This window comes from Panthera pardus, unplaced genomic scaffold, assembly GCF_024362965.1.
Source record: "Panthera pardus isolate Hobbes unplaced genomic scaffold, ASM2436296v1 HiC_scaffold_5, whole genome shotgun sequence".
In the NCBI taxonomy this organism is placed as follows: domain Eukaryota; kingdom Metazoa; phylum Chordata; class Mammalia; order Carnivora; family Felidae; genus Panthera; species Panthera pardus.
The window spans coordinates 11975533-12119711 of NW_026526980.1; the positions used below are offsets into that span (position 1 = coordinate 11975533).

The 144179-nt window shown below is 40.7% G+C and overlaps 2 protein-coding genes and 1 long non-coding RNA gene across 3 annotated transcripts; 1 reads left to right on the forward strand and 2 right to left on the reverse strand.

Moving 5' to 3' along the window:
• The first annotated feature begins 19341 nt into the window (after positions 1-19341).
• LOC128772511 (acyl-coenzyme A synthetase ACSM1, mitochondrial-like) lies at positions 19342-36658 on the forward strand. Its single transcript, XM_053894365.1, has 2 exons — positions 19342-19467; positions 36335-36658. The coding sequence occupies exons 1-2, from the start codon at positions 19351-19353 to the stop codon at positions 36512-36514; spliced, it is 297 nt and encodes a 98-aa protein (XP_053750340.1). The 5' UTR covers positions 19342-19350; the 3' UTR covers positions 36515-36658.
• A 16611-nt stretch (positions 36659-53269) lies between these two features.
• Positions 53270-96245, reverse strand: LOC109261163 (uncharacterized). Its single transcript, XR_008419320.1, has 3 exons — positions 95881-96245; positions 64258-64320; positions 53270-55379 (listed from the first exon to the last, which is right to left on the reverse strand). It is a non-coding gene; the product is annotated as an uncharacterized LOC109261163 (long non-coding RNA).
• Positions 96246-117917: 21672 nt separating this feature from the next.
• On the reverse strand, positions 117918-129537 carry LOC128774868 (transport and Golgi organization protein 1 homolog). Its single transcript, XM_053894463.1, has 13 exons — positions 129453-129537; positions 129137-129214; positions 128073-128145; positions 127770-127908; positions 125952-126053; positions 125222-125282; positions 125079-125114; positions 124928-124995; positions 124710-124804; positions 123617-123699; positions 122098-122161; positions 119633-119771; positions 117918-118089 (listed from the first exon to the last, which is right to left on the reverse strand). The coding sequence occupies exons 3-13, from the start codon at positions 128095-128097 to the stop codon at positions 118080-118082; spliced, it is 822 nt and encodes a 273-aa protein (XP_053750438.1). The 5' UTR covers positions 128098-128145; positions 129137-129214; positions 129453-129537; the 3' UTR covers positions 117918-118079.
• Between the last annotated feature and the right edge of the window lie 14642 nt (positions 129538-144179).

The following is a 144179-nucleotide window of genomic DNA, read 5'->3' on the forward strand; positions in this document are numbered from 1 at the left end:
ACTTTATGGGCCTTTGAAAGCCAAAAGTTTTCACAGGTGGATGCTGTCTTCCTCTGAAGAGGCACGAGGGGGGAAGCAGAGAAGCAAATCATCTACACGTTGTAACAAAGTACAGCCTGCAGAACACTTTCCATCATCCAAACCTTAAAGGCTTGTGAGAAATATGAAGCACTCTGTGAATCCCAGGGAGGTTACAGTCCAGGTGTATTATCATTCTCTACAAGTGAAGGCAAAAAGATACTGGCTATACTTATCACCTGGAATGCTAAAACCATACCACATATATCAAGTACAGTGAAAACTTTTGCTTTCAGTGGGAGTGGATGTTGGTAGAGTAGAAGGTTTGGGAAGAAGGGGATATCGAGGGATAACAGTGCTCTTTATTGCTTGGAGGTCCTGGACAAAGTACTATCCTCCGCAGTTGAATTTTCTCACAGGTATTACAGAGGTGTTACATGGACTACTGAAGGGGATGATGAGGCCATGAGCCTTGTAACATTCTATCATGGTGTTGATGCCTTCAAGGCCTTCTTAATTTATAGGGTATTGATTAATTCTAGGGAGAAGTTTTGCAGGATTGATTTGAATCTTGACAGGAGGTACACTGTGGATTCTGCCAAGATCAGTTGAAGATTTTGCCCATAAAGAGGATGGTAGCTGATCCAATAGGAATAAATGATCAGTACCTCCAGACTCAGCTATAGTGCCAGCAGAGACAAGGCATAGAAAAGGTGCCAAAAGATCATTTATTTCCCCTTTTTGCTATTTTGGTTACTGTTGTCAAATTCTAGAATTATTTTTCCCTTTTGGGCAAAAGAAGTTCCAGCATGATATTTTTCTGAGAAATCTCTGTCCAGTTAATAAATAGTGGCCAAAGAACTAAGAAGAATAGGGTGTGTGTCTCTCAGAGGGCCTGGATCAAAGGGAATAGGTTCATAGACAGGAACCTGTTGAGATTTAATAGATCCCCACTGATTGAACTATTTTTGTACTCTGAGGCTGGGGCTGCTTTATAGCCCTGGGGTTAGTTCCAGCTTCATTAAAGACAGAGATATATTCATTCCCAATCTGGAGAGTAGTTTCTCCAAACAGATTAAGAGGGAGACTTGGGAAGTGCTCACTTGTTCCTTGGAATCCCACCATTGGGAATTGGGAGTAAATTGCAAAGGTTGGCAAGAGGGCTGAAGGGCCTTGAAGCTCTTAAATTTATAACCATCTTTTTTGCAGTGTCCTAGTTCTTGCAGTAACAGCAGGAACTAGGCTTCTAGTTTTAGGGGGCCTTTATGTACTGGAGTTGAGCACTGAAAATTTAGCAGTCCTTCCACTAGGTGAGTCATCTAGGGTCTGGGCAAACTGGTTGTTCAGGTTAATTAAACCTGGAGTGGATATAGTTTCCCATTCCATCTTGGTCCTTTTAACTAAAAGGGAAAGATCCCAGACTAGCACATTAATAAACATAGATCTAAAGGAGGAGCAGAGTTTGCATTAAGGACAATTTGGAGTCAAAAGTGATAATCATGAACAGATTCATGAGGCTTTTTTTGTATAAGACTGAATTTTGTTCCAACCTTCAGGCTTAGGAAAAGCCATTAAAATTGCTCATTGGAGGGGCATCTGGGTGGCTGTCGGTTAAGTGTCCAACTCTTGATTTTGGTTCAGGTCATCTCACGTTTGTGGGATCAAGCTCCACATTGAGCCCTGTGCTGAGAGCACAGAGCCTGCTTGGGATTCTCTGTCTCCCTCTCTCTTCCCCTCCTCCAGTCACACACTCTCTCTCTCTAATAAAAAAAATTAAAAAATTAATAAAAGCATTTCTCAACAAAGAATTCCAGGAAGTTTTTGAGGATCTTGCCAAAAGATAGCAGTCCTGTTTCTCTAAATCTTTTTTTTTTTTTTCCTTCCTGGCCTTCACTGGTATTTATTTTTCTCTACTTGTATCAAAGCAGCATGACATTCTCAGTGTTGAGGGTGGTACAGGGAGGGAAGGGAGTTTCTTTTGTTTTTTGTTTTTTGTTTTTTTAATTTACATCCAAGTTAGTTAGCATATGGTGCAATAATGATTTCAGGAATAGAATCCAGTGATTCATCCCCTACATGTAACACCCAGTGATCATCCCAACATGTGTCCTCCTTAATGCTCCTTGCCCATTTAGCCCATCCCCCAATCTAAAACCCCTTCAGCAACCCTCAGTTTCTTCTCTGTATTTAAGAGTCTCTTATGGTTGGTCCCCCTCACTGTTTTTATATTATTTTTGCTTCTCTTCCCTTATGTTCATCTGTTTTGTATCTTAAATTCCATATGAGTGAAGACATACGATATTTGTCTTTTTCTGACTAATTTCACTTAGCATAATACACTATAGTTCTATCCACATTGTTTCAAATGGTAAGATTTCATTCTTTTTGATCACCAAGTAATATTCCATTGTATATATATACCACATCTTCTTTATCCATTCATTGGTTAATGGACTTTTGGGCTCTTTCCATACCTTGGCTATTGTTGATGCTTCTATAAACATTGGGGTGCATGTGCCCCTTGCAAACAGCACACCTGTATTCTTTAAATAAATACCTAGTAGTGGAATTGCTGGGTCATAGGGTAGTTCTATTTTTAATTTGTTGAGGAACCTCCATACTGTTTTCCAGAGTGGCTGCACCAGTTTGCATTCCCACCAGCAGTGCAAAGGGGTTCCCTTTTCTCCACATACTTGCCAACATCTGTTACTGCCTGAGTTAATTTTAGCCATTTTGATAGGTGTGAGGGGGTATCTCATTGTGGTTTTGATTTGTATTTCACTGATGATGAGTGATGTTGAGCATTTTTTCATGTGTCTGTTAGCCATGTGGATGTCTTCTTTGGAAAAGTGTCTATTCATGTCTTTTGCCCATTTCTTCAATGGATTATTTGTTATTTGGGTGTTGAGTTTGATAAGTTCTTTATGGATATTGGATACTAACCCTTTATCTGATATGTCATTTGCAAATATCTTCTACCATTCATCAATTGCCTTTTAGTTTTGCTGATTGTTTCCTTAGCCATGTAGAAGGTTTTTATATTGTTGAGGTCCCAATAGTTCATTTTTGGTTTTGTTTCCCTTGCCTCCAGAGACATGTCAAGTAAGAAGTTGCTGTGGCCAAGGTCAAAGAGGTTTTTGACTGCTTTCTCTTCTAGGATTTTGATGGCTTCCTGTCTTACGTTTACATCTTTCATCCATTTTGAGTTGTTTTTTTTTTTTCCTGTGGTGTAAGAAAGTGGTCCAGTTTCATCTTTTGCATGTTGCTGTCCAATTTTTTCAACACCATTTGCTGAAGAGACTTTTTTCCGTTGGATACTCTTTCCTGCTTTGCCAAAGATTAGTTGGCCATATGTTTGTGGGTCCATTTCTGGGTTCTCCATTCTGCTCCACTGATCTTTGTGTCTGCTTGTGTGCCAGTACCATCCTGTCTTGATGATTACAGCTTTGTAATATATCTTGAAGTCCAGAATTGTGGTACCTCCACTCTTGTTTTTTTTTTTTTTTTTTTTCAGGATTGCTTTGGCTATTTGGGGTCTTTTCTGGTTCCATACAAATTGTAGGATTGTTCTAGCTCTGTTAAGAATGCTGGTGTTATTTTGATAGGGATTGCATTGAATATATTTCTTTGGGTAATATCAACATTTTAACAATATTTGCTCTTCTAATCCATGAGCATGGAATATTTTTCCTTTTGTGTGTGTGTGTGTGTGTGTGTGTGTGTGTGTCTTCTTTAATTTCTTTCATAAGCTTTCTATAGTTTTCAGTGTATAGGTTTTTCACACCTTTGGTTAGGTTTATCCCTAGGGATTTAATGGTTTTTGGTGCAATTGTAAATGGGATCGATTCCTTGATTTCTCTTTCTGTTGCTTCATTATTGGTGTATAGAAATCCAACCGATTTCTGTGCATTGATTTTATATCCTACGACTTTGCTGAATTCATGGATCAGTTCTAGCAGTTTTTTTTGGTGGAATCTTTTGGATTTTCCACATAAAGTATCATATCGACTGAAAAGACTGAAATTTTAACTTCCTCCTTGCTGATTTGGATGCCTTTTATTTCTTTGTGTTGTCTAATTGCTGAGGCTAGGATTTCCAACACTATGCCGAATAACAGTGGTGAGCGTGGACATCCTTGTCATGTTCCTGACCTTAGGGGGAAAGGCCTCAGTTTTTCCTCATTGAGGATGATATTTATAAGTGGGTCTTTTGTGTCTTGCTTTTATGATCTTGAGGTATGATCCTTCTATCCCTTCTTTCTTGAGGGTTTTTATCAAGAAAGGATGCTGTATTTTGTCAGATGCTTTCTCTGCATCTATTGACAGGATCATGTTTTATTCTTTGTTTTATTAATGTGATGTATCACATAGATTGATTTGCAGATATTGAACCCTGCATCCCAGGTATAAATCCCACGTGATCGTGGTGAATAATTCTTTTAATGTATTGTTGGATCTGGTTGGCTAGTATCTTGTTGAGAATTTTTGCATCCATGTTCATCAGGGAAATTGGTCTGTAGTTCTCCTTTTAAGTTGGATCTTTGTCTGGTTTCGGAATCACGGTAATTCTGACCTCGTAGAATGAGTTTGGTAGCTTGCCTTCCATTTCTACTTTTTGGAAAAGCTTCAAAAAAATAGGTGTTAACCTTTATTTAAATATTTGATACAGTTCCCCTGGAAAGCCATCCGGCCCTGGACTCTCTCTCTCTCTCTCTCTCTCTCTCTCTCTTTTTTTTTTTTATTAATAATCCACTTTCTTCACTGGTGATGGGTCTGTTCATATTTTCTGTTTCTTCCTGTTTCACTTTTGGTAGCTTGTATGTTTCTAGGAATTTCTCCATTTCTTCCAGATTGCCCAATTAAATGGCATATAATTGCTCATAATATTCTCTTAAGATTGTTTTTTTATTTCTGCAGTGTTGGTGGTGATCTCTCCTCTTTCATTCTTGATTTTATTTATTTGGGTCCTTTCCTTTTTTCTTTTTCATCGATATGGCTAGGGGTTTATCAATTTTGTTAATTCTTTCAAAGAACCAGCTCCTGGTTTCATTGATCTGTTCTGTTTTCTTGATTTTGATATCGTTGATGTCTGTTCTAATCTTTATTATTTCCCTTCTTCTGCCTGTTTTGGGCTTTATTTTCTGTTCTTTCTCCAGGTCTTTAAGGTGTAAGGTTAGGTTGTGTATTCAAGACCTTTCTTCCTTCTTTAGGAAGGCCTGGATTGCTATATACTTTCATGACTGCCTTAGCTACATCCCAGAGGTTTTGGGCTGTCGTGTTATCATTTTCATTGGCTTCCATGTGCTTTTTAATTTCCTTTTTAATTTCTTGGTTAGCCCATTTATTCTTTAGTAGGATGTTCTTTAATCCAAGTATTTGTGGTCTTTCCAAATTTTATCTTGTGGTTGATTTTGAGATTCATAGCATTGTGATCTGAAATTATGCACACTATGATCTTGATCGTTTTGTACTTATTGAGGGCTTATTTGTGACTCAGTATGTGTTCTGTTCTGGAGAATGTTCCATATGCAGTCAAGAAGAATGTATATTCTTCTGCTTTAGGAAGAAATGTTCTGAATATATCTGTTAAGTCCATCTGGTCCAGTGCGTCATTCACAGGCACTGTTTCCTTGTTGATTTTCTGTTTAGATTATCTGTCCATTGCTGTAAGTGGGGTGTTGAAGTCCTCTACTATCATGGTATTATTATCAAAGAATTTCTTATGTTTGTGATTCATTGATTTATGTATTTGGGTGCTTCATGTTGGGGGCATATATGTTTACATTTGTGAGTTCTTCTTGGTGGGCAAACCCCTTAATTATGATATAATGCCCTTCTTCATCCCTTGCTATCGTCTTTATTTTAAAATATAGTTTATCTGATATCAGTATGGCTACTCTGGCTTTCTTTTGGTGACCATTAGCATGATAGATCATTCTCCCTTCCCTTACTTTCAATCTGAGGTGTCTTTCGGTGTAAAATGGGTCTCTTTTAAACACCATATAGATGGATCTTGTTTTCTTATCCATTCTCATACCCCACGTCTTTTGATTGGAGCATTTAGTCCATTGACATTTAGAATGAGTACTAAAATATATGAATTTAATGCCATTGTGTAGAGTTGGAGTTTCTGGTGGTGTTCTCTGGTCCTTTCTTGTCTTTGTTGCTTTTGGTCTTTTTTGTTTTGTTTCACCTTTTCTCCCCTCAGAGAGTCCCCCTTAATATTTCTTGCAAGGCTGGTTTAGTGGTCACAAACTCCTTCAGTTTTTGTTTGTCTGTGAAACACTATTTCTCCTTTATTTTGAATGATAGCCTTGCTGGATAAAGAATTCTTGGCTGCATATTTTTCAGTTCACATTGATTATATTCTGCCACTCTTTTCTGGCCTGCCAAATTTCTGTGTATAGGTCTGCTGCCAACCTGATCTGTCTTCCCTTGTAGGTTAAGGACTTTTTTCCCTTGTTGCTTTCATACTTCTTCCTTTCCTGTGTATTTTCTGAATTTGACTATGATATGCCTTGTTGATGGTCGGTCTTTGTTGAATCTAATGGGAGTTTTCTTTGCTTCTTGGATTTTGATGTCTGTGTCTTTCCCCAGGTTAGGAAAGTTTTCCACTATAATTTTCTCACATAAACCTTTTACCACTTTTTCTCTCTCTTCATCTTCTGGGACTCCTTGATTCAGAAGTTATTCTTTTTTTTTTTTTTTTTTTTTAACTCACTGAGTTCTCTACTTCTTATTTTGTGCTCTTCTGCCTTTGTTTCCCTATTTTTTCTGCTTAATTATTCTCCAAAAATTTTGCTGATATATTGCTGATTTACTGCTCTGCTTTGTCCATTTTTTCTGCTGTGGCATCCATTCAAGATTGCATGTCAGTTATAGTAGTTTTAATTTCATCCTAATTAGATTTTACTCCCTTTATCTCTGCAGGAAGGGAAAGGGATTCTATTTTTTTCTCAACCCATGCTGGTATTCTTATTATTCTGGTTCTAAATTCTAGTTCAGACATCTTGCCATATCTGTGTTGATTAAACCCTGGCTGTTATTTCTTCCTGTTCTTTCTTTTGGGTTGAATTCCTTCACTTTGTCATTTTGGAGGAAGGAAAAAAAATAATAAATTAAATTTAAAAATTAAAAAAAAAACAAAAATCAAGTAAAGGTAGCCAGATCCTAGGTGTGTTTTGGTCTGGTGGTTGAAAGAAGCTTGATAGAATAGAGAAAAAAGGAAATAAATGAAAAAAATAAAAAAAATAAAAAAGGTAAAAAAAAGTTTAAAAATTAAAAACAAATGTATGCGATAAAGTAGAATAAAATGAAATGAAGAAAATGAAAGAGAATAAAGATATTTACAAAAAAATTTAAAAACGTAAGAAGAATCAGTTTTTTTAAAAAGGAAAATAAAAATAATTTTTTTCCTTTGTGTATGCAAGAAAAAGAAAAGAAAGGAGAAAAAGAAAAAAAAAATCAAATAGATGAACCAGCACACAGAATGAAATCCTAATCAAGTTACATCCAGTTTCCCCTAGAACTCAAACTATGAAGCAATCTATAGTCCATACTCTTTAAGCAGGCAGAGAGATTTTTGGTAGTTCTCTAGGGCATGTGCTTAGAGGGTACAGTTGGGAAGGGCTTGTTATAATGGCTCCATTCTCCACTAGGTGGTGCTGTTTAACTTACTTGGGTGGATTGTTGTGAGTGCATGTATGCACATGCGTGGGAGCGGTGAGAGTGGCATTACCCAGCTTCCTAGTTTCTGGCACAGGAACTCTGTGTTCTCACCCACCCATATTCAAGCACGCCCTCCTTTGTCTCAGGCCTCTATCCACTCCCTGCTTCTACACTGTCCGTGTCCAAGCTGTCGGTCTGCCAGGTGGCACCTCCCTCTTGAATTTTATCTTAGATGGGGCTGTGTTTTCAAACCCCTCACTTCTGAGAAGTCAGCAGCTTGGACCTGCTCTGACCATCTGGGGAAGGATCTCGCTGAGCACTGACCAGGTGCTAGCTTGCCCTAGAAAATGTTCATGTGATCCTTGCAGTGGCAAAGGTTCAGAGATTATGGCAAATCACAACACATAGCTGGCACCAGGTTTCACTGCACTCTGGCATCTTTGTTCTAATACCAGCAAACATGGCTGCTCTCTGGGGTCTGCTGAGACCATTGCCTTTGAGGAGGCTATATGATCTCTACCAAATACCCTCCAAGCAGGGGAACCGCTTCTCCCCATGTGGCCCACAGACTCCTCAGACCTTGCTGTCTGCTCATGGGGATTCACCTTTCCCACCAGAGCATCGCCAGGTATTGAGTTCTGGAATTTCCAGCTCTGTGCTCCCCTATTTATAGAGTCCTAATGGGATAGAAACCCTTTCCTTTCTCTCTATCAATGGTTTTGGGGAACATATTTCTTGTTCAGTCCCTCATGGGTGTTTCCACTCTTTCTTTCCAACTGCTTTTGGGGAGTGTTTTTCCTGTACTTTCCCAGTGCACCACACTCTCCCCCAGTTTTTCTGTCCTCTCTCCTCCAAAATAGCTCCCTACCCTCCACAGCTTCTCTCTCCCCCACTTCACCTCTCTGCAGTGCATATCTGCCAAATTCTGTGGCTCAAATTATGCACATTGTTGTGTTAATCCTCAGATCAATTTTCTAGGTGTGCACAATGGTTTGGTGCTGATCTAGATGCATTTCAGGGATGAGAGAAGCTGAGAACTTCCATGCTGCTCTGCTGTCTTGGCCCCACCCAAAGAAGTTTCTCTGTTTCTCTAAATCTTGTTCAGGATGTTCCCAGTGGGTGAATTTCTTGCTATATTTGGCCTAGCTCTCAGTAACAAGCATGTGAACCAATGTTAAAAATCTGAGAAACCAGGTTGGTAAGTTGGAATGAATATGTTAAATTCTTCAGCAAACATATAGGGGTCCTCAGTCATTTTAGGAAATGATTTAACTCTGACTCGAAATTCAGCTTTAGTATTTAGTCATAAAATACTTGGGGTCTGTTTATTTTGATGAATTCCCAATAGTTTATATTTGCTTTTGATTCCTTTTCCTTAGGAGATGTATCTAGAAAAATGTTGCTGTAACTGATGTCAGAGAATTACTGACTGTTTACTTCTAGGATTCGTATGGATTTAGGGCTTTAATCAATTTTGAGTTAATTTTTGTGTATAGTGTTAGAAAGAGTCCAATTTAATTCTTTTAGATGTAGCTGTCTAGTTTTCCCAGCAGAATATATTGAAAAGACTGTCTTTTCCCTATTGTATATCCTTGTCTCCTTTGCTATAGATTAACTGATCATCTATATGTGGGTTTATTTCCAGAGTCTCTGTTCTGTTCCACTGATCTATGTATATGTTTTTGATCTAGTGCCATGATGTTTTGATTACTACAGCTTTATAGTGTATCTTCAAATCTGAGATTGTGCTATTTCCAGCTTTGTTTTTCTTTCTCATTATTGCTTTGCCTATTTGAGGTCTTTGGTTGTTCCATACATATTTTAGGATTATTCTAGTTTTGCAAAAAAAAAAATACTTTTGTTATTGAGATAGGGACTGCATTCAATCTATAGACTGTTTTGGGTAATATGGACATCCCAACAATGCTAATTATTCCAATACAGGAGCATGGAATATCATTCCATTTGTGTTATCTTCAATTTCATTAGTGTTTTATAGTTTTCAGAATACAGGTCTTTCACCTCTCATAAAGAGCTTTTGCACAGAAAAGGATACCATCAGCAAAGAGCACAACCTACTGAATGGGAGAAGGTATTTGCAAATCACATATCTGATAGGAGTTAATATCTAAACTATAAAAAGAACTCATACAACTCAACACCAAAAAAACAAAATAGTGCAAAAAAATGGACATTTCTAAAAGACATTTTTCCAAAGAAGTCATATAGATGGCCAGTAGACACATGCAAAGATAAGATGCTCAACATCACTTATCATCAGGGAAATGCAAATCAAACTGTAATGTGATATTACCTCATGCCTGTTAGAATGGCTAAAATCAAGAACACAAAAAACAAGTGTTGGTGAGGATGTGGGCAAAGAAGAACCTCATGCACTGTTGTTGGGAATGTGAATTGGTACAGCCACTGGGGATAACAGTATGGTATTTACACAAAAAATTAAAAATAGAAATATCATATGGCCCAATACTACTACTATTGATATTTACAGGGAAAAGGAAAACACTAACTAGAAAAGATACACACACCCTTATGTTTATTGCAGCACTTTTTACAATAGCCAAGATATGAAACCGATCTTAGTGCCCATTAGTAGATGAATGGATAAGGAAAAAGTGGTATACGTTTATGATGGAATATCATACAGCTTTGAAAAGCATGAGATCATGCCATGTGAGGCAACATAGAAGAACCCAGAGGGCATTATCCTAAGTGAAATAAGTCATGCCCAGAAGGACAAATACCATATGATTCCACTCATAAATGGAATCTTAAAAAAATGAATAGGAAAATAAGCAGAATCAGAACTATAAATATAGAGAATAAAAGGATGGTTATTGGACAGCTGAGGGGGGGGATACAAAATGGAAGAAGGGGAGAGGGAGATACAGGCCTCCAGGTGTGAATTGAGTAAGTCATGGGAATAAAAAGCAAAGCATAAGGAATACAGTCAGTGATACTGTAATGGTGATATAATGGGACAGGTGGTAGCTATGTGGTAGAGCCTCTCCCTAAGGAATGTGGTGGAGGCCTTCTCAGAACAAAGGAAGGCAATGTGACCCAGTGAACTCCCAGACACATATGCATAGCTCTGACAGGACTCTGTAACTTGGACTGGGTCCAATCAGACTATATGTGTCACCGTATATGGGAGACAAAGAAAGAGAAATTGCATAAAAGGCTACACCCCACTGCACTCAGGGCTCAGTTTTCTAGGTATGAACCCTTTGAGCCTATGCAAGCACGATGAATAAAGTTGCTTCCTGGACAAAGAAAGCCTCAGTGTCCCATCTCTCTGTGTGAGAATCCTGCTATATTTCTTGGGGGCTTGCTTCAGGGATTTGGGGATGGTGCATTTCCACCTCCTTTGTTGCTGGGGTATGAACCTTGGAGCACCAGAAGAAGTGACCTCACCTGGCACCAGCAGACCACTTGATCTGTAGGAGACTAGCCCCTCCCAGCACACTGGGGCCAGGGCCCCAGATGCACAATGGAACCTGGTGAGGCCCAGGAACCAATTCAGGGAATATCACTGGTCAGACTGGTAAAAACCCAGGTTTGTTTTGGTAGACCTTCCCCTAAGCAGAAGAAGGGGAGCCTGACCACCACCCAGAGTTGCCTGAGTAGTTCCATAAGGAATAAGAAATCAAGCCATAACTCTAAGGTGCTGGATATCAGGTTGGAGTCACTCTATGACTGTGTGTGAATGAGATGGACAGTGGAAAGGTTCCGACCTGACCAAGGGGCTGAAGCAGGTGTTCAATCCCAATCTACGGTTCCATGGTGAGTGACTTCATACAGCTTAAGGTGGCATCAGACTTCCTCGTGAGTCTTATCCCGGTCAGGGCTTGATACTGGACCTATCAATGCTAAGAGGCACCTGAAATATCTCCTAGAGGATGGAGATTCCTGGCCTCCTGAGGGAGGTATTCAGTCAGTACTATCTTAAAGTTAGATCTATATTGGGAAAGAGAAGGTAAATGGTCAAAATTTCCTCATGTAGATTTGTAAGTTAGGTGCCAACCTTCTGGCCCTTTTAGGGGGCCAAGAAAAGCAAGTTCTTCCAGACTTTCCCCTTGAGAGCTCTTCTCAGGAAAAGCCACCTGTTAGACCCTCATGTCCTCCTTATCCAGGATTGTCAGAGATGAAAAGTTTCAGGTTACCAAAGCTCTTGATATCTGTGTTAACAATTACTCATGAAAACCTTGAGACACACGAAATTAACCATCATTTCAAGTCATCCCTTTGCTAACAAATTGCAACAGAGAAAACAGGAGCTTCTTTGACCTTTAGCAAATGTTGGTAAACTTTCACATTTCATGCTGACAATTCAAAATATATGTCTATCTTAATTAAACCAACAAACTTAAATTAGTTTAAATATTGAGTATGTTCCACCTTTTAAGTATGACACTTAAAAGTCAACCAATTTGTTCCCCATTGTCAATTTGTACCTGGGACACTGGTGAGGAATCTGAAGTGGGCAGTGTAAGTCCAAGGGCGTGCTCTTTGACCTTTGATAGTAAAGGAAGCAGGAGGAGCCAATGGTGCCAGAGGCACTGAGGATGGTACAGGAACCAGATGTGCAGGCAGTACCCAAGGTGGTGCAGAAACAGGAGGAGGGGGAGGGGAAGGCAGGGATGGGAGGTCATCTTTCTGCTGCCTGGAAGGCTGGAGGCAGGTAAAAGCCCAGAGGGCAGAGAAAGAGCTTTTCTGGTCCTAAAGCCTGTTATTTCAGACAGATGACCAGATGCGTGTTTTTTCCCCACACTCAAGGGGAATTGGGCAGTACATATCTGGACAGTGAAGACAGGGAACTTCCCTGAAACAAAAGGAGTTTTGGCAGCTGCTTGGGAATATTAATTTTTTTTAAATTTTTTAATGTTTATTATTTGAGAGAGACAGAGACAGAGAGCAAGCAAGGGAGGGGCAGAGAGAGAGGGAGACACAGAATTAGAAGCAGGCTCTAGGCTCTGAGCTGCCAGCCAGAGCCTGATGTAGGGCTCAAACAGACGAACTGTGAACTGCGAGATCATGACCTGAGCTGAAGTTGGCCATTTAACTGAGCCACCCAGGCGCCCCAGGAATATTCTTTAAAGTCCCTGTCCCAAGGTAGATTCACCAGAGACAATTGGCTCCAATTATAGCCATTAACCTGGGAAGTGAATGAAGGAGAAACTCCCACATACAGCTAGAGGAACCTGAGCCTATAAGGAGGAACAAAGAGTGTCACCATCCCCTTTGTTAGGGATGGCCTGTGTTTCCTCAAGCAAGATGGATTTATTCAGAGGAGTCCTGTTTAAACAATCATCCAGTATATCAGGAGGGAGTTTATCAGCCTGGTTAGTGGCCAAATATATTCATCAAGAGGCCCTTAGATCAGGGTCCTGATTGGGGGCCATTCAGGCCTGGACAGAGGGTACCTCAGTCCATTTGCCCTGTTCCTGCAGAAGAGATCTAATGGAAAAGCTATACTTAAGCTTAATGTCCCATTAATGGGCCATTTTCCCTCATATCCTAAGGAATAATGAGACCTTGCAGTGTTACAAAAGACCAGCCAAAGGAGAGTCCCTGGGAACCAAAGAAGCAGCCTAGAGAAGATCCATTACCAAAAATCCACACCATCACCCCTACCCCCAACTCCTGGGTGGCGTCCCACACAGGGTATGTCTTTGACACTAGGAACCTGTGACATACCATAGTTTTCATTTGGGTTCCCTCTTGGGTTGTGGATTCTGTGGGACTGGACAAATTTTTGATGACATATATCTACCATTATAGTATCATACCTACTAGTTTCATTGCCCTAAATATCCTCTGTGCTGCACCTATTCATCCCTCCCCCTCCCTCTCCCCTAAGCCCTGACAGCCACTGACCTTTTTACTGTCTCCATTATCTTGCCTTTTCTAGAATGTCATATAGTTGGAATAATAGTGTATGTAGCCTTCTAAGATTTGCTTCTTCCACCTAATAACATCTGTTTAGGTTTTTCTCCATGTCTTTTCATAGCTTGATACCTTATTTCATTATAGCCCTGAATAATATTCCATTGTCTGAATGTACCACGGTTTTCTTATCCATTCACCTACTGATGAATACCTTGGTTACTTCCTACTGTTGGAAATTATTATTAAAGCCACTCTAAATATCAGGGTTTTGTGGGTAAAAGTTTTCAACTTTTTGGATAAATACCGAGGAGCACAATTAATGGATCATAGGCTAAGAGTTTTGTAAGAATCACCCAACTGTCTCCAAAGTGGCTGTACCATTTTGCATTCCCTCCAGGAATGAGTGAGTTTCTGTTCCACATCCACAACATTTTGTATAGTGAGCATTCTAGATTCTGGCCATTCTAACTGGTGTACTGGTATCTCACTGTTGTTTTAATTTTCATCTACCTTGTGACATATGATGTAGAACATGTTTTCATATGCTTATTTTCTATGTGTATATCTTTCTGTTGTGGCATCTGTTAGTCATTGCCCTATTTTTCAATCAGGTTGCTTGTTTTCTTACTGTTGAGTTTGAAGAGTACTTAGCATATTTTAGGTAACAGTCCTTTACAAGTGTGTCCTTTACAAATATTTTCTACCAGTCTGTGGCTTCTCTTTTTGTTCTTTTGATGAAGATTACTTCTTATTTGTTTTTGCTCCTTAATATTTTATTTGAAGCATTACAGGCCAAAACATAATACTAGGTTTGAGAAAAGAAAGCAAAACTGAGAATTTGCCCTGAAAACATCTGATGTACTTTAGCTTACTCTGTATAACAGTAAAGCTATAGATGCAACTATGTGATCATTCCTGGCATAAACACATACTGAGTCGAGTGTTGATGTAGGGGAGTTTGGATGCAAATTGTCTGATAAAAAATATATGTCAACTATAAATATGTTTTGAAATCCATTCCTAATTGTACAATACTATCATAAAAATGGTTCCTTTTTAAAAAAATTTTTTTGAGAGTGTGCATGAGCAGGGGGGAGAAGCAGAGCCAGAGGTAGAGAGAATCCCAAGCATGCTCTATGCCCAGTATGGAGTCCAGTGCGGGTCTTGATCCCATGACCCTGGGATCATGACCTGAGCCGAAATCAAGTCAGATGCTCAACCAAATGAGCCACTCAAGCAACCCCAAAATGGTTCTTGTTTAATGAAAAATATTTGAGAGCTTCAAAAATTTTCTCAGGGTGCTGAATCTCTTCATTATCTTTTTTTCTTAGAGGGCTTGTCACATCATTCCTCCTGTTCATTTTCTGTCTCTCAGATGTTTCTGATCTCTCTGACACACTCCTTTGTCATTTTATGAGTGATTTTAATACTTTCCAGCATCAGTGCTCTTAGCATCTTGAAATCTTACACCTCATAGACCATTGACAGCAGAGGCCAGCATCAAGAATGTTGCAAGGAGGGTGAGGAATAGCCACTTGAATGAAATAGAGAGGAATACTCAAGAACATTACCAAAGGACAAACCCTTCTAAGGAAATGGTTAGTGTGTTTTCAGTTGTACAAGGTTTAGTTGGACCCTGGTGGAAGCATGACTTTGTCATTGCATTTATGTAGAGGTTACATGTGGGTTTAGAAAATGTGTGTGTTTCTCTGCTGACACATGACAAAGCCATCACAGTGATCAATGGTACATGCAGCAGGTTCCTTAGGAAACATCATTGTGTTGGTGGCCAGTGGTAGTTCACTCAGCATCATTCTACCCCTGGATCCTAATGAGGATCCGGATGATCCCTTCCCCATGGTTCAGTCAGAACCAACTGACGGTTTTAGGGATAAGATGAAATCTTCTGACCCCCCACAGCACCAGAGCCATGGTAGTTGCTGCTTCCTTCCCTTCTGAGATGGGCAAGGCCTGTCAGTACTTCTCTACTCACCTCTGAGGAGGAAGCCTGTTTGAGGGAGCAAGGGAGGATCTCATCAGCCCTCTTTGCTGCATAACATGTGGAATCAGCACCTGACCCTCCTTCTAAGTCATTGCCTTTTTGTTCTCTACTATAAGGGGCTTTCAGAATCATTAGTGGTCATTCTGAAGGGCATACCAAGTGGGAGAGGGCCTGGGGAGCCGACGAGGTGGCTGGGGGTGTCCTGAGCATCTTGATTTGGTAGGTGGTTCCACAGATGAATGCACATGTACAAATTTCATTGAGCCGTTTTACAGTATTGTGCAAATTAAATAGTGTATTTTATAAACTCAATTAAAAATATCATTTTAAAGTAATTTTGATAAGAAGAAAGAGTACTTAAAAGCAAGTGCTTCTAGCAGTGATGGTTGTAGAACCTTATGAATATACTGAAATCCACCATGATAAATTTCATGGTGTGCAAATATCTTTTTCTTTTCTTTTCTAAAAAAAAAAATAACTGAAGTTGAAAATATCTACATAAAAGTGCTCAATGAATTATCCTATGGTGGGTAAATATCTCAATGAAAATAACCAACCCAGAGTGAGTCTGTGATCCTTACAAGTTGTTCAGCTTGTCTGGAGCCTAAGATTATTCATCTTAAATTCAGCTTGTTGTCTTACTGTGACAGAGAAGGGGGAACAGATGTTGGATGACAATTATCATCTTGGCTCTAAATGGTCTGGAAGGTCTAGACCAAGGCCATCTCTCAGTGACCCCTGACAGTAGTGTGTGCATGACCCTTCTGAGAGTTTCTCTGGTGCAAACTGTTCCCCCTCCCAGGATACCCCCCATCACCTGGTGAAGTCCCATTTATCCTTCAGATGTCAGGGGAAGTAGGACTTCTTTAGGGGAGGTACCCTTGTTCTCCTAAAATAAGTAATTTCCTTCTAAAATGTATCTTTATGGCCTTATTCGGTCCTTCCCTTAATAACACTTATTCCAGTTTCTGGCTATATACTTACTACACGGTTATTAGACCAAAATTTTTTTTTTTTTTTTTTTGCTCTGCTATATCTGAGACCCATGAAGCTGGGCTGCATGTTCTGGCTCACCATGATGTACTTGCTTAGAAGAGAATAGGCTTATTCATCCATTAGTATTCATGGAGTGAATGAATGAATGAGTGAATGAATCAGAAACTTGGATACAGACAGGGATGCACAGGACCTTTTGCATGTTCCTTCCGTTGTTCCTTAGCACACATGGAAACTATGTCTTGGAGCTCTAGTTCAGAGTATCTCCACATTGACATTTTAGAAAATACTTCAAAGTATAAGAAATGTTGACTTTGTTCATGGCTGTGTGTGCCACCTGGCTACACGTTGGAGCGAGGCATATTTTTTTTAAGTTTACTGATTTATTTTGTGAGTGTGGAGAGGGGCACAGAGAGAGGGGGACAGAGAATCCCACGCAGACCCCATGCTCAGCATGGAACCTGATGTGGGGCTTGATCTCATGAATGTTGAAATCATGACCTGACCTGAAATCAAGAGTTGGATGCTCAATGGACTGAGCCACCCAGGCGCCCCTAGAGTGAGGCATATTAATTAACCTAAAAACTCAAGTTGAGGCAGTAATATAATAGGACATGTAGGAGGCAGTCTTCAACTTCAGATCAGAAGATTTTATTGACTTTGTTACAATTACAGTCCATGTGCCAAAAGAAATGCAGCCTGAATATTAGAATGAAACAGGTGATTATTCAACCCTGAGGCCTCAACACTAGCTGATGACATGGGACAAATTACTTCACCATTTGAGTCTATGTTACATTAGAAAAACTGGGGAAGTAACTGTGTGCTTTCTAATCCTTTATGAAGTGTAAGAGTCATGATGTGTGGAAATGACTCTGCACCTTGCACACAGTAACAGCTTAATCTGTGGTAACCTTCTTACTGTTATGAGAATGTGATTTACTGAGAGCAGGGACCCTGTTTGTTCTCTACAAGGTCCCTAAGACCTTGAATCATGTCTGACACATAGCAGGCACTTAACATTTGTTGAATGAATATTTGGCAGTCTTGGAGAGAAGGCAGAAGGAGGAATGGGACATATTTGTAAAATAGAATGATTTTTCTAGAAAAAGTTTACATTATCTTACAGCACCCCATTTCCATGTATATTTAGACAGTAGAGGGAGGGTCTTTTCTTCTTTTTCTTAAAACATGCTCATATAATGGGGAATAGGATGCAGAATTTGCCTGAAAGTTTCAGATGAAGCACCATAGCTCAGGGAGGACTAAACATGTACCCTCTTCCCTGACCAGAGGCAGTGAGATAAGAAACTCTGGGGAGCATGTGACTGTTGTATTTTATTTTTTAAAAATGATTATTTGTTTTTGAGAGAGAGGGAGACAGGGATAAAGTCAGAGTGCGAGTGGAGGAGAGACAGAAAGAGAGGGAGACCCAGAATCTGAAGCAGGCTCCAGGTTCTGAGCTGTAAGCACAGAGCCCAACACGGGGCTCAAACTCATGAACTGCGAGATTATGACCTGAGATAAAGTCGGATCCTTAACCCACTGAGCCACCCAGGTGTCCTGTGACTGTCATATTTCTTATATGGAGTGTCCATTTTTCATGGTTGGGGCCCAAAACAGAGGCAGGTGACAGGTATCTGGGCTCCCTGAGACAGTTATCCTACATACCAAAGGAAGATATGACTCTTCAAAATATGACACTTGAAGACCTGGGTCACCCAGACCTGCCAGCTGCTCAAAAACCAAGAAGGAGTCATTGATCCTCCAGGTACTGAATTGGGCTGATGAGGTCGAGCATGCCCTGGTGGAACATCCAGCAGTGGCTGAATCGGCTGTGGTGAGCAGGCCGGACCCAATTCGAAGGGAGGTAAGGAGGAGGACACAGAGGTCATTGTGTCTGTGTGTGAGCACCTGGAAGGCAGATGCAGGAAAAACATTTTCCAGGCCATATCTCCCCAACCTCCCACTTAGGGTGGAGGGAGGGCAGAATGCATGTGCATGTGCATTTACACTGTGTGGTCACCAGAGGGCACTGTGGCCCCAGCTATGTGTGACAGAAAATGATGCTTGTGAATGCTGCTCCTACTGCTGCTGCCAATAATTTCCTATTGATGAGCCCTTTTTATGTGACAGGTTATTTCCCCCTCACAACAGCCTAATTCATTAAGGATTCTGATACCCTTTTTTTAATAGTGAAGAAGCATAAAGAGATTAAATGACTTTCTTGATCACAAAGCCCTTAAGTGGTGGAGGTGGAATGGGAATCTGAGAGATCTGGCTTTAGAGCATGCATTCATTGATTCAACAAGTGTGTGTTGAGTACCTAGTATGTTTAAGGCCCTGTTCCCTGTAATAGGGACATAAATAACTTAAAAATGGTTAATTACCAACATTTATTTCATGCCCACAGAACTCTATCTACAATAATAGTAAAAATGGTAATAATAATGATAGGAATACAAATAATTTAAACTGGCTTCACATTTTACATGCATTATCTCAATGAATCTTGACATAAATGCAATGAGGGGTGAAGCTATGCTATCCCCATGTCACAGAGAAGGAAATGGAGGCTGAGAGGTTATTTTCTAAGGCAAAGAGTGGAAATTGGAAGTATGGAAACTGGTCCTGTTTTTTTTCCAAAGGCCCAACTCTCAACTTGTTTTTCCATTTATTTAATAAACATTTACTTTTTAAACTACGCAGTTGTTTGCCACTCACCCTGAGCCTCACTCTGGTTCTTCATTGCAGGTGATGAAGGCATTTATTGTCCTGACCCCGGAATTCCTCTCCCGTGACCAGGACCAGCTCACCCAGGAGCTGCAGCAGTATGTGAAGTCAGTGACAGCCCCATATAAGTACCCGAGGAAGGTGAGTGAGGGCAGATGGATGGGATGTGCTCCCCTCCACTGGTTCCTGGGGCTCTGCTCGGGTGGCTGGGGTGAAGCTTATGTAGCCAATGGAATAAACATTTTCCTATGCAGAAGAAGCAATTCAACTTAGGGATTTGGAAGAATCAACTCAATCAGATGGAACCTCTGTCCTATGTCAGAAACATGGCTGACATGTCATCATAAAGAAAAAGATGAAACACATTCTCAGAGATATCAAGAAGATTATTTGTAAGGAGTTAAGATGGCAGAGCACCATGGAGATCCTGAGCTTGCCTTATCCCTGAAACACAGCTAGATCAGCATGAAACCATTTTAAACACCTAGGAAATTGACCTGAGGACCGACAACAATCAACATAACTTGAGCCACAGTGTTCAGCAGGTACATGGTGCAGAGAGGTGAACTGGGGGAGAGAAAAGACAGGGAGGGTAGGGAGATGTTTTTGCAGAGAGAGGACAGAGAAAGAGAAAGGGGGAAAGTGTGGTGCATTGGAATTTTGCAAGAAAAGCACTCCCCTGAAAGTAGCTGGAAAGAAAGGGAGAGAAAGAATAAAAATGCTCACAGGGGACTGAACAAGAAATCAATTCCCCAAAACCTTTGACAGGAAGAAAGGAGAGGGTTTCAATATCACCAGGATTCTATGAACAGTGGAGTGCAGAGTCTGAAGTTTTGTAACTCAGTGCCTGGCTGTGCTCTGGTGAGGAAGTAAGGCGACTCCCCACGAGCAGGGAGTGGGGCCTGAGAGGTCCATGGGCCACATGTGGAGAAGCGATTCCCCTGCTTGGAGTGCACTTGGTAGAGGCCATATGGCCTCCCCTCAGAGATCTTATGTGGACCCCAGAGAGCAGCCACATTTGCTGGTATTGGGACAAAGACACCAGAGTGAAACCTGGAACCAGCTGTGTTTTGTGACTTGCCATAACCTCTGAACCTCTGCTGCTGCACGATCACACACATGTTTTCTGGACAAGCCTTCCCCTGGCCGCTGCTCACTGAGACCCTCCCCCAGTGAGTCAGTGCTTGTCCAAGCCCAGCTGTCTCTGAAGTGTGGGGTTTTGAAACACAACCCCATCTGAGATAAAACTCTGGAGGAAGGTGCTGCTTGGCAGGCAGGCAGTGTGGACAGGAAAGGGTAGAGGTGGGGAGCAGACAGAGGCCGGAGACAATGAAGAGGTGCTTGATCGCAAGTTGGTGAGAGTGTGAAGTTCTTGTGCCAGAGATTAGGGAGCTGGGTGAAGCCATTTCCACTTCTCCCATGCACGTACATGCGTACACCCACACCAATAAGCTATAGTGGAGAACAAAGCCATTATACCACGCATTGCCCAACTGCCCCTTCAGGCACATCCCCTAGTAGACCAGCACAAGTCACTTCACTTGCTTAGTGTATGGACTATAGAGGGCTTCATAGTTTCAGTTCTAGGTGAAACTGGATGTAACTTCATTCAGGTTTTATTCTGTTTCCTGGTTCATTTATTTGTACATTTTCTTCTGTTTTGGCTTAAAATACAGACTTTTTTCTTCCTTTCTTTGGAAACAGAAAGGGAAAAACTTATTTTTGGTTTATTTTTTTATTTTTGACTTTTTACGATCTTTTATTCTATTTCACTTATTTTATTTTATTCTAATTACATACATTTTAATTTTTGCTTTTTTTTCTTTTCTTTCATACTTTTCTCTATTCTAGCAAGCTTCTGTCAACAAGCCAACCAAAACGCATCTAGGATATAGCATCCTTTATTTGAATTATTTTTTATTTTACTAATTTTTTTCTTCCTCTAAAATAACAAGATGAAGGATTCACCCCAAAAGAAAGAACAGGAAGAAATGATAGTCAGGGGTTTAATCAACACAGATATAAGCAAGATGTCTGAACTAGAATTTAGAACCATGACAATAGGAGTTCTACCTGGGGTGGAAAAAAGCATAAAATCTGTTTTTGAAGAGATAAATAAAATCTAGTCAGGATGAAATTAAAAATGCTGTAACTGACATGCAGTATTGAATGGATGTCACAACGACAAGGATGAATGAAGCAGAGCAGTGAATCAACAAAATAGAAGATAAATTTATGGAGAATAATGAAGCTGAGAAAAGGAGGCAAACAGGCAAAAGAGCATGCTACAAGAAGTAGTCTCAAAAAACAAAAAAAGGAATAACATCTGAAAAATAGGAGTCCCAGAAGATGAAGAGAGAGAAAAAGGGACAGAAAGTTGATGTGAACAAATTATAGTGGAAAACTTTCATAATCTGGAGAATGGCACAGGCATCAAAATCCAAAAAGCACAGAGAACTCCCATTAGATTCAACAAAAAACGACCACACCAAGGCATATCATAGTCAAATTCAGAAAATACACAGACAAGGGAAGAATTATGAAGGCAGCAAGAGAAAAAATGTCTTTAACATACAAGGGAAGACAGATCAGGTTTGCAGCAGACCTGTAAACTGAAACTTGGCAGGCCAGAAAGGAGTCACAGGATATTCTATGTGCTGAATGAGAGAAATATGCAGCCAAGAATTCTTTATCCAGCAAGGCTGTCATTCAAAATAAAAGGAGAGATAAAAGAGTTTCCCAGACATTCAAAAACAAAAGGAGTTCATGACCACTAAACCAGCCCTGCAAGAAATTTTAAGGGGGACTCTGGAGAAAAGAAAAAAAAAAAAGAAAGAAAAAAAAGTAAAGACCAAAAGCAACAAACATTAGAAAGGACCAGAGAACATCACCAGAAATACCATATCTATAGGCACCACAATGGTACAAAATTCATCATTCAGTACTCAATCTAAATGTATGGACTGAACACTCCAATCAAAAGACATAGGACAGCACAGTGGCTAAGAAAACAAGTTCCATCTATATGCTGCTTACAAGAGACTCATTGTAGACCTAAAGATGCATGCAAATTGAAAGTAAGGGGATGGAGAATCATGCTATCATGCTAATGGTCATCAAAAGAAAGCCAGAGTAGCCATACTTATATCAGGCAAACTAGATTTTAAAATAAAGACTGTAACAATAGATTAGAAAGGGCATTATATCATAATTAAGGGGTCTATCCACCAAGAAGATCTAACAATTGTAAACATGTATGCCCCCAACATTAAAGAACTCAAATATATAGATCACTTAATCACAGACATAGGAAGGAAGAAAGGTCTCAAATACAAAACTTAACCACACACCTAAAGGAGCTGGAAAATATCAAATAAAGGCCAAATATGCAGAGGAAGGGAAATAATAAGATTAGGGCAGAAATCGATATCAAAATTAAAACAAAAACAGTAGAAGAGTTCAATAAAACCAGAAGCCCGTCCTTTGAAATAATTAATAAAATTGATAACCCCCTAGCCAGAGTGATCAAAAAGAAAAAAGAAAGGACCCAAATAATTAAAATCATGAATAAAAGAGGAGATATCATGGCCAACATTGTAGAAATACAAACAGTAAGAAGAGCACTATGAGCAATTAAATGCCAACAGATTAGCCAATCAGGAAGAAATGGACAAATTTCTAGAAACATATAAACTACCAAAGCTGAAACAGGAGGAAATAGAAACTTTGAACAGATCCAAAACCACTAAAGTAATTGAATCAGTAATCAAAAATCTCCCAACAAAGAGTCCAGGGCCAGATGACTTTCCAGAGAAATTCTACCAAACATTTAAAGAAGAGTTACCACCTATTGTTTTGAAGCTGTTCCAACAAATAGAAATGGATGGAAAACTTCCAAACTCATTTTATGAGGACAGTCTTACCTTTGTCCAAAAACCAGACAAATACTGCACTACAAAGGAGACCAATGTCCCTGGTGAACCTGGATGCAAAAATTCTCAACAAGATACTAGCCAACTGGATCAAGCAGTACTTTAAGAGAATTATTCACCACAATCAAATGGGATTTATTCCTAGGATGTAGGGCTGGTTCAGTATCCACAAATTAACCATTGTGATTCATCACATTAATAAAAGGACACGAACCACATGATCCTCTCAGTATAGGTAGAAAAAGCATGTGACAAAATACGGCGTCCTTTCTTGATAAAAACCCTCAAGAAAGGAGGGATAGAAGGACCTTACCTCAAGATCATAAAGGCCATATAAGAAAGACCCACAGCTAATATCATCCTCAATGGGGAAAAACTGAGAGCTTTCCCCCTAAGGTCCAGAATCAGACAAGGATGCCCATTCTCACACAAATATTCAACATAGTATTGGAGGTCCTAGCCTTAGCAATAAGACAATACAAAGAAATAAAAGGCATCCAAATGAGCAAGGAGGAAGTCAAACTTTCACTGTTCATAGATGACATAATACTTTATGTGGAAAAGCCAAAAACCTCCACCAAAAACTGCTAGAACTGCTACATGAATTCAGCCAAGTCGCAGGATACAAAATCAGTGTACAGAAGTCAGTTGCATTTTTATACACCAATAATGAAGCAGCATAAAGAGAAATCAAGGAATATATCCCACTTATAATTGCACCAAAACCCATAAAATACCTAGGGATAAACCTAACCAAAGGGGTGAAAAATTTCTAAACTGGAAAGTATAAAAAGTGTATGAAAGAAATTGAAGAAGACACAGAAAAGATGGAAAAACATTCATGCTCCTGGATTGGAAGAACAGATATTGTTAAAATGTCAATACTACCTAAAGCAATCTACATATTCAATGCAATTCCTATAAAAATAACACCAGCATTCCTCACAGAGCTAAAACAAACAATCCTAAAGAAAACCAAGTCTGGAGGCATCACAATTCCAGATTTCAAGATGTGTTACAAAGTTGTAATCATCAAGACAGTATGGTACTGGCACAAAACCAGACACTTAGATCACTGAAACAGAATAGAGAACCCAAAAATGGACTCACAAATGTATGGCCAACTAATCTTTTTTTTTTGCTGAAGATATTCTTTTTTTTTCAATATATGAAATTTATTGTCAAATTGGTTTCCATACAACACCATGCTCATCCCAAAAGGTGCCCTCCTCAATACCCATCACCCACCCTCCCCTCCCTCCCACCCCCCATCAACCCTCAGTTTGTTCTCAGTTTTTAAGAGTCTCTTATGCTTTGGCTCTCTCCCACTCTAACCTCTTTTTTTTTCTTCCCCTCCCCCATGGGTTTCTGTTAAGTTTCTCAGGATCCACATAAGAGTGAAAACGTATGGTATCTGTCTTTCTCTGTATGGCTTATTTCACTTAGCATCACACTCTCCAGTTCCATCCACATTGCTACAAAGGGCCATATTTCATTCTTTCTCATTGCCACGTAGTACTCCATTGTATATATAAACCACAATTTCTTTCTTTTTTTTTTTTTCAAATTCATAAGTTATTTTATTTTTTTTCAATATATGAAATTTATTGTCAAATTGGTTTCCATACAACACCCAGTGCTCATCCCAAAAGGTGCCCTCCTCAATACCCATCACCCACCCTCCCCTCCCTCCCTCCGCCCATCAACCCTCAGTTTGTTCTCAGTTTTTAAGAGTCTCTTACGCTTTGGCTCTCTCCCACTCTAACCTCTTTTTTTTTTTTTTCCTTCCCCTCCCCCATGGGTTTCTGTTAAGTTTCTCAGGATCCACATAAGAGTGAAAACATATGGTATCTATCTTTCTCTGTATGGCTTATTTCACTTAGCATCACACTTTCCAATTCCATCCACGTTGCTACAAAAGGCCATATTTCATTCTTTCTCATTGCCACGTAGTATTCCATTGTGTATATAAACCACAATTTTTTTTTTTAATTTTAATTTTTATTTTTTTTCAATATATGAAATTTATTGTCAAATTGGTTTCCATACAACACCCAGTGCTCATCCCAAAAGGTGCCCTCCTCAATACCCATCACCCACCCTCCCCTCCCTCCCACCCCCCATCAACCCTCAGTTTGTTCTCAGTTTTCAACAGTCTCCTATGCTTTGGCTCTCTCCCACTCTAACCTCTTTTTTTTTTCCTTCCCCTCCCCCATGGGTCTCCGTTAAGTTTCTCAGGATCCACATAAGAGTGAAACCATATGGTATCTGTCTTTCTCTGTATGGCTTATTTCACTTAGCATCACACTCTCCAGTTCCATCCACGTTGGTACAAAAGGCCATATTTCATTCTTTCTCATTACCACGTAGCTTTCCATTGTGTATATAAACCACAATTTCTTTATCCATTCATCAGTTGATGGACATTTAGGCTCTTTCCATGATTTGGCTATTGTTGAGAGTGCTGCTATAAACACTGGGGTACAAGTGCCCCTATGCATCAGGACTCCTGTATCCCTTGGGTAAATTCCTAGCAGTGCTGTTGCTGGGTCATAGGGTAGGTCTACTTTTAATTTTCTGAGGAACCTCCACACTGCTTTCCAGAGTGGCTGCACCAATTCGCATTCTCACCAACAGTGCAAGAGGGTTCCCGTTTCTCCACATCCTCTCCAGCATCTATAGTCTCCTGATTTGTTCATTTTGGCCACTCTGACTGGCGTGAGGTGATATCTGAGTGTGGTTTTGATTTGTATTTCCCTGATGAGGAGTGACGTTGAACATCTTTTCATGTGCCTGTTGGCCATCGGGATGTCTTCTTTAGAGAAGTGTCTATTCATGTTTTCTGCCCATTTCTTCACTGGGTTATTTGTTTTTCGAGTGTGGAGTTTGGTGAGCTCTTTATAGATTTTGGATAGTAGCCCTTTGTCCGATAGGTCATTTGCAAATATCTTTTCCCATTCCGTTGGTTGCCTTTTAGTTTTGTTGGTTGTTTCCTTTGCTGTGAAGAAGCTTTTTGTCTTAATAAGGTCACAGTAATTCATTTTTGCTTTTAATTCCCTTGCCTTTGGGGTTGTGTCGAGTAAGAGATTGCTACAGCTGAAGTCAGAGAGGTCTTTTCCTGGTTTCTCCTCTAGGGTTTTGATGGTTTCCTGTCTCACATTCAGGTCCTTTATCCATTTTGAGTTTATTTTTGTGAATGGTGTGAGAAAGTGGTCTAGTTTCAACCTTCTGCATGTTGCTGTCCAGTTCTCCCAGCACCATTTGTTAAAGAGACTGTCTTTTTTCCATTGGATGTTCTTTCCTGCTTTGTCAAAGATGAGTTGGCCATACGTTTGTGGGTCTAGTTCTGGGGTTTCTATTCTATTCCATTGGTCCATGTGTCTGTTTTTGTGCCAATACCACGCTGTCTTGATGATGACAGGTTTGTAGTAGAGGCTAAAGTCTGGGATTGTGATGCCTCCTGCTTTGGTCTTCTTCTTCAAAATTACTTTGGCTATTCGGGGCCTTTTGTGGTTTCATATGAATTTTAGGATTGCTTGTTCTAGTTTCGAGAAGAATGCTGGTGCAATTTTGATTGGGATTGCATTGAATGTGTAGATAGCTTTGGGTAGTATTGACATTTTGACAATATTTATTCTTCCAATCCATGAGCAGGGAATGTCTTTCCATTTCTTTATATCTTCTTCAATTACCCTCATAAGCTTTCTATAGTTTTCAGCATACAGATCTTTTACATTTTTGGTTAGATTTATTCCTAGGTATTTTATGCTTCTTGGTGCAATTGTGAATGGGATCAGTTTCTTTATTTGTCTTTCTGTTGCTTCATTGTTAGTGTATAAGAATGCAACTGATTTCTGTACATTGATTTTGTATCCTGCAACTTTGCTGAATTCATGGATCAGTTCTAGCAGACTTTTGGTGGAGTCTATAGGGTTTTCCACGTATAATATCATGTCATCTGCAAAAAGCGAAAGCTTGACTTCATCTTTGCCAATTTTGATGCCTTTGATTTCCTTTTGTTGTCTGATTGCTGATGCTAGAACTTCCAACACTATGTTAAACAACAGCGGTGAGAGTGGGCATCCCTGTCGTGTGCCTGATCTCAGGGAAAAAGCTCTCAGTGTTTCCCCATTGAGGATGATGTTAGCTGTGGGCTTTTCATAAATGGCTTTTATGATGTTTAAGTATGTTCCTTCTATCCGACTTTCTTAAGGGTTTTTATTAAGAAAGGGTGCTGGATTTTGTCAAAGGCCTTTTCTGCATCGATTGACAGGATCATATGGTTCATCGCTTTTTTTTTATTAATGTGATGTATCACGTTGATTGATTTGCGAATGTTGAACCAGCCCTGCATCCCAGGAATGAATCCCACTTGATCATGGTGCATAATTCTTTTTATATGCTGTTGAATTCGATTTGCTAGTATCTTATTGAGAATTTTTGCATCCATATTCATCAGGGATATTGACCTGTAGTTCTCTTTTTTTTACTGGGTCTCTGTCTGGTTTAGGAATCAAAGTAATACTGGCTTCATAGAATGAGTCTGGAAGTTTTCCTTCCCTTTCTATTTCTTGGAATAGCTTGAGAAGGATAGGCATTATCTCTGCTATCAACGTCTGGTAGAACTCCCCTGGGAAGCCATCTGGTCCTGGACTCTTATTTGTTGGGAGATTTTTGATAACCGATTCAATTTCTTTGCTGGTTATGGGTCTGTTCAAGCTTTCTATTTCCTCCTGATTGAGTTTTGGAAGCGTGTGGGTGTTTAGGAATTTGTCCATTTCTTCCAGGTTGTCCAATTTGTTGGCATATAATTTTTCATAGTATTCCCTGATAATTGTTTGTATCTCTGAGGGATTGGTTGTAATAATTCCATTTTCATTCATGATTTTATCTATTTGGGTCATCTCCCTTTTTCTTTTTGAGAAGCCTGGCTAGAGGTTTGTCAATTTTGTTTATTTTTTCAAAAAACCAACTCTTGGTTTCATTGATCTGCTCTACCGTTTTTTTAGATTCTATATTGAGCCACAATTTCTTTATCCATTCATCATTTGATGGACATGTAGGCTCTTTCCATAATTTGGCTTGTTGAGAGTGCTGGTATAAACATTGGGGTACAAGTGCCCCTATGCATCAGGACTCCTGTATCCCTTGGGTAAATTCCTAGCAGTGCTGTTACTGGGTCATAGGGTAGGTCTATTTTTAATTTTTTGAGGAACCTCCACACTGTTTTCCAGAGTGGCTGCACCAATTTGCATTCCCACCAACAGTGCAAGAGGGTTCCCGTTTCTCCACATCCTCTCCAGCATCTATAGTCTCCTGATTTGTTCATTTTGGCTACTCTGACTGGCATGAGGTGATATCTGAGTGTGGTTTTGATTTGTATTTCCCTGATGAGGAGCGACATTGAGCATCTTTTCATGTGCCTGTTGGCCATCGAGATGTCTTCTTTAGAGAAGTGTCTATTCATATTTTCTGCCCATTTCTTCACTGGGTTATTGTTTTTTCGAGTGTGGAGTTTGGTGATTTCTTTATAGATTTTGGATAGTAGCCCTTTGTCCGATATGTCATTTGCAAATATCTTTTCCCATTCCGTTGGTTGCCTTTTAGTTTTGTTGGTTGTTTCCTTTGCTGTGAAGAAGCTTTTTCTCTTCATAAGGTCCCAGTAATTCATTTTTGCTTTTAATTCCCTTGCCTTTGGGGATGTGTCAAGTAAGAGATTGCTACGGCTGAGGTCAGAGAGGTCTTTTCCTGGTTTCTTCTCTAGGGTTTTGATGGTTTCCTGTGTCACATTCAGGTCCTTTATCCATTTTGAGTTTATTTTTGTGAATGGTGTGAGAAAGTGGTCTAGTTTCAACCTTCTGCATGTTGCTGTCCAGTTCTCCCAGCACCATTTGTTAAAGAGACTGTCTTTTTTCCATTGGATGTTCTTTCCTGCTTTGTCAAAGATGAGTTGGCCATACGTTTGTGGGTCTAGTTCTGGGGTTTCTATTCTATTCCATTGGTCTATGTGTCTGTTTTGTGCCAATACCACGCTGTCTTGATGATGACAGGTTTGTAGTAGAGGCTAAAGTCTGGGATTGTGATGACTCCTGCTTTGGTCTTCTTCTTCAAAATTACTTTGGCTCTTCAGGGCCTATTGTGGTTCCATAAGAATTTAAGGATTGCTTGTTCTAGCTTTGAGAAGAATGCTGGTGTAGTTTTGATTGGGATTGCATTGAATGTGTAGATAGCTTTGGGTAGTATTGACACGGAATTCAGCACGGAATGTTTTTCCATTTCTTTATATCTTTTTCAATTTCCTTCATAAGCTTTCTGTAGTTTTCAGCATACAGATCTTTTACATTTTTGGTTAGATTTATTCCTAGGTATTTTATGCTTGTTGGTGCAATTGCGAATGGGATCAGTTTCTTTATTTGTCTTTCTGTTGCTTCATTATTAGCGTATAAGAATGCAACTGATTTCTGTATATTGATTTTGTATCCTGCAACTTTGCTGAATTCATGGATCAGTTCTAGCAGACTTTTGGTGGAGTCTATTGGATTTTCCATGTATAATATCATGTCATCTGCAAAAAGCGAAAGCTTGACTTCATCTTTGCCAATTTTGATGCCTTTGATTTCCTTTTGTTGTCTGATTGCTGATGCTAGAACTTCCAACACTATGTTAAACAACAGCGGTGAGAGTGGACATCCCTGTCGTGTTCCTGATCTCAGGGAAAAAGCTCTCAGTTTTTCCCCATTGAGGGTGATGTTAGCTGTGGGCTTTTCATAAATGGCTTTTATGATGTTTAAGTATGTTCCTTCTATTCCGACTTTCTTGAGAGTTTTTATTAAGAAACGTTGCTGAATTTTGTCAAATGCCTTTTCTGCATCGATTGGCAGGATCATATGGTTCTTATCTTTTCTTTTATTAATGTGATGTATCACGTTGATTGATTTGCGAATGTTGAACCAGCCCTGCATCCCAGGAATGAATCCCACTTGATCATGGTGAATAATTCTTTTCACATGCTGTTGAATTCGATTTTCTAGTATCTTATTGAGAATTTTTGCATCCATATTCATCAGGGATATTGGCCTGTAGTTCTCTTTTTTTACTGGGTCTCTGGTTTAGGAATCAAAGTAATGTTGGCTTCATAGAATGAGTCTGGAAGTTTTCCTTCCCTTTCAATTTTTTGGAAAAGCTTGAGAAGGATAGGTATTATCTCTGCTTTAAACGTCTGGTAGAACTTCCCTGGGAAGCCATCTGGTCCTGGACTCTTATTCGTTGGGAGATTTTTGAGGACTGATTCAATTTCTTTGCTGGTTATGGGTCTGTTCAAGCTTTCTATTTCCTCCTGATTGAGTTTTGGAAGCGTGTGGGTGTTTAGGAATTTGTCCATTTCTTCCAGGTTGTCCAGTTTGTTGGCATATAATTTTTCCTAGTATTCCCTGATAATTGCTTGTATCTCTGAGGGATTGGTTGTAATAATTCCATTTTCATTCATGATTTTATCTATTTGGGTCATCTTCCTTTTCTTTTTGAGAAGCCTGGCTAGAGGTTTATCAGTTTTGTTTATTTTTTCAAAAAACCAACTCTTGGTTTTGTTGATCTGCTCTACAGTTTTTTTAGATTCTATATTGTCTATTTCTGCTCTGATCTTTATTATTTCTCTTCTTCTGCTGGGTTTAGGCTGTCTTTGCTGCTCTGCTTCTATTTCCTTTAGGTGTGGAATTAGATTTTGTATTTGGGATTTTTCTTGTTTCTTGAGATAGGCCTGGATTGCAACGTATTTTCCTCTCAGTACTGCCTTTGCTGCATCCCAAAGCATTTGGATTGTTGTATTTTCATTTTCATTTGTTTCCATATATTTTTAAATTTCTTCTCTAATTGCCTGGTTGACCCCTTCATTCTTTAGTAGGGTGTTCTTTAACCTCCATGCTTTTGGAGGTTTTCCAGTCTTTTTCCTGTGGTTGATTTCAAGCTTCATATCATTGTGGTCTGAAAGTATGCATGGTATGATGTCAATTCTTGTATACTTATGAAGGGCTGTTTTGTGACCCAGTATGTGATCTATCTTGGAGAATGTTCTTTGTGCACTCGAGGAGAAAGTATATTCTGTTGCTTTGGGATGCAGAGTTCTAAATATATCTGTCAAGTCCATCTGATCCAATGTATCATTCAGGGCCCTTGTTTCTTTATTGACCGTGTGTCTAGATGATCTATCCATTTCTGTAAGTGGAGTGTTAAAGTCCCCTGCAATTACCACATTCTTATCAATAAGGTTGCTTATGTTTGTAATTGTATTATATATTTGGGGGCTCCTGTATTCGGTGCATAGACATTTAGAATTGTTAGCTCTTCCTGATGGATAGACCCTGTGATTATTATATAATGCCCTTCTTCATCTCTTGTTACAGCCTTTAATTTAAAGTCTACTTTGTCTGATATAAGTGTGGCTACTCCAGCTTTCTTTTGACTTCCAGTGGCATGATAAATAGTTCTCCATCCCTTCACTCTCAATCTAAAGATGTCCTCAGGGCTAAAATGAGTCTCTTGTAGACAGCAAATAGATGGGTCTTGTTTTTTTATCCATTCTGATACCCTGTTTCTTTTGGTTGTCAAATTTAGTCCCTTTACTTTCAGTGTTATTATAGAAAGATATGGGTTTAGAGTCATTGTGATGTCTGTAGGTTTCATGCTTGTAGCGATGTCTCTGGTACTTTGTCTCACAGGATCCCCCTTAGGATCTCTTGTGGGGCTGGTTTAGTGGTGACGAATTCCTTCAGTTTTTGTTTGTTTGGGAAGACCTTTATCTCTCCTTCTATTCTAAATGACAGACTTGCTGGATAAAAGATTCTTAGCTGCATATTTTTTTCTGTTCATCACATTGAATATCTCCTGCCGTTCTTTTCTGGCCTGCCAAGTTTCAGTAGAGAGATCGTTCACGAGTCTTATAGGTCTCTCTTTATATGTTAGAGCACGTTTATCCCTAGCTGCTTTCAGAATTTTCTCTTTATCCTTGTATTTTGCCAATTTCACTACGATATGTCATGCAGAAGATTGATTCAAGTTATGTCTGAAGGGAGTTCTCTGTGCCTCTTGGATTTCAATGCCTTTTTCCTTCCCCAGATCAGGGAAGTTCTCAGCTATTATTTCTTCAAGTACATCTTCAGCACCTTTCCCTCTCTCTTCCTCCTCTGGAATACTAATTATGCGTAGATTATTTCTCTTTAGTGCATCACTTAGTTCTCTAATTTTCCCCTCATACTCCTGGATTTTTTTATCTCTCTCTTTCTCAGCTTCTTCTTTTTCCATAATTTTATCTTCTAGTTCACCTATTCTCCCCTCTGCCTCTTCATTCCGACCTGTGGTCATCTCCATTTTATTTTGCAGCTCATTAATAGCATTTTTGAGCTCCTCCTGGCTGTTCCTTAGTCCCTTGATCTCTGTAGCAATAGATTCTCTGCTGTCCTTTATACTGTTTTCAAGCCCAGCGATTAATTTTATGACTATTATTCTAAATTCACTTTCTGTTATATTGTTTAAATCCTTTTTGATCAGTTCATTAGCTGTCATTATTTTGGGATGTTTTTTTGAGGGGAATTCTTCTGTTTCGTCATTTTGGATAGTCCCTGGAGTGGTGCAGAACTGCAGGGCACTTCCCCTGTGCTGTCTTCAATAACTTGCGTTGGTGGGCCGGGCTGCAGTCAGACCTGATGTCTGCCCCCAGCCCACTGCTGGGGCCACAGTCAGACTGGTGTGTGCCTTCTCTTTCCCTCTCCTAGGGGTCGGATTCACTGTGGGGTGGCATAGCCCATCTTGGTTACTTGCGTACTGCCAGTCTTGTGGTGCCGTGGACCTGGAGTATTAGCTGGGGTGGATTGGCAAGGTGCACAGGGGCAGGAGGGGCAGGCTCAGCTCGCTTTTCCTTTGGAGATCCACTTCGGGAGGGGCCCTGCAGCACCAGGAGGGAGTCAGACCCGCCGGAGGGATGAATCCACAGAAGCATAGCATTGGGTGTTTGCACGGTGCAAGCAAGTTTCCTGGCAAGAACTGGTTCCCTTTGGGATTTTGCCTGGGGGATGGGCGAGGGAGATGGCGCTGGCGAGCGCCTTTGTTCCCCACCAAGCTGTGCTTTGTTGTCCGGGGCTCAAAAACTCTCCCTCCCGTTGTCCTCCAGCCCTCCCGTTCTCTGAGCCGAGCTGTTAACTTATAACCTTCCAGATGTTAAGTCCCGCTTGCTGTCAGAACACACTCCGTCTGGCCCCTCTGCTTTTGCCAGCCAGACTTGGGGGCTCTGCTTTGCCGGCGGGCTGCCCCTCCGCCCTGGCTCCCTCCTGTCAGTCCATGTAGCGTGCACCACCTCTCTGCCCTTCCTACCCTCTTCCGTGGGCCTCTCGTCTATGCTTGGCTCTGGAGAATCCATTCTGCTAGTCTTCTGGCGATTTTCTGGGTTATTTAGGCAAGTGTGAGTGAAATCTAAGTGATCCGCAGGATGCGGTGAGCTCAGTGTCCTCCTACACTGCCATCTTCCCAGAAGCCCCTGGCTAACTAATCTTTAACAAAGCAAGAAAGATTATGTAATGGAAAAGACAGTCTCTTCAGCAAATGGTACTGGAAAAACTGGACAACGACCGGCAGATGACTGAACATGGACTACTTTCCTACCCCATATACAAAAGTAAACTCAAAATGGATGAAAGACCTAAACGTAAGGCAGGAAGCCATGAAAATCCTAGAGGGGAAAACCGACAACAATCTCTTTGACCTGCAGCAGCTTTTTACTTGTCATGTCTCTGGAGGCAAGGGAAACAAAACAAAAATGAACTCTTGGGACCTCATCAAGATTAAAAGTTTCTGCACAGCAGAGGAAACAATCAGCAAAACTAAAAGGCAACCAATGGATTGGGAGGAGATATTTCCAAATGACATATCCAATAAAGGGTTAGTGTCCAAAATTCATATAGAACTTGTCAAACTCAACACCTAAAAAGCAAATAATCCAGTGAGGAAATGGTCAAAAGACATGAAAGACACTTTTCCAAAAAAGACATCCAGATGCCTAACAGACACATGAAAATATGCTTAACATGACTCATCATGAGGGAAATACAAATGAAAATTACAATGAGATACTCCTTCACATCTGTCAGATAAAATTAACAACTCAGGCAATAACAGATGTTGTCAAGGATGCAGGGAAAGACGAACCCTTTTGCACTGCTTGTGGGAAGGCATACTGGTGCAGCCACCCTGGAAAAGAGTATGAATGTTCCTCAAAAAACTAAAAAAACAGAACTACAGTATGACTCAGCAATTCACTACTAGGTATTTATCCAAAGGGTACAGGAGGGCTGATTCAAAGGGGAACATGACCCCAGTGTTTATAGCAGCACTATCAACAATAGCCAAAGTATGAAAAGAGCCCAAATGTCTATTGACTGATGAATGGATAAATTAGATGTGGTGTGTGTGTGTGTGTGTGTGTGTGTGTGTGTGTGTGTATGTGTGTGTATAATGGAATATTACTCATCAAAAAGAATGAAATATTGCCACTCGCAACAACGTAGATGAAACTACAGTGTATTATGCTAAATTAAGTCAGGGAAAGGCAAATATCATATGATTTCACTCATATGTGGAATTTAAGAAACAGAACATGTGAACATAAGGGAAGCAAAAATAATATAAAAACAGAGAGGGAGACAAACCATAAGAGACTTTTAAATACAGAGAACAGAGGGCCACTGGTGGGATGTTGGTGTAGGGATGGGCAAAATGACGAGGGACATTAAAGAGGACATTTTGGGGATGATCCTTGGGTGTTATATGTAAGTGATGAATCACTAAATTCTATTCCTGAAATTTAAAAGATTAGATTATTTGTAATCTTTCAAAATTTGAAAAAAATTGAAATCAACAACTGCCACACCTTTTAAAAACATTGTTTGTAATAAGATATACATTCTAAATTGTAACCCAGTACATATATAGATGCAGAGCAAACAAAAGTTAACAAATATTTACTCTAGCACACAATACATTTTAATAGTTTTTATTTACTTCATTTGTTTTCAGTGCCATATGCAACCTATGGAAATGTCCAGCAATAGAGAAGTGATTGAATTATTAATGGTATTTAATGTTGTCCTATAATTTAAAAAGACGATGCAGATCTTTTTGTTTGCAACATAAAAATATCACAACAATATCTTATTAAGAGTAAAAAGTAAGGTGTGAGTGAATAGACATAATATTATCCTATTTGCTGAAAAACAGTTTGAAAGGATACTTATGCCACAGGCTTAATGTCTCCTTCTTTTGTAATAGTTGCTGCATTTTCAGACTGTTTGCAATCTAGACATATGCCATACAGCTAATATTTATTGACATTGACTATATGTACCAGGTCCTGGACTCAAAGATTTACATTTTTATTATTTGATTTAATCCTCTTCAAACCTGAGATGGTGTAACCATCCATTTTATGGAGCAGAAATGGAGGTTCAGAGACTTCAAGTAAATTGTCTGAGGTTGGAGTTGATAAAAGGATGGAGTTGAAATTCAAACCCACGTGTATCTAACAATAGAGTTCATACTTTGAATGTTAGGCTATGCTGCCTCATAGAGAGGAGAACGGAGGATGCATACCAGTTAGGATGGGCTAGATGTTATTGTGGGTAACAAATAGCCCAAAGTCTTAACAACTTATAATAAAGGAAGTATCTTCCTTGCTCATGCCACATGTCCACCATGGTCCCCCTGGGACCAGGATAAAAGAGCACCCACCATAGCTAACTACCAGGTGACATAAGAGATGGACAGAGAGGTGGCCAGATGCAGTTGTTCCCAAGTGTTGTGTTCGAGGTGGCACACTTTACTCCCACTCACATTTCCTGGTCAGAGCATATCACAGGGCTGCATCCAGCTTAGTGGGTAAGAGGACAATGTGACATTCTTCATAGAGCCTAGCGAGGCCACCACATGGTACCAGCCTGTCTGGGGACTGCTCAGGGGCAAAGGAGGGGCATGGGTCATTGGTAGGAAATGATAGCAGGACTAAGTCAGGATAGGTTTGCTTCATCCTCAACCAGGTGGAATTTGTCCCAGAGTTCCCCAAAGTCATAACTGTTAAGATTAAAGAAGTGAACTTCAGAAAAAGGAGTTTGGTCAGATGTAATCAGCAAAACACTCAGAAACCACTCTGTAATCTTGACCAAATCCCTGGCTGCCTCAGTTTCCCCACTATGGAGAGGGTGAGGAGGGGAATGTAGAGCACTGTTTTGCAAGAGTGTCAGGACTTCCCATGTTCTAGCATTTTTGTTCTCTTAAATTAATATGTTATTGTCTTCCCTCCACATCCCTGGGTAAGTGCTCCAAATGTGGTCTGGTAATAAAACATTGACATCAACATCCGAGGCGACCTTGTGTTGTGCTTTTATTCTGTGAATAAACTGGCACTAAATGCTATCCCTCCATAATTCTTCCCAAGTTCCATTAGAGAAAACTCTGGTGCCAGGGGCCCTGGGTGACTCCTTATGCCCATTCAACAACTAGGACACAGAGGTCAGGGGGACATTCCTATGGCCCCAGGTGTCCATCTCTGTCTGGCTTGACCATGCCCTGCTGAGGATGAGGCCAGGGCCAGAGCTAGTAAGGTGGCCGGGGAAGGGGGAAAGGGCCGAGGGCAGCCCACTGTGGTGATTCCACTTGCTCGAAAGACCATGGCTCCCTGCTCCATCCACCATTCCATGGATCTGCTGCCACTGCCTCTGAATGCTGCGGCTGCTGCTGCTGCTTCCTGGCCCTAGCCTGCACCAGCACAGATGAGTGAGTGAAGGATCTGCCCTTTGGGGACTCAGGAGTCCTGCAGGACTCCTCCAGCTCTTTTCCGGGGTGCCCATTCCTGCATTCCTTCCATGGGGCCCAGGAGTTCTGTTTCCCCAGCCTTGCCTTGGGGCCCCCACTCACTCACCCTTCCCAGGGCCTAGGTATCTCTCAGCCTCACCAGGGTCTAGGAGCCCTCCCCACACTTTATAACCTCCTCCTGCCATCTGCAGCCTTCCCAGCTGCTGGCCTGTGGTCCTGTGAGCTGCCCTTCACTCCATCCATCCTTGGAGACCGAGATGGCATCCGAAGTGGGGGGCACTGGAGGATGGGAGAAAAATGGGCAGAGGGAGCTGAGCCTGAGGGTGGGGGAAGCACATATTGTCTTTTGCTCACCCACCCCAGGATCGCCCTTGAAGGGTTCCCTTTGCAGCTACTTCTGAGGTGCACAGACACACACATGCACAGAGGAAAAAACAGACACCACAAGCACACACAGGCATGGATACACAGATATGGAACACAGGCATGGAACCACCCACAGTGTCATCTGGGACTCAGGTATGGGGCCCATGGACAGGCTCACACACAGACTCGCACTGCAGACATAGCCAGTGTCACCCTGAGTGGAACACACACACACACACACACACACACACACACACACACTCAGGGTCACATGAATCAGCCCCATAAAGCAAACTCTACAAATAGTAGACACACACAGAAAACACACACACATACCCACAGGTATGATCAAGAACACCCAAAGGGGTCTCAAATTCACACATACAATCAATACACACACAAACACGAAACACAGATACACAGAGATGCTCCCACAGGGACTCATGTACCTGAGACACACAGATAATACAGTCACAGACACAGATTTGCACAGTGGATGTATGTTCATTCAGAGACACAGACATAGATACATGCATACAGATAAACACAAGAGTAAAACATGAAAACAACCAAGAAACAGGAAACTCTTGTTGATAGTCAATATACTCACAGAAACAGAAAGAACTCAGACTCACAGGTGCATAATGCAGGTTTATACCCACACACTCCACAATAACTCTAGCGCTCCAATGAAGGCCAGCACAGGCAGATGGAATGCACAGACCCTGGCATGACCTGTCCCATCGAAGTTGTCATGGAAGGGGGTGTTTTCCTGGTTCCAACCCTGTGCTGGGCATCTGCCCCATGCCAATGGCGCATGGAGGGTTGTACCCAGGCCTGGATTCCAGAAAATGGCCAGGGTAGGATGGCCATGAGGACAGGGGCAAAGGGTAGGGACAGGGTACACTTGGGGTGTTTCATGGGGCCAGGTCAAGTGAGGGACACAGGCGAGCCTCCTCAGGACCCCTCCTCCTGTTTCTCTACCACCTGGGGTGCAGCCTGCATATTAGACTCATATACCATCCTTGGTGCCTCTGACACCACCAGCTCCTTCTATCCTTGCGGTCAAGGAGCAAACAGCACCCGCTTGGACTTACACCACCTACTTCAAGTTTGCAGCTGCAGCCCCAGGTAAAATTTGACAATGGGGAACAAAATAATTTACTTTTTAGTGGCTCCACGTGGCATATATTTGGTATTTAAACTACATTTGTTGCTTTAATTCAGATGAACATGTCTTTGGAGTTGTCAGCATCAAATAGAAAACTTTTATTCTTCCAAGGTGTGCAGAAGGTCAAATCAGCTTGTGTTATTTCTGTTGCAATTTATTAGCAAAATGCTGACTTAAAATGATTCTTAATTTTGTCTGTCTCAAAGTTTTCTTGTGTAATTGTTAAGATAGGTTCAAAGTCTTCAACGTAAAAGGTTGCTTAAATGATAAATAGAATTGAACTCATTGGCCATCGAGGCCTTTTCCAAATGGGACTGAGTGCTGAAGCATTGATTACTGAATGTAGATTTGTGTTTTTGGCTTCTTATTGCGGAGAAGCCGAGGATATTTGGGTCTGTTGGAAATATGCTTTGTGCTTTATTAAGAGACCGTACTATGGAGGGGTACCTGGGTGGCTCAGTTGGTTAAGCGCCCAACTTCAGCTCAGGTCACAATCTCGCAGTTTGTGAGTTCGAATTCCTAGTCAGGCTCTGTGCTGACAGCTCAGAGCCTGGAGCCTGTTTCAGATTCTGTGTCTCCCTCTCTCTCTGCCCTTCCCCTGCTCCTGCTCACACTCTCTCTTTCTCTGTCTCTGTCAAAAATAAATAAACATTTAAAAATTTTGTTAAAAATACTTTACTATGGAAAACATGTTTTTGTACTTATAAAATGTAATTACAAATTTTAGATCTAGAAGAATTCTGGTATAACAGTTCACAATTGGTTACTACTCAGTTTTCACTGGAGTCTTAGGTTTCTAAGAGTTAAAATTCTTCTGCTAAATGTAATTAAGACTGAAGGGGGTGGGGTGGGGTGGGGCGCCTGGGTGGCTGTTGGTTGAGCATCCGACTTCAGGTCAGGTCATGATCTCACAGTTCGTGAATTCAAGCCCCGAGTCGGGCTCTGTGCTAACGGCTCAGAGCCTGGAGCCTGCTTCAGATTCTGTGTCTCCCTCTCTCTCTGCCCCATCCCCACTCATGCTCTGTCTCCCTCTGTCTTAAAAATAAATAAAACATTAAAAAATTTTTTTTAAAAGACTGACAGAAATAATGAAAGTAACTCTGCATGTAAAAAAGTAAGAGACGTGTAGAAAGATGTGAGGAATGGGAATACATTTTTGTTAAGGTAAAAGAAAGTAATTTTCTCCTAAAATGAGATTGGTTGTTTGGAAAGAAATGGCTTGAGACAAAATCTGAATGCAATAGAAAGTTGTAGAAGGTTTGTGAAGGGAAGACTTTGGACAGGAATTTTATATGTGGTCAGGATGGACTAAGATTGAAATGAATGGATTTTATTTATTTTGCATTTGAGAGAGAGTGTGTGTGCACACATGGGGGAGGGGCAGAGAGTGAATCTCAAGCAGGCTCCACACCCAGTGCATAGCCTGACTCAGGGTTCAATTCCATGACCTGAGCCAGAATCAAGAGTGGGATGCTCAACCAACTGAGCTACCCAGGCACCCCAAAATGAATGGATTTTAAAGGTACACTGTTAGAAGACTGAAATTCCACTTCCTCTCTTCTAAAAAAACACAACGTTTTCTTGGATTGCTAGTTTGCACTTGATAAGAAAATGTAAACAAAGTTTTTTTCTCTTTTCTTTTCCTTGCCCAGAAAACCAAAGTTTCTACATCTTGTCTTTATCAGGTCTTTGGTTTCTTAAGAAAGTTAAAACTTCACAATGTTGGGGCGCTTGGGTGGCTCAGTCGGTTAAGTGGCCGACTTCGGCTCAGGTCATGATCTCGCGGTCCGTGAGTTCAAGCCCCGCGTCGGGCTCTGTGCTGACAGCCCAGAGCCTGGAGCCTGTTTCAGATTCTGTGTCTCCCTCTCTCTGACCCTCCCCCATTCATGCTCTGTCTCTCTCTGTCTCAAAAATAAAATAAATATTAAAAAAAAAACAAAAAACAAAAAACAAAAAAACTTCACAATGTTAAAGGAGCTAAGTTTTACTAACAAGTATATTACACTATCTATTTGCCTTTGTAAATTTGGTTAAATAAATAATTAAATTTTAAGTTTTATAATGATCCACAATCCTATTTAGGCATGAACTTTAAAACTTTCCCAAGATTTGAATTGTAAATGAAGTCTTTCTGAGCAATCAGCACAAACAAATAATGACAAACCTTAGGTTGTACTGCTTGGGTAAATGCTATAACTGTTCATATAGAGATAGATATAGATATGAAATTCCTGAAGTTTTAATATCACTCAATATTTTGATTATCGAAGTATTCTGTGTCACAGAAATAACTGAATTTTCTTGTCGATTGCATTACGGTCTTTTGTCATTTGCAAAATGAGTTTCATCTTAAAGCAGATTCATAAAAAGGACTTTTTAAAAAAAAACAAATGCATGTTTTTGATATCTTTAAAATCATAAAACTGGGGCACTGGGTGACTCAGTCAGTTAAGCATCTGACTCTTGGTTTCGGCTCTGGTCATGATCTCACAGTTCCTGAGACTGAGCCCTATGTTGGGCTCTGCAGTTAAAGCATGGAGCCTGATTGGGATTCTCCCTCTCTCTCTCTGCCCCTTCCCCATTCGTGCTTTCTCTCTCTCTCTCAAACAAATAAGTAAACTTAAAAAAGTCATAAAGCTGAAATGGGTAAGAATTTCCAAAACTAATGAAAAGCTACAAACTGAACAAGAATTAGTAACGTGGAACTAAATGAACTGAAGAAGATGATTATAGTTTTTGTGAATCTTGTTTGAAACACTGTTTGTTTTCTGATGTTTGCTCTTCCAGATTAAGGAAAACTTTCTTTTAAGATGATTCTCTATAACTTACACACATGGTAAGACATTATTTTGTGAATAAATTGAAGCATCTAACTTACCTCACTAGCTGAACCTTCTGAAATTCAAAAGCTCTCAGTGAATACTCTTTCTTTCAAGGTCAATAAGAATCTTTTCTCCTTGTAACAGCACACTATTGGAAATAGTGATTATTTTACCAAAACTTTGACTGGAATTTCATATTTCAGAGAGACATACATAGATTCAGATATGACCATACAGCTTTAAGGAACTATCATTGGTTTTATGAAACATAAGCCAAGGGACACTGGGGTGGCACAGTCAGTTAAGTGTCCAACTTCAGCCCAGGTCATGATCTCACAGTTTGTGAGCTGGAGCCCCACATCAGACTCTGCACTGACAGCACAGAGCCTGCTAAGATCTTCTGTTTCCCTCTCTCTCTGACCCTCTCCGACTCATCCCTCCCATCTCTTTCTCTCAAAAATAAATAAACATTTTAAAAAATGAAACTTTGCTTACAGATACCTTGCTGATACCTTGCTTACAGATTTCCCAGCAGCCTTACCAGATGAGTAAAGAATATCACTTCCTGGCTGGTGCAGGAACCTCAGGATATTTGGGTGACCTTGAGAAGAGGAATTCACTACATCTACAGGTACGGCAGGCATGTCTGATGGCAAGTATTTGGCTTGGACTCTGGCCTAGAGCAGCTACTAAAAGTTCAATCAAGATTCTTTATAAAAATTCCAGCAAAGTTAATTTGTAAAGATCTATATGATCAGTCACTATTCTTGCTGAGCTCATGTAAATAATTAGTCCAAGTTTGTTAAAACTGAACTTGTTTTTCAAATGAATTAGTCTTGATTTGGCTATCTCTGGAATTAGGGTGATTTTAGAGAGAAAATTATGTTTCTTTGCAGGTGTTAAATTCTGGTTCTAATTGTCTTTGAATGTGTTTTGCCTAAGCTAGACAACTTGAGGTAAACTTCAGAGAAATTGCCACAGTAACTCGTACAGAGATTCTTCTTGCTTGTTATTCTATGGGGATAAAAACAGGACTCCATGGGCATATGATTATTTGAATAGCTGGAAAATGCGATCGATTCCCCTGCTATGGTAAACTCAGCCATCACCTTGACCAATTCTGTATGTCTGTGATGATAAAACCAGTGTGTGTCCCAGTCCATTGCTTAACTATGCTTGTGGAGATAATGGATGGCCCACTTCCCTTATGCCTGGATTGGATGATGCACTTGGGGATGCCCTTACCTTCTGAGACAAGTTTTTTCCCACTTGCTGCTGATTACTCATAATTAGGATATTGTTAAAGTTAGACATCAAACAAAGAGGGCTTCTTGATGGTTTTATCCCTTAGCCATATTTGCCCCAGGGGCCACCTCTTTTGATATGAAATTGCAAATAGAGGCTTTAGCCAAGCATAAACTAGCGATCTTTAAACAAACCAAGTTCAGTTTAAAAAGTGGCCCTCCAAAACCGAATGGCCCTTGATATTCTGACTACAGCCCAAGGAGGCACCTATGCTTCATTAAAGCAGAGTGCTCTGTATGTACGCCAGATTATCACACAAATATGACAGGGTTACCAACTGACATGTATACTCAAATTAAGGCTCTACAAAATACTTCCCTCTCTTTCAAGGACTGATTAAGCTCCTGGTTCACAGGAGGAATGTGGTCAACTATTAAGGGTCTCTTTGTTGGACTTCTCATTCTTATAGCCATACCAATCCCCATATGTTGCCTTTCCCAAAGTTTTCTTGGTGTCAAGACTCCATTATTACAATAACTTCATGTTGACAGATGGTCCTTACCACCCACAGAGATACTTCTTTAATGTCCACATTGGATTTCACTGCCTCCACTTTTCCTAACTCTGCTATACATTCCTGACTAATCAATGTTGAGTCATTAGGTAGGGATATCTTTAGGTCTCTATTTAGCAGGAAGATGCTACAGAAGATGAGGCCTTCCACCTTCAACAACCTTAAAGATTTAAGGGTCAGAATTGTTCAGGGGGCAAGTGGGTGCTTGGGTCTCTCAGTCAGTTAAGCCTCTGACCCTTGATTTCAGCTCAGGTCATGATCCCATGGTTTGTGGGTTCAACCCCACATCGGGCTTAGCAATATGAGAGTAGATGGTGCTTGGGATTCTCTCTCTTTCCCTCTCTCTCTGCCGCTCCCTTGCTCACTCTCTCTGTCTCTCAAAATAAAGAAACTTAAAAAATTGTTCAGGGTGGAAAATGAGGAGAACAAAGGTAAGAGAATCATAGTCAAAGTTAAATTTTCTCACAATTTTCAGCCCACTAATAAATACTTGAGACATGCAGAGTGTGACCCTGCTCAAGGCACTCATGGCTGCCTTAATGTTGATATTTTGCTAGAGACTGAAAGCAACCCTGTCTTCACGACAGCCAGACCTCCAGGATCCCATGAGTCGTCTTTAACATACACAGATCCCTTTAGAGACTTAGGTTATCTCTAACCTAACCAAATTTAAAAGTATACAATCAATCACTCCTCACCTTCCCAGTGCAGCTCTTTCTGCCAACTGGTCCTGTCCTCATGCTATAATTAAAACACCTGTTTGCACCATAAAACATCACAAGAATTCATTCATGACCATTGGGCTCGATGATCCTGCATCACAAGGAGATGGTGATGTTAATGTGAACAGGTGCTCAGGACATGGGTTCCTCTTGTCCTCAGCAGTTATGGACACAGGCATGGACATGAAAAGAAACCATTGTACTGAAGGAGACCAGCCCAGGGTTACACAGCTGGTAAGCAGCATAGCTGTATTTCAAGCTCTAGGCTCTTGGCCTTGCCCCCAGAGGCCACAAAGGACTCCCCCAATGGGAAGCTGACACTGGCTTTAGGAACACTACCTCGCTCCCCTCCATGAATGATCTAATTTGTTAGAGGCCCCCAATCTCTGTTCACTGCTCCTTCTTTCCCTGATCCCTGCTCCAGTTATAATTGGGGTGACCCTTGCCACCTGCTAGGCCCTCCCTGCCCAGAGCATCTGGTGCTGCCAACAATCTGGGTATTGTCCCAGGGTCCCCAGGAGAGAAGTTGATGACCTATTTCTCTTAAAATGTCCCCATTCCTGCAGATCTCAGGAGATCCCACGAGAGTCAGCTTGGATTATTCCCCCCGTGGGGTTCATAATGTAAAGTCCAACCTAATGGGTAGGAGGTTCACATTGATAAGTGACAGATCGACCACTATTTGAGGTATTAAAATGTCTAGGTCAATTAGAGATGATGTGGGGACCAGACAATTTTCTCACACCAATATTTCAGGATATTCCAGGTCTGGAGACATGTTTGATTACAATTTTATCATGCTTATATCATTCAGTCAAATATAACTCTTCTTCTTTGGGATTTCTTTATTCATATTTATAGAGGTGCTTCTCAATTACTAAACATATGGGTATTTCTAGTGAGCATTTTAACAGTGATATCTAGCACATTATATTACCAAAAGATGCTCTGTGTATTTCATTCCTCTGGAATTTATTGAAATTTCCCTATGGCCAAAATAAGTAGAGTGAATTTTTGTTACAGAATCCTATATGCCTAAAGTTAATGCATCCTCCACGGTGTTATATGTAGATGTGGACATATATATGGATATAGCTGTGGGGTTCAGATGGTTCCTATCAAGATCTGTGTTTTATGGATGTTCTGTCTGCTTTGAGCTATTTAGAGAGGGTTGACAACTTTCACTCTGCTTATGTATTTCATTGGAGTTCTGAACGGAAGGAGAGAGCTCCCAGAAGAGAGGACAGGGACCTGGGTTGGGAGGGACAAGAAACTAAAAGGTCTGCCAGTGTTCCAAAGAGCAACTGTTGTTGGGATGGCACGTGGTGGTACACCAGGTGAGAAGTCATGTTGGGTATCTGTTTTGATCTACCAGGTGCGAAGGCAGCTGATTGGGTGAGAGAGAGTATAAAGGTTCTAGGCTGTTAAGGCAACATTCAGACAGTTGAAGGTTTGAAGATAGATGGATCCTCCTCTGCTCCACCTACTACTTGTGTCCTGCTCACCTAGTGATTTGTCGACCTGCTGACCAACTAACCTGTCTAAACCCCCCTCCCTCCACTCTAGTACTTGATCTGATGCGGGTACTGTCCCTGAGTCCCTTCTTCTCCTGACACACCCCTTCCCCAATTCCACACTTTCTTAAATATCACCCCCAACCCCAATTACCACCCCGCCCCCATTCCTACCCCTACATCCTCCCTGGTGCCCCAGCGCCCCCTGAAATGACCAGGACATGAAGATGTAGAGGCTGTTTGTCTGTCTACTCATGCTCTGGTGTCCCAGTTACTCAAACACAAATGTGAGTAAACATGGAACATCAGTGGATTCTTCCATTCTTCCTTCCTATAAGGTTCATTCACACTGTGGTTAAACAACTATTTTTTCATGGGGTTCTTGATGGGAACTTCAGAAGAACTTCAATTCTTCCTGAAGACTGAGGACCACAGGACAGATTTCTCCACCAGCTTAAAGTAGTTGTGGCCACAACTGTCCACATCCATTTCTGGGTCCTGTCTGTGCTCCTTGGTCCAAAAAGATCAGCACTGACAGGATGGAAACCTGAAAACAGTATGTTTACAGTGTCAAAAGGGAAGGATTTATAAAGACACTAAAAGCCACTGAGATCTTAGTCTTAAATAGGGGCTTATATGATGTTTGAATTATATCTCATTAAAATTGTTTTCAAAAAGGTCAGAAACTCTTCTTTAATAGGAACCATGGGTATTAGATTGGCTCTTGGAAGCCCTGTCAAGATCCTGATTCAAGCCTTGTGCGTTTAGGGTCCATCTTAGATGTAATTTGTTTTCCTATCAGCACATTGTTCATATTTGTGAAGTTTGGTAGCCCTGGGAACAGTGTTTCTGAAGCATTAGTGTTTGTACTAAAGGGTTAAAAAGCGAAATGTCCTTTGTGCTCTGTGCTTCCTGGTTTGTTGACTTTTAAGAACTTCTGATCATCCCATTCTTTCTGGTTTTGGAGGCTGCCCCCAGGGAGCTCTGAGAAGCCCAGCAGAAACTAGCTGAATCTTGCTGGGACATTTACAATAGGAAAATACCTAGGAGTGATATTATCAGGAAGTGCAGGATTTGTCCTTTCTTTAGCCAATTATGTACTGAGCGTTGATTTACCCAAAGCAAAAAGTTTCTGAATGTCCTTAGGATTGTCCGAATATGAAGATGTGGATTCCAGTGTGAATGTTTAACTTACTCATGAAAGAGCAAACCTGTGGGGCACCTAGGTAGCTCAGTGTGTTAAGTGTGTGACTCTTAATTTTGGCTCACGTCATGATCTCATGGTTTGTGAGATTGAGTTCCATTGGGCTTTTCACTGACATCTCAGAGACTGCTTGGGACTCTTTATCTCCCTCTCTCTCTCTGCCCCTCTCCAACGTGCATGGTCCCTCTTTCTCTCAAAATATATAAACATTTTTTAAAACATCAAAAACTGTACCCCCAGGGGAGAGAGACAGGGAATAAGCATAGAAGTAAGTAGACTTCTTTTGATTGACAGGCACCAGATTCGTAGAGCTGGATCTGGAAAGCCTCAGTAGTCAGGAACAACCCTTGTATTGAGGCAGACTCATCCCCCCATGAATACCTCTAGTCAAAATAGATTCTATTCTGTTTCTTTTCAGACCACAAAGGAGGAAATTTCTTGGTCGTCTTTATTAGAATTTTCCTCCTCTACTTGGGCTGCATCTCATAGATCAGTTCAGCTCTCTTTCCCTACCTCATTTCTGAGTTTTGCAATAACTAACTTGTCGTGTATTTCCTATCTGCACCTGGTCATGACCATTGTCTTTGAGAACCTAGTTATGAGACTAGATAGCAACATGCAGAAAAATGAAACTGGACCACTTTCTTACACCATACACAAAAATAAACTCAACATGGATGAAATACCTAAATGTGAGACAGGAAACCATCAAAACCCTAGAGGAAAAAGCAGGAAAAAATCTCTTTGACCTCAGCCACAGCAATTTCTTACCTGACACATCTCCAAAGGCAAGGGAATTAAAAGCAAAAATGAACTATTGGGACCTCATCAAGATAAAAATCTTCTGCACTGCAAAGGGAACAGTCAACAAAACTAAAAGGCAACCAATGGAATGGGAGAAGATATTTACAAATGACATATCAGAAAAAGGGTTAGAATCCAAAACCCATAAAGAACTTACCAAACTTAACACCCAAAAAACAAATAACCCAGTGAAGAAATGGGCAGAAGACATGAATAGACTCTTTGCCAAAGAAGACATCCAGATGGCCAACTGACACATGAAAAAATGCTCCACATCACTCATAATCAGGGAAATACAAATCAAAACCACACTGAGATATCGTCTTATGCTGGTCAGAGTGGCTAAAATGAACAAATCAGGAGACTATAGATGCTAGCGAGGATGTGGAGAAACTGGAACCCTCTTGCACTGTTGGTGGGAATGCAAACTGGTGCAACTACTCTGGAAAACAGTGTGAAGTTTCCTCAAAAAATTAAAAATAGACCTACCCTATGACCCAGCAATAGCACTGCTAGGAATTTACCCAAGGGATACAGGAGTGCTGATGCATAGGGGCACATGTACCTAATGTTTATAGCAGCACTTTCAACAACAGCCAAATTATGGAAAAAGCCTAAATGTCCATCAATTAATGAATGGATAAAGAAGATGTGGTTTATATATACAATGGAATACTAATACTACTTGGCAATGAGAAAGAATGAAATCTGGCCATTTGCAGCAACATGGATGGAACTGGAGGGTATTATGCTAAGTGAAATAAGTCAGAGAAAGACATATCATATGTTTTCACTCATATGTGAGATCTTGAGAAACTTGTCAGAAGACCATGGGGGAGGGGAAGGGGAAAAAGTTACAGAGAGGGAAGGAGGCAAACCATAAGAGACTCTTGAATACACAGAACATACTGAGGGTTGATGGGTGGGGGAGAGGGGAAAGTGGGTGATGGGCATTGAGGAGGGCATTTTTTGGGATGAACACTGGTTCTTGTATGGAAGCCAATTTGACAATAATATTTTTTTAAAAGAAATATTAGCTGTCATTTCTGTTGTTTGTGCTTTAGCTCTATGCATATTTTATTCTTTTTTCTCATTTGATGGCTTTTATTTAACTGATGGTAGTCTGGAAAAAATCATGGCATCTGATGTGCTCTGTGTGTGAATTCAGCAAACATCCAACTCCGTGTAAGATTTAAGAAGAGCTTTTTAGAGAATAAAAGAGGCATATGTTAACACAAAGGTTTTGCTCATCCTGCCTGCCTTCCTTCCTACCTTCATTCCTTCTCTCCCTCCCTCCCCCATCCCTCATCTCCCTCCCTCCCCCATCCCTCATCTCCCTCCCTTTTTTTTTTTAAACGCTTCTTTATTTTTGAGACAGAGAGAGACAGAGCATGAATGGGGGAGGGTCAGAGAGAGGGAGACACAGAATCCAAAACAGGCTCCAGGCTCCGAGCTGTCAGTACAGAACCCGACATGGGCCCGAACTCATGGACCACGAGATCATGACCTGAGCTGAAGTCAGCCGCTTAACCAACTGAGCCACCCAGGCACCCCAGTTCCTTCTTTCTTTATTTCAGGATTTAAAAATAATCCTAGTTCCAAACTTCAGTGTGGATACCAGGTTAAAAAAAAAGACCAGGGAAATGACCATTTAGTGCATTTTTTAAATGTATTATCAATTGTCAAAATTGAATAGGTTGAATGTTCATTTAATGTAAACAGATTTTTGGGTCAAAAATAAGCTATTTATATTGTACTCTTTAACAGAAATTGTGAAGTATCATGAATTAAACAGGAAATTCTAACTTTTTTAAGTTTTTAATCCTGTGAGTTCATTATGCAAAATAAAATGATTATTGTAATTTCATTGGATTACTGTTTTGGTATTTACCAGGAATTATAGGTTTTTACTAATAATTTGTTTTGATGGCAAACTTAATTTGGTTTTTCCTCTCTTAGAGCCTTGAGAAAATCGAGGTAAGAATTTAAGCTTTAGTTTCTTCGTGATATTTTCTCAGTACTAGTGTTTGATGTGGGTTTTTTTATGTTTATTTTGAGCGAGAGAGAGTGCAAGCGGGGGAGGGACAGAGAGAGGGAGACACAGAGTCTGAAGTGGGCTCCAGGATCCCAGCTGTCACCACAGAGCCCAATGTGAGGGTAGAACCCACGAACCGCGAGACCATGACCTGAGCCAAAGTTGGGACACTCGGCCAACTGAGCCACGTAGGCACCACTTGATGTGCATTTTAATTCAACTAGGGATAAATATGGTGACTTTTGATGTCTAAATGACTTGTTAACTCTTAAAAAATCTTTCTCTTTCCTGTTTGGAGCCTAAGTGACAATGTGGAGGGAGTTAACCATCCCTTAATATAAGAGATCAGGAGGAGGAACACATCACCAGAGTAGAGGGAATGAAATGAGTGTAATTTTACATAGAAATGGTTAGTAAACAAGGCTGAAGTTTGGAGTTAGTACTTTGCCATGATCTGGCTCTTGGTGAAATGTGAAGATGAAAAAACACTCTTTGAGTCTATCAAGTGGCTTAAGCTTAGAGAAGAAGCCAGATATTGCCAGGCAGGGTGTGTTTCACAAGGGAGTTTAAACCAAGGTTTTGAGTCTGAGGTGGAGGGAGCTGTTAATGCCAGGGAAGAATGAGAAGTGAATATGATGCAAATGGGGGCAATGTATTCTGTATGGGCTCCATAGAATGTGGTGTTTCCTTGGTGCTGTTGAGAGCCAGGGTGGCTGCCTGACATTCAGCAAGCCCTCAAAGCCTGGTGTTCATCACTGTGAATGCAGTAGTGGTAGCGGTGAGAAGAGTGAACTCAGGGCATGAGAGCTCTCACAATGGGCCAACAGAAGTTTGCATTTTGGGGCCAGATGAGAGAATTAATCCCTATTAGAGGAGTCTGTTCTAGAGCTTACATGTGTTATCCACCTGTAATTGGGTGCTTCATGTGTGTTGAATAATATTCCTGTAAGGTTGGAGGGTAACATTCTCATGTTGGGATGAAAAAAGTTCGTCTTCTACGAATTGTCATTAATCCGGATCCTCCAGCCACTAAGTTTAAAGCTGAGATTGTACCCGTATGTTTGATTCCAAAGACCTTGTCCTCCAGGGCCCCCAGCCTCCGGTTCATGAAAGGCAATCTGTGAGCAGCAGGAAGTCATCCAAGGCCTTTGGGTAGTCAATCAGTCAGCAGTTTGAGATTTCCTTGTGTGGAATTCCAAATAGCACCTGGGGGTGTAAGTGGCTCAAACCAAGACTGAATGATGGTTTTGTTTTTGTTCCTTTATTTTCAGGGACTTATTTAAGTACCTAATAACTGGAGGAGAGAAATGTAAGTTGATAGGATTTGATTTTTCTGTTTCATCTCTGGTGGTGACATAAGTATTTAAAGTGATTGAATTTTCCAAGAAGGGTGATTCTAGATGCGAGAGAAATTAGGAGAAGATATTTTATGCGTTTCGCCATTTTGGACAATATTTTAAATAGGAATCTCATTGGAATAAGGTTTTCTTAGGTTTAAAATCTTGCTAAAACTTGATTTCTTTGGGAAATCAAGCTTTACTAATAATTTGTTTTGATGGCAAACTTAATTTTGGGATAGTTTTGGGATAGCTTTGGGAAAGCTAAAATGTTAGTTACACCCATCTGTCAGATCATGTGTCTGTGTTGCTAATACACTGGGATTATTCGATGTCACTGGTTTGGTAACAACCTTAGAAAATGTTTTATCTCCTTTTAGTTTAGTTTACAGTGAATAACTGAGAAAACCAATATTTTTTAAGAAAGAAAATAGAGAACTTTACTTGCTGAGGAAATATCCATTTGGAAACAGAAGGTAGCATTGCCCTTTCAAATATTTTTTTGTGATTTCATTTCGGTTATTTCCACTCTGGTAGTTCATCCTACTGACCTATTTCATGTGTTCAATAAACAGTCCCAATTGAAGACAAGCTTCACAAATGTAAAGAGCTACCTCTTTATTTGTGAAAGGAGTCACACATTAGAAGATAGGTTTATCTAGCAGTATGGTTTTTTTTTTTTTTTTAATTCTGAATCTTTTTTCGTGTTTTATAGAAAAATGAATTAAGGAAAGGTCTTCAGGAAACTAAGAGAGAAACTAAGTTTCTCTCTGATGAAGCTCTTAAGTTGAAGGTAATAATCTCTTCTTTGCCTGGACTGTGTTCTAAAAACACAAGTAAAATTAATGAACTATTATTACTCATTCAACATATTTTGTTGAAGGAGAACATCAAGAAGCTGAGCACTTTAATGAAATATTTTTAAAAATTGGCGTTTATTTATTTTTTGAGAGACAGCTAGAGACAGAGCACAAGCAGGGAAGGGAGCACAGAGAGACAGAAACACAGAATCCAAAACAGGCTCCAGGCTCTGAACTATCAGCACAGAGTCCAAGGCAGGGCTTGAACTCACAAACCATGAGATCACGACATAAGCTGAAGTTGGACGCTTAACCACCTGAGCCACCCAGGTGCCCACTTTAATGAAATTTTAAATGACACCCTTCAAACTGCACGTGCTACCTTGCAATCTCAGAGAAAGAAATGTCAAGAATCAGGAAATGATAAGAGATGGCTGCTGAGTTTTACTGTAACTTGGCTTTGGAGGCTTTTTGTTCATTGGGTAGGGTGAGCACAGCATATTTGCTTGCTGTTTACCAGAGTAAAGACCGGGCCTCTGGGAACCAAACCTCTTTCTGAACAGTGCGCTGGAATTTCACTAGGAGCACCATGATGAGTTTTGCTATTTCAAAGACTAGGAAGTATCTTTTATTTTCACAACTAGGTAATTATCACATCATTCAGCTCTGCCCTATAAGATAGTAGAAAGTCCCCAAATATAGTTGAGAGATAAAGGGTGTTAGCCAAAGTGTATAATCCTTTCCCTTTAAAAAATTTTTTTTAATTCTTTTTTATTAATTTTTTTTAATTTTAGAGAGGGCATGCAAGTAGGGGAAAGGGGCAGAGAGAAAGAGAATCTTAAGCAGGATCCACACTCAGCATGGAGGCCAACACAGGTCTTGATCCCATGATCCTGGAATCATGACCTGATCCAAAATCAAGAGTCTGATGCTCAACTGACTGAGCTACCCAGGTGCCCCATGGTCTCTTTCTCTCTTAATGCTGAACAGTGAATTTTCAATGAGAATAGAGGAATATATATATATATACACACACACCACTAAGAGCCATGTATAAGCTGTTGTACATGAACTATTTTCCACCATTTTTGTCTTCTAGTTATATTTATGCCTCAAGGTCTTTGTTTATTGTGGTGTACAATCCTTTTGTGTTAGGTACACTCAAATTGTTGTGGAATCATTGTTTCTTGAAAGTCTTTTCTCATATATGTCTTAACCAAAAGATGCAAATGGTGAATTTGATGATGTAGAGCTAAGAGCCTTTAGGTCCAGTAACTGTCAACTGGAAGGTATATTGTCTGTTGGGGAGAAATCCCCATATGATGACAATGACTTTGCATTGGGAAGGGAAAGAATAGCTTCCTGCCGTCATGGTTCTTGCCCTTTTTTTTGTCACACCAAAATCAAGACTCAGGTCATGTACACACTTACAAAGAAAACCCATTTTTTTTTTTTACAGAAAATAAAAAGGCCCTGGAAGACAAGTGTAATGTGTTGAGGTCTGTGAAAGCAACCAAGGAAGCAAAAGTCAAACAGCTGAAGGAGAAAGCAGGCATCCTTGAAGAATTCTATGGACAAAAGTGGCTACAGAAGAGTAAGATGATCATGTGATAACTGTCATAAGTACCGTTGTATGAATGAATGTGGCAGCCAGTAGAGATACTTGTTTTGGAACTGGGTCCAGAGTCTTTTTGCCAAATGCATTCAGTAGAATTGTGCCTTTCCTTCCTACCTTGTTTTCTGTAACCTGCATTTTCCTTTCTGTTGTCCTGAGTGCTTGTCACACATTGTGTCATGTATTTGGGGCAGAAGAGGGAAGGTACCAGCATTAATAACATTGATACCTGGATCTGCTCTGGATCCATCTACATTGTCCTATAGGTTTCAATCCCATCACGTTGTTTTGTCATCAATTAGGTCATTTGTGTTCAGGACCAGACATGGGTCAAAAGTGTAGAGGGAAAAAATGGAATTATCTTGCTGCAGAAACAACAGTAATTTCTTCCTGGAAAGTGGGTAGGGGCGCCAGCAGTACTGGATCCCTGCATCCATTCTGCCAGTGAGATTGTTCACTACAGGCCCAATCCCTAAGAAAGCCTAGTTATTTCCTGTCCCCTGATTTTTAAGTGTAACTCCTCTGGGTCTTGACCAAAGCCTGCAGCTTCACTAGGGCTCATCTTTGCTGGCCGACCCTGAACTAAGGTCGTGTTTCATTCTAAGTCTATGCCCCTAAAGTTGTTCAGCTTCAATGCAGTTCATTTGTAAGCCTCCCAAATCATCGATGAAACCTAGGGAGATTGGCTCCAACTGCCAGGCTGGCTTTGTCATGGGCTTCCTTCTTCTCTCTCTTGGTCTTGTGTGTCTTCATGAGGTTGATAGAAATTTGGTGCATTCATTCACATATTTCCTCCTTTGTACAGTATTTCCATTCATTCTCAGGCAGAGATCGGGGCCTTTAGAGTCCCTCATTCATAATGGGAAATGAGCTCTTCGTTCTCTTCCCTGGAGACTCGGCTGTGTGTTATTCCTTCCCACACCTGAGGTGAGGGATGCTCTGTCTCATTGGCATCTTGTTTTTATTAATTTGTAAGCTCTTTTTGGGAGTGGGTACAGAGCCCTGACCACCTTTCTTCCTTCACTCCCTTACAACAGAGCCACTATATTACAACCACTCCAGAAAGCATTTGCTGAAGGACTGCCTCAGAGGCCAGAAGGAAATGCATGTGCCTTTCTCTGTCTAGGGCTTTTGTGTCAGTTTCTAAGAGACTTTCAGTTTTGCATGTGATTCTTGAGTACATCAAGTGCCAAGTAGAAACCCTTTAAATCAACTACACAAACAAAATAGTCTGATGGTAACACGGCAAACCAGCCTTTTAAGGCATTTCCCTTTGCTGTCTTCACTATCAATGGAATCAGTCTTGTTAAAGTAGATTGACTGTATGAAGTTGATAGTTTTCCATCTGAAATCTGTTTCCTCTCCAGAAAACAGACTATATATAAACCCAGACTATATGACAGTTCATATCAGGTTATACTTCAGGAGACGTTGCTGCTCTAAGATTGGCCTTTTCCTCCACCAAGATATATGAAGGTGGAGGCAGGGGTTGTACTCCTAACCCCTAGCAATGTCAGGGAGTGAGCTGCAATGCTGGTGAAGCCATATCCTGGAAGGTCTCTTTCAGGGTGATTGTGTCAGGGTACAACTTTTGGACTGAGAATCAGGGCTCCACATGGAGGTGTAAGACTAGTGATGATCTCTTGCTTCATCCTAATGGGTACAGTTGGTCATAGTTTGTGACATTGCTGAAATGAGGCTTCACCATCTCAAACAAAAGACCAACTCTTGGAAGGCACAGAGTGCAACGTTATTTGATGACTTTATGATGAAGGAGTAGAAGCAGAGAACTAGAAAGACAGTTCTGATAGCAAAGACATGGCAGCAGACAGACGTTGAATTTTCTTTAACTTAAATGGGGTGTTCATTTCTCTGATTGTGTTGTCAGTCTGTGCATTTACGGGAGAGATGGGGAAAGGGATATTTGCCTTCAAGAGTGCTGGGAGGTAAAAAGGCAGAATTTCTGGACCTTGGCTCCTGGACTATGTATATATTTTTCCTATCTTAGGAAGCTTAAAATGACACAGTGTGAACTGGCGGCAAAGAAGAATCAGCTGGCAGCTGCAGGGAAAATTTGAAAAAAACTACAGAAGAAAACAAGTACAAGTGAGTTCAGCTACTAATTACCAGCAGCACATGAAAACTCTGCTCATTTTTTGTTTTTAACCTTTTTACAATGTTTAGACCCAACATAGTAATATAAACACAAATTCAGAGGACATAGGCATAGAGTATTAGCAGACTAAAAAAAAGGTAAGTTTTAGAAAGAACAAAACAATTACGTTTCTAAACATTTGTGGATCTCAAGCAATGGCCAGACTGTATAGAAATTTCATCAATGCTAACGTTCCTGGGGGGTTGGTGTCAAGTGTCATAATCTATAGGAAAGCAGTGTGTCGTAGGATGTATCATACCCATCAACATGGTGGTGACATTTAATGGCCCTGGTCTTTGCAACCCTAGGAAACATGGTGACGATATAAGTTAAAGAATAGAGCTTTATGATGAAAGACACTTGTCATGTGATGAATTAGGAAAAGATTGAAAATGGGAAGGAATTCTATGAACTCTGAACCCTATGGGCATGGAATAATGAGTAAGGAAAGGATGGAACAATAGCTTTGATCCTACTGTACATTTATAACCATGTAAAGAGTGTTTCATGTGTAAGAATAAATTATATCAGGGGACAGATATGAGGCTGATGGAAACATGGACAGATTATGTATAATCCTAACCAATATCGGGCCTTATTTGATGAAAGCAATTGTAACTCACAGGCAACAAATTGAACAAACAAGAGAACAGCTGCAACAGGCAGAGCTCACCTTCAGACATCAGGGAACCTGAGTTCTGCCTGATGTATTGAACCCTTAGCACCTCATGCGGGTGAGTGTAGTGGCCCTTGGAATCCCTAAACATGGGCTTTTCATTGTTGGCTTTTTCAGATCGCAGTTTATGAGAAGAATGCTCAGGACAACTGGGTGTTTTCTTTTTTCCTCCTCTGTCTCTTTGGTGCACAGTCTGGCACAACTGAAGGTGGGTATGTTTTTCTCCCCCATATCAAGATTCAAGTCTGGGAGAGGGAGATGACAGAGCAGAGCAGGGAGGTCACCTACTTGAAATACAGGTATGGTAGTTTGACTTGTGTTTTTATGGATGTTTCCAGGGATGATGCCTGAGCTGTTATCTAGTAGAGTACGTGGTGTTGCAACTCTTATAGAAGTCCATTCTTTTTCTTTATCCAAGACTGGATGTGATGGAAGGAAAGAGGCTGCCTGTGGGATGCCCGAGGCAGAAACCAGTGCCTGGAAGACTGCCGTGCAGCCTGTTCCTGTGGGTGATCATCATGTGGCCTGAAAAGAATCACAAGCACTAAGTACAGAAGGTGGTCTGAAGGGGTGACAGAAGGGTGTTCTCCTCTGTGTCTCAGACAGTGGGGCACCTGTCCCTGTGATTGGTGGAGCTCATGTCCCTCCCCTGTGACCCTCCCACCTCCTCCAGCATTCCCGTCTATAAAGTGATGAGCCTGGAGGGGTGACAGGACATGGGCCTAATACCCCTTTCCCACCTTGACTCAATGTGAAGACCTTATTTTAGTTTGAGGAGAAGGTCATTTATTTGATTTTTTTAACATTCTTTATTTTTATTTTCTTGTGAACCATAGCCCTACATTCGTAAATTCAAGTTCCATATAGCTTAGTACTCTGATGTTATCAGTGCAAGTCTGCAGCATCACTACTAAATTCCCATAGTTTTCATTTTATGATTAGTATATTAGTCTAAATACATTTCTATTCAGAAATAGTTATATAATAACTGTTCACATGTGGAAGGCACCTTATACATAAGTGGAAAGATTGAACAATCCACATGGAACCTAAAGAAACTTACCCATCTTCAGGATTCATTGATGATATACACCAAATCAGTATTCTCATTTTTATTAAATTTATTTATTTTGAGATAGGCAGAGAGAGAGAATCCCAAGCAGGCTCCACTCTGTCAGTGAGGAGCCCAATCCTGGGCCCAAACTCAAAAGCTGTGAGATCATGAGCTGAGCAGAAATCAAGAGTTGGATGCTTAACCGAATGAGCCACTCAGGCATCCTCATACTTATTCTTAATCTGTAATGAAATAGTGATTTCCCATGATGTAAACTGAGAAATTTCTGTTTTACTGATGAATTCTAAATTACTAGTTGAGCCTGACCTGTCCACAGTTATTTGATTAATTATGAAAAACATGAACCAGGGCACCATGGGGTCTGCATTAAGGTGAGGGGATGGTTCTCCCCCTTATCCTTGGGGGTCACCAGAGGCACGTGGGATACCCCTTGCCTCTGGTCAGGGACCTGAGTGTAGGGAAAAGTTTAAGACATGTGAGGAATGAGATGAGGACTTAATTCCGCACAGTCCACTAAAATCAGAATAAACCTCTATCCCTTCTAGGGAGGGCCTTTAGCAGATTCAGAAACTGGTGCAACCTCTGTGAGTTACAGCAGTTGTGACTGTACCAAGAATGAGGACAAGGACAGGTAAGTGCCAGGGCCATTCTCCATTGTAACTCTTTTGGGAAACCCTCATCTTTCTGTACAGACGCTCTCCTGGCCTTGTGTGATATGTCTGCTTGTTATTTGTTTTCCAAATGCACACTCTTATCCCAGGAGCTACAGCTTCTCTACTTTCATCTTTTTTATGGTAAGTTTAGAAGCCCAAAGTGCTTAGAGGCTGAGTACCTTAAGGCTTTTCCATGTGTTTCTGGAAATTACCAGAGGAGGATGACCCCACACTCCAAACAGAAGTCTCCTGACCTGGGTGACCCCTTTCAGACCTCAACTCTGCGGGAACAGTGTGGCTGCTGTGTCTTTCTTGATTCTGGCTAGATTAACCTGTTAGAAAGTCTGCCATATTGTTTAAAATTCAAAAGTGCAAAACAACATTGTTACTACTACAACTTTATATTTTGTGCCCTATGCAATTTAGAGTGGTCTTAGACAAAGTCAATGTCATCACTCATCAACTTCCTGTCTTTGTTGGTAAATGAGTTGTCTGGAATCCTTCCAGCTATACCTTAGGTAAAAAGTCTGAACGTTGTGTCCTTTGACTGTGTTCATATGAGCACTTTCTGGTTGTGTCCCCAGTCACTGTTAGAGCTGATACAGTCTCATGACACATCCCAGGAGTTTAATACTAGAAATCAAAACACATTTGCAATAAATCTGTTATGTGAATTTCTACCTCTTTTTTCTGTTGGACATAATTACTCTGTGCCCTATAGTAATGCTTAAAATCAGAATTCCCTATGAATTAAGATGAACAAATCTGAGCTTTGTAGTCATTCACAAGTAACTTGCTCCTCACAGAAGACTCTCATTCCCCTGCAAGATTCCAGGCATCCTCCACTCCTCATAGGTCTCAGAGGCCTTTGACAACACTTCAAGAGGGAAGACCCCTTTCTCAGGGAGAGGAGCAGAGGGGGCAAATTGAAGGGCTGGCTGCCGAACTTTTCCCCAGGAGTGGCTGTGATTCCATGAGCAGAATATGAGCCATTTATTTAAACTCATTGTTTTGTGTTCTTAATATACAAAAAAACAGCACTGGAATTACCGTAGAGGAGGGATACAGGGTGAAGCTGGACATAATGGCTGCCTGTCTGGAGAATGCTACTTCATTAGTCTGTAATTACTTCTGTTAGTCCTCTAGGATGGGACCCTTGCCATTTTACTTTTGCAGACAGGACAGTCATGTGTGATAACAGTAGTTTAACTTCTTGCATCTACCACCCCAAGCTGTAGGTGGTACCCAGTGGTAGGGATAAAGTTTTCAGGTACTGATGCTACGCTCCTGGATCTTGGTGGCAGAGAAGGTGGCAGGTGCTGACACCTTCTTCTCTGGGTTTCAGCTGCTTTAGGTACTGGTTTTCTTCTCTGGCATATGCACATAGCTGTCACTTCTGTTCTGCAGGGCAGCATGGGTCCATGGAGACCTCCTCCATTAACTGGAAGATTCTGCATGTCCTACCCTAGAGGTAGCCCCATGGACTATTAGGCACATCCACCTCCTGAAGCTTAGTGGCCCTGTCGATCCCCTGAACCCCTCCACCTGCAACACTTGGTAAGATGATCGGAACAGTATGAGTTGACTTGTGAAGTACACTCATCTTATTTTTGTTGGGTCTTTGGTCAAGGTGCAGAGTTGGTACCACAGATCATTGCAATGCAAGGGAAATGTGTGTGCTGCCATTACCACATTCCTCAAGTGTCTCATGATTGACATATCATCTTTGTCATTTCCCCCACCATGTATTGGTACAGGTGTCTCTTGTGGAGAAGGAATGGGGCTGTATGCAGAAAAGCAGACACAGCAGTTCAGCAGAAATGCTCTGCACACAGTCCACGTGCTGGGATCTGTGAGGCATGAGGCTCAGCCAAACGTATCCATCTAGTCGCACTCCCCAGACATCCATAGTTGTCATCTGAATCAGGGCTTTTAGGAGTCTTCATTAAGTTATAAGGGGTAAGTTCTTCTTGGGGATCACCTGAGGCATGCAGGATACTCTCTGCATGTGATTTGCAATCTGACTGGGCCAAAGAGTTTAAGTTGTCTGAGGAATGAGGGGATTTTTTGTTTGTTCGTTCGTTTTTAAACCTCCATCCCTTCTAGGGCCTTTAGCAGATCCAGAAGCAGGTGTCACTCCCGAGAGTGACAACAACACTGACTCTACCAAAACTGCCAAGACGCACAAGGTAAATGTTATGGCCATTTTCAGTTTTAAGTCTTTTGGGACACCCACATCTTTTTGTATAGCACGCACTCCTGCCATTGTCTCTAGTTTGTGGGTCATATCATATGTCTGCTTGTTTTTTTTTTTAATTTTCCAAATGCACAGCCTTTACCCAGAAGTCCACAGGCTTCCCTGTTTTCCACCTGGAATTGCTTTGTGGTAACTTTAGAAGCTAACCGTGCTTAGGGGTAAGGACCTTAGGGCTTTTCCAATGTGTTCCTGGAATAAATCAAGGAGGATGATACCACACTCCACTTGGAAGTCTTCTAGCTTGTCTCATTTTTTCTGGACCTCCTCAGTGTGGAATCATTGCTCTTGCTGTTTCTTCCTTTCCTGTTTCTATCAAGGGTTTTAATGTATTCAGAAAAATCGGTGGATATCCTTAAAATTTGAAATGGCGAACAGCCTTCACTCCAACTTACATTTTTGTATGTGTCATTTAGAGTGGTCTTAAACAAAGTAAATTTCATACCCATCAACATTCAATAGTTTTTTGGTAAACATGCTGTCCAGAATTCCTTCAGGTGTGTCCTGGGTATAAATACTCTGAACTATATAGGAGGTGACATATTTGTTGTAGAAAACATGCACTGAAACTTGTGAAGAAAAAAAATCCAAAATTACCTGTATGGCAAGTCCCCACTGTGTCCTTCATTTGTGTTCACATAAGCAGGTTCTTTTGTGTCCTTTGTCACAGGTACAGCTAAAACACAGAAATTTACACCAGAAATAAAGTGCATTTTGTTATTTAGAATTTCACCTCATTTTTCCAGAGGAGACAATTACCCTGCAAATTGTACTGTACTTAAGCTGAGAAGTACCTCTGAATTAAAAAAAAATTAGCTGAACCCAACTAACATGTATAGGTTACCTGTTTCTCTAAGAACATGCTTTTCCAGGTCCTCTGCAGGACCTCAGGACTCCCATCACCCCATGTGTCTCTGTGTCCATGGACAGCACTTCCAGAGAGAATATCCCATTGTCAGGAAAGAAGCAGATAGGGAACAGGCAGGGGCTTAGAGGCAGAGCTTTGAGCCACAAGGGCTATGATTCCATGTGTGGAGACTGGGATTGTCATTCCTTCTCACTTTGTCTGTTCTTAACATACAAATAAGCAGCTCCTGTGGTGGAGGGGGACGAGGGGTAGAGGGTGATCCTGGACTTAGATGCCTTCCTAACTGGAATATGCTACTTTGTTAATTTGGTATTAAGTCCATCGATCTTCTAGGAAAAGAACCCTTGCTATTTCTACATTTCCAGACATGTGGGGACACTAGTTTATCCCAATAACATCCATTCCTTACCCCAAGGCTGTAAGCAGAACCCAAAGTATGGTTAGAGATTTTGGCACTGATGCTGCCCTCTTGGAACCTGGTGGTGGGGAAGCTCGCAGAAGATGAATGCTGCTTTGGGTTTCTGCTTTTGGCGCTGTGTTCTGTCCTATGAACACAGCATTCATTTCTGTTCTGCAGGCCATTATGTATTCAAGAGGGCCTTGTCCTGTCCCTGGATTGCCTTGCAGGCCCTACCCCATGGACTGCTCTTCATCACCAGTCACGGGCTATATGGGTCACCTCCACCAGCTCCTCCTACTCCACTTGGTAAGATGACCTGACCTGGATGAGTGACTGGTAAAGCACATGCATCTTCTTCGTGAAAGACTTGGTGGGAATGATGTAATGATGGTTCTGAGTCTTGGCAATCCAACTCCAAACGTGGCTGAGGACATTGTAACATATCTCAAGTTTCGCAGGACATACATATAATGGGCTATGTCATTTCCCTGTAATGTGGTGAGCTATAGGTTTCTCTTGTCAAAAAGAAAGAAGATTTTTACACAAAGGCAGACATATCAGCAGTACTAGTGTGCATTTTGGAGACACAATGTTTTGGGTTCTGTAAAGAATGGGGTGCACCACTAACTTTTAGTGCTCACGCGTCCTTTGTGAAAGAGGGATACGTGCATTAAGGGACACAGACCTTGTGATCAGCATAATGGAAGCATCAGTGAAGGATCCAGTGCAGAAATAGGGGAAACTTGAATCACACAGGAATACAAGGGAAATTGTGAATAGAAAGCAGAGTTTGAGGAGGTGCAGAGGGGAGGGTGCTGGGGTCAGTGAGATGCAGTTGGAGGTCATTCCTGGGCACAGCCTGAGCAGGGAGCATGGGGTCCACACAGACCTGCTATGTGGGGTCATTCTCAGTGCACAATGCAGTGTTCATCACTGAAATGTCAGTGTTGCCAAAGTGAACCTTGGTAATTATCTAAAAAGATTGCTGTCTCCCTGGGTTTTCTGAATGTTCTGGACTTTGTGGGAAAATTGCCCTGGAGATATGGGAAATTTAACTTGGTCTTATGGAAATGCTTGTCTGCCCAAGTTCATATCCCTCAATGACAATAAAGTGGAGACAGGATCCAGATCAGCTGAGTACCTGCACTGGCCTTCACCCTGGGTCAACCTACAGTTGAGGGTTGGCCAGAAGCCGCCCCTGCTGCACCCCTGTCATCACCCGGACTACAGCTTTCCATCTCCTCAAATTTCTCTCACAATATTCTGAGGCTTTGCCTGTGTTCTTGCTGGCTCAGCCCTAATACCAGTTCTCAGTGGCCCCTACACAGAACCTCCGCTGTGTCATCTGTGAAAAAATATTTGTTTTGAACAACATGATGAGATAAAGCATCTGCAAAATGTCTGGGAAGTGTCCACTCACCCTTCTCACAGTTTCAATTAAGATGATATCTCCACACAATGATCATCAAAAAAAAAAAAAAAAGATGTTCATGGAAATTCATTAAATGAAGACTGTTAACACCTCAGCCCAGGGACTTCTATTAAAATCCAGGACCTACCAAAGAAAAGAAAATTATGAGAATGTGTATATTCAGAGATCTGAAGACAATCATTTTCCATTACATATAGACTCACAGATGCAGCCTCACACTAAAATGTTCATCTGAGGCCACAGATGAACTACAGAAGACAGAATGCATGTAGGAAAACATAAGACTGTAGGGAAATAAACCAAAATCTCTTAAATCTCACTGCCTTATGGGACAACTATTTTGAAATTTGAAGAGGACTGTGCAAGGTGACAGACTATGGTGATTATATATTTAAAACAAGTGTCATTTCTGCCTGAATGCTTTCCCTACCCATCCTGCCCCCTCCACTTTGTCTTTCCTAGTGTCCCCTAATACACCTTTCACCGTTCTGTCTCTGTCAGCATCCGCTTCTAGGAGGACCTACTGTCACTCTCCATCAGTGCACACAGTGGGGTTCTTGTACACACAGGTAACAAATTGGCAAAAATGCCAGTGATGGTGGATAGTAGCAAGATCACCCTTTGTGTGGGGAGCCCGAGAGAGTTTTCTGGGGTGGTGGGAACTTCCTATATCTAGATTTATGGAGGTGCTTATGCTCATTTATTGTGGAAATATGTACCGACTCCCTGGTGCCTCATGGTCAAATAGACAGGTATCTTTCCCTAGCATATGGCTGATTTCTAATGGTGGGTAAGGATGAGGGACCAGCAGTGACTGTGGGAGAGGAGTGAGGAGGCCACACATGGAGTCGGACCCTCGCCCAGGGTGCCAGCTCTCCCCATACCGCACCATGTGTAGGAGGGCTCTGAAGAGCAGAGATTTCTTGATCAGTCCCATGAACTCCATAATCCTCCTGCAGATTCCTCACTGAGGGATGGCCAGGGCAGAGGCCAGCAGCTGGAGGACACCCTGATCATGGCTGGAATGGATCAGTGGACCTGGGGGACTGAGTTATGGAAAGGGAAAGGCAGAAGGTAGGGACAGGGAGTTTGAGAGACAAAGAAGAGAAAAGAAGGGAACTTTTATACCGACTTCAGCTACATTTCTGTGTGAACAAAAGGGGATTCTTGTCTCCAAGGGTGGGGAAGAGGACTGGCAAAAAGAGTGACATTCTCAGCTCAAGTGCCCAGGATATCTGCCTTGCTCTTGAATACCTAACACAAGAAGCCCATGCTTTCTGTCATCATTGGAACTGCAGCTCATACCATTTAGTGAAAATCCAATTATGAAGCCCTCATCATTAAAGTAGTGCAACAAAATTATGTGAAGAGACACAGAGATACAATACAAGATAAAGCCCAACGGTAGACCGAATGCAGTACTTACAGGAATATAGACTATCAGAAAAGGAGGTATCCCAAAGCAGGCATTCAGACACCTGGGCAATACCTGAAAACATAAAAAAATGTAGTCGTTTCCTCAAAATAAACATTAACGTTGGACACAAAGGAATCCAAAGGAGTTTGTACTACTAAATCAGTAGTGATTTAAGGATTAGAGAGATTTCATGGTGCTATACCCATGAGATCAAGTCTCATCAAATTATACCCTTTAATTTGAAGCTATTTGTTATATGTAAATTAAGCCTCATTAAAGATAGTTTCAAAACATAAAATACTAGAAAAAACTGTGGGAAAATTCCTTTCTAATCCTGAAGTCCATGGGTGATAGGAGTCTCTCTGACCATGTCTCAAAAATCCAAAAAAAAAATAAGACGTTTAAAAAATTAATAGTAGCAGAGTAGGAGGACCCTGAGCTCACCCTGTCCCATGTTTTCAACTACATAACATCCACATCCAAGTCCATAAACCAGAGAGCGATCCAAACACTGGCAGAACAAACTCCACAATAAATAGTGAGACGCTGCATCTGAAAGGTTAAGAAGGTCAGAAAGGTGGAGGACGAATGCCTGCAGAGAGGGCAGAGAAACTGAGTCCTCACACCAGGGAGCTCACACAAGGAAGACTAATCCCCTACCAGAGGGGCTGAATTCCTTGAGCTTGGATCCTGGAGCTTTGGTGGTCAGCTGACTCAGCACTGGGTGATCCAGGAGGATGAGTGATAGCCAGGTCCTTGCCTGTGTAGAGAGGCAATGTAAACATGGTAGTTTACACAATGCCAGAGGCAACAGGAGACAGATATGTTCATGCTGATTTCTGAGTGGTTGGGGGACTTCTCCAGAAAAGAGGGATGCTCACAGGCATCATTCTTTCCCCGCCCCCAACCAAGAAACACAGAAGCACCTACCATGGGTTGGGCTGCACAGACACTTGCTACTGAACCCACTAGCAGTGTGCCAATCCCAAGAGTTCTCTGGGGGACTCACTCACTCCGAGGCTGCTGGCCTCAGCGCTGGGCTCAGGACAAACTTTGTTAAATCCACATGGGCACCCGGTCTGGTCTGCTGCATGCAAAGCTGCCACTGCACGCTGTGCACATCTGCACTGCACCGAGCTGTGCACCCCCTGCTGCCCTCATATGTCTCACCCAGCCATGTGTCCCCAGCCACCAGCACACTCTGTGAATAGCCTTGAGCCCCTGGCTGCCCTGGTGCATAGACACTAGCCACCAACGGACAGCTACAGATTTGTCAACAGAATCTTGGCAAGCCAGAAGTGAGTGACATGACATATTCAAAGTGCTAGATAGAATGTCAGCAGCAAAGAATACTCTATCCAGTAAGGCTATCATTCAGAATAGGAGACCAAGAGTTTCCTAAGCAAAAACTAAAGGAGTTTGTACTACTAAATCAGTCCAGCAAGAAATATTAAGAGGGATTCTTTGAGTGGAGAGACCAAAAGTGACAATAGAGAGGTAGAAAACACAAATCCAGTAAAAATGAATATTTCTGTAAAAAATCAGTCAAGGAACTCACAAAAATGGATATAAAATACAACATGTACCAAAACATAGGGAGGAGAAAATAATGGGTTCAAAGGTAAATGACCATCAACTTAAGACAAACTACTAAACACAAAGAAATTATGCGAAAACTTAATGGTAACCATATATCTAAAACCACTCATAAATATGCAAAGAATAAGGAGAAAGAAATCAAGATATATCACTAAAGAAAATCAGCAAAACATGAAAGAGAGAAAGACAAAGGATCGAGAAAAACACGAGAAACCACAACAAAACAGGTAATAAAATGGCAATACATACATACATATCAATAATTACTTTGAATGTAAATGGAATGAATGCTCCAATCAAAAGACATAGGGTGTAAAAATGGATGAAAAAACAAAGCAGATTTATATGCTGCCTACAAGTGACCCATTTTAGACCTGAAGACACCTACAGAATGAAAGTGAGAGGATGGAGAAACATCACGCAAATGAATGTAAAAAGAAAGCTGGGGTAGCAATTCTTTTATCAGAGAAAATAGACTTTAAAACAAAGAACGTAATGAGACAAAGGACAAAACCACATAACACTAAAGGGTACAATCCAATAAGAAGATATAACAATGGTAAATATATAGGAACCCAACATAGGAACACCTAAACACATAAAAGTTAACAACATAAAGGAACTAATTGGAAAATAAGACTTTCACACCCCACTTACACAATGGACACATCATCTAAACAGAAAATCAACAAGGAAACGATGTCTTTGAATGACATAGGGGAATAGATATATTTGACAGATATGTTTAGGACATTCCAGTGTAACACAGGAGAACATACATTCTTTTCAAGTGCACATGGAATAGATAGATCACATATTGGGCTCCAAAACAAACCTTAACAAATTCAAGCAGACTGAAATGACACCATGAATATTTTCAGACCACAATGCTATGAAACTAGAAATCAACCACAAGAAAAATTCTGGGAAGACCACAAATACATGGAGGTTAAATAACATACTACTAAACAATGAATGGGTCAACCAGAAAATCAAAGAAGAAATTTTAAAAATACATGGAAACAAATGAAAATGAAAATGAAAAAAACAATGGTCCAAAAACATATGGAATGTAGGAAAGTGGTTCTAAGAGGCTATTTCAGAACAATACAGGGCCTACACCAAGAAGGGAGAAAAATCTCAACTAAACAACTGAACCTTACACCTAAAGGAGCTAGGGAAAGAACAACAAACAAAACCTAAAATGGCAGAAGGAAGGAAATAAGATTAGGGCTGAAATAAATGACATAGAAACTAAACAAACAACAGAAAAGATCAATGAGAGCAGGAGCTGGTTCACTGTGAAAAAAAAAAAAACAAACATTGACAAACCTCTAGCTAGACTTCTCCATAAGAAAAGAGAAAGGATTCAAATAAAATCACAAGTGAGAGAGGAGAAATCACAACCAACACCACAGAAATACAAGCAATCATAATATAATATAATGAAAAATTGTATGTCAACAATTTGGACAATTTAGGAGAAACAGATAAATTCCTAGAAACATGTAAATTACATAAACTGAAACAGAAAGAAATAGAAAACATGAACAGAACAATAGCCAGCAAAGAAATTGAGTCAGTAATAAAAAAAAAAACAAAAAACAAAAAAACCTCTCAACAATCAAAACTCTAGGACCAGATGACTTCACAGGTGAATTCCACCACGCAGCTAATAAAGAGTTAATACCTAATCTTCTTAGGCTATTCCAAAATATAAAAAAGGATGGAAAACGTCCAAATTTATCCTATGAGGCCAGCATTGCCCTGATACCAAAACCAGATAAAGAACCACTAAAAAAGAGAACTCCAGGCCAATATCCCTGACAAACATGGATGCAAAATTATCAATAAAATACTGTCTACCAAATTCAAAAATACCTTAAAAAAATCATTCGCCACAATTAAGTGGGATTTATTCCCAAGCTTCAAGCATGGTCCAATATTTGCTAATCAATGAATGTGATATATGATATCACCAGGAGAAAGGATAAGAACCATATGATTGGGTTTCCTGGTGGCTCATTCCTTGAAGCGTCTGACATTGGCTCAAGTCATGACCATATGGTTCGTGAGTTCAAGCCCTATGTTGGGCTCTCTGCTGAAAGCTCAGAGCCTGGAGCCTGCTTCAAATTCTGTGTCTCCTTCTGTCTCCCCCCCCGTCTCCCACTCACGTTATTCATTTCTGTCTCTCAAAAATGAATAATCACTTACAAAAAGAGCCATATGATCATTTCAATACATGCAGAAAGAAGCATTTGACAAAGTGCAATATCCATTCATTATTAAAACCAAAAAAAAGTAGGTTTAGAGGGAACATACATCAACATAACAAAGGTTATCTATGAAAACCACACAGTTAACATCATCCTTAATGGGGAAAATCTGAGAGCTTTCCCTCTAAGGTGAGGAACAAGACAAGGATGTCTATTCTCACCACTTTTATTACACATAGTACTGGAAGTCCAAGCCACAGCAATAAGACTTACATACATACATACATACATACACACACACATACACACATGGAATCAAAATCAGGAAGAAGAAAAACTTTCACACTTTGCAGATTACATGACACTATATACAGAAAACCTTAGAGTCACCCAATAACTGCTAGAACTGATAAATGAATTCAGCAATGTCACAGGATACAAAATCATTGTATAGAAATCTGTTTAATTTTTACACAATAATGAAGCAGTGGAAAGAGAAATTAAGAAAACAGTCCCATATTCAATTGCACACCAAATAATAAGGTACCTATGAATAAATCTAACCAAAGAGGTGAGAGACCTATACTCTGAAAACTATACAACACTGATGAAAGAAATTCAAGATGACACAAAGAAATGGAAGGACATTCCATGTTCATGGATTGGAAATACAAATATTGTGAAAATGTCTATACTTCCCAAAGAGATTGACCCAATTAATGCAATCTCCATCACAATATCAACAGCATTTTCCACAGAACTAGTACAATCCTAACATTTGTATGGAACCACAAAAGACCCCAATCTTCAGAATAAACATCCTTTATGTGAAGTGATAATTATGGATGGCATTATGCTTCTGGATCTCCTCTCCAAAACACATTAATGCTGGTCTAATAATTTGAAACAAACATTAGACATAATCCAACCAAGGATCATTCTACAAAATGCATTCTACAAAAGTACCCTCAAAGCTTTGCAGATGATGAAAACTATGGAAAACCTAAAAATCGTCATGGCCAAGTGGAGCCTAAGGAGACAGGATGACTGAATGTAATGTGCTATCTGAGATGAGTCTGGAACAGAAGAGGTTGAAACCTAAGAAATATGAGTAAAAATATAAACGTTAGTTAATACCTCTTCTGGATATTGATTGTGGTAATGTACCAACTGATATGACATCGATAGTCAGAAAACAGTCTGATGTGTGTGGAGACTCAGTACTATCTTACCAATTTTTTTGGTAACTAGAAACCCATAATGAATGAAAAGATTATTAGTAATATTAGTAATCATGGTTTTATTTTTTCAACACATGATATTATAATAGTCTTAGTATTAGTTACTAGTGATTAACATTTACCTATTCTTATTGTTCTCACTGTTGTTTAAATAATAGCACTCATGTTATAGAAAACCGAATGCACAATGTTATACAATTCATAGAAACATCTATTTTACATATTTTAAGATAATAACATAGGTACATAACACTGTAAGGCTAAGACCCAGAAGTATAAGAGGGAAAGACAACACTTTAGGAAGAGGTGACTTGGAAAGGGTGCTTCTGTGCCTAGGTGATGGCTCAGCAGCCTGGCTGGGGGTCAAAAGGCCAGCGGTAACTTAGACTCACAAGTATCTTAGTAACTTAGATCAAAGTAACTTAGACCGACAAAGATCTTAGAGTCAAAGAGTTGATCTCCACCTATGATTAGAAGGTCATAGCAATAGATGGCTAAAATGTTATTTAGGGCTTTATTTTTAACAAAAAAAAATGGATGTGTAAAAATTTGGGTTTGGAACGTTAAGAAAAAGCATAGGCCCATGATGGAGACACTTACATTAAGGCCCCATGTCACCAAACCTAGTTTCATTCCTCCAGGAATGTAACCTTTAACCAGTTAACAGAATTTCCTAGTCAGGGCTAGAAATCTTACTGATAGACGCCTTCCATTCTCCTTAGGGAGGTAAATATGCCTAATAATGTATTCCTTGTCACTAAATTTTAAAAAATTTTAATTTTTTTAAAGTTTATTTATTTTGAGAGAGACACAGAGAAAGAGAGCACATGCAAGGGAGGGGAAGGGAGAGAGGGACAGAAGAATCCCATACCCACAAGATCGGTATCAAGAGTCAGACACTTAACTGAGCCACCCAGGCATCCCAAGAATGTGGAGATTTAGAGGTTAGCAGGCTTGGCTGAGATACAGTCCTGAGGTCACTGCCCTACTCCTGGAGAGAAGGCAGCAAACAACTTGCAGGTAGATGGCATGGAAACAGTGATCTCTACAACACCTGGAGCACACAATGGGGAGACAGGGTTCATAAAGATGCCTCTCTAGGGATGAGAGCTTGATGGCACCATTTCCCTCCTCTGCCCCCCAGCATAAACACAGAGCCACCTGCTGGAAACAATGCGCTACCCACACTGGCTACCTAACCTGCTTACACCAGGGAGGAGCCAAGATGGCGGAACAGCATGGAAGATTTTTGTGTATCTCGCATCCGTGAAATACAGCCAGACCAACACTAAACCATCCTACACACCTAGAAAACTGATTTGAGGATTAACACAACAATCTGCACAACCTGAACCATAGAATTCAGCAGGTACATGATGCGGAGAGGTGAATTTGGGGAGGGAGAAGCCGTGAAAGGTAGGGAACCACTTTTGCGGATGGAGAGAGGATAGAGACTGGGGAGGGGGGGAGAATATGGGAAAAGCACCCCTCCCCAAAAGCAGCTGGAGAGAAAGTAGAAAATTGGAAACAGCCGCAGGAACTAAACTAAAATGGGAGAAAGGAGAAAGGAGAGGGTTTAAATTCCATTAAGACTATAAACAAGGGGAGCGCAAAGGCTGCAACTCCGCAGCTCGATATCTGGCGGTGCTCTGGTGGGAAGGGCAAATCCCCAGGAACAGAGTGGTGTCCGGGAGGTTCTCAGACCACATGGGGAAAAGCAGTTCCACTGCTGCAAGGGCATTTGGTACAGACTGTTGAAGGCACCTGGTCCCAGCAGACCCCAGAAAATGGCCACATTCGCTGGTGCTGGAACAAGGTCATTAAGGGTGAAGCCTGGTGCCAGATGTGTATTGTGATTTTCCATAATCCCTGAAATGCTGCTGCTACACTGTCTCACGAACTTTTTCTGGGACAGACTGGCACCTGGCAGCAGCAGGGTCCAGCAAGCATCCCTGGGTGCAGCCAACATTTGGCCATTGCTCATTTGGCTATTGCTCATTCGGCCATTGCTCATTCGGCCATTGCTTGGTGAGACCCTCCCAGGAGGGGCAGAACGGGTCAGAGCCGCAGTCCTTCAGAAGTAAGGGGCTGGGGAAAACAGCTGCATCTGAGACAAAACTCGAGAGAGAGGTACTGCCTGGGTCTTGATCATGGCAGGGAGTGAATGAAAGCTGAAGACAGAGGACGGGTTCATGATTGCTGATCTGGGAGAACACACAGGGTAGCTGCGTGGCGCCATTTTTACCGCTCCCACGCATGCGCATAGGCACCTACAAGCACTGCAACAATCCACCCCAGTAGGCTAGCAGAGCCATCTAATGGAGAGTGGAGCTGTTACACTGAGCCCTGCCCACTGGGCCCACTTTGCTCTTCAAGAACACAAGTCTCACTGCCAGTTTAATTTATGGACTATAAAGGGCTACGTAGACTGACTGCTAGGGGAAAATGAAGCAATTTCAGTCCTACTTCAATCTTTTAGCAGGTTCATCTATTCAATTTTCTTTTTTTTCTTTTTTCTTTTTTTTCTCTTTTACAATTCTTTTATTTTTCTTGAATAAAGAGAAAAAAATAATTCTTATTTTCAATATTTATTAAAAATATTTTTCTTTGATTTTTATTACTATATTTTTTACTTTTGTGTAAATTTTTTCAAATTCTACTTTACTTCCATCATTTTATTTTAGTCTACGTCACTGTATTCGCCTTTTCAAATTTTCAATTTCTTTTTTTCTCTTTTTTGTTTCTTTTCTTATTCTTGAATGCAGAAAGAGAAAAACTTCATTTTTACTTTCAATTTCTATTAAAGTATTTTTATTTAATTTTTATTACTGTATTTTTTGCTTTTATGTAAATTATTTCAAATTCTATTTTACTTCCATCTGTGTATTTTAGTCTACTACAGTGTATTCACTTTTTCAAATTTTCAAACGATTTTTTTAATCTTTTTTCTCGTTTTTTTTTCTTACATACAGAAAAAGAAAAATTCATATTTATTTATTTTTTAAATTTTTTTTAACATTTATTTATTTTTGAGACAGAGAGAGCATGAACAGGGGAGGGTCAGAGAAAGAGGGAGACACAGAATCTGAAACAGGCTCCAATCTCTGAGCTGTCAGCACAGAGCCCGACGCAGGGCTCAAACGCACGGACCGCGAGATCATGACCTGAGCCGGTCGGATGCTTAACTGACTGAGCCACCCAGGTGCCCCAAAATATTCGTATTTATTTTTAATTTTTATTAAAAACATTTTTAATTTTTTCCTACTATATTCTTTACTTGTGTATATATTTTTTCAAATTCTATTTAACCCCCATCATCTCATTTTAGTCTACCTCAGTGTATTCATTTTTTCAAATTCTCAATTTTCTTTTTTTTCCTTTTTCTCTCCCCCCCCCCTTTTTTTATTCTCTAACCTGTCAAACCACTTTCTTTTTTTTATTATTTTTTTAACGCTTATTTATTTTTGAGACAGAGAGAGACAGAGCATGAATGGGGGAGGGTCAGAGAGAGAGGGAGACACAGAATCGGAAGCAGGCTCCAGGCTCCGAGCTGTCAGCACAGAGCCCGATGTGGGGCTCGAACTCGTGAACCACAAGATCATGACCCGAGCCGAAGTCGGACACTCAACCGACGGAGTCACCCAGGCGCCCCACCACTTTCAACACTTAGACCAAAACACACCTAGGATCTAGCATCATATATTCGATTTGTGTGTGTGGCATGTGTAATTTTTCATTTTAATATTTTTTTAATTTTAGTATTTTTTAATTTCGATTTTTCTACCTCATTAATTCCTTTTCTCCCTTCAAAATGACAAAACTAAGGAATTCACCCCAAAAGAAAGAGCACAAAGAAACGACAGCCAGGGATTTAACCAACACTGATACAAGCAAGATGTCTGAACCAGAATTTAGAGTTACAATAATAAGAATACGAACTAGAGTAGAAAACAGATTAAAATCCCTTTCTGCAGAGATAAAAAAAAGTAAAAACTAGAATGAAATTAAAAATGCTATAACTGAGCTGCAATCATGGATGGATGCAGTGGCGGCAAGGATGGATGAGGCAGAACAGAGAATCAGTGATATAGAGGACAAACTTATAGAGAATAACGAAGCAGAAAAAAGAGGGAGATTAAGGCAAAAGAGCATAATTTAAGAATTAGAGTAATCAGTGACTCATTAAAAGGGAACAATATCAGAATCATAGGGGTCCCAGAAGAGGAAGAGAGAGAAATAGGGATAGAAGGGTTATGTGAGCAAATCAGAGCAGAAAACCTTCCTAACCTGGGGAAAGACACAGACATCAAAATCCAGGAAGCACAGAGGACCCCCATTAGATTCAACAAAAACTGACCATCAACAAGGCATATCATAGTCAAATTCACAAAATACTCAGGCAAGGAGAGAGTCATGAAAGCAACAAGGGAAAAAAGTCCTTAACCTACAAGGGAAGACAGATCAGGCTTGCAGCAGACCTATCCACAGAAACCTGGCGGGCCAGAAAGGAGTGGCAGGATATATTCAGTGTGCTGAATCAGAAAAATATGCAGCCAAGAATTCTTTATCCAGCAAGGCTGTCATTCAAAATAGAAGGAGATTAAAAATTTCCCAGACAAACAAAAATTAAAGGAGTTTGTGAGCACTAAACCAGTCCTGCAAGAAATTTTAAGGGGGACTTTCTGAGGGGAGAAAAGATGAAAAAAAAAAAAAAATATATATATATATATATATATATATATAGAGAGAGAGAGAGAGAGAGAGAGAGGAAACCAAAAGCAACAAAGATGAGAAAGGACCAGAGAACACCACCAGAAACTCCAACTCTACAAACATCATATGGCAATAAATTCATATCTTTCAGTACTCACTCTAAATGTCAATGGACTCAATGGTCCAATCAAAAGACACAGGGGAACAGAATGGACAAGAAAACAAGATCCATCTACATGCTGTCTTCAAGAGACCCACTTTAGACCTAAAGACACCTTCAAATTGAAAGTAAGGGGATGGGGAGCCATCTATCATGCTAATGGTCAACAAAAGAAAGCTAGAATAACCATATTCTATCAGACAATCTAGACTTTAAAATAAAGCTTGTATCAAGAGATGAAGAAGGGCATTATATCATACTCATGGGGTTTATCCACCAAGAAGACCTAACAATTGTAAACATTTATGCATCAAATGTGAGAGCACTCAAATATATAAATACATTAATCACAAACATAAAGAAACTCATCGATAGTAATACCATAAAAGTAGGAGACTTCAACACCCCACTCACAACACTGGACAGATCATCTAATCAAAAAATCAACAAGGAAACAATGGCTTTGAATGACACATTGGACCAGATGGACTTAACAGATATATTCAGAACATTTCATCCTAAAGCAGCAGAATATACATTCTTCTCCAGTGCACATGGAATGTTCTCCAGAATAAACCATATACTGGGACACAAATCAGCCCTAAGTAACTACAAAAAGATCCAGATTGTACCATGCATATTTTCAGACCACAGCACTATGAAACTCGAAATCAACGACAAGAAAAAATTTGGAAAGGTAACAAATACTTGGAGACTGAAGAACATCCTACTAAAGAATGAATGGGCTAACCAAGCAGTTAAGGAGGAAATTAAAAAGTATATGGAAGTCAATAAAAATGATAATACCACATCCCAAAACGTCTGGGATGCAGCAAAGGCAGTCATAAGAGGAAAGTATATAGCAATCCAGGCCTTCCTAAAGAAGGAAGAAAGATCTCAGATACACAACCTAACCTTACGCCTTAAGGAGCTGCAAAAAGAACAGCAAATAAAACCCCCAAACAGCAGAATACAGGAAATAATAAAGATTAGAGCAGAAATTAACGTTATCAAAACCAAAAAAACAGGGGCGCCTGGGTGGCTCAGTTGGTTGAGCGTCTGACTTCGGCTCAGGTCATGATCTCACAGCTTGTGAGATCGAGCACCACATTGGGCTCTGTGCTGAAAGCTCAGAGCCTGGAGCCGGCTTCAGATTCTGTGTCTCCATCTCTCTCTGTCCCTAACCCACTCACATTCTGTCTCTGTCTCTCTCAAAAATAAAAATAAACATTAAACAAAATTTTAGAAACCAAAAGAACAGAAGAGATCGATGAAACCAGAAGCTGATTCTTTGAAAGAATTAACCAAATTGATAAACCACTAGCCAGCTTGATCAACAAGAAAAAGGAAAGGACCCAAATATATAAAATCAAGAATGAAAGAGGAGAGATCACAACCAACACAGCAGAAATAAAAACAATAATAAGAGAATAATATGAGCAATTATATGCCAATAAAATTGGCAGTCTGGAAGAAATGGACAAATTCCTAGAAACATATACACTACCAACACTGAAACAGGAAGAAATAGAAAATTTGTACAGACCCATAACCAGTTAGGAAATCGAATTAGTAATCAAAAATCTGCCAAAAAACAAGAGTCCAGGGCCAGATGGCTTTCCAGGGGAATTCTACCAAACATTTAAGGAAGAGTTGACACCTATTCTCTTGAAGCTGTTCCAAAAAGTAGAAATGGAAGGAAAACTTCCAAACGTTTTCTATGAGGCCAGGATTACCTTGATTCCAAAACCAGACAGAGACCCCACTAAAAAGGAGAACTATGGACTGTTTTACCTAACGAACATGGATGCAAAAATCCTCAACAAGGTATTACCCAACCAGATGCAACAATACGTTAAAAAAATTATTCACCATGACAAGTGGGATTTATACCTGGGATGCACGGCTGGTTCAATATCTGCAAAGCAATTAACGTGATTCATCACATCAATAAAAGAGAGGACAAGAACCATATGATCCTCTCAATAGATGCAGAGAAAGCATTAACAAAATACAGCATCCTTTCTTGATAAAAACCCTCAAGTAGGGATAGAAGGATCATACCTCGAGATCATAAAGGCCAAATATGAACGACCCAATGCTAATATAATCCTCAATGGGGAAAAACTGACAGCTTTCCCCCTAAGGACAGGAACAAGACAGGGATTTCCACTCTTGCCACTGTTATTCAACATAGTATTGGAAGTCTTAGCCTCTGCAATCAGACAACATAAAGAAATAAAAGACAACCAAATCAGCCAGGAGGAGGTCGAACTTTCACTCTTTGAAGATGACATGATACTCTATATGGAAAGCCCAAAAGATTCCACCAAAAAACTGCTCTAACAGATCCATGAATTCAGCAAAGTTGCAGGAAATAAAATCAATGCACAGAAATCGGTTGCATTCCTATTCACCAACAATGAAGCAACAGAAAGAGAAATCAAGGAATTAATCCCATTTACAGTTGCACCAAAAACCATAAAATACCTAGGAATAAATCTAACCAAAGAGGTGAAAAACCTGTACACTGAAAACTATAAAAAGCTTATGAAAGAAAGTGAAGAAGACACAAAAAAATGGAAAAAGATTCCATGCTCCTGGATAGGAAGAACAAATATTGTTAACATGTCAACACTACCCAAAGCAATGTCCATATTCAATGCAATCCCTATCAAAGTAACACCAGCATTCTTCACAGAGCTAGAACAAATAATCCTAAAATTTGTATGGAACCAGAAAAGACCCCAAATGGCCAAAGCAATCTTGAAAAAGAAAACCAGAGGAGGAGGCATCACCATCCCGGACTTCAAGCTATACTACAAAGCTGTAGTCATCGAGACAGTATGGTACTGGCACAAGAACACTCAAATAAATGGAACAGAATAGAGAACCCAGAAATGGACCCACAAACGTATGGCCAACTAATCTTTGACGAAGCAGGAAAGAATATCCAATGAAATAAAGACAGTCTCTTCAGCAAGTGGTGCTGGGAAACCTGGACAGCAACATGCAAAAGAATGAACCTGGACGACTTTCTTACACCATACACAAAAATAAACTCAAAATGGATGAGAGACCTAAATGGAAGACAGGAAGCCATCAAAATCCTTGAGGAGAAAGCAGGCAAAAACCTCTTTGATTTTGGCCACAGCAACTTCTTCCTCAACACGTCTCTGGAGGCAAGGGAAACAAAAGCAAATATGAACTACTGGGACCTCATCAAAATAAAAAGCTTCTGCACAGCAAAGGAAACAATTAGGAAACTAAAAGGCAACTGACAGAATGGGAGAAGATATTTGCAAATGATATATAAGATAAAGGGTCAGTATCCAAAATCTATAAAGAACTTATCAAACTCAACACCCCCCCAAAAACCCCAAATAATCCAGTGAAGAAATGGGCAAAAGACATGAATAGACACTTCTCCAAAGAAGACATCCAGATAGCTAACCGACACATGAAAAAATGTTCAACATCACTCCTCATCAAGGAAATACAAATCAAAACCACAATTTGATACCACCTCACACCTGTCAGAATGGCTCACATTAACAACTCAGGCAACAAAAGATGTTGGCGAGGATGCAGAGAAAGAGGATCTCTTTTGCAATGTTGGTGGGAATGCAAGCTGGTGCAGCCACTCTGGAAAATGGTATGGAGGTTCCTCAAGAAATTAAAAATACAACTACCCTACAACCCAGCATTTGCACTACTAGGTATTTATCCAAGGGATACAAGTGTGCTGTTTCGAAGGGACACATACACCCCCATGTTTATAGCAGCATTATCAACAATAGCCCAAGTATGGAAAGAGCCCAAATGTCCATTGACAGATGAATATGGATAAAGAAGAAGTGAGATATATATATATATATATATATCTGGAGTGTGTATATATATATATATATATATGGAGTATTACTCGGCAATCAAAAAGAATGAAATTTTGCCATTTGCAACTATGTGGATGGAGCTGGAGGGTATTATGCTAAGTGAAATTAGTCAGAGAAAGACAAATATCATATGACTTCACTCATATGAGGATTGTAAGAGACAAAACAGAGGAACATAAGGGAAGGGAAACAAAAATAATATAAAAACAGGGAGGGAACAAAACAGAAGAGACTCATAAATATGGAGAACAAACAGGTTACTGGAGGGGTTGTGGGAGGGAGGCTAGGCTAAATGGGTAAGGGGCACTAAGGAATCTACTCCTGAAATCATTGTTGTACTATATGCTAACTAATGTGGATGTAAATTTTTTAAAAAATTAAATTAAAAATATAAATAAACAAATAAATAAACAAACAAACAAATAAATAAATAAATAAAATGCCAAAAAACCCCAAATACAGGTAAAAACTTAATGCTCTCTAGAGAAGGAAGGGATTGTAGTACTAAAATGGCAGCAAAGGAGGAGAAAGAAGCCTGAGTGATCTAGCAGAGGCATGGAAGGAGGCAGCACTGAAGAGTAATATGGGCACAATTATGTGGTAAATGTCTTTATCCAAGATGTGCTAGAGGAAGGGCACCCTCAAGAGGGGTCAGAGGACAAAAAATTACATCCTGATGCTATGGAAGAGATGGTCTCAAGAGAAGGACAAATCCAGAAGGACAGAAAAACTGTGGAAAACCAGGAAGAAGATACTTTGTCAATTTATCAACCGATCTATTTATCAACCAATCTTTCTGTTATCTATCCATATAAAAGAGATCATATGACATATTATAACTTGCTTTTCTCCATTACATGTGTATTAGAAGACTTCTCATTTTTAACAAATATATTTCTATGCCATCATCAATCTTAGTGACAAAATGTATGAATATAATTTTCTTTATCCCGTACTTACTTTTATGTATTTAGACTGCTTCTTTCTTTTAAATTTTATAACTGATAAATGCCTCAAGTATTTTTTGAATGAATACACTGAATGCTACAATAAAAATTCATTATATTAATTTTGGCACATTTGTTTACTTATTTCCTTATGAAGGTGGAGTGCTTAGGCAACTAGTATTCATACTTCTTAATTGCAGCACTTACAATAAGTAAAAACCCATTTATCAATTTGTTCTGGGTTTCAATGTGTGGATGACAATTGAGTTGAGTACATTGCTTAATTGGCAGACAAGATCACATTCAGAACATCTGGGGTACATTTGTAAACATACCAGCAGGATTTAACTCCTAAAAATTTCATCTGGTCTATGTATTTAAAGTAAGGTAAAATTGCCATTCTTTAAACAGTTATGAATAGAGGCCTAAAGTAGGTTTATTTTTATTTATAGTTTTAGATATGAAATATAGACCTGATATATAAATTGAACAGAGGTTAAAAGCTAAATTGATCTGCATTAAAAGGTTAGCAAATCATGTTCAAATACAGACCAGCTGTTCTAGACCTACTGCCCAACTATCATCCTTAGAACTCCTTTCACTGAAATTTTGAGTTTACTCTTCTCTTTCTTAGAGCCTGTATTTTTTGTCTGGTTGTGACAGTAACAATTTCAGAAACAGTGCATATCAAGTAAGCTTGCTGAGTGCTCGTGTGTTTGAAAATGTTTTTATCTGGCCTTTGTTCTTGATAATAGTTTAACTGGATATATAATTGAAGATTCAAAATAACTCTGATCTTTAAGACATGGTTTTATTGTATTCTACCATTAAAGCATTGTTCATAAGAAAAAGAAAAGAGAGAAGTATACAATAATACAGACCTTCCTAAAAAGGAAGAAAAGCATCAAATACACAACATATCCCTACACCTAAAGGAGCTGGAAAAAGAACAGCAAATAAAGCCCAAACAGAAGAAGAAGGGAAATAATAAAGATTAGGGCAGATGTCAAGGATATCGAAATAAAAAAAATCAGTAGAACAGATCAACAAAACGAGGAGCTTGTTCTTTGAAAGAATTAACAACATTCATAAACCCCTAGCCAGCTTGATCAAAAAGAAAAAGGGAAGGACCCAAATCAATAAAATCATGAATGAAAGAGGAGAAATCACAACCAACACTGCAGAGATACAAACAATAATAGAGAAATTATATGCCAACAAATTGAGCCATCTGGAAGAAATGGACAAATTTCTAGAAACATATAAACTACCAAAAATGAAACAGGAAGAAACAGAATATGTGAACAGAGCCAAAACCACTAAATAAATGGAATCAGTAATCAAAAATCTCCCAACAACCAAGAGTCCAGGGCCAGGTGGCTTTCCAGGGGAATTCTACCAAAAATTTAAGAAGAGTTAACACCTACTCTCTTTTTAAAGTTTTTATTTAATTTGATTTTTTTTAATTTACATCCAAGTTAGTTAACATATATAGTTAACACCTATTCTTTTGAAGCTCTCCCAAAAATAGAAATGGAAGGAACACTTACAAACTCATTCTATGAGGCCAGGATTGCCTTGAGTCCAAAACTGGACAAAGACCACACTAAAACGGAGACCTACAGAGCAGTTTCCCTGATGAAACTGGATGCAGAATTTCTCAACAATGAATTAGCAAACTGAGTCCAAAAATACATAAAAATAATTATGAGGGGCACCTGGGTGGCTCAGTTGTTTAAGCGTCTGACTTTGGCTTAGTTCATGATCTTCTGGTCTGTGAGTTCGAGCTCCATGTCAGACTCTGTGCTGACAGCTGACACTCTCAAGCCAGCTTACAATTCTGTGTCTCCCTCTCTTTCTCTACCCTCCCCCTCTTGCACTCTCTCTCTCTTTCAAAAATAAACATTAAATATAAATATATATATATAAACTATATATATATATAAATATATATATATAAACTATATATATATTAATATATATATATCATATATATGTATATATATTAGTATATATGATATATATATATATATATATATATATATATATATATATATATGATATATATATAAACTATTCACCACAATGAAGTCACATTGGTTCCTGGGATGCAAGGCTGTTTCCATATCTGTAAATCAATTCATGTGATACATCACATTAATAAAAGAAAGGATAAAACCACATGATCCTCTCGATAGTTGCAGGAAAAGCATTTGACAAAATACAGCATCCTTTCTTGATTAAAAAAAACACACATCAAGATAGGAGGGATAGAAGGATCATGCCACAACATCATAATGTCCACATATGAAAGTCCCACAGCTAATATCATCTTCAATGGGGAAAACATGAGACCTTCCTCCAGAGATAAAAAACATGACAGGGATGTCCACGCTCACCACTGTTATTCCACATACTGTTGAAAGTCCTAACCTAAGCAGTCAGAAAACAAAAAGCAAAAAAAGGCATCCAAATCGGCAAGGAGGAAGTCAAACTTTCACACTTGGTAGACTAGAAACTCGCATGGAAAACCCAAAAGGCACCACCAGAATACTTCTAGAACTGATACAGGAATTCAGGAAAGTCTCAGGTTATATAAAATCAATGTATAGAAATTGGTTGCATTTCTATGCACCGATGATGAAGGAGGAAAAAGAAAAATCAAGGAATCGATCCCATTTACAATTGCAGTGAAAACCATAAAATATATAGGGATAAACCTAACCAAAGAGGTCAAAGATCAATACACTAAGAATAATAGAAAGCTTATGAAAGAAATTAAAGAAGACACAAAGAAATGGAAAAACTTGAGATTATAGGTAGGAAGATGGCAGCGTAGGAGAACTCTGGCCTCACCTCGTCCTGCTGATCACATAGATTCCACCCACATCTGCCTAAATAACCTAGAAAACCGCCAGAAGACTAGCAGAAGGGACTCTCTGGAGCCAAGTGTAGACAAGAGGCCCACGGAAGAGGGTAGGAAGGGTGGAGAGGCAGCGCGTGCTACACGGACAAGCAGGAGGGAGCCTGGGAGGTGGAGGGGCAGACTGCCCTGCAAGACAGAGCCCCTGAAGTCTGGCTTGCAAAAGCAGAGGGGCTGGACTGCGTGAGTTCTGACAGCCAGTGGGACTTAACATGTGGAATGTTAAAGGTCAACAGGTCTGCTCTCAGAGAGCAGGGAGGGTGGAAGGGCACTGGGAGGGAGAGTTGCTGAGCCTTGGAGGACAGAGTTCAGCTTGGTGGGGAACAAAGGCACTGGCAAGCTCCATATCCCTTTCCCATCCCCCAGCCGAAATCCCAAAGGGAACCAGTTCCCATCACCAAACTTGCTTCCACTGTGCAAACACCCAACGCTGTACTTCTGTGGATCCATCCGTCTGATGGGTCTGCCTCCATCCCGGTATTACAGGGCCCTTACCGCAGGGGACCACCTATGGCAAAGTGAGCTAAGCCTGGCTCCCCCACCCCTGTGCACCTTGCGGATCCACCCCGGCTAATACGCCAGATCCCATCAAAGCAGCACCACAAGCCTGGCGGTGTGCAAGTAGCCCAGACAGGGGCCACACCACTCCACAGTGAGTCCTGCTCCTGGGAGAAGGGAAGATAAGGTACACACCAGTCTGACTGTGGCCCCATTGGTGGGCTGGGGACAGACATCAGGTCTGACTGCGGTCCTGCCCACCAACACAAGTTACACCAGACAGCACAGGGGAAGTGCCCTGCAGTTCCACGCCACCCCAGGGACTATCCAAAATGACGAAGCAGAAGAATTCTCCTCAAAAGAAACTCCAGGAAGTAGCGACAGCTAACGAATTGATCAAAAAAGATTTAAGCAATAAAACGGAACAAGAATTTAGAAGAATAGTCATAAAATTAATCGCTGGACTTGAAAAAAGCATAGAGGACAGCAGAGAATCTATTGCTACAGAGATCAAGGGACTAAGCAATAGTCAGGGGGAGCCAAAAAATACTATAAATGAGGTGCAAAATAAAATGGAGGTGACCACAGCTCGGATTGAAGAGGCAGAGGAGAGAATAGGTGAATTAGAAGATAAAATTATGGAAAAAGAGGAGCTGAGAAAAAGAGAGATAAAAAAATCCAGGAGTAGGAGGGCAGAATTAGAGAACTAAGTGATGCAATCAAATGGAACAACATCCGTATAATAGGAGTTCCAGAAGAGGAAGAGAGAGAGAAAGGGGCTGAAGGTGTACTTAAACAAATCACAGCTGAGAACTTCCCTAATCTGGGGAAGGAAAAAGGCATTGAAATCCAAGAGGCACAGACAACTCCCTTCAGACGTAACTTGAATCAATCTTTTGCATGATGTATCATAGTGAAACTGGCAAAATACAAGGATGAAGAGAAAATTCTGAAAGCAGCTAGGGATAAACAGGCCCTAACATGTAAAGGGAGACCCATAAGACTAGTGGCAGACCTATCTACTGAAACTTGGCAGGCCAGAAAGGAATGCCAGGAAATATTCAATGTGATGAACAGAAAAAAATATGCAGCTGAGAATCCTTTATCCAGCAAGTCTGTCATTCAGAATAGAAGGAGAGATAAAGGTATTCCCAAACAAACAAAAACTGAAGGAATTCGTCACCACTAACCAGCCCTACATGAGATCCTAAGGGGGATTCTGTGAGTGAAATGTTGCAAGGACCACAAAGTACCAGAGACCTCACTACAAGCATGAAACCTACAGACATCATAATGACTCTAAATACCTATCGTTCAATAATAACACCGAATGTAAATGGACTAAATGCTCCAACCAAAAGACATAGGGTATCAGCATGGATAAGAAAACAAAACCCATCTATTTGCTGTCCACAAGAGACTCATTTTAGACCTGAGGACACCTTCAGATTGAAAGTGAGGGGATGGAGAACTATCTATCATGCTAGTCAAAAGAAGTCAAAAGAAAGCTGGAGTCGCCATACTTGTATCAGACAAACTAGACTTTAAATTAAAGGCTGTAACAAGAGATGAAGAAGGGCATTACATAATAATTAAAGGGTATACCCACAGGAGGAGCTAACAATTACAAATGTCTATGTGCCGAATATAAGAACCCCCAAATATATAAAACAATCACAAACATAAGCCACCTTATTGATAAGAATGTGGTAATTGCAGGGGACTTTAATACTCCACTTGCAACAATGGATCGATCATCTAGACACAGGATCAATAAAGAAACAAGGGCCCTGAATGATACATTGGATCAGATGGACTTGACAGATAGATTTAGAACTCTGCATCCCAAAGCAACAGAATATACTTTCTTCTCGAGTGCACATGGAACATTTTCCAAGAGAGATCGCATACTGCGTCACAAGACAGCCCTTCATAAGTATAAAGAACTGATATCATACCATCCACACTTTCAGATCACAATGCTATGAAGCCTGAAATCAACCACAGGAAAAAGTCTGGAAAACCTCCAAAAGCATGGAGGTTAAAGAACACTCTACTAAAGAATCAATGGGTCAACCAGGCAATTAGAGAAGAAATTAAAAAATATATGGAAACAAATGAAAATACAACAACCCAAACGCTTTGGGATGCAGCGAAGACAGTCCTGAGAGGAAAATACATTGCAATCCAGGCCTATCTCAAGAAACAAGAAAAATCCCAAATACAAAATCTAATGCCACACCTAAAGGAAATAGAAGCAGAACAGCAAAGACATATCAAACCCAGCAGAAGAAGAGAAATAATAACTTTCAGAGCAGAAATAAACAACATATAATCTAAAATAAACTGTAGAGCAGATCAATGAAACCAAGAGTTGGCGTTTTGAAATATAAACAAAATTGATAGGCCTCTAGCCAGGCTTTTCAAAAAGAAAAGGGAGATGACCCAAATAGATAAAATCATGAATGAAAATGGAATTATTACAACCAATCCCTCAGAAATACAAGCAATTATCAGGGAATCCTAGGAAAAATTATATGCCAACAAACTGGGCAACCTGAAAGAAATGGACAAATTCCTAAGCACCCACACACTTCCAAAACTCAAACAGGAAGAAATAGAAAACTTGAACAGACCCACAAGCAGCAAAGAAATTGAATCAGTTATCAAAAATCTCCCAACAAATAAGAGTCCAGGACCAGATGGCTTCCCAGGGGAATTCTACCAGACATTTAAAGCACAGATAATACCTATCCTTCTCAAGCTGTTCCAAAAAAAAAAGAAAGGGAAGGAAAACTTCCAGACTCATTCTATGAAGCCAGCATTACTTTGATTCCTAAACCAGACAGAGACCCAGTAAAAAAAGAGAACTACAGGCCAATATCCCTGATGAATATGGATGCAGAAATTCTCAACAAGATACTGGCAAATCGAATTCAACAGCATATGAAAAGAATTATTCACCATGATCAAGTGGGATTCATTCCTGGGCTGCAGGGCTGGTTGAACATTCACAAATCAATCAATGTGATACATCACATTAATAAAAGAAAAGAACGATGTAATCCTGTCGATTGATGCAGAAAAGCATTTGACAAAATTCAGCATCCTTTCTTAATAAAAACCCTTGAGAAAGTCGGGATAGAAGGAACATACTTAAACATCATAAAAATCATTTATGAAAAGGCCACAGCTAATATCTTCCTCAATGGGGAAAAACTGAGAGCTTTCCCCCTGAGATGAGGAACACGACAAGGATGTCCATTCTCACCACGGTGTTTAACATAGCGTTGGAAGTTCTAGCATCAGCAATCAGATGACAAAAGGAAAGCAAAGGCATCAAAATTGGCAAACATGAAGAAGTCAAGCTTTCTTTCACTTTTGCAGATGACATGATATTATACATGGAAAACCCTATAGACTCCACCAAAAGTCTGCTAGAACTGACACATGAATTCAGCAAAGTCACAGGATATAAAATTAACATACAGAAATCAGTTGCATTCTTATACACTAATAATGAAGCAACAGAAAGAGAAATAAAGAAACTGATCCCGTTCACAATTGCACCAAGTAGCATAAAATACCTAGGAATAAACCTAACCAAAGATGTAAAAGATCTGTATGCTGAAAACTACAGAAAGCTTAGGAAGGAAATTGAAGAAGATATAAAGAAATGGAAAAACATTCTGTGCTCATGGGTTGGAAGAATAAATATTGTCAAAATGTCAATACTACCCAAAGCCATCTACACATTCAAGGCAATCCCAATCAAAATTACACCAGCATTCTTCTCGAAGCTAGAACAAGTAATCCTAAAATTTGTATGGAACCACAAAAGACCCCGAATAGCCAAAGTAATATTGAAGAAGAAGACCAAAGCGGGAGGCATCACAATCCCAGATTTTAGCCTCTACTACAAAGCTGTCATCATCAAGACAGCATGGTATTAGCACAAAAACAGACACATAGACCAATGGAATAGAATAGAAACCCCAGAATTAGACCCACAAAAGTATGGCCAACTAACCTTTGACAAAGCAGAAATGAATATCCAATGGAAAAAAGACAGTCTCTTTAACAAATGGTGCTAGGAGAACTGGACAGCAACATGTAATGCAGAAGGATGAAACTAGACCATTTTCTTACACCATTCACAAAAATAAACTCAAAATGGACAAAGGACCTGAATGTGAGACAGGAAACCATCAAAACCCTAGAGGAAAAAGCAGGAAAAAACCTCTCTGACCTCAGCCGCAGCAGTTTCTTACTTGACACATCCCCAACGGCAAGGGAATTAAAAGCAAAAATGAACTACTGGGACCTCATGAAGATAAAAAGCTTCTGCACTGCAAAGGAAATAATCAACAAAACTAAAAGGCAACTGACGGAATGGGAAAAGATATTTGCAAATGACATATTGGACAATGGGCTAGTATCCAAAATCTATAAGGAGCTCACCAAACTCCACACCTGAAAAACAAATAATCCAGTGAAGGAATGAGCAGAAAACATGAATAGACACTTCTCTAAAGAAGACATCCCGATGGCCAACAGGCACATGAAAAGATGCTCAACGTCGCTCCTTATCAGGGAAATACAAATTAAAACCACACTGAGATACCACCTCACTCCAGTCATAGTGGCTAAAATGAACAAATCAGGAGACTATAGACGCTGGTGAGGATGTGGAGAAATGGGAACCCTCTTGCACTGTTGGTGGGAAAGCAAACTGGTGCAGCCACTCTGGAAAACAGTGTGGAGGTTCCTCAAAAAATTAAAAATAGATCTACCCTATGACCCAGCAATAGCACTGCTAGGAATTCACCCAAGGGATGCAGGAGTGCTGATGTATAGGGGCACTTGTACCCCAACGTTTATAGCAGCACTTTCAACAATAGCCAAATGATGGAAAGAGCCTAAATGTCCATCAACTGACAAATGGATAAAGAAATTGTGGTTTATACACACAACGGAGTACTACGTGGCAATGATACAGAATGAAATATGGCCTTTTGTAGCAACATGGATGGAACTGGAGAGTGTTATGCTAAGTGAAATAAGTCATACAGAGAAAGACAGATAGCATACTTTTTCACTCTTATGTGGATCCTGAGAAACTTAACAGAAGACCATGGGGGAGGGGAAGAAAACAAAAAGGTTAGAGAGGGAGGGAGCCAAACCATAAGAGACTCTTAAAAACTGAGAATAAACTGAGGGTTGATGAGGGGTGGGAGGGAGGAGAGGGTGGGTGATGGGTATTGAGGAGGGTACCTGTTGGGATGAGCACAGGGTGTTGTATGGAAACCAATTTGACAATAAATTTCATATTAAAAAAAAAGAAATGGAAAAACTTTTAATGCTCATGGAATAGAAAGGCAAATATTGTTAAAATCTCAATACTACTCACAGCAAGCTACACATTCAATGCAATCACTATCAAAATAACACCAGAATTCTTCACAGAGCTAGAACTACAATCCTAAAATTTGTATGTATTGCAAAGACCCCGAATAGCCAAAGGAATGTTGAAAAAGAAAAACAAACTTGGAAATATCACAATTCTGGACTTTTTGGTCTATTACAGAGCTGTAATCATCAAGATAGTATGGTACTGTCACAAAAACAGACACACAGATCAATGGAACAGAATAGAGAACCCAGAAATGGACCTTCAAACATATGGACAACTGTTGGCAATAAGCTTTGAAACACCCTGGACTTACACCAATGGTTTAACAAGGCATAAAGAATTACAAAGCCATAGGATGCTCACACCCAAGTTTGGGTAAACAAGATTAGGTAAATAAGTATGGGGAAGGCAGAGCCGAAGCCCCAGTATAGAGAGGGCAGGGCAAAGGCCCCAATATAGAACATAGGTACATAAAATAAATAAGATTAGGTGTTCAGGGCAGAAGCGCCCCCCACCCCCAAAGTTACACTATAGCAGAAAACTGCTTTCACAGGAAGAAAGGACTAAATTAGGTAAAAAGGTAACTGGGGTTATAGACCACTGCTCTGTGGGTGATGCTGCCGAGATGGGAGCTGATTAACAAAAGAAAAGGTGCCTTGTTAACCCTGAGGTTATTTTCTCTGTTTCATCCCCTAGGCTAGCTAAGATAAACAGAGGTGGTGCCTCACATCTGCTGTCAACAATAATCCACCCGGCTGCGTGGGCCAGGATTTTGTTTTCTATTAACCCCAACCCCTAATCCCGAATATCTTCAAGACCCCCTTTCCCTCACGCCCATGAGTTAATGTTCACAGTTTCATTGTCTCTTTGTGCATGTCCATCACCATGTTTATAAGCCGTCTGATCCTAATAAAAACAGGGCAAGGACCCTTATTCGGGGCTCTTGTCTTTTCCTGGACATTAGCCATCTTCTGCATTTTAATCCTGCATCTGCTTTCTTGCTGGCCAAGAGAGAACTTTAGACAGATCTATGACAGACAACTAATCTTTGACAAAGGAGGAAATAATATTCAATGGAAAAAGAGTCTCTTCAGCAAATTGAACTGGGAAAACTGGACAGCCACAAGGAGAAGAAGGAACCTGGACCATGTTCTTACACCATACACAAAAGTAAACTCAACATGGATAAAAGATCTAAATGTAAGACAGGAAACCATTAAAATCCTAGAGGAGAAAATAGGCAACAACCTCTTTGACCCCTGCCACAGCAACTCCTTACTTGACATGTCTCCAGAAGCAAGGGAAATAAAGGTAAAAATGAACTCTTGGGACCTCATCAAGATAAAAAACTTCAGCACAGCACAGAACACAATCAGCAAAACTAAAAGGCAACCAACAGAATAAGAGAAGATATGTGCAAATGACATATCAGATAAAGGGTTAGTATCCCAATAAAGAACTTATCAAACTCAACACCCAAAACCAAATAATCCCATGAAGAAATGGGAAAAAGACGAGAATAGGTACTTTTCCAAAAAAGACATCCAAGTGGCTGACACATGAAAAGATGCCCAACCTCACTCATCATCAGTGAAATACAAATCAAAACCACAATGAGATACCCCTCACACCTCTAAGAATGGCTAAGATTAACAACTCAGGAAACAACAGATATTGGCAAGAATGCAGAGAAAGGGAACCCTTTTGGACTGCTGGTGGCAATGAGAATTGGCGCAGCCACTCTGGAAAATTGAAGGAGATTCAGTAAAAAATTTAAAAAATAAAAATAAACTAAAAATGGAACTACCCTATGACCCAGCAATTGCACTACTAGGTATTTATCCAAAGGATACACAAATGCTGACTCACGGGGGCATATGCATTCCAATGTTTATAGTAGTATTATCAACAATAGCTAAGTTATGCAAAGAGCCCAAATGACCAGCAACTGATCAATGGATAAAGAAGATGTGGTATGTGTATATACAAAAGAATATTACTCCGCAATCAAAAAGAATGAAATCTTGCCATTTGCAGCAATGTGGATGGAAATAGACTGTATTATGCTAAGTGAAAGAAGTCAGAGAAAGGCAAATATACAATTGCTCTCACCTGTGGAATTTAAGAAACAAAACTGACAAACATAGTGGAAGGGAAGCAAAAATAAGACACAAACAGAGAGTCAAACGAGAAGAGACTCTTCAATACAGAGAACAAACTGAGGGTTGCTGAGGTTTATTGAATAGGGTGATGGGCTACATGGGTGCTGGGCATTAGGGAGGGCACTTGGAATGAGCATTGGGTATTTTATGTAATTGACAGATCACTAAATTCTACTCCTGAAACAGTGTTACATTATATGTTAAGTAACTTGATTTAAATTAAAAAAAATATATATTTAAAATAAATAAATAAATGTAATAACATATAAAAGAAGAGAATATTTAAATGGGACTCTTTGAGTGGAAAGGAAAGACCAAAAGTGATACAGCTAAGAAAGGATCAGAGAAAACATCAAGAAAAAGTGGTAAAACAAATGATAAAATGGTACTAAATATATACCTATCAATAATTACTCTGAACGTAAATGGACAAATGCTCCAATCAAAAGACATCAGATAGGGTGTCAGAATGGACCAAAAAAGAAAAAAAGAAACAAACAAACACATACCTATCTATATGATGTCTATAGAGGCTTATTTTGGACCTAAAGTCACCTGCAGATTTAAAGTGAGGGCATAAAGAAACATTTATCATGCCAATAATGTCATAGAAAAGCCAGTAGCAATATTTCATTCAGACAAAACAGACTTTCAACTCAAGACTGTACTTTTGTACGATTTGGGTAAATACCTAAAAGTGAAATTGCATGCACCCCAATGTTTATAGCAGCATTATCAACAAGAGCCAAACTATGGATAGAGCCCAAATATCCAACAACTGATGAAGGAGAAAGAAGTTGTGGTGTGTGTGCGCGCATGTGTGTGTATGCACATGCACGCACACACGTGCACACACAATGGAATATTACTCAGCCATCAAAAAGAATGAAATCTTGCCATTTGCAATGATGTGGATGGAGCTAGAATTCATCATGCTATGCAAAATAAGTCAATCAGAGAAAGACAAATAAATGATTTCACTTGTGGAATTTAAGAAACAAAAAAGATGGAAACATGGGAAGGGGGCAGGAAAAGAGCAGAGTGGAAAACAAACCACAAGAGACTCTTAATTATGGAGAACAACTTGAGGGTTGATGGAGGGAGATGGGTATCAAGGAGAGCACTTGTTGTGAGGAGCACTAGGCGTTGTATGTAAGTGATGAATCACTGAATTCTACTCCTGAAACCAATATTGCACCATATGTCAATAAAACTTAAATTAAAAAAATAAGTAAAACACTAGCAAGAGATGAAGATGGACACTATCTCATAATAAAGGGGACAAACAATAAGAGCCAACAATTGTAAACTTTATGCAACCAACATGCAAGCACCAAATATATAAAACAATTGACAACAAACATAAAGGAACTCATTTATAATAACCTAATAGTAGGGGACCTTAACACCCACTCATATCAATGGACAGATCCTCTAAACCGAAAATCAACAAGGAAACAATGGCTTTGAATGACACACTGGACCAGACCAACTGAACACATATATTCAGAACACTCCATACTAAAATAGCAGAATACACATTTTTTTCAAGTGCACATGGGACAGTCTCCAGAATCGATCACATACTAGGTCACAAATCAGGCCTCAACAAGTACACAAAGACGAGCTTAGACCAAGCATGTTTTCTGACCCAAAGCTAGGAAACTTGAAGTCAACCACTAACTAACTAACTAACTAACTAACTAACTAACTAACTAACTAACTAACTAAAGGGGTTGCCTGGGTGGATCAGTCAATTCAGTGTCCGACTTCAACTCAGGTCATGATCTCACGGTTCATGAGTTCAAGCCCTGCATAGGGCTCTGTGCTGACAGCACACACCCTGGAGCCTACTTTGGTTTCTGTGTCTCCCTCTCTCTCTGCCCCTTCTCTGCTCGCACTGTCTCTCTCATGTCTCTCAAAAATGAATAAACGTTAAAAAAATTTTTTTAAAGACCACAAATAATGGGGGTTAAACAACATGCTACTAAACAAGAATAGGTCAACCAAGACCTCAATCAGAAAACACATTGAAACAAATGAAAATGAAAATGCAGTGGTACAAATCTTTGAAATGCAGCAAAAGCAGTCCTAAGAGGAAAGTATAGAGCAATAAAAGCCTACCTTAAAAATAAAAATCTCAAATAATCCAAACTTATAACTAAAGGAATGAGAAAAAAGAACAATCCAAGCCTAAAGACAGCAGAAGGAAGGAAATAATAAAGATTAAAACAGAAATAAGTGAAATAGAAACTAAAAAAACAAAAAAAACAAAAACAAAAACAAAAACACTAGACCAGATCAATGAAGCCAGGAGCTGGTTCTTTGAAAACATTAATAAAATTGATAACCTCATAGCCAGACTTATCAAAAAGAAGAAAGGACTCAAATAAATAAAATCACAAATAAGGGAGGAGAAATAACAACTGAGACCACAGAAATACAGTTAGAAGAGAATATTATGAAAAACTATATGCAAAAAATTTGGACATTCTGAGAGAAATGGATAGATTCCTAGAAACACATGAACTACCAAAACTGAAATAGGAAGATACAGAAAATCTTAAAGTAGAAAGAAATTGAATCAGTAATAAGAAATATCTCTCCCAACACAAGAGTTCAGGGCCAGATGGATTCACTGATGAATTCTACCAAACATTTAAGGAAGAGGTAATATTCTCAAACTATTCCAAAAAATAGAAAAGTTAGGAAAACTTACAAATTCATGCTATGAGGCCTGCATACCCTGATACCAAAACAAATAAAGACTCCACTAAAAAAGAAAACTGCAGGGGCGCCTGGGTGGCTCAGCTGGTTGAGTGTCCAACTCTTAATTTCGGGATGGTCATTATCTTGCGGTTCATGCATTTGGGCCCCACACTGGACCCTGTGCTCACAGTGCAGAGCCTACTCAGGATTCTCACTCTCTATCTCTGCCCCTCCCTCACTTTTGTGTTCTCTCTCTCTCTCTCTCTCTCTCTCTAAGGAAATAAACAATTAAAAATATGTTTAAAAAATGTTTTTAAGAAAACTACAGGCCAATACCCTGATGAACATGTATGCAGAAATTCTCATTAAAAAAACTTCAAGTTAAATTCAACAATACATTAATAGCATCATTCACCAAAATCAAGTGGGATATATTCCTGGACTGCAAGGGTGGTTCCACATTCACAGACCAATCAACGTGATGCACCTCATTAATAGAAGTAAGAATAAGAACCATATGATGCCGTCAACAGATGCAGTAAAAGCACCTGACAAAATGTCACATCCATTCATAAAAACCCTCAGCAAAGTAGACTGAGACTCAACATACCTGCACATAATAAAGTCTATCTATGAAAAACCCACAGCTAATGTCAGCTTCAATGGGGAAAAACTGAAAGCTTTTCCTCTAAGGTCAGCAACAAGTCAGGGATGTCCCCTCTTACCACTGTTATTCCACACAGTACTGGAAGTCCTAGCCATAGCAATCAGACAACAAAAAGAAATAAAATGCATCCAAATCGGCAAGGAAGAAGTAGAACTTTCGCTATATGTAGATGACATGATGCTCTATACAAAAAACATGAAAGACTCCCATAAAAACTGAACTGATATACGAATTCAGCAAGGGACAATATACAAAAATCAATGTACAGAAATCTATTACATTTCTATAGACCAATCATGAGCTAACAGAAAGAGAAATTAAGGAATCTATCCCATTGACAAGTGCATCAAATACCATAAGAAACTAGGAATAAACCTAACCATATCAAATACCATAAGATACTAGGAATAAACCTAACCATAGAGGTGAAAGACCAGTACTCTAAAGGCTATGAAACACTGATGAAAGAAATGGAAGATGACACAGAGAAATGGAAATACATTCCATGCTCATGGATGGGAAGAACAAATACTGTTAAAATGTCTACACTACCCAAAACAATCTACACCTTTAATGAAATCCCTAGCAAACTAACAAAACATTTGTCACAGAACTAGAACAAATAATCCCCAAATTTGTATGGAACTACACAAGACCCCAAATAGCCAAAACAAACTTGAAGAAGAAAAGCAAAGCTGGTGGCATCGCAATTCCAGACTTTAGGTTATATTACGAAGCTGTACAGATCAGAATAGTATGGTACTGGCAAAAACAAAACAAAACAAAGCAAAACAAAACAGACACATAGATCAATAGAATGGAAACCTAGAAATGAACTTACACCTGTATGGTCAATTAATCCTCAATAAAGCAGGAAATAATATTCAATGGAAAAAAAGATAGTCTTGGGGCACATGGGTGGCTCACTCACTGAAGCGTCTGATTGTGGATTCAGCTCAGGTCATGATCTCAGGGTTCTTGAGTTTGAACCCTGTGTCATGCTCTGTGCTGGCAGTGCAGAGCCTGCTTGGGATTCTCTCTCTCCATTTCTCTCCCCCGCTCCTCTGCATGTTCTGTCTCTCTCTCTCTCAAAAATAAATAAAGAAACTTTAAAAAAGTCTCCTCAACATATGGTTTTGGAAAAACCAGACAGCAACCTGCAAACACAAAACAAAACAAAACAAAAACAACAATGGACCGCTTTCTTACAACATACACAAAAATAAATCCAATATGGATAAAGACCTATGTGTGAAACCTGAAACCATAAAAATCCCAGAGGATAACACAGGCAGTATCTTATTTGACATTGACTGTACAAAATTCTTTGTAGATATATCTCCTGAGGTGAGGTAAACACAAGCAAAAATAATGGGACTTCATAAAAATTAAAAGCTTCTGTCACCAAGGAAACAATCAACAAAACTAAAATGCAACCTACAGAATGATAATTGCAAAACATCTGATAAAGGGTTAGTATCCAAAATATATAAAGTTATACACCACCCAAAAAATGAGAAATCCAATTAAAAACGGGCAGAAGACATGAATAGCCATTTTCCCAAAGAAGACATACAGACAGCCTAGAGACACATGAAAAGATGCTCAACAACACTGATCTTCAGGGAAATACAACTCAAAAGTACAATCTGTCAGAATGACATCCGTCAGAATGACTAAAATCAATGAATGATGAAACAACAGGTGTTGCCAAGGAAGTGGGAAAAGAGGAACCCTCTTGCACTGTTGGCAGGAATGCAAACTAGTGCAGCCACTCTGGAAAACATTATGGAGATTCCTCCAAAAAGTGAAAATGAAAAATGAAACTACCTTACCATCCAGCAGTTTCACTAAGAGGTATTTACACAAAGAATACAAAAATAATACTTCAAAGGGGTACATGCACCCTGATGTTTATAAGAATATTTTCTACAACAGCCACACTATGGAAACTGCCCAAGTATCCATCAACTGATGAATAAATTGAGATGTAGTATATGGAATGGAATATTATTCAGCCGTAAAAAATGAAATCTTGTCATTTGCAACAAGGTGGATGGAACGAGGGAATGTTATGCTGGGTAAAATAAACCTGTCAGAGAAAGACAAATACCACGATTTCACTAACACATGGAAACGAAACAAAACAAAGGGGGAAAAAGGAGACAGTGACAGACTCTCAACTAGGAAACAAACTGAGGGTTTCCACAGTGGGGTGGGGGATGGGTGAGACAGGTGATGGGGATTAAGAAGTGCACTTGGGATGAGCACTAGGTGATGTGTGGGAAGTGTTGCTCTATATTGGACACCTGAAACTAATACTACACTGCATCTTTACTAACTGGAACTTAAATTGAAAAATAACGTAAGGTTTATTATACCTAGCTACCAGGTTTTCTCTAGTTTCCAATTACTTCACCATGTTGGGAAAATAACCATTAAATTTTTAAAAAGCACATATGATGTGGGGGACAGTTTGTGCCCTTACCTCGGTCTCTGGTTCCAGCAGGACGTGGAAAGTGGGTCCCAGCTCATTCTTCTAGAAGGTCCTGAGACTGAGCATTTCACGTATTCACATCCCAACTGAATGCAGCTTCCCTTTCTTCTGAATTTGTCAGGATTTCTCCCCGGAAACAAGCCTGAACCTGGAACAAACCATCCACTGCATCTATGCTGTTGTGGGGCCCCTCAATCCGCGGATCCTTTAGTAAAATGCGTCTTGTTCAAATACCGTCAGGGAAAGTGAGGAAGGAAACATGGGAACAGCCCAGAAAATGCAAGAGACTGTGCTGCTCACCAACCAGTGCGCCCAGGGAAGCCACCCAGCGCCCCCTCCTCAGCACTCAGCGCAACAAGGCAGCTTCTCTCTGGCGACTCAGGAGATGCCAAGTTGCTGCATAGCTACCAAGGTCTCCCCTGGGGCGGGCGGTGGAACCTGCTGGAAACGCAGCTCTGAGTCTCTGTCCTGAGGCAGCAGCAGAGGCCCTGAGTCCTCTGGAGGCAACCAAAGCCTTTGCTTTTCTAAGGGGACCCTGGATCAGAAAAGCCCCTAGCGCGCCCTAGTCCGGCCCCTCCGGATTTGTGGTGCTCGCGCGTCCTCTGCTGGTCATCCTAGGGATTCCTGCAATTCTCAAGGCCATGGCCACTCAGCTGGAGGCACTGAAGGTGCTCTGGGCAGCTGAGCCTGTTCAGCTTGGGAAGGGTCTTAGTGACAGGGCCTCGGACACAAAGAAATCTTTTCCTTCTCCTTTCTTGTGAGTGAAGAATGAAACTGAATTTATTAATGTAATGACATCATTTCTAATGCTTTAAGCAATGATCACAGAAAAATACACTACTAATTTACATATGCTGAACAACAGGTAATTAATTGTGTTTACCACCAAAATACTTAGGTTAGATAAAAAAATTTATACCTTTGAGAGAGAGATACCGGCTTCCCGCTATGGAATGAACAAGTCATACAGATACAAGGGACAGACTATGGAACATAGTCAAACCTGTAATAATAGTGTTGCATGCTTTCACATGATAGATAGCTACACTTGTGGTTAAGTACAACATAATTTATAGACATATGGAATCACTAGGATGTATGCCTAAAACTAATACAACAAATGTGTAATATTGTAATATTTCAATGTGAAATATTCAAATGTGAAATTGTAATATTTCAATTAAAAATTGATATCCTTAGCATCACACTCTTATGTGGATCCTGAGAAACATAACAGAAACCCATGGGGGAGGGGAAGGAAAAAAAAAAAAAAAAAAGAGGTTAGAGTGGGAGAGAGCCAAAGCATAAGAGACTGTTAAAAACTGAGAACAAACTGAGGGTTGACGGGGGGTGGGAGGGAGGGCAGAGTGGGTGATGGGTATTGAGGAGGGCACCTTTTGGGATGAGCACTGGGTGTTGTATGGAAACCAATTTGACAGTAAATTTCATATATTAAAAAATAAAAAATATATATATATATATAAAGTAAAAAAAAAAATAAAATAAAATAAAAATTGATATCCTTTATACTGTTTTTAATTTCTCCCGCTTTGCCATTAAAAAGTCATTCCTGGGGCGCCTGGGTGGCGCAGTCGGTTAAGCGTCCGACTTCAGCCAGGTCACGATCTCACGGTCCGTGAGTTCGAGCCCCGCGTCGGGCTCTGGGCTGACGGCTCGGAGCCTGGAGCCTGTTTCCGATTCTGTGTCTCCCTCTCTCTCTGCCCCTCCCCCGTTCATGCTCTGTCTCTCTCTGTCCCAAAAATAAATTTAAAAAAGAAAAAAAAAAAAAGTCATTCCTGGGGTGCCTGGATGGCTTAGTCAGTTAGTATGTGACTTCAGTTCGGGTCATGATCTTGCAGTCAATGAGTTCGAGCCCCATATCAGGCTCTGTGCTGACAGCTCAGAGCCTGGAGCCTGCCTCAGATTCTGTGTCTCCCTCTCTCTCCACCCTCCACTGCTTAAGATTTGTCTCTCTCAGGGTGCCTGGGTGGCTCAGTTGAGTGCCCAACTTCAGCTCAGGTCATGATCTCAAGGTTTGTGGGTTTGAACCCTGCATCGGGCTCTGTGCTAACAGCTCAGAGCCTGGAGCCTGCTTCGGATTCTGTGTCTCCTTCTCTCTCTATACCCTCCCCCACTTGTGCTCTATCTCTCTGTCTCTCAAAAATAAATAAATGTAAAAAAATATTTTTTAAAAAAAGATGTCTCTCTCTTAAAAATAAATAATATTAAAAAAATTTTTAAATCATTCCTAATTTAGAATATGTGAAATTCCATTTATACCAGATTCTCTAACATCACCATCTTGATGTTGACAGCTTATCTTAAAAGTCACTAATAATATCTTTAACGACACATATGTGACAAGGTCAGAATGCAACTTACAGGGAGCTATACATCTGTTATGAATTTACTGCATGTATCCTGGCTAATATTTTCAAAGAAGTGTGCTTTAGGGATGCAGATGAATGAAATAATGTCCATCAGTCAATTTCCTATAGGACCATTATGCCTTTAATTACTAATTGCCATCTCTTCATAATGAAAAGAAAGCTGCGAGAAGAAAATGTCTTGTAATTTGATGTAAGAGGAGACTATGGTGTTTAAAAGGGTTCACTTACTATTTGGCATCCTCAGACAGGAGAATAGCAACCCACTATCTTGACGCACATTTCAATTTCCAGAGGGAGAATATGGACCTTATTGTCAAATACTTTTTATCCACATCAGCAGTCCACCTCTGCCAGGTCCAGGCTGCAGGACCTGGGGGCAGCACAATGCTTGATGCCTGGGTTCAGAACATGAGGAAGGCCAGCTGGTGTGGGGGGAATGCAGCAGGGCCTGGGGCAGTGAGGGAGATGGCTCAGGGTCACCTCCCTACAGGGCAGGCTTGAGTTTACCTGTCAAAGAGCAGCACACTTTCCCTCAAGACATCCCTCTCCATGAAAGAATCTGAGGCTGAGCCCCACAATTTCAGGAGAAATGACGCATACCCATCATTTCAAATGCAATGGCCTCTGCAGAACTTGGCCCCAGGGAAGGTGGAGTTTTGGACTCATAGAACTCTGATGCCCATGATACCACTCTTTTCTGCCCCAACACTCACAGCCACCTAATACATCCCCTCTTCCCTAGCCCATGTCACCCGTCCAAATACCTGGACCAGCTCCCTGCTTTCCTCCTTGCAATTCCTTTGTCTGTTCTCTTCTAAGCCTGTCTCTCTGTTTCTTCCTTTCACTTTCTAGGACTAGCCCAATTCCCCCCATCACTCATTCAGTGTCTCTTTCCCTGGCTAACTCTGTCTCCACCTCTCACCAGGCCCTCAGGCTATCAGCTCTGTGCATGCAGCCCTGTCCAGGAACACAGGTCACTCCTGTCTCTCCCTCTGTCATGTTTTGTCCCAGGCTCTGATCACAATGGAGGAGAATCCCCTGTACAGCGGCTACTCATGTTGGCATTTGCTGTAGCAATGCTGGCAGCATGTGGACAGTCAGACATTAACCCTTGGTGGCCCAGCCATGACCCAAAAGCTGCTGGATGGCTGGCTGCTTCCCTAAACTGGGAGCAGAAAGGGCCTTACAGGGTTCAGGGTCCCTGGGGGTAAAGTGGAATGGACTGGCAGATGTAGAAGGAGCCATATGCTTACACCCAACTCTCCTGGGTGCTGTGGAAGGAACCAATCTCATACCATTGACCTCTGCCCTGCCCATCCCTCAATAAGGAAACAGGGGGAGGTTTATGGGACATCATGTGACTCACTTGAAAACTGCTGCCATTGGCTCCCTTGGAGGCCACCTGGATTGGTGCTATTGGGGGAAGCTGGTAAGGTGGACAAGGGCACAAGAGCTGGATTAATACAGGGCCTCCTTGCTGCTCTCCTGAATCCATTCCTCAATATCAGAATAGACCCTTGTCTGGAGACAGATACCTGCCCTGGTTATCAACACAAACCCCATAAACTAGCAGGCGCCATGTGCTCATGAGTATCTATATACAAAATTAACAGCTACCACCAGAGCTCCCTATAGGATGTGTCCAACTCCTCAGATGGAACTATGGGTCCCTTCTAGGCAATACAACCCCAAAGGATGATCTATCTTCTTCCACCAATACTATACATTCTACGGGGACCCCAGAGTGTACACTTGATGGAAGAATGAGTGTCAATCTTCTGGGAAGCAGACACTGACACAAAGACACAACTGTGACAAGTGTATTATGGGACACTAGGAAGGACACCGGAGGGGACAGGGTGGACAAGGAAAACATTCAGACCAAGGGGCAGATCAGACACCATCTCTAAATATATAGTCACCACAGCTGGTTTGTAATGGTTCAGTGTCCTCTTCAAATTTCAAACTGTCCTCTGTCAAAGATATTTTGAGTTATTGCAATGGGATCTTCTGTTCATTTTGTCTTCTACAATACATCTGTGGCCTTGGATGAACACTTAATTGTGTGTCTGCATCTGTGTGTCTATCTGTAATGGAAGAGGAGTGTCTTCAGATCATAAATACAGATCCCTGAATGTACACATTCTCATACTTTTCTCTTCCTTCTTTGTAAAGTAGGACCTGAATTTTAAGAGAAAAAACACAGGGGTCTTTGCCATATCATTTGAAACAGGGACTGCCAATCTCCCAGCCTCAGTCACTATACCCTTAGTTTAAGGAAACTGAATGAACGTCTCTAGATGACCTTCTGTGTGCAGATACATTCATTTACACACTGAGAAAGGTGAGTGCCCACTCATCCCATGTATTTTACAAATTCCTTATGTGCTTATAATCTCTTCATCACACTGATCTCAGACCAACGTGGTCCCTGCTTCTCAGATAACAAAGCTGAGGCTCTGAGATGGCCCCACTGAAAGCTGGTATTAAGGCTGAGGCAGCAGGAACACAGGCAGGCCTCAGGATATTGTGAGGGAAGTTTCGGAGATGCAAACCTTCAGGCAGGGTGGTGACAGCAGATGCAGTGGTGTGGTGATAGGAGTCCAGCAGGGGCTGTGCTTGGTCAACCCTGAATTGCGCGCTAAGAGTCTGACTCAGCCTAAAGGCCAAGGAAGCCACAGAGCTGATCTACAGCCTTTCTTCACATTTAGTCTCACAGAGGCACGCAAACATAGGCAGACAAGCATCCCATAAGAACCAAGTTAAACTACAAATCTCCAGGGCATTCTTTCACACATATCCAGAACCTTCAGAAAACCAAGGGAAACAACAGTCTTTATTTAGATAATGAACTAGGTGCACTTTGGCCACAATGACATTTGAGAGATGATAACTACATGAACTGTACTTGAACCCATGCAGCAGCTCTGCAGACCTCACGCTGCCCTCATGTTCCCTGCCCAGCCTGTGGGCCCCACCAGAAATGGCCTCCAATTCCCTCTCACTGAGTTCAACACCCTCCCCCCTGCATCATCTCAGCTCTTCCTTCTCGTCCACAGCCTCCAATTCATACCCATGAAATTCATGTCTCCGGCTCTTGTACTTGAAGACCCATTACTGGAGCTTCCACTATTGTAGCTCAGAAGCTCCATGTGATTTAATGCATGGGACTCTCTCCCTGTTATGACACCTGAAGCCCCTGATGGTAGGGGTGTGCCTCATCTCTCACAGAGCCAGGAACATGGACTCCATACAAGGCACATCTGCAGAACTGATATGTCTGCTTTTTTATAAAAAGACTCTTTCCTTCTCCTCAAGAGACACCTGCAGCCCAGCTCAGTCAGGGAAAATGACACAGCCCAACATATGTATGTCCCGAGAAACTTGAGGAATCTTAACAGTGTCCTCAGCCAGCCCTATCCTTGCATTGCAAAGCCTGTGAGGCCATCTCTACCCCTTCTCAAAGACTCAACAAGACGGAAGCTGAACACGTTGAACAAGTCAACTCTACTGTTCAGATCATCTAACAAATAGTCGAGGTGGAGGTGGAGAGTCCTGTCCCAGAGAACACCAGGGGGCTAGAGGTGGCTCATAGAGCCCATGAATGGTGATAAAGGGGGGACTGTGGGGAAGGGCCTGCAGGGTGGTCCTGGTAAATGAGGAGGTCCTCTTGCATCCATAGAGACCTACAGAACAGAAGGCACTGGTATATTGGTATGATAGACAGAAGCAGAACGCCCACAGGAGCTGAAACCCAATGAAGCAGATGTCAGCACCTGGTTCCTTGTTCATTCACAGGTTTTAGGAGAACAGAGCATCAGTACCAGAAAACTCTACCTTCATATGAGGTCCCACCTACAGCTTGAAGGTACCAGATGCCATGAGGAGAAACTATGGTCACCACACATCACTGCCCATGTTTACAAATGCAGAAAGCCAAGGCATCCTATTCTAGAAGATTGATGTTAGTCTAATAAAGGAGCATATTCCATAGAGGCAGGCATCTATGTCCAGGATCCCTATGGTGTCCTCTTCCACCACATCTGCAGACTTTTTATCTGCACATTGAGAACAGACAGAACATGAAGGAATGAAAAGCCCAGCACACAGAGATTCAGAGTCACCCCAGGGTCAAAGCTCAGCCTGCCAGCCCATGCCTGTCCTTGCTCTGTTTCCGCCCCTGCCAAAGGCATCTTCTCTGCAAGGCCACCGAGACCTCTGAGGAGATGGGGATTTATGGAGTCCTGCAGGGGGACTGGAAATGTGTTTTCCAAGAGGAACACGTTACCTGTACACACTCATTGGACTCAGGTATGTTTATCTTGATTCACAGGTAATTCTGATTTTAAGTACAATATGAGTTGCAGAGCTATTTTGTCCCATTGTACAAGGGAGGTGGAAATTCTACATGAAAGAAGTAACAGAAACATGTCTCGATTTCAGGTGTAAAACTCCCATAAGGTATCATGAGACAAAGTACCAGTCACAACAGCTCCCGGGATACAAGAGAACCTGCTCATAGAAACACAACTGAAGGACTCTGTGAGGTACTGGCCCTGCAGGTAATCACCGATTCTCTCCCTTCATGACTGCAGTTCCGACATACATTTTCGAGTACATGTGCCGCTTCTGATAATTCAGTGTTTCCACCTACTGGACAACTGGAGAAATTCTCTATCGCACATTGACCAACACAGAAGGACCAGTAATGAATTCTGAAATTTACCTAAGAACAGTCAGCACTGCACAAAGCACACAATACAAAGTTGGAAAGAGTTTTCATCTTTTCCAGTCACGAGGCTCATAGCAGACATTCTGAACAAGTTCATCACCTACACTGAAACAGGAAAAAATGAAAATAGTAACAATAATCCCACGTAAAGAAGGTGCGGAAGGAGTCAGCCACGCCAGAAGACTTGAGTGTGGAGTGAAGTGTCATCCTCCTCAAGTTACTTCCACAAACACAAAGTGAGAGCCACGTGGCCCTCAGCCTCCACGCACCTGTGGCTTCCAGAGGCACCAGCTAACATGATGATCTTAAACTGGAGAAGCCTGGAGGCTTGTGAGGAAGAATTAAATAAAATAGTAAAGATACCATAGGACATAGAAAACCAGACCAGGCCAGATAAAAGTTTCCAGAAATCATTACAACTGAAAAGGGCAACAGATTTCACTTTGTCTTTCTCTGGATCCTTGGTAGAGACACAACTGATGTTCCCCTTGGGAGCTGCACCACACCCTGGGTCTCATAAAGGCTGGAGGTGGATGGAGGTTGATTCTGACTTGCACAGACTTCGTGGAAGGAAAACAAACCGTCCGCAACATGTTTCATTATATTCAACTCTTTCCAACTCTCGGGTCCCTTACCAGGGGCAGAGGGTTTTTCAGGTGACTCGGGTGACCCTTGAGGACAAGAGGGAGATCTGACCCTGTCCCTTGAGGTCGGTTCCACAGGGCCCTGGTTCAGGTGTTTTTATAACTAATCCAGCAGCTGTGAACAGCTCAGGTCTCAACTAGCTAGAAATAAAGTTAGGGGTGTGTCTCATCCCTCAGAGAGCCCAGCGCATGGTCTCTGTACAAGCCACATTGTAAGGAGTGCTATGTCTGTCAGCCTGTATAAGGCCTCTTTCCTTCTCTATAAGAGACACAGGCTGCCCAGCTCACTATGTAGAAATGACAGCCCATTTCATACATGTCTTGAGAAACTTGAAGAATGTTACAATGTCCTCAGTCAGGCTGACCTGAAAGCCCTGTGGTGACATCACTGCATCTTCTCCAGACACTCAACAAGAAAAAAGATGAAACGTGTTTTATAAGTCAACTCATAGTGTTCAGATCATCTTACCAGGTGCAGGTGCAGGTGCAGGTGGAGGTGGAGGTGGAGGTGGAGGTGGAGGTGGAGGTGGAGGTGGAGGTGGAGGTGGAGGTGGAGAGTGAGATCCAAGAGGCCACCAGCGTGGAGAAGGTGGTTGTGGCCCAGAGCCCATGATGGTGATAAAGGACAACCCATGGGGTATGGAATGGAGGGCCCTTCTGGGAAAGGAGGAAATATTCTTGTAGCCACATTGACCTTGCTTGACAGAAATTAAATTTCTGAGATGTGTTTAGGGTAAAAGGTCAAAAATCCAACACCAACACCAACACTAACATAGCTGAACCCCAATGAAGCAGGAACAATACTTGTCTCCTTCTCCTCCATCTGGTTTCAACAGGGCAGTATCAGTGCCACAAAACCCCACCCTTCCCATTGGGCCTCACCGAGAGCTTCTAGGAGTTTGAGGAGACAAGGCACTACATTGCTGGCAGCGTGCATAGTACTGGCTGTGTCTGAACATGTAGGGAAGGAAGTGGCCGGTCCTAGAGGATCAGAGAGAGAATTCCAGACTACTAAAGAAAGTCTGTTCCACATTCCCAGGCATCTATTTCCAGGACTACTCTCCACTCAGCCCTTCACCACCTCAACAGCTCCGTCTTGGCATAATAAGAGCCGAAATAATGAGGAAGAATTATGGTTTCGTATCATTCATTTACATCTTTAATCCATTTCAAGTTAATTCTTGTGAGTGGTTTAGCATAAGGTTCTAAGCTTTATTCTTATACATGTAAATATCCAATTTTCCCAGCACCAGTTATTCAAGACACCTCTTTTCTCCACTGTGTAATCTTGACTCCCTTGTCAAATACTACTTGACCGTGTTTGCATGGGTTTAGTTTGGGCTCTCAATTTCTGTTCCATTGTCCTGTGTGTGTGCTTACGCCAGTGACATAACTGATTAATGTTATAATGCAGCTTGAAATCAAGAAGTGTGATCTTCCTGTTTTGTTCTTTCTTGCTTTGGGTACTTGGGGTGTTTTTGTCGTTCCAAATACATTTTAGGATATGTTTCTCTAATTGTGTAAACATTGCACTGGAGTCTTGGTAGAGATTGCATCGAATCTCTAGATGGCTTTGGATAGTATGGACATTTTATCCATATTAACTCCTCCAAAAGATGAACATGGGATCGCTTTTCACTGACTTGTGTGTTCTTCCATTTCTTTCATCCAAATTGAATTTCTTCCATTTCTCCACACACGTTTTATAGTTTTCTGTAGAGAGATCTTTCACTTCCTAGGCTAAATTTATTCCTATATATTTTATTGTTTTTTGATGCTATTTAAAATGTTGTTGTTTACTTCTTTTTAGATAATTTGGTGTTAGTGTATAGGAATGCTACAGAATTTAGTATGGCAATGTTCTAGTTTGCAACTTTACTGAATTTCTTGCTTTTTATTTCATTCTTTTACCTTATTTTAAAAAATCATTTTATCTGGGAATGCTGACACACTATGTTACATTAGTTTCGAGTGTACAACGTAGTGATTGGACAAGTGTATACATTCTGATATGCTAACACAGATGTAGCTATCATCTGTCACCATACATGGCTATTCCAGTACCATTCACTATGTTCCCTATGCTGTATCTTCTACCTGTGATTTGTTCATTCCATAACCAGAAGCCTGCATCACCCAATCCCCTTCACATATCTAGGGCATATGTGCCTGATCTTAGAGGAAAATCTTTCACCATTTCACTGTTGAGTATGATGTTAGCTGTGGGCTTCTCATACATGGACTTTCTTATGTTGAGATAGGTTTCTTCTACACTGAATTTTTAAAGAGTTTTCTTTTTAGCACAAATGGATACCAAATTTTCTCAAATCTTTTTTCTCTGTCTATTGACATGGTCATATGAGTTTTCTTTTTAATTTTTAAAATTTATCTATTTATTTTTGGTTTAAATTTTTACACTATTTAGTATTTACTTTTTCAAGCTTTTATTTAAATTCTAGTTGGTTAACATACAGTGTCATATTAGTTTCAGTATAGAATTTAGTGATTCATCACTTACATACAACACCCAGTGTTCCTCACTAGTGCCCTCCTTAGCCCATCCATCCATTTAACCCATTCCCCTGCCGCCTCCCTTCTAGTAACCCTCAGTTTGCTATTTATAGTTAAGAGTCTGGTTTCTGGTTGATTTTTCTTTCATTCAATTATGTGAGGTGTCACATGTATTGATTTGCATATTCGGAAACATCCTTCCTTTACAGGGAAAAAAACCCTTCATCACAGTAAATGATCCTTTTAATGTGCTGCTGAATTTGATTTGTCTGTATATTATTGAGAATTTTTCATCTATATTCATCACAGGGATACTGGCCTATAGTTTTCTGTTCAGGTAGCATCCTTTTCTGGCTTCCTAACACGGTAATTCCCAGTTTCATGAAATGGGTTTGGTGGTGTTCATTCTTCTTTAATTGGTAAGAGGACTGCTGTTAGATTCTTCTACAAACGTTCGGTCAAATTCACCAGTGAATCCACCTGGGCTTTTCTTCACTGGGAGAGTTTTGATTGCTGATTCAATTTACTTGTATTGGTTATCTTCTTGTATTGGTACAGTCTTCCATTAATTGGTCTGTTCAGACCTTCTATTTCTTCCTGATTCAGTCTTCGTAGGTTGTGTGTTTCTAAGAACCTATCCATTTCTTCTAGGTATAGTCGGTTTGCTGGCATATAATTTCACCACAGTCGCCTCTTTGTCTCCTTTAATATTTCTGTGGTATCAGATGTAATGTCTTCTCTTTCATTTATAATTTTTTTGATTTGGGTCCTCTCTCTGTTTTAGCATAGTCTATATACAGTCTTGTCAATTTTGTTTAACTTTTCAGAAAACCCACTGTTGGTTTTCTTCATATTTTCTATTGATTTCATGGTCTCAGTTTCATTTGTCCACTTTCATATGTATTACTTTCTCCATTGTGAGAACATTGAACTTAGATTGTTGTGTGTTTTTTTTTAGTTCTTTGAAGTTAATGTTAGTTTGTTCGTTTGAGCCCCAAATCTCTCCTCCACACATGAAAATCCAGTGACTCATCAGAGAACCTTCAATAGGTCTTTCCTGTCCTATCTCTGATTGTCAGAACTCTGAGAAAAAGAACCAGAAAACTTATTTGAAGACCTAATAGATGAAAACTTTCCTAATGCAGGGAAGGAAACAGATCCAGAAGCAGGAGGCACAAAGAACCCCCAATACATTCAATAGAAGCAGATCCACACCAGGTCATATCGTAATTAAAAAGCAAAATGTAGTGAAAAAGGACAATTTTAACAGCAGGAAAACAAAAGATGACAGCTACCTACAAGGGAAACACCATAAGGTTATCACTGGATTTTTTCAGAAGAAACTTTTAAATCAGAAGTGAGTAGCATGGTATCTTAACGGTGCTGAATGGAAAACTTCTGCAGCCAAGGAGATTCGTCTATCCAGCGCACTATCATTCAGATGGAAGGAGAGATCAAGAGTTTCCCAAATAAAAACTAAGGGAATTCACAACCAACAAACCACCCCTGCAAGCAATGTTAAAGGGGACTCTTTGAGTGGAAAAGAAACACCTAAAGTGACAGTATTAAAGTGCGAAACACAAAAGCAATGAAAATGAGAATTTCTGTAAAAAAATCAGTCAAGATACTCACGATATAAAAGGCTGTGTAATATGATACACAGGGATATGATATCTACAACACAGGGAGGAGAGCAGTAAGAACTGCTTCAAACTTAACCATCAACTTAATATAGACTTTTATACACAGAAGTGGTTATATACAAACTTATATACCACAAATCAAATATCACTAACACATATGCAGAAAATAAAGAGAAAAAATTCCAAATGTACTAATAAAGAAACCCAGCAAACCATCAAAGAGAGAAAGAGAACAAAGGATCAGAAAGATTCAGAAACAACCAAAGTCAAGTACTAAAATGATAGCAAGTACATATCTATCAATTACTTTGAATGGAAACAGACTAAATGCTCAAATCAAAGGCACTGGGTGACAGATAGGGGCATCTGGTTGGCTCAATTGCTTGAGACTTTGACACTTGATTTTGGCTCAGGCTATGATCCCAGGATCATGGGACTGAGCCCCATGTTGGGCTCTGCACTGAGCATGGAACCTGCTTAAGATTCATTGTCATTGTCATTGTCATTGTCATTCTCTCTCTCTCTCTCACTCTCTCTCTTCTCCCCACTCCTATGCCTTCCCATGCCTGTGCTTTCTCTCTTAATAATAAAAGGCACTGGGTGGTAGAATGAATAAAAATATAGGACCCATCTATCTTTTACCTACAAGAGACAAACTATACAACCAAAGATACCTACAAATAGAAAGCAATGGGATGGAGAAACATTTACCATGCAAATGGGTATCAAAAGAAAACTGCAGCAGCAATACCTGTATCAGATAAAACAGATTGAAAAATAAAACCTTAACAAGAGACAAAGAAGGACATTATAATAATAAAAGGTACAATCCAACAAAAAGAACAATTGTAAACATATATGCACTCAATGTGGGGGCATCCAAATACATAAAACAGTCAAAAACATAGTAGGGCACTTTAACACCCCAATTACATCAATGGAGAGATCATTCAATCAGAAAATCAACAAGTAAGTAGTGACTTTGAATGATACACTGGACCAGATGGACTTAACAGATAAATTTAGGACATTCCATCCTAAAACAGCACAATACACATTCTTTTCAGGTGTACATGGAACATTCCCCACACTAGATAAAATATGTCATAAAACAAGACAAAACAAATTCAAAAAGATCCACGTCATACCATGTTCTTTTCATACCACAATGCCATGAAAGTATAAGTTTACAAAAAGAAAAAAAAATCTAGAGAAAGCACAAAAACACGGAAGTTAAATAACATGCTCCTAAACAATCAATGGGTCAACCAAGAAATCAAAGAAGAAATCCAAAAGGACATGGAAACAAATGAAAATGAAAACACAACAATCCAAACTTTTGTAAAGCAGCGAAAGTGGTTCTAACAGGGAAATTTACAGCAATACAGGTCTGCCTCAGGAAAAAAAAAAACAAAAAAAAACCAAAACTCAAGTATACTACCTAATCTCATAACAATAAAAGCTAGACAAAGGACAACAAACAAAACCCCCAAACAGCAGAATGAAGAAAATGATTAAAAGCGGAGGAGAAATAAATGATATAGAAATTAAAAACACAGTAGAATAAAATAAATGAAATTAGGAGCTGCTTCCATGAGAAGATCAATAAAATTGATAACCCTAGCCAGACTAATCAGAAAAGGAAAAAGAAAGGACTCATATAAATAACCATCACAGAGAAGAACAACCAACACCATGAAATACAAACAATTTTAAGAGAATATTGTGAAAAACTATATGCCAACAAACTGGACAAACTGGAATATATGGATCAATTCCTAGAAACATGAAACCTACCAAAACTGAAGCAGGATGAAATCGAAAATGTGAACAGATTATTTGCTAGCAAGGAGACCGACTCAGTAATCAAAAAACACTTAACAGACAACAGACCAGGACTGGAGGACTTCACAGGCAAATTCTATCAAACATCTAAAGAAAAGTTGATGCTTATACTTGTCAAACTACTCCAGAAAACAGAACAGGAAGGAAAAGACCCAAATTCATTCTATGAGACCAGCATTACCCTGTTCCAAAACCAGGTATAAAGACACCATGAAAAAACAAAACTACAGGCCCATATTGTTCATGCACACAGATGCAAAAGTCCTCAACCAAGATTTAGCAAACACAATCCAACAACACATTTGAAAAATCGTCCATCAGCATCAAGTGGGATAACTTGCAGAATGCAAGGGTAGTTTTATATTAAAAAAAATCAATCAAACTGCTATGGCACAGTAATAAGTGAAAGGATAAAATACATATCATTTCTACAGACACAGAAAAATTATTTGATAAAGTACAACACCCATTCATTATTAAAACTCTGTAAAAGCAGGTTTAGAGGGAACATACCTCAGCTTAATATAGTCTACCTATGTAAACCCACAGCAGACATCGTACTCAGTGGAGAAAACTGAGAACTTTCCTCCAAGGTCAGTAACAAGACAATGAGGTCCACTTTCACTGCTTGTATTCACCAGAGTACTGGCAGTCCTATCTAAAGCACCTAGCCAACAAAAAGAAATAAAAGGAATCCACACTGGGAAGGAAGAAGTACAATCTCACCACATGCAGATGACGTGATACTCTATATAGAAAATTCACAAGAGTCCACAAAAAAAACTACCAAAAATGATACCTGAATTCAGTAACGTCACAAGACAGAAAATCAGTGTGCAGAAATCAGTAGCATTTGCATAAAATAATAATAAAACACTAAAAGGGTATTAAGGAAACAATCCCAATTACATTTACACAATAAAATAATAAGATACTTAGGAATAAACCTAAGCAATAAGTGCAACACCTTTACTCTGACCACTGTGAAACCCTAATGAGAGAAAATGAAGACAACATAAATAAATGGAAAGGCATTCCATGCTCATGCACAGAAAGAGGCAGGGGCGCCTGGGTGGCTCAGTCAGTTAAGCTTCCAACTTCAGCTCAGGTCATGATGTCACGTGTGTGGGTTTGAGGTCCACGTTGGGCTCTGTGCTGACAGCTCAGAGCCTGGAGCCTGCTTGGGATTCTGTGTCTTCCTCTCTCTCTGACCCTCCCCCACTCACGCTCTGTCACTGTCTCTCAAAAATAAATAAAACGTTACAAAAATTTTTAAAACTTGGGGGCACCTGGCTGGCTCTGTTGGTTAAGTGTCCGACTTCAGCTCGGGTCATGATCTCACAGTTCCTGCATTCGAGCCCCACAACAGGTCATGTGCTGACAGCTCAGAGCCTGGAGCCTGCTTGGGATTCTGTCTCCATCTCTTTCGGCCCCTCCCCAACTCACGCTCTGTCTCTCTCTCAAAAATAAACAAACATTAAAAAATGTTTTAAGTAAATAAATAAATAAGCAAGAACCAATACTTTTGAAATATCTACACTACCCAAAGGAATCTACAGATTTCATGCAATCTCTATCACAGTACCCACAGCATTTTTCACACAACTAAAACAAAAATCCTAAATATATATGGAACCAGCAAAGATCCCAAATTACCAAAGAAGCTTTGAAAAACAAAAGCAAAGCTGGAGGGATCACAATTCAAGACTTCAAGTTCTAGTGCGAAGTAGTAGGCAGTAAAACAGTATGGTCCTGGCACAAAAATAAACACATATGTTGAGGGAACAGAATAAATTATCCAGAAATAAACCTTAATTTTATGTTCAATTCATCTTCAACAAAGCAGGAAGGAATATCCAATGGGAAAACTCAGGCTCTTCAACAAATGGTGCTGGAAAAACTGGTCAGCTATAAGCAAAAGAATAACATTGTACCACTTTCTTACACTATACAGAAAAATAAATTCAAATGGATTAAGGACCTAATGTGAGACATGAATCCAGAAAAATCCCAGAACAGAGAACAGGAAGTAATGTCTCTGGTAACTACCATCGCAACATTTTTCTAGATATGTCCCCTGAAGCAAGGGATATAAAAGCAAAAATAAACTATTGGAACTACACCAAAATAAAAAGCTTCTGCATAGCAAAAGAAACAATCAATAAAAACTAAAAGGAAGCCTACTGAATGGGAGAAGATATTTGCAAACGACATATCCAAAAAAGGGTTAGTATCCCAAATATACAAAGAGTGCAAATAAACCCACACAAAAATATCCAATTAAAAAGTGAGCAGAAGAAATGAACAGATCTCTTTTTTTTTTTTAATTTTTTTTTTAATGTTTATTTATTTTTGAGACAGAGAGAGACAGAGCATGAACGGGGGAGGGTCACAGAGAGAAGGAGACACAGAATCTGAAACAGGCTCCAGGCTCTGAGCTGTCAGCACAGAGCCTGACGCGGGGCTTGAACCCATGAACCGTGAGACCATGACCTGAGGCGAAGCCGGACGCTTAACCGACTGAGCCACCCAGGCGCCCCAGATCTCTCTTTAAAGAAGATACAGAGATGGCCAATAGACACATGACAGCAGAAGACGTCAATGAAACAAGAAGCTCATAGTTTGAAAGAATAAACAAAATCGATGCACCTTTAGCCAGACTCATCCCCCTTCCCCTCAAAAGAGGACTCAACTAAAAGCAGAAATGAAAGAGGATAAATCATGACAGACATCACAGAAATATAAAGGATAACAGAATTTCATGAAAAATTATATGCCAACAAAATGGACAACCTAGAAGAAATGCATCAATTTCTAGAAACATCACATCTAAAAGTGAACCTGAAAGAAATAGAAAATTTGAACAGACTGATGAATAGCAATCCAATTCAACCAGTAATCAACAAACTCCCAAAAAACAAAAGGCCAGGATCAGATGGCTTCAGAGCTGAATCCTTTCAACCATTTAAAGAGTTAATACCTATTCTTAAAATATTCCAAACTATGACAGTGGAAGGCAAGTTTCCAAATTCATTCTATGATGCCATCATTACCCTGATACCAAGCCAGATAAAGATATTACAAAACAATAACAAAACAACAGGCCAATATCTATGATGAACATAGATACAGTAATTGTCAAGAAAATATTTGTAACCCAAATCCAACAATGCATTTAAAAAGTCATTCACCTCAGGTGCTTGAGTGGCTCAGTCAGTTAAGCATCTGGCTCTTGGTTTGGGCTCAGGTCATGCTTTCACAGGTCTGGAGATCAAGCCCCTCGTTGGGCTCTGTGCTGAAAGAAAAATACCATATGACTTCGCTTCTACATGGAAGTTTGGAAGCAAAACAAAGAAACAAATTGGAGAGAAGCAGACAGACAAAAAACAGGCTCTTAAATATAGAGAGGAAACTGGCGCTTACCAGAGGTGGGTGTCGGGATGGGTGAAAAATAGGGGAAGGAGATTAAGAATAAACTTATGGTGAGGCGCAGGGAGTCATATAAGAATTGTTAAATCATTATATTATACACCTTGAAGAAAATATAACCCGATGTTAACTACATCGGGTTAAAAAATTAATATAATTGAATGTTAAAAATTAATATAAAATGGAAAGACTCTTACAGCAATAGAAGATAAAAGATTTAGTTTTATAATCTTGGAATAAAAAGTGATATACTTAGCTTATGAAATCATTAATAAATTGGAAAAATGGGACATTGTCATAAAATTGCTCATAAACAGATACATAATTGAGTAACTACGGCAGGCATATAAAAACTGTTTGCCATTCTTTCCCCCGAAATGGTTATTCCCTGGCATCTTTCTCAGAAAATAACCCTAATTTCACATGCAAAAATTCTACATTTATGAATTCAATATGCAAATCTTATAATTTTACATTTAGGATATAAATTTTTCTTTCAAATTCAATTATATGTGGGATTTTCTCATTTTTAAAACATCTAATATGCATACACATAAGATATCAAATGAAGAAATCAACTATAATGAAATGAAATCATACTGGTGCACAGAGATTCCATTTTTTATGGAACTACTCAAGGTGGGATGGTATTGTCAACTGGCTGGAAAAAGTTAACAGACACCTACAAAAACAAATCGTGAAGTTACAGAAAGCTGCATGCTCATCACAACGTCTGTCTTCTTTCTTACAGGGACAGAAAGGAGCCTTGAAACTATGTGTGGTGAATGTAAAACTCAGTCAGGTCTACGAATATCTGAATGAGAAATGAGCAAAACAGAAAAAAATTTTAAAAAGTGGAAATGTATCAAACAGGGGATATAAGCATCAATTTTACTAAAGACAAAATAACATCAGGCGTTTTCTTCTAAAACTGACTCACAGTGTTTGCTTAGTACAATCTTGCCTACACTGAGAAGTGGTCTTGCTACCTTCTTTGACCAGTAGTAGTCACAGGGGGATCCTGTGAATGAGCTTTTAGTAAAAACTGCTATCAATTTAAAAGTATTTCAGATTTGCATGAGTTTCTGAGAAATTAGAAAACATGCCAAATCTCAACTGAAAAGGAAATAAGGTAACGAGTATGTTTTTAAGGTATTATTGATGAGATTTCTTCCAATGAAGACAAGAAAGGATAATTGTAACAGATTCTGTTGCAGGAATAATACTGAATATTCAAATAACGGGAGGTTCATGACACAATCTAAGTGTCAGGTTTTCAGTTGTTTTCAACGACTACAACATTGTTGGAAAAAACTCCCACTGAAAATTAATAAAAGCATGTATGATGTGGAGGGCACATTGTGCTTTTACCTCGGTCTCTGGTTCCAGCAGGACTCGGAAAGTGGGTCTCAGCTCATTCTTCTAGAAGGTCCTGAGAGTCAACATTTCCTGTCTTCACTACCCAACTGAATGCTGCTCCCATTCCTCCAAATTTGTGTCAGGATTTCTCCCCCCAAAACAAGCCTGAATCTGGAACAAACCAACCCCAGCATCCCTCACGTGGCATTGCAGGACCCCCTGATCCACGGATCCTTGACTGAAAAACATCTTGTTCAAATATCGGCAGGGAAAACGAGGAACAAACCATGGAACAGCCCAGAAAATGCAAGCGGCTGAGCAGCTCACTGACCATCAGGTGCCTCTGGGGAAGCTACCCAGCGCCGCTCCTCGGTACTCACCCCACCACTGAGGAGACGCCAAGTTGCTGCGAAGCGTCCGGGGTCTCCCCGAGGCCGGCGGCGGAACCTGCTGGAAACCCAGCTCTGGCTCTTTGCTCACAGTCACAGGCACTGGGTCCTCAGAAGCAACGGGAACCTTTCCTGCTCTGAGCCGCCCAGGATCAGAAAAGCCTAATTGGGCGCCTTCTCCGGCCTTCGCTGAGCGCGCAAGGAACCGGCCCCTCCCTGTTCGCGGTGCGTGCGCGCCCTCTGCTGGCCTCCGTGGGAATTCCTGCAATGCTCAAGGCCATGGCCGCTCAGCTGAAAGTATTGAGGGTGCAGCTGGTCCAGTTAAGCCTGTTCTCCAGATTAGAATGGGTCTGAGTCACAGGGCCTGGGACCCAAAAAGAATCTTTTCCTTCTCCTGTTTAGTGAGTGAAGAACGAAACCGAATTTATTAATGTAATGATATAATTTGTAACGCTTTAAGCAACATTCAAAGAAATACAGACTACAAATTTACACATGCTGAACTACAGGTAATAGTGTTTACCACCAAAATACTTGGGTTAAATAAAAAATTGCCACCTTTGAGAAAGAGACACCTGCTTCTAGCTATGGAATGAATATGTCATTGAGATACAAGGTACAGCCTATGGAATATAGTCAATCCTATAATAAAGTGTTGCATGCTTTCACATGATAGCTACACTTGTGTAGGTATATGGAGAGCATAACGTATAGACACGGAATCACTATGATGTATACCTGAAACTAATACAACATGATGTGTCCACTATATTTCAATAAAAAATTGACAATATTTTAAATTTTCCTTCATTAAAAAAATTATTTCTAATAAGAACATATGAAATTCCATTTATACCACATTCTCTAATGTCACCATCTTGACGTTGAGAGCTTATTTTTCAAGTTGTCAATAATATGTTTGATGACACAAATGTGACAAGGTCAGAATGCATACCTAGAGGGAGTTACGCATCTGTTATAAATTTCCTGCCTGTATATGGGTAATATTTTCAATGAAAGGTGCTTCAGGGATGAAGACAGACGAAATAATTTCCATGACACTCAGATAATTGTGCCTTCGAATAGTAAATGGCATCTCTTCACAATCAGAGGAAGGCTGGGTGAAGAAATAGGTTTCTCCTTTCATGTGAGAGAAGGCTGTGGTGGTTTAAACTGCTCGCTTACAATCCAGAATCCTGAGACCAGCAGTAGATGTAAGAATAGCAACCCCCTATCATGTTGCACATAAGTAGTGCTAGAAGGAGAATATGGACCTTATTCTCAAATACTTTTGGTTGAGATCAATAATCCATCTGTGCCAGTTCCAGGCTATAGGCTCTGGGGGCAGCACAATGCCTGACGCCTGGCTGTGGAACATAAGGAAGGTCATGCTGGAGCAGTGGGGAATGGAGCAGGGACTGGGGGAAGTGGCGGAGACAGATCATGGTTACCTCCCCATGGGGCACACTCTGGACTTTACCTGCTAATGAACTGCATGCTCTCCCTCAAGCCATTTCTCTCCATGACCGTTCCTGAGACTGGGCCCCAACACGCCAGGCAAAATGAGGGGGACCCATCTTCCCAGGGGCAATGGCCTCGACACAGCTTGCCCCAGTGAGGTTGGAGCCTTGAACTCAGGGAACTGTAATGCCCAGGTGTCCTACCCTTTCTGCCTCCAACCCTAAGAGCATCTTCGCAGAGCCCCTTTTGCGTGGCCTATAGCCCCCTCCGCACACTGTGACCAGCTCCGTCCTTTCCTCTGTGCCTCATTTCTGTCTTTGCTTCTCCCTACCCCTGTCTCCCTCTGTTTCTTTCTCTCACTCTCTAGGACTTGCCCAATTCCCCCACCACTCACTGTCTCTTTTCCTGCCTGTCTCTTTCTCTGCCTCTCCCCAGGCCTTGTGCCTTCTGTTCTGTGCAGCCCTGTCCAGGGATCAGGGCACCACATATCTGTGTCCCCCTCTCTCCTGTCATCTTTTAAGCCCAGGCCCTGATCACAGTGGATGAAAATCCTCTTTACAGAAGCTGCTCATAATGATGTTTACTGCAGCATTGCTGTTCCCAGACACTCCCGGGAAGCATGTGGACAGCCAGACCTTGACCCCTTGGTGGCCCAGCCATGATCCCAACGATGCTGGAGGGCTGGTTACCTCCACAACCTGGGAGAAAGGAGGGCCCTGCAGGTGTCAGGGGCTCTGGAGAAGAATGCATGGCATTTGAGGATCTGGAAAGAGCCAGATGCTTACAACCAACTCCTCCATGGTGGTGAGGAAGGAACGGGTAGCATGTCATGGACCTCTGCCCTGCCCATCCCTCACTAAGGAAACAGTGGGAGGAGGGGAGCCTGGGTGGCTCAGTCAGTTAAGCGTCTGACGTCGGCTCAGATTTGATCTCGTGAGTCGTGAGTTTGAGCCTCTGGTCGGGTTCTGGGCTGACAGCTCAGCGCCTGGAGCCTGCTTTGGATTCTATGTCTCCCTCTCTCCCTCTCTGCCCCTCCCTTGCTTGTGCTCTGTATTTCTCTCTCGTTCAAAAAAATAAACAAACATTGCAAAAATTAGAAGAAAAAAAGAAAGCACTGGGAGCGATATGGGACATCATAAGACTCACCCCGAAAACTACTACCACTAGTCTACCTCAGCTCCCACCTGGATTAGTGCTACTGTGAGGTAGCTTGTAGGTGGGAAAAGTCCCCAACACCTGGATTAATGCAGGGTTTCCTCATTGTTCTACCAGAGACACTGCTGACCCCTCATCCATTTCTTGCAATCAGAAATCAGCCACTCCCTGGGGACTGATGGCTGTCTTGCTGATCACCACACACCACTGTGACTAGCAGGTGCCGTGTGCTTGTGAGTCGCTACTGAGGAGTGAACACAACCATCACCAGATCTACATGAAGGTTGTGTCCACCACCCCAGAAGGATCCAGGGGGACATGTGCAGTCAATACCATCCAAATAATGACTTGTCTTCTGCCCCTATTACTGTAGATTCGACCTGTTTGTGACAGTGTATACAGGAGTCACACTGTGTGCATCGAAATAGAATGACCGTAGGTCCTCCTGGAAGCAGACACTGACACAGAGGCAGAACTATGATGGCTTTATTACAGGAAACGAGGACAGACAAAATGGAGGGGACAGGAATGGTCAGGGAAAGGATTCATTCCAATACGCGTATCAGACAACTTTTCTAAATATATCACATCGCCACAGCCTACTGGTCACAGTTTAGGGTCCTCTTCAAACTTCAAGTTGTCCTGAAAGGCAAAGAGATTTTGGGTTATAGCAATGGGATCTTCTGTTCTCCTCTATGCATTTTGTCCTTGAAAATATACCTTGGATGAACACTTAATTGTGTGGCTGCATCTGTGTGTCTACCGGTAATGGAAGATGATTGTCTTCAGGTCTTAGATATAGATCCCTGAATGCACACTTTCTCAGAGTTATCTTTTCCTCCTGTGTGAAGTAGGATCTGGATTCTAATAGGGAAAACACAGGGGTCTTTGCTGTATCTTCTGAAACAGGGATTGCCAATCTCTCAGCCTCAGGCAGTATACTCTTAGTTTAATGGAATTGAATGAACATCTCTTGATGAGCTTCTGTGTGGAAATACATTCATTTACACACTGAGGAGGGTGAGTGCCCACTCATCCCATTTATTTTATAAATTCCTTATGTGGTCGTCACCTCTTCATCATACTGATCTCAGAACCCAACCCTATCCCTGTTTCTCAGACAACAAAGCTGAGGTTCTGAGATGGCTCCCCTGGGAGCTGGTATTAGGGATGAGACAGCAGGAACACAGGCAAAGCCTCAGGATATTGTGAGGGAAGTTTCGGAGATGCAAACTTGCAGGCAGGGTGACGACAGCAGATGCAGGTGTGTGGTGACAGGAGTCCAGCAGGGGCGGCCTCTGGTCAACCCTGAATCCCCACTAAGAGTGACTCAGGCTGAAGGCCAAGGAAGACGCTCAGCTGATCTACAACCTGTCTTCACCTTTAGTCTCACTGAGACACACAAACTTAGGCATTTCCTAAGACCAAGTTTAATTTCCCAAACCTCCAGCACATTCTTGCATACATGTCCAGACCTTTCAGAAAACCAAGGGAAATAACAAACTGTATTTAGATTATGAACTATGTGCACTGCGGTAAAGTTGACATTTTGGAGATGATGACCGCATTGTACACTGTGCTTGCACCCATGAAGCAGTTCTTTGCAGATCTCTTGCTGTCCTCAAGCTCCCTGCCCAGGCTGTGGGCCCTGCCAGGAATGGCTTCCAACTCCAACCTACTTTCCCCAACACCCTCTCCTCCACACCTCCTCAAACTCTGCTTACCTTCCACAACTTTCCTTCTATTCCTGTGTGATTCAAGTTTCCCCCATTCCTTCACTGGTGCTTCCATTATGGTGATCACAGGGTCTGTGTCATATAACGCATGTGCCCCATTTCACACAGGACACCTGAGGCACCTAAATTTAGGGGTGCACCTCATCCTTCACAGAACCCACAACATTGTGTCTGTAAAAAACACACCAGTACCTCTGATACCTCTGCCTTTGTGTAAACATCCTCTTTCTTTTTGACAAGAGAAACCTATAGCTTACCGCATTACAGGGAAATGACACAGCCCTTTGTATGTAAGTCCTGAGAAACTTGAGATATGGGAAAGTGTCCTCAGCCAGGTTTGCAGGTGGGTTGCCAAGACTCAGAACCATCATTACGTCATTCCCACCAAGTCTTTCATGAAGAAGATGCATGTGCTTTACCAGTCACTCATCCAGGTCAGGTCATCTTACCAAATGGAGTAGGTGGAGGAGCTGGTGGAGGAGGGGGAGGTGGCCCACAGCCCATGGCTGGTAATGAAGGGCGGTCCATGTGGTAGGGCCTGCAAGGCCATCCTGGGAAAGGACCAGGCCCTCTTGCATCCATAATGGCCTGCAGAACAGAAAAGAATGCGGTGTTCATAGGACAGAACAGAGCATCAACACCAGCAAAAAGTGGAAACCCAAAGAAGCAGTGCTCATCTCCGGCCAGCTTTCCCCCCACCAGGTTCCAAGAGGGCAGCATCAGCACCAGGGAGCCTCTATCCATACTTTGGCTTCCACTTACAGCTTTTGGGGTGGGTAATGGATGCTATGGGGATAAACTAGTGTCCTCACATGTCTGCAAATGTAGAACAGCAAAGGCTCTTGTCCTAGTGGATATATGGTGTGAATGCCAAATTAACAAAATAGCATATTCCCAATAGGAAGGCATCTGAGTCCAAGATCACCCGCCACCTCTCATCCCCCTCCACCACAGAGGCTGCTTATTTGTAAGTGAAGAACCTCTGAATGGGAAGGAATGACAATCCCGGTCTCCACACATGGAATCATAGCCCTCGTGGCTCAAAGCTCTGCCTCTAAGCCCCCGCCTGTGCCCAATCTGCTTCTCTCCCGACAATGGGGTCTTCTGCTCTCTAGAAGTGCTATCCACAGGCACAGAGACACATAGAGGGGTGGGGATCCTGAGGTCCTGAAAAACATCTGGATGCATATTCTTAGAGAACCATGCTACTTATCTATACATGTTAGTTAAGCTTAGCTAATTTATTTTAATTCAGAAGTACTTCTCAGTTTAAGTACAGTACAATTTGCAAGGTAATTGTGTTCTCTAGAAAAAATGAGCTGAAATTCTAAATAACAGAATTATCACAAATGCACATTTGTTTCTGCTGTAAATGCCCATGTTCCACCTGTAAGAGTGACCCAGGACACAAGAGAACCTGCTCATGGGAACACAAATAAAGGACACAGTGGGGAATTACAATGCAGGTAATTATGGATTTTCTCTTCTTCACCACTCATGTTCCAGTGCATGTTTTCTAGGACAAATATGTCACAAAAAGAGTTCAGAGTATTTATACCCAGGGCACACCTGAAGGGATTCTGGACAGCACATTCACAAAAAAAAAAAAAAAAAAAAAAAAAAAAAAAAAAAGGCTGAAGGGTGATGGGTATGAAATTTAGTTTGTCTAAGACCACTCTAAATGACACATACAAAAATATAAGTTGGAGTGAAGGCAGTTTGCATTTTCGAACCATAAGGATAACCTTAGATTTTGTGAACACGTTAATCCCCTAGACAGAAACAGGAAAGGAAGAAAGAGCAAGAGCAATGATTCCACATTGAGGAGGTCCAGGGAATATGAGGCATGCCAGGAGACTTCCAGGTGGAGTGTGGGGTCATCCTACTTGGGTTATTTCCAGGAACACACTGGAAAAGTCCTAAGGTCCTCACCTCTAAATACGTTTGGCTTCTAAACTTACTATAAGGAGTTGAGAGGCAGAAAATAGACAAGCCCATAGACACTTGGGTTAAGGTTATGCATTTGGAAAATAAGAAAAACAAGCAGATGTATCATACAACACACAAAACAGACACAGTGCCAGGAGAGAGCACTGAACAGAAAAATGAGAGTTTCCCAGAAGAGTTTTACTGAAAATGGCCACGGTGTTTACTGTATCCTTCTTGACCCTTTTAGAGTCTGTGTTGTTCTCACTCACAGGAGCAACTTCTGGATCTGCAAAAGGCCCTAGAAGGGATGGAGGTTTATTCTGATTTGAGGAGATTGTGCAGAGATTAAAAAAACAAACCCTCCCCTCATTCCTCAAGCATCTTAAACTCTTTGGCCCAGTCAGATCCCAAGTCACATACAGAGGGTAGCCCCACATGCTTCAGGTGATCCCAAGGCAAAGGGGAGAACCACCCCTAAACCTTGATGAAGACCCATAAACGCCCTGGCTCAGGTGTTTTCATAACTCATCAAACAACTACGGATGGCTGGTGGCTCACCTGGACAGATACACATTAGGCTGAGCCTCATGCCTCCCATAGCCCAGCACATGGACTGTGTATAGCACACATCTGCTGAAGCCCTATGTCTGCTTTTGTGTCTACAGCCCCATTCCATCTCCACAAGAGACACCTGTACCAACACAGCGTGTGGGAAATGACACAAAGATGATATGTTGATCAAGAGAAACTCAAGGAATGTGGTTATGGCGGCAAACGCTTTTCCCTCGCATTGCAATGGTTTGTGGTACCACCTCTGCACCTTGTCCAAGACTCAACAACAACAACAATTAGATGAAGGTGCTTTGCAAGTCAAATCATACTGCTCAGATCATCTTACCACACGGTGTAGGTAGAGAGGTCCGGGGTGGTCCCCAGGGCCACCAAGGTTCAGGAGGTGGACATGCCCTATAGCCCATGGGGGGACCTCTAGGGTAGGGTGTGCAGAATCTTCCAGTTAACAGAGGAGGTCCCCATGGATCCACGCTGCCCTGCAGAAGAGAAGTGACAGCTATGTGCATATAGCAGACAAGACAACCAATACCAAAAACAGCTGAAACCCACAGAAGAATATGTCAGCACCTGCCAACTTCTCAGCCACCAGGATCCAAGGGAGTAGCATCAGTACCTGAAAACCCCATCTCTCCCACTGGGTACCGCCTACAGCTTAGGCAAATAAATGCTGGAGGTTAAACTACGGTCACCACATGTCCCTGCCCATGGCTTAGAATGTAGAACAAAATGATCTCATTTTAGAGGAATCAAAGAAGTAATTCCAATCTAATGAAGTAGCATATTCCAGACAGTCAGACATCTATGTCCAGGATCACCCTGCATCCCTCCACTACAGTGACTATAGAAGCTCTGGTTTTGGCATATTCCAAACACAAAAAAAAAATTGAGTGCAAATAAACACCTGATTCTCTGCACACGAAATCACAGCTACTACTGGCGAAAAGTTCTTCCTGCCGGCTCCTTATTTTGTCCCCTCTGCTTCCCTCCCTACGAAAGGGGTCTTCCCTCTCTGGAACTGCTGTCAAAGGCCACAACACCACTGGGGAGTTGGGGACGCCTGGAGTCTTGCAGGGGAACTGAGAAAGTGTTTGCTGTGAGGAACATATTACTTATCAACGACTACTAAGCCCACATGTGTTTACCTGAATTCATAAGGAATTCTGATTTTGAGCACAGTACAAGACACAGAGTAATATATACCCTATGGAAAAAAAGAGGTTGAAATTCCTGTAACAGAATTAATGCAAATGTGTTTTGATTTTGGTGTAAATTTCCATGGATGTGTCATGAGTGATGGTATCAGCTCTAACGCTGATTGGAGACAAACAGAACCTGCTCCTATGAACACAACTGAAGGACCTCGTGTTCAGAATATTTTTACCTAAGATACATTTTAAAGGATTCCCAACAGTTCATTTACCAACAAAGACGTGAAGGTGGTGAAGGTGGTGAGTTATGACAATGACTTTGTGCATTCTAAGTTGTACAAGGCACACAATGTAAAGATAGAGGGAAGTCTTTCCGCATTTCCAATTAACAAATAGCTTTAACATGTTAATCACATGACCATTAAGAGGAAAACAACAACAACACTGATCCCACAGAGAGGCGGTATAGTAGTAGTCAACAAGCCTAGAGACTTTAGTATGGAGTGCAGTGTATCTCCCTGGTGTTATCTCCAGAACACATGAGAAAAGCCATAGGTCCCTCAACCTCTAAGTTCCTTTGGCTACTAACCGTTCCAGAAAACGATGACAGGCTGCAAAGAGAGGAGCCTGTAGACTCTTGGGTTAAGGCTGTGCATTTGGAAAACAGAAACAGGCAGACATATCACACAACACACAAGAAAAGGGAAAAGGCCATAGAGACTGCTGTACTGCAAAAGAGGGTTTCCCAACAGACTTACAACTGAAAATGGCCCCAGCATTTACCTTGTCCTTTTCTGCATTTTTGGTAGAGTGTTTGTTGTTGTGACTTACTGGAGCGACACCAGCTTCTGGATGGGCTAAAGGCTCTAGAAGGGATAGAGGTTTATTCCGATTTTAATAGGCTGTGCAGAATTCAAACAAACACCACATTTTGTGACATCTTAAACTTTTCTCCACGCTTCAGACCATGAGGAGAGGCAGAGAGTAACCCACAAAGCCTTAGGTGACCCCAAAGATAAAGGGAGATCCATCCCATCTTGTTAATGAAGAAACCATAGGGCCCTGGTTCGTGTTCTTCATAATTAGTCAAATAACTTGCAACAGGTCAGTTCAAATAGAAATCTGGAATGCGTCACCAAAATAGCCATTTCTCAATGTACATTAGGGGTAATAACTCACCATCTCAGATCTTATCTTACAGATAAGAATAAAAATGAGAGTACTGATTGGGATAACATCAAAAAACCCTCCACAGAAGAGCATGGGTGTGTTTCTTCTGGCTCCAGGCGAATTGTTCAATCTTCCAGCTTATCTATAAGCTGCCTTCCACATGTGAGCAGGTATTATGTAACTATTTCCGAATAGAAATATACTTGACTGATATTATACTAATGAGAAAAGTAAAACTGTGGGAATTTAGCACTGAAGCTTCACACTTGCACTGATAGCATCAGGGGACTAAGCTATATGGAACCTGAACTTAGGAATGTAGGAAATATGGTTCAGAAAAAATAAGACAAAAATAAAGGAACATAAAAAATAGTAAATAAATGACCTTCTCCCCCCAAAAACTAAAATAAAATTGAGTCAAGGTAGGAAGAAGGAGGAGGCCTATGTGCCATGTGACATGATGGCATGTCACCCCTCCAGACTCATCTCTTTAGTTAGGGGATGCTGGAGGAGGCGGGAGGGTCTGCAGTTGGGGGAGGGGCATAAGCTCCACAAGTCACAGGGACAAGTGCCCCACTGCCTGGGGCACCCTCCTATCACCCCTTCAGACAACCTGATGTCCTTAGTGCTTGTGATTCTTTCCAGGCCCCAGGAACAGGCTGCACAGAACAAATTAGGTTGCTGCCCATCACCATGTGCTCCTTACCTCTCCTTGGAGGGTTCTGGGTCTGTGGTCTTCCAGGCATTGGTTTCTGCCTCATGTATCCCTCAAGCAGCCTCTTTCCTTCCATCATGTCCAGTCTTGGATACAGAAAAAGAATGGACTTCCATAAGAGTTGCAACACCACGTCCTCTACAAGACACTAAACAGCACAACTGTCATCCCTCGACACACCATTAAAAACACATGTCAAGATCACCCACCTGTGTTTCAAGTGGGCCGCCTCCCTCCTCTCCTTCGCCATCTCCCTCTCCCAGATCTGAGTCTTGATCTGGGGGAGAAAAACACATCCACCTTCAGTCATGCCAGACTGTGCACCAAAGAGACAGAGGAGGAAAAAAAGAAAACACTTACCCAGTTGTGCTGAGCATTCTCCTCATAAACTGCGATCTGAAAAAGCCAACAACGAAAAGCCCGTGTTTAGGGATTCCAAGGGCCACTACACTCACCAGCATGAGGTGCTAAGGGTTTAATACGTCACGCAGAATTCAAGTTACCTGGTGTCTGAAGGTGAGCTCTTTCTGTCGCAGCTGTTCTCGTGTTTGTTCAATTTGTCGCCTGTGAGTTACAATTGCGTTCGTCAAATAAGGCCTAATATTGCGCAGGATTTTAAATGATCTGCCCATGTTCCCATCAACTTCATATCCATCTCCTAATACAATTTATCCTTACACATGAAACACTTTTCACATAATTATAAATGTACAGTAGGACCAAAGTGATTGTCCCATCCTTTCCTTACTCATTATCCCCTGCCTACAGAGTTCAGAGTTTGTAGAATTCCTTCCCATTTTCAATCTTTCATCATATGACAAGTGCCTTTCATCATAAAGCTCTATTCTCCTTTAACTTTGTACTCACCATGTTTCCCAGGGTTGCAAAGACCAAGGCCATCAAATGGCACTACCATGTTGATGGGTATGATTTCATCTTATAACAAACTGCTTTCCTATAGATTATGACATGTGACACCACCCCTCAGGAATGTTGGCATGGATGAAGTTTCCACATGGTCAGGCCAGCACTGGAGATGTGGAAATGTTTAGTAACTTAACTGTTTTACTCTTTCTAATAGTTATCTTTTTCTATCTGTTAATTCCCTATAGATACGTCCTCTGAATTTGCGTTTGTATACTACGTTCATGGAGTCCACCCATTGTACCAAGGTTCAAACTAAGAAATGAACAGGGGTTTCATGAGCCTCTGCTGATTAGTATCTGAACTCACTTGCACTTGTGTATTTCCTCTGTAGCTATTTTCAGATTTTCTTCTGCAGTTGCCATCTGATTCTTCACTGCAGCTAGTTCACAGTCCATCGTATCCAGCTTTCTAGGATGAGAAAGATATATACATAGTCCAGGAGCCAAGGTCCAGAAATTCTGCCTTTTAACTTCCCAGCTCTCTTGAAGGCCTAGATTCAAATATGCCTACACTGTCCTCCCATTGATGCACAGACTGACAACACAATCAGAGAAATGAAGACCCCATTTAAGGTCAAAGAAAAATCAACCCCTGTCTGCTGCCAAGTCACCTGCAATCAGAGCGGTCTTTCGAGTTCTCTGCTTCTACTCCTTCATCATAAAGTCATCAAATAACATTGCACTTTGTGCCTTCCTAGAGTTGGTCTTTTGTTCGAGATGGTGAAGGCTCATTTCAGTTCAACGTGAAAAACTATGCCTGACCGGCTATACCCATTAGGATGAAGCAGGGGATCATCATTGCCTTATACCTCCATGGGGCAATGCACTGAGTCTCAGTCCAAAAGTTGTACCCGGACACAGACACTCAGTATGGAAGATAGCCTTCCAGGATATGGTTTCACCAGCATTGCAAATCACTCCCACACAGGAGTTACAGGAGTGTAACCCCTGCCTCTTCCTTCAAAGATCCTGGTGGAGGAAAAGGCCAATCTTAAAGTGGCAGTATCTACTGAAATATAACATGATGTGAACTGTCCCACAGTCAGGCTGTTATCTCCAGGAAATAGATTTCAGACGGAAAACTATCAACTTCATGGAGTCAATCCAGTCTTTAACAAGACGGAGTTTATTGATAGTGAAGGCAGCAAAAGGCAATGCTTCAAAAGTCTGGTTTGCTGTGCTGCCCTCAGACTACTTAGTTCATGGTGTTGCTTTAAAGGGTTTCAACTTGGCACTGGATATACTCAAGAATCACATGCAAAACTGAAAGACTCTTAGAAAATGAGCAAAAGCACTAGACGGAGAAAGGCACATGCATTTCCTTCTGGCCTCTCAGGCAGTCCTTCAGCAAATGCTTTCTGGTCTGTGGCTGTCATGTAGTGGCTCTGTTGTGAGGGGGTAAAGATAGAGAGGTGGTCAGAGCTTACAAATTAACAAAAACAAGATGTAAGTGAGACAGAGAAGCCCCCACCCCAGGTGTGAGAAGGACTAACACAAAGCTGAGTCTCAGGGAAGAGAAGGAAGAGTTTACTTTTCAATGTGAATGAGGGACTTTAAGGTCCCTGATCTCCTCCTGAGAACAAAAGAAAATACTGGACAAAAGAGGAAACATGTGAGTGGTGCACCAAATTTGTAATGAACCCATGAGACACACTTCATGCAAATCTCACTTGCAGACTGGATGAAGGCATCCAGTACTGATGGCATCCCAAACCACTGTCCATTGTGTCTACAGCAAGATAATTCCATTTTTCCCATAGATATTTTTGACCCAAGTCTGGTGCTGAACAACGATGACCTAATTCCCGGCTGATAGGACAATGTGATGGGATTGAAACCTATAGGACAATGTAAATGGATCCAGAGGGAATCCAGGTATCAATGTGATTAATGCCTTCCCTCGTCCACCCTAGGTACATGACACAACAATGTGTGGCAAGCAGTAAGGACAGAAATGAAAATGCAGGTTCCAGAAAGCAAGGTAGGAAGGGCAGGCACAATTCTACTGAATGCATTTGGCAAAAATACTCTGGATCCAATTCTAAAAGAAATACATTTACCTATACTGGCCACCACATTCCTTCATACAACAGTACCTGGGACTCTTATCACATGAACATCTTACTTTTCTATAGCCACTTTTCTTTCTTCATAGTGTTCTTCCAGGATGCCTGCTTTCTCCTTCAACTGTCTGACTTTGGCTTCCTCGACTGCTTTCGCAGACCTCAATGCATTACACTTGTCCTCCAGGGCCTTTTTACTTTCTGTCAAAAAATGAACTTTATTTTTGTGTGTGCACACGACATGAGACTTGGTTTTGGGGTGACAGGAAAAGGGCAAGTACCACGAAGGCAGGAAGCTATTCCTTCCCTTCCCAAAGCAAACCCATTGCCACCATATGGGCATTTCTCCCCAACAGACAACATACCTTCCAGTTCACAGTTAGTGGACATCACGGCTCTCAGTTCTGGATCCTCAAATTGACCGTTTGCATCTTGTGACTTTAAGACAGATGTGAAAAAAAGACATTCAAGAAATAATGACCGCATAACAATGTGAGTGTACCTAACACAGCAGGACTATGCATGGCAACAAAGAAAGATCCCAAAGCATAAATATAACCATGAGAAGGCAAAGAACATGGAATATAGTTCAAGTCAAAGAGCTCACAAATGGCTTTCTTAGGGGAATATTCACACTGAACATTGTTCAGCATTAAGGGAGGAGGGCAGTAGACAATTTGGCTATTGCCCTTCATCTCTCAACTGTCTTGGGGGATTTTCTCCATATCTTGGGAGGGCAGGGCTGAATGAGGTGGTAATTACCCAGCTATGAAAATAAAAGACACTTGCTAGTCCTTGAAATAGCAAAACTCCTCAGGGTGGTCCTAAGTGAAATTCCAGGTCCTTGTGAGGATGGAGGTTTGGCTCCCAGAGGCCCACCCTCTACTGTGGTAAACAGCAGAAGAATATGCTGTGCTCACCTCACCCAATGAACAAAAAGCCTCCAAAGCCAAGTTACAGTAAAACTCAGCAGCCAACTCATCACTTGTGGATTCTTGACATTCCTCTCTCTCTCTGATTGCAAGGTAGCAAGTGCACTTTGAAGGGTGTCATTTAAATTTTAAATCAAGTGCTCAACTTTTTTTGATGTGCTCCTTCAACAAAACATGTTGAATGAGCAATAATAATTCATTATTTTACTGGTGTTTTTAGAATGCAATCCAGGCAAAGAAGGGATTCTTACTTTCTTTTTTTTTATTTTTATTTTTTAACGTTTATTCATCTTTGAGAGACAGAAAGAGACAGAACACGAGTGGGGAAGGGGCAGAGAGAGGGAGACACACACACACAGAGAAGCAGGCTCAAGGCTCCCAGCTGTCAGCACAGAGCCCCACATAAGGCTCAAACTCAGGAACTGTGAGATCATGACCTGAGCCAAAGTCGGATTCTCAACTGACTGAGCCACCCGGGCACTCCATGGGATTCTTACTTTCAATTTAGGAGCTTCAGCAGAGTGAATGTTCCTTCTTCTCTCAGCTTCTTGAAGACGTATCTTTGATTCATTGATCTACATATAAAACATATGAAAAAGGAATCAGAATTCAAAAATAGCATCATGGTAGATAAACCTATCTCTAAATGTGTGATTCCTTTCACTAATAAAGAGGTAGTTCTTTACATTTGTGAAGCTTGTCTTGAATTGGGAGTGTTTCTACAACACATGAACTAGGTCAGTAGGATGAACTACCAGAGGTGAAATAACTGAAATAAAATCACACAAAGAATATTTGAAAGGGCAATGCTACCTTCTGTTCCCAAATGGATATTGCTTCAGCCAGCTCTCTGTTTTCTTTCTTCACTGTGTTGATCTTTTCAGTTATTTGCTGTAAATTAACTAAAAAGAGATAAAACAATTTCTAAGGTTGTTACCAAACTGGTGACATCGAATAATCCCACTGTATTAGCAGCAGAGACACATTATCTGACACGTGGGTGTAACTAACTTTTTTGCTTTCTTACTGTGCCTGAAGAAAGCAAGTTTTAGTAGCATTTTAAACCCAAGGAACCGGGGCTCCTGGGTGGCGCAGTCGGTTAAGCCTCCGACTTCAGCTCAGGTCATGATCTCGTGGTCCGTGAGTCCGAGCCCCGCGTCGGGCTCTGGGCTGATGGCTCAGAGCCTGGAGCCTGCTTCCGATTCTGTGTGTCTCCCTCTCTCTGCCCCTCCCCCGTTCATGCTCTGTCTCTCTCTGTCTCAAAAAGAAATAAACGTTAAAAAAAAATTAAAAAAAAAATAAACCCAAGGAACCTTATTTCACTGAGATCACTATACGTGTAAGCTCTAGAACACTGACTCCTCTAACAAGCACAAAGTGTAAACTTCTCTTCTATTGGCCCAGTGTGAGAGCTCTCATGCCCTGAGTTCGCTCTTCTCACCGCGACCGCTGCTGCATTCACAGTGATGAGCACCAGCCTTTGAGGGCTTACGAAGTGTCAGGCAGCCACCCTGGCTCTCAACACACAGTGCCACAGAATCACCACAGTCTATAGGGCCCATGCAGAATACAGTACCCCCATTTGCATCACGTTCACTTCTCATTCTCCCCTGGCATGAATGGCTCCCTCCACCTCAGACTCAAAACCATGGTTTAAACCTCTCTTGTGACACACACCCTGCCAGGCAATATCTGGCTTCTTCTCTAAGCTTAGGCCACTTGATAGACTCAGAGAGGGTTTTCTCATCTTCACATGTCACCAAGAGCCATGTCATGGCAAAGTACTCACTCCAAACCTCAGACTCATATCATCACTTGTTTCCTAACCATTTCTATGCAAAATTACACTCATCCTGTTCTCCTTCCTCCTATGATGTTTTCCTCCCCTGGTCTCTTAAGAGATGCCAAATCCTTCCACAGTGTCACTTAGCCTCCAAACAGGGAAGAGAAAGATTTTCAAGAGTTAACAAGTCAATTAGACATCAGAAGTCACCATATTTATCCCTAGTTAAAAAATTAAAACCCACATCAAACACCAGTACTGAAAAAAACTTACAAAGAATACTAAAACCTTAAATCTTACCTTGATATACTGGAGGCTCTATCTGAGAGAGGAAGAAACAAAATAAGTTTGAGGTCAAACATATTATTAGTAAAAACGTATTCTTTCTGATAAAATATTAAACGTAAACCAATGAAATTACAATGATCATTTTGTTCAGCATAATGAATTCATAATATTAAATATAAGCAAAAATTAGAATTTCATATTTAGTTCATGATTCCTTATAAACCATTTCTGATAAAAGCATAAAGATTCACGGCTTATTTTCACTAAAAAATAGATTTACATTCTATTCCATGAACATCAACGTATTCAATTTTGTCAGTGCATAATGCAGACAGTTTTAAAATTATATAAATAAAATATTTGTCTGATTTTTTTCTCTTGTAGTCAAACCCAATATCCACACTGAAATCCAGAACCTAGGATCATTTGAAAGTCCAAAAGAAAGAGAGAGAGAGAGAGACAGGGAGAGAGAAATAAAGAAAGAGACCCACGGGGGGGGTGGGGAGAGATGGAGGGGAGGGAAGGGAAGGGAAGGGAAGGAGGAAGGAAGGGAAGAGGAAAGAAAAGGAAAACCTTTGTAGTAAGATATGCCTCTTTCATTCTCTAGAAAGCTTTCTGAAATCGTACAGAGTTGGCTGTTCTCTGAATCAATAAACAATTACAACATGTCAGGTGCTATGATTTTCCTAGATCACTAAAAACAGAGGGTCTTCCAAAAACAAAAGCCATCAAATGAGAAAGAGAGTGGAACGTGACTAGAGAAGAAGCACAGGCAACAAAAGAAAAGATGGCTAACATTTCAAAAAAAAAAAAAAAAAGGAAAAAGTGCTCCCCGTAAGAAGGTATAAGAAAAACAAAAGGAACTTCACTCGTGTAGAGGCAGTGGTCTGAGGCAAGGGTTCAAAGCTTCCATACCTCCTTCTGGAAACGTGAACAAAAGAGAGATCACAGGTATTAGGGAGTAATGGTTGTCTGGGCAAAATTAGAAGTAATAATTTAAAGCCTGACTGCACAAGTATTTCTGTTTTCTAGGAGCCCTAAAAGAATGTCAACCATGGAAAACCATCCTGTGATGGTCTTGTGTCCACTGAAAAGTAACAACCACAAGATAGTGACTGTGGGACTAAAGGATGCTTCCCCACTCCCAGCCCCTCACTCTTTGGAAAAGTGCCTTTATAAGCCTGGCACACTACCCCTTTAGGGAGCGATACGCCTCTTTCTTGTTGGCACCATTGTATACGAGCTATCTCTAATAAACTCTACCTGCTTTGTTTCCCTTGAGTTCAGTGTTCATTCCTAGGACACTGAGACTCAAGAACCTGGTCTTGGGGATCCAATAACACCCAGACCCGAGTCATCCCCTGGTGAATTATAGCTCAGTAAAATCTAGGCCAGACTCTACTTTAACAAAAGGTAAAGACACATTTTCCTGACTTCTAGAATGCCTATCCCTACTCAAAAGTTTTAAATGGGGCTGAAGCTAGCCCCAACATCTTGCCAGGATATTGGAATATCAATGTGTTATCAAAAAGCAAGTCATAATAATGTTGTTATAGGAAAGTGTATCTATGGAGGGCAAATAGAAAACCATGGATAGTCTTTAACATCACATGTTTCCTTTCCTAAGCAGGGGAAATGGAAACAGAGATGGACTTACAAATACATAATATTTATATTTTCTTTATGAGGGGAAAGATTTCTAAATTGGCAGGAAAGAGGAAAAACAGCCATTTAGACATAAACTCATGGTATTCTGTTCTTCCTTAGAAGGCCTGCCCTCAAGAGAAACTATTTCTCCAAAACCTAATGGGGGTTTTCCTAAACACAAGCAATGCAGATGAAGGGAAATACTCAACTACAGTGCTCTTCCTCCTTCCTGTCTCACAGGGGAGTAAACTCAGCCTAAAACCTAGTCAGGTAAAGGCAAAACTTCACACTCAAGGCCTATTCACCTCAGTTTCTTTAAACAAGGATGTGACTCCCAGCTCTCAAAAACACTCACAAGGTACCCTAAAAGGAAAAGCCACATATTTTGAACACACAATGCAAGCATTAGACTCATATTTCCCATGGCAGAGATGTTGAGATAATCAGGCTGGGAATTTACAACTGCTCTGATTAATAGGAGAATAACTCTAATGGGAAAAGTGGTCAGTATGCAAGAAGAGGTGGTGAGTGTGAGCACAAAGATGATAACTCTAGGATCCAAGAGATTTTGGTTCTAGAAATCAAAAACACCATAACAGAAATAAGAAATGCCTTTGTGGATATATTAACACACACAACATAGCTGAGGAAAGACTCAACAAGCAGAAGGAAATATCGAGTAGAAACATCTGAAACAGAAACACAAAGAAAATAATTAAAAATACAACACAGAACATCCAAGACCAGGGGGACAATTACAAAAGGTGTAACATACACAAAATGGGAATACCTGGAGAAGAAGTGAAAAGAAGACACATTTGAAGTGAAAATGACCATGAGAATTTTCCAAAATTAATGATAGTCGCAAACCACAGATCCAGGAAACTAAAAGAATTCCAAGCAGGATAAATACCCCCCCCCAAAAAAAAACCCCCACCACAACAACTACAACAAAAAACTACCCCTAGACATATACTATTCAATCAACAGAAAACTGAAAACAAACAATTTGGAAGAAGGTAAGGGGAAGTGTTGAGGGCTGGAGTTACAGGGAGAAGGGAGAAATAACACCGTACCCAAGAGGAACCAGGAAAAAAAAAAATACTCAGAATTCAGAAACCATGCCATCAAGAAGAATGAAATGTTTATAGTGTTAAAAGAAAAGAACCCATCACGAGAATTCTGTGGCTACTGAAATTATCTTTCAAAACATTCTACAAAGTAAGGAAAATTATCGGACATACTGAAGTCAATAATAAAGGCTTAATTCTCCAGGGAAACATAATCCTTAATGTGCATGCATTAACAACAGAGTGTCAAAATACATGAGGCAAAAACTGATACAACTGCTAGAAGAAACAGACATACACATTATTATGGCTGAAAGAATTCAATACCCTCTATCAGTCATTGACAGGTTGAGCATACAGACATTCAAATTTAAGAACACAGTTGGACTGAACTGCATCATCAGTCACCTGGATGGCATTACCATCTATAGAACACTTCAACAGTAGACAACTACACATTCTTCTCAAACTCACATAGAACATTCACTGACATGGACCATATTCAGGGTCAGAAAATACATCTTAACTTAAAGTCAACAAAATCATAGACAATATGTTCTCAGAACACAAATGCAAGCTAGACATCAATAACAGAAAGACTGGTGGAAAACTACAAAAAAATATTAGAGATATTCTAAGAGAAGATATAGAATAGAGATAGAATAGAGATATTGTAAAAGAAGTGGGTTAAAGAAGACAATTCACAGAATTTTAAAAATATTTCCATCTACATGATAATGAACATTGGAATTATTACAATATGTGGCTGCAATGAACACAGTGCTTAAAGGAAAATTTGAAATACTGAATGCATACAAAAGGTCTAGTTAAAAATTTGTGCTTACCAAAAAAAAAAAAAACAAAAACAAACTTCTGCTTACTTATGATTACAAGCCTATCTATAAGGTACTTTAGTATACTCACAGCAAGGACAACTGTCCAGAGGTAAACCAGACATGCACAAATTGCAAGGGTGGCAGTAATAATGGTAAGCTTCCACAGAATCCCAAATACACGAGAGCCAAAAGGGAAATGGCCAGCCACAATATGGACAAGCTGAAATAATATTTGAGACAATGAGGAATATCAAAGACATTTATAATATCTGTTACAAAGAATCATCTTTACAAACCTTCAACCAGCCTCCAGGAGGTTATAAGCACATCTCTCAAATGCCTCCTCATGAAGGACAGGGCGGACACAGGGCTTACAAAGGAGCAGGGGCAAACTTGTGGGAGTGATGACTGTGTTTACTTACTATGGCGATGGCTTCATTGCTTCTTATCTATATCACATATCAACAAACTGTAATCTTTACAAAGGTCTTGTTATTATACATAAGTTATACCACACTGCAGCTGTTGGGAAAATCTAATAGGCCATCTTAGAAAATTTATAGTGCTGACAAACACACTGGAACAATTTTTAAATAGTTAGCAGAACTTAAGAATTTATCAGCCAACTTAAAATTGAAAAAAAAAACAAAATAAAAAAAAATAAATGCAAACTTTTAGTAGACAAGAAGTAAATGACCTCTGTTGTACATTCGTGAAGTACCTGGATAAAATACTTTGGAACATTTCCAAAAATACACCAAAGTTTATAGAAGGATGGGAGGAAGTAACAATGAAAATGTACTAGAGGTTCAAAGGAGATTGTTATAGAGCCAGATGTTTACAGATATGGATATGACTGAGAGAGATGGGAAGCTGTTATTATAATAATATGGGATTATTCCACCAAAATAAATTCTACATTACTGTTTAGTTTCTAAAAACACGAGGTTTTCTTTTTTCTAATGTTTATTTTTGAAAGAGAAAAAGAATGGGGGAGGAACAGAGAGAGAAGGAGGCAGAGAATCCAAAGCAGTCTCCACGGTGTTAGCACACAGCCTGATGCTGGGCTCAAACTCACGAACTATGAGATCATGACCTGAGCCAGAATCAAGAGTTAGATGCTTAACTGACTGAGCTATGCAGGTGCCTCATGAGATTTTACTTTCAAGGTTTACTTTGAATCTGAATCACAGCTCAGGTTGTCAGATTTCTGAAGTAAATAAAGATTGGCATAATCAGGTGATCTTGTCTATTTTGATGAAATCTATGAGATTTTAAGTTATTTGAACACACATCTCCAAATAGCCAATACAATAAAGTCAAGTTCCTATTTCATAGGGTTGAACCTAAATCAATCAATAGCTACTGTGAAAATTACTTTCCAAAAGAATACAAAAGTCCTGAATATGCTCACCAAAACAACAGGACACATATCATTTTACTAAAACTAGGCTTACCAGTATTTTAGGAGAAAATACACTCACAATGCAATTCATACTAATTCACATACCAAACTTTAATTTTGTGCCAATAAATCTCTCTAGAAAGCAGCCTCCAAAATGTGTACCATTTGTATCTTCAGCTCTCAGGACTGAGGTCACTAAAATGTGTGCTGGTGGGAAATGTACACTGTCGTTGAGTGGCCACTGTCTAAAAGAAAGCAGGAGCTGTCCGCTCAATGATTGATCATGGGGATCAAATGCACCACAGACAGAGGCCATCTTGACACGAATGGTAAACATTCTAAGTCCTGGGCACTCTTGATACCTCTAGCAGCTATATGGAAGCTGATATCAGTAGTTAATCTTAACTAGATTAGATCCAATGGGGTCAATAACGCCAGGTTCTCACAGACGATGGCCATGACTAGGTGGAGGTGGGAAATGCAAGACAAGTTAGTTTATGGACGAATTCAGAGATGAGGGAGGGAGAGAGAGCTGAACTGATCTGTGAGATACATTCTAGGTAGAGGGGGGAATTTCCAATAAACAGAACCAAGAAATTTCCTCCTTCATAGACTCAAAAGAAATAGAATAGATTCTGTTTTGACTGGAGGTATTCACGTAGGAGGATTCTTCCTCAATTTAGGTTGTTCCTGACTTGGGACTTTGTAGATCCCTCTCTAAGAATCTGGTGCGTGCTAATCTAAAGAAATCTACTTCTCTCTATGGGTGTTCCCTGTCTCTCTGTCTCAGGCTCCTGGAAGTACAGGTTTTTCTTTTTAATGATAGAATGAAACATTCACACTGGGAACCAGGTATTTCTTTATAGTTGGACAATCGTAAGGACATTCGAGACCTTTTTTGGTTTGAGTACATCGACACTCTGCACATATTTGGCTAAAGAAAGGACAAGAATTCATTCACTTCCTGATCACTTCACTCATAGTGATTGTCCTATTATAAATGTCCAAGCAGGGTGAGGCCACTTCATTGATGTTGAGCTCTAATCAACCTGTTTGAACACACAATTCTTGGCAGCAGCCTCCAAGACCAGAGGGAGAGGGCTGATTCACAAGATCCTAAAAGCGAACAAACCAGAAAGCACAGAGCACAAAGGACATTTCACTTTTTAACTCTCTAGTACCAACACCAATGCTTCAGATACCACTGTTCCCAGGGCTACCAAACTTCACAAATATGAACAATGCGCTGATAGGAAAACAAACTACATATAAGATGGTCTATAAACTTACAAAGCTTGGAGCAGGATCTTGACAGGACTTCCAGGAGCCAGTCTAATGCTATGAAATACTATTAATACTATTAAATAGTGCCTATTAAATGTTTCTGACATTTTTAGAAACAGTTTTAATGAGGTATAATTCAAACATCATACAGGCCCCTTATTTAAGACAAAGATCTCAGTGGCTTTTAGTATCTTCACAGGTCCTTCTTTCTTGACACTATGAAGCTCAGGTTTCCATCCTGTCAATGCTACTCTTTTTGTACCAAGTGGCCCAGACAGGATCCACAACTTGATGTGGACAGTTGTGGCCAGAACAAGCTGGTCAAGAAACCTTGGCCCTGAGGTCCTCGGTTTTCACAAAGAACCGAGTTCTCATCAAGGATTCTATGAAAAAGCTGTTTTTTAACCACAGTCTGGAAAAAGAAAGAAAGAAAGAAAGAAAGAAAGAAAGAAAGAAAGAAAGAAAGAAAGAAAGAAGAAACCACTGATATAGGATGTGTACTCACATTCGTGTTTGGGAAACCGGGATACTCAAGTAAGAAGATACAGAAAAACAGCGTCTGAACCATTATGTCCTAGTCCTTTCAGGGGGAGCTGGGGCGCCAGAGACGAGGTGCAGATGGAGGTGGAGAGGAGGTGGGGGTGGGAGGGGAAGGGAGGGGGTGGGAAAGGGGGCGGAGTGGTAACTGAGGTTGGGGTGGGATTTAAATAGGGGTGGGATTGGGGAGGGGGGGTGTGTCAGGAGTAGAAAGGAGTCAGGGACAGTACCAGGAATGATCAAGTACACGAGGGGAGGGAGGAGGGTTAGAAAGGTTAGTAGGTCAACAGGTCAGTAAATCACTAGGTGAGAAAGACACAAGTAACCGGTTAAGTAAACTGTCAGGAAAAGATGGAGCAGAGAAAGATCCCTCTCCGTCCAGGTCTTCACCTGTTTGAGCGTTGCCATAGCAATCCGGATGCTGTATACCCTCTCTCCACCAATCAGAGGCCTGAGCCCCTGATAGATCACAATGGACACCCCGCGTGACCGCATTTTTCAAAAGCCCCTGCCCATTACGTACGTTTTCGGGGACATGTGTGTCCATATGGGAGTGTCTATGTATATCTGGGTTTTGTATGTGTGTATACTAGTTATGCATGTGAATTTGCTGCCCCTTTGGGTCTTCCTGATTGTATCTGTGTGTGTGCGTGTGTGCGTGTGTGCGTGTGTGTGTGTGTGTGTGTGTGTGTGTGTGTGTGTGTTTTCCTCAGGGTGTCATTGGCCATGTCTACAGTGTGGGTCTGTGTGTGGGTCTGTCCGTAAGCCTCATACCTGAGTTCCCAGGTGAGGCTGGTGTGATTCTGTACTTGTGGTGTCTGTTTATTTCCCTGTGAGTGTGGGTGTCTATGAACCTCAGAAATGAGCTGCCACAGAGGGGACTCCCCAGAGGTGACCCCCAGAGATGGGTGGATATGAGACAATCTATCTCTTCAATAGATACAGTTGGGAAAACTGTATATCCATGTGCAAAAGAATGAAAGTGAACCCTTCCCTTACACGATACACAACAATCTACTTAAAATGGCTTAAAGACTTAAATGTAAAACTGAAACCATCACACTTCTAGAAAAAACGAAAGAGGAAATTTGGCACCAAAAGCATAAGCAACAAAAGGAAAAATGAACAATTGGGACCACATGGAACTAAAAAGCACAGGAAAGGAAAGGGAAGGAAAGCATCAACAAAATAAAAAAGCAACCTACAGAATGGAAGAATATATTTGCAGACCATATCCAAGAAAGGGTTAATATCCAAACTATATAAGGAGCTCATGTGAATAGTTTAATCTTAAAAATAAAACTGCCAGTTATGTTACCAGAAAAAAAAAAATTGGCTTATTCAGCAATCGCAGAGAACTGCCACTCGGGACAAATAAGCTATCGCAAGTCTGGAGAACAAAGGAGAGGAACACTTTTATAGACAAAGGGAGAAGTCAGGAGGGCTATGGTATATTAAAAGTCATTGGAGTAAACTAGGAGATCCAAGTAGAGTGGCTTTTCATTGCTTAAGTTGTGACAGTCTCTCATTGGCTGGGCTGTCATCAGGGAAGAAGAAAGACCTTTCTTCCTCTTGCTGGGGTAGGAAAGCAGTAGCTGAAGTAGTATCAGTTTACAAGGTGTGTCTCCTTCTGGCGGGTCTGCAATAAATGATACGTAGTAGAGCCTCTGAGCTTCCCCCTTCTGGCCCCCTGACTCCATTTTATTTTATTTTTTCTCTAAGTTTTTATTTTCTTTCCATTCGTTTCAAGTATACAATATAGTAATTCAACACTTCCATTTTAAATAAAGTTTCCTTTTATACTTTTCACAAACTCAATAGCAAAGAAACCATATAACATGGTTAAAAAGTGGGCAAGGACACGAATAGACATTTTTCCAAAGAAGAGTACAAAAGGCTAACAGGTATATGAAAAGACGCTCAACATCACTAATTATCAGGGAAATGCAAACCAAAACCACAATGAGCTATTACTTCACACCTGTTTATTAGGATGGTTATTCTCCAAAAGTCAAGAGATAACAAATGTGGGCAAGGATGTGGAGGAAAATCGAACCCTTGAGCACTATTGTCGGGAATATAAATTGGTACAGCCATTATGGAAAACAGTTTGGAGGTTTTAAAAAATTTAAAAATAGAAATATCATATGATTCACCAATCCCACTTCTGGACATATGTCACTATCTCAATGAGAAATCTGTACTCCCATGTTCATTGCAATATTATTCAGTCGCCAAGATATGGAAACAACTTAAGAAAAATGGCTTATACGTTTAGTGGAATATTATCCAGCCATACAAAAGGAAGAAATTCTACCATTTGTGACAACATGAGCGAACCTGGAGGATGTTATGCTGAGTGAAATAAGTCAGACACAAAAAGACAGATATTGTATGATCTCTCTCACATGTGAAACTTCATTTAAAAGAAAAAGTTAAACTTGTAGAGACAGAGTTGAAGGGTCTCAGAGGCTGGGGGATAGGCAAAAGGGGAAGATATTGATCAAAATGTACAAACTTTCCATTATAAGATGCACAAGTTCTAGAGACCTAGTGTATAGCACCGAGACTGTAGTTAATAATACCATATTGTATACTTGAAATTTACTATTAGAACAGATCTCCAGTGTTCTAACAATACCAGAGAAAAGAAAAGTATGTATGGTGGTGATGGATATGTTAACTACTTTGGTTGTGGTTATCATTGCACAATGTATGCATATATCAGCACATCACATTGTACATCTTCTTAAATACAGAAAATTTTTATTCCTCAAAAATAAATAAATAAAAACCAAAATAAAGAGATAAATAAATAAAATTCCAATGTGTGCAAATAACTTCGTATAATGCCTGAAGCATAGTGACAGCCAGCAGAGATACAAGAGGACTAGGACATAGGTATGTAAATGTTATTTCAATATGCCTGGAACAAAAAGGTGAGGAGAGAATACAGGCTTATTTTAAGAGATGAAGCTGGAGAAATAACAAAGCCTGTTTCTGCAGGACCTTGCAAACCAGTTAAGAACTTTGTGCTTTTTCCTGAAAGTACTGAGAAGCCATTAAAGAATTTTAAGTAGTCACTGACTGATTGCTGAGCTTTCATTTTTAAAAGATCACTCTGATCAGAGGTGGAGAATGAATTGACGTGAAATGGAAGTGGGAGGTAGTAAAAGTAAACAGGCCAATTTTAAGGCTGTGCATGAGATGATGGTGGCCTATGTTAGCTGCATGAGAATGGAAATAGTGGGAAGATTCAGCAATTGTTTCCAGACATAGACCTGAGAGGTCTTGATGATGCGATATTGGGCTTGGGGGAGAGGGAGAGGTCTAATGGATCAGATGCTACAATGGGATTGAGAAGGTCAAGAACAGCTTTCCTTGAGCTATGAAAAGGTGACCTTGGTGGGAATGATACAAATGAGAGGTGAAGGCCAGAACTCAGATGACCATATGTTGAGGAGAGGGTGGGAAGTGAAGAGTGGAGTCAAGATTATTGACTTGATATCAACTATACTGTTTGTTGCCACCTAACATCCATTCCCACTTTCTTTCTCATAGTGAGATAATTCCTGACTTTTAGTTGGCTACACGATTTTGTAGAACAAGACTATAAATTACCATGAAATTTTAACTTATGGTCAACAGAATGCAAATGGAAGTGATGTGTGCTATGGGCAATGGCATTAAGAGAAAGTGTATGCTCTCCCCTCCCCATTTTCCTTCCCTGCTGGCTGCCAACAGAGCTGATGTGCTTAGTCATTTTTGACCTTGTGGGTAAGGAAAGACAGAGCAACAATACTGAATCCTGGGTACTTGACACCATGGGGTAATCATTCCAGTGTTGAACTTATACCTAGACTGTTACATGAAAGAGAAATACATATTTTGTTGAAGCCACAGTTATTTACAGCCCCTGTTAGAGCAGCCCAAACTATATCCAAACTTACAGAATTTGGTACTAGAAGTGAGTGGCTGAGAGTTTAGAACCCAAAATGAGTGGATATGTTTGGTGGGCAGGCATTAGGTGAAGATGAACAGATATTAAAGCCTGAAAGTTTGGTGACTCTTTTTATGTTGTGACAAAACACTAAGCTATTGTCTACAGTCATTCTCATGGCAGAGCACATGCCATCAAAACCTGAAACTCAAGGAGAAATTAATAGAAACATTTGGAATATTGGTGTGTGTTGGATACATTTTGCCACTTTCACCAGCAACGTGCCACAAATAGATCTCAGGATAGGGTCAGCCAGCCTGCCAGCATCTATGTAAGGGAATACAGCTCTTCTAAGGGAGCTCTTTCTGCCTGTAGACAACAATCCAGTTTGGTGGAGAGCAGAGTGACTGGTGCCTCCAAGAACTGAAAGAGGCAAAAACTTCTGCACCCCAAACTGAAGCAATTATAAGTGGCTTTCAAGAGATAGCCTGAGCAGGACAGGACGCCCAAGCCTTTCTCAGTCATGTCCCCAATACGACTGACTTACAGAAAATTGGGCAAGTCATCTTTTCAGAAGACCCTGTCCACTTCAAATGTTGAGCACTCTTGGGAGATTCTTTCTGAGAATCAGGACTGGCATTAGTTGAAACTCATTGGTACTGTCATGCCAGTCATTTAAACATTAAAATATTTCCTTATCAGTTGAGGCATACTCACTGACCCCAATATCCCAGACATCCTGGCCTTTCTTCAAGATCTACCCACTCAAGGGTGGTGTCCAACAAATAGGAGCCTCCTGTAGCCAATGTTCATGCTGATTAATATCAAATATTTTGGATATCATCATGCCTAGAATGGACTCAGGGGACCTTACCCCACACTCAGAGAGGTCAACACCAATGGAGAAGAAGACAAATGGAGCTTTGAAAGGACGACTCATCTCTCCCAGAAGGTGGCCAGCATCCTCTCTGACACATGGGCCCTCAGCCATGGGGACCAACTGATGGTATTACTGCCCCCAGCACCAGAAACTTACTGTAGCTGGCTGGCCTGTATGCAATTGGGTAAGACATGGGAGAGAGACTCCTGGGTCAGAGGCTCCTATGGGATTCCACTCTCAATCATTCACTGAATGGAGAGATGGTAAAAGGATGTCCATCCTATGTCCAAATTCTTCCTATGGTTTGGGGGTCTATAAACAGGCCTAAGTTTGACTCTCAGCTCCACCAGCTACCACCTTTGTAATATAATCCCTCTCTGAGCTTCAGTTTCCTTGTTTGTGCAATGGGCACAGTAATAGTTTCAGACTTACAGTGTTTTTGTGAAAATGAAAAGCAAATAATCCAGAGAAAGTGCTTAGCTACCTTGTAGGCCATTTATCACCTCCAGGAAGTCTAAGCCTCTGCGCAGGAAAACCTTGCCCAATCTAGGTAGGTCTCAGCTTCCCATCCATAAAAAGATGGTCCATAAAGGACCATCTCTAAGGACCCTCTATACCCAGTATTGGAGAGTCCTTGAGGGTCACACTAAATGAGCTCGGGATCAGATTTTGGATACTGTTAGGATAGAGCTACTCCTTGTGGGCATCCCATCCATGCCTTTGAGGCTCACTTCCACAACATAAATACCCCCAGCAGGAAATGCTTCAGTCATGAGCCACTTCCTGGTAGTGAGAACAAAAGGATATTGGAAAGGAGCCAACCCTTAATATCAGTCCCTTTTGTCTGCTACGGTACATGACAGCTGTCTTCCCATGAATACAGGCATACATTTTTTTTCTTTTCTTTTCTTTTCTTTTCTTTTCTTTTCTTTTCTTTTCTTTTCTTTTCTTTTCTTTTCTTTTTTATTTCTTTTGAGGGGGGGAATTGGGAAGCTCCTATGAAAGTCAAAGAAAGTACTCCTTCCCTGGTGTTTTCCCATAAATTTTTTTTTGCCATTGTAAGTTGTCACAAATGGCTTAGTCTATTGCATTTGCCTACTAACAGGGACTCTAATTAAGGAAAACCCTAAAAAGTATTCAAAGAGCAGATGTCCCTAAGAATGCCAGGTGTGGGAGGCACAAAGAAGAAAAGACAGGAAGTACACCATACTGTCATGCCTACTCAGACTCTCAAAGTTTTCCCAGGTTCCAATGGACTGAGTTACGCTAAGGGAAAAGTGATCCATGCCTTAGAAAGGAGATGGACCACTATGTTCATTCATTCTTCTCCCAAGGTCAGTGAACATCTTTATGACCATTACTTTCAACTCTTTATTAGGTAGTTTACTTATCTCCATCTCATTAAAGTCTGAGGTGTTCTCTTGTTCTTTTCTTTGGAACATATTCCTCTGTCCCCTCATTTGCTTGACTCTCTGTGCTTATTTCTATGTATTAGGTAAAACAGCTGCCTCTCCCAGTCTTGAAGGAGTGGCTATGTAGGAGATGAAAGTTGTCATGCATCTTTGCCCTGGCTTTTGCTTATTTCTTGGACCTCTATAATTGCCCACGTAGCCTGATTTGCTCTTGACCGATCCTGGTTGTTGAGGGTGTGCCAAAACCTGTTACTGTTCCAAATGGACAGATCTCAGAGATCATCTAGTTTTAGGCTAATTGTAAGCCAGATCCTCAGGCAGAAGCTTTTAAAGCAAGTGAATATATACAGTCTTACGGGTCCACAATTGTAAACCCTGCTGACTTCCATAACAGGAGATCTGGGGGTGTCCCCTAAACAACAGTAGCAAACATGGCGACTTTATACCTTATATAAGCT

Coding starts and splice junctions, on each gene's coding strand:
- LOC128772511 (XM_053894365.1), top strand. CDS start 19,351: ATGAAGGCATTTATTGTCCTGACCCCGGAATTCCTCTCCCGTGACCAG. Junction 19,468..36,334: donor CATATAAGTACCCGAGGAAG/GTGAGTGAGGGC, acceptor ATCCTCAACCAG/GTGGAATTTGTCCCAGAGTT.
- LOC128774868 (XM_053894463.1), bottom strand. CDS start 128,097: ATGTCCACTAACTGTGAACTGGAAG. Junction 125,115..125,221: donor AGCTCACCTTCAGACACCAG/GTAACTTGAATT, acceptor TGGCTTTTTCAG/ATCGCAGTTTATGAGGAGAA. Junction 123,700..124,709: donor CCAGAACCCTCCAAGGAGAG/GTAAGGAGCACA, acceptor TATCCCTTCTAG/AGCCTTTAGCCCATCCAGAA.